This window comes from Impatiens glandulifera, chromosome 3 (assembly GCF_907164915.1).
Source record: "Impatiens glandulifera chromosome 3, dImpGla2.1, whole genome shotgun sequence".
In the NCBI taxonomy this organism is placed as follows: domain Eukaryota; kingdom Viridiplantae; phylum Streptophyta; class Magnoliopsida; order Ericales; family Balsaminaceae; genus Impatiens; species Impatiens glandulifera.
The window spans coordinates 4,628,618-4,751,244 of record NC_061864.1 but is presented as its reverse complement, the minus strand read 5'-3'; the positions used below and the strand labels follow the sequence as shown (position 1 = coordinate 4,751,244).

The 122,627-nt window shown below is 29.9% G+C and overlaps 22 protein-coding genes and 1 long non-coding RNA gene across 32 annotated transcripts; 8 read left to right on the top strand and 15 right to left on the bottom strand.

The window, feature by feature from the left end:
• Nucleotides 1–11,871: 11,871 nt before the first annotated feature.
• On the top strand, nucleotides 11,872–13,511 carry LOC124931199 (GATA zinc finger domain-containing protein 10-like). Its single transcript, XM_047471596.1, has 2 exons — nucleotides 11,872–12,510; nucleotides 12,727–13,511. The coding sequence occupies exons 1-2, from the start codon at nucleotides 11,927–11,929 to the stop codon at nucleotides 13,295–13,297; spliced, it is 1,155 nt and encodes a 384-aa protein (XP_047327552.1). The 5' UTR covers nucleotides 11,872–11,926; the 3' UTR covers nucleotides 13,298–13,511.
• A 154-nt stretch (nucleotides 13,512–13,665) lies between these two features.
• Nucleotides 13,666–16,064, bottom strand: LOC124931352 (transcription factor GTE6-like). The gene is made up of 9 exons (XM_047471798.1): nucleotides 15,905–16,064; nucleotides 15,665–15,777; nucleotides 15,076–15,279; nucleotides 14,904–14,981; nucleotides 14,616–14,840; nucleotides 14,420–14,518; nucleotides 14,282–14,340; nucleotides 14,050–14,200; nucleotides 13,666–13,916 (listed from the first exon to the last, which is right to left on the bottom strand). Exons 2-9 carry the CDS (start codon nucleotides 15,737–15,739, stop codon nucleotides 13,752–13,754), a joined length of 1,056 nt encoding a protein of 351 aa, XP_047327754.1. The 5' UTR covers nucleotides 15,740–15,777; nucleotides 15,905–16,064; the 3' UTR covers nucleotides 13,666–13,751.
• A 964-nt stretch (nucleotides 16,065–17,028) lies between these two features.
• LOC124928960 (S-phase kinase-associated protein 1 homolog) lies at nucleotides 17,029–17,523 on the bottom strand. Its single transcript, XM_047469215.1, has one exon. It carries the CDS (start codon nucleotides 17,521–17,523, stop codon nucleotides 17,029–17,031), a length of 495 nt encoding a protein of 164 aa, XP_047325171.1.
• A 492-nt stretch (nucleotides 17,524–18,015) lies between these two features.
• Nucleotides 18,016–18,537, bottom strand: LOC124928959. Its single transcript, XM_047469214.1, has one exon. The coding sequence runs from the start codon at nucleotides 18,535–18,537 to the stop codon at nucleotides 18,016–18,018; it is 522 nt and encodes a 173-aa protein (XP_047325170.1).
• Nucleotides 18,538–21,803: 3,266 nt separating this feature from the next.
• On the top strand, nucleotides 21,804–23,607 carry LOC124930851 (cinnamoyl-CoA reductase 1-like). The gene is made up of 6 exons (XM_047471214.1): nucleotides 21,804–22,079; nucleotides 22,230–22,399; nucleotides 22,491–22,679; nucleotides 22,767–22,929; nucleotides 23,022–23,214; nucleotides 23,303–23,607. The coding sequence occupies exons 1-6, from the start codon at nucleotides 21,965–21,967 to the stop codon at nucleotides 23,436–23,438; spliced, it is 966 nt and encodes a 321-aa protein (XP_047327170.1). The 5' UTR covers nucleotides 21,804–21,964; the 3' UTR covers nucleotides 23,439–23,607.
• A 1,972-nt stretch (nucleotides 23,608–25,579) lies between these two features.
• LOC124932831 (probable RNA-binding protein ARP1) lies at nucleotides 25,580–28,649 on the top strand. 8 transcript variants are annotated; one of them, XM_047473518.1, is made up of 8 exons: nucleotides 25,580–26,408; nucleotides 26,695–26,818; nucleotides 26,904–27,090; nucleotides 27,175–27,211; nucleotides 27,547–27,625; nucleotides 27,714–27,870; nucleotides 27,966–28,112; nucleotides 28,222–28,649. In XM_047473518.1, exons 1-6 carry the CDS (start codon nucleotides 26,172–26,174, stop codon nucleotides 27,842–27,844), a joined length of 795 nt encoding a protein of 264 aa, XP_047329474.1. In that variant the 5' UTR covers nucleotides 25,580–26,171; the 3' UTR covers nucleotides 27,845–27,870; nucleotides 27,966–28,112; nucleotides 28,222–28,649. The 8 variants fall into 8 exon arrangements, with proteins under 8 accessions (XP_047329474.1, XP_047329473.1, XP_047329472.1 ...); XM_047473517.1 differs by having other exon boundaries at nucleotides 27,708–27,870; XM_047473516.1 differs by having other exon boundaries at nucleotides 27,705–27,870.
• A 3,098-nt stretch (nucleotides 28,650–31,747) lies between these two features.
• Nucleotides 31,748–33,921, top strand: LOC124931482 (SWI/SNF complex subunit SWI3B). The gene is made up of 6 exons (XM_047471958.1): nucleotides 31,748–32,048; nucleotides 32,184–32,611; nucleotides 32,705–33,076; nucleotides 33,154–33,247; nucleotides 33,340–33,419; nucleotides 33,487–33,921. Exons 1-6 carry the CDS (start codon nucleotides 31,799–31,801, stop codon nucleotides 33,754–33,756), a joined length of 1,494 nt encoding a protein of 497 aa, XP_047327914.1. The 5' UTR covers nucleotides 31,748–31,798; the 3' UTR covers nucleotides 33,757–33,921.
• Nucleotides 33,871–35,288, bottom strand: LOC124928958 (psbP domain-containing protein 3, chloroplastic). Its single transcript, XM_047469213.1, has 8 exons — nucleotides 35,003–35,288; nucleotides 34,861–34,920; nucleotides 34,696–34,818; nucleotides 34,516–34,598; nucleotides 34,372–34,447; nucleotides 34,169–34,287; nucleotides 34,052–34,096; nucleotides 33,871–33,979 (listed from the first exon to the last, which is right to left on the bottom strand). Exons 1-8 carry the CDS (start codon nucleotides 35,286–35,288, stop codon nucleotides 33,953–33,955), a joined length of 819 nt encoding a protein of 272 aa, XP_047325169.1. The 3' UTR covers nucleotides 33,871–33,952.
• A 1,359-nt stretch (nucleotides 35,289–36,647) lies between these two features.
• LOC124932732 (AT-hook motif nuclear-localized protein 10) lies at nucleotides 36,648–39,337 on the top strand. 2 transcript variants are annotated; one of them, XM_047473410.1, is made up of 6 exons: nucleotides 36,648–36,788; nucleotides 37,152–37,603; nucleotides 38,098–38,150; nucleotides 38,299–38,430; nucleotides 38,497–38,658; nucleotides 38,736–39,337. In XM_047473410.1, the coding sequence occupies exons 2-6, from the start codon at nucleotides 37,156–37,158 to the stop codon at nucleotides 39,033–39,035; spliced, it is 1,095 nt and encodes a 364-aa protein (XP_047329366.1). In that variant the 5' UTR covers nucleotides 36,648–36,788; nucleotides 37,152–37,155; the 3' UTR covers nucleotides 39,036–39,337. The 2 variants fall into 2 exon arrangements, with proteins under 2 accessions (XP_047329366.1, XP_047329365.1); XM_047473409.1 differs by lacking the exon at nucleotides 36,648–36,788 and having other exon boundaries at nucleotides 37,035–37,603.
• A 1,552-nt stretch (nucleotides 39,338–40,889) lies between these two features.
• Nucleotides 40,890–41,387, bottom strand: LOC124928956 (SKP1-like protein 5). Its single transcript, XM_047469211.1, has one exon. It carries the CDS (start codon nucleotides 41,385–41,387, stop codon nucleotides 40,890–40,892), a length of 498 nt encoding a protein of 165 aa, XP_047325167.1.
• Nucleotides 41,388–41,875: 488 nt separating this feature from the next.
• LOC124928955 lies at nucleotides 41,876–42,400 on the bottom strand. Its single transcript, XM_047469210.1, has one exon. The coding sequence runs from the start codon at nucleotides 42,398–42,400 to the stop codon at nucleotides 41,876–41,878; it is 525 nt and encodes a 174-aa protein (XP_047325166.1).
• Nucleotides 42,401–58,400: 16,000 nt separating this feature from the next.
• On the top strand, nucleotides 58,401–59,798 carry LOC124932666 (protein CUP-SHAPED COTYLEDON 3). Its single transcript, XM_047473331.1, has 3 exons — nucleotides 58,401–58,671; nucleotides 58,744–59,039; nucleotides 59,109–59,798. The coding sequence occupies exons 1-3, from the start codon at nucleotides 58,470–58,472 to the stop codon at nucleotides 59,724–59,726; spliced, it is 1,116 nt and encodes a 371-aa protein (XP_047329287.1). The 5' UTR covers nucleotides 58,401–58,469; the 3' UTR covers nucleotides 59,727–59,798.
• A 244-nt stretch (nucleotides 59,799–60,042) lies between these two features.
• On the bottom strand, nucleotides 60,043–61,075 carry LOC124931885. Its single transcript, XR_007098722.1, has 2 exons — nucleotides 60,800–61,075; nucleotides 60,043–60,256 (listed from the first exon to the last, which is right to left on the bottom strand). It is a non-coding gene; the product is annotated as an uncharacterized LOC124931885 (long non-coding RNA).
• Nucleotides 61,076–61,346: 271 nt separating this feature from the next.
• Nucleotides 61,347–63,259, bottom strand: LOC124929544 (protein MULTIPLE CHLOROPLAST DIVISION SITE 1). The gene is made up of 6 exons (XM_047469936.1): nucleotides 63,110–63,259; nucleotides 62,953–63,035; nucleotides 62,596–62,871; nucleotides 62,309–62,478; nucleotides 61,783–62,173; nucleotides 61,347–61,707 (listed from the first exon to the last, which is right to left on the bottom strand). The coding sequence occupies exons 2-6, from the start codon at nucleotides 62,995–62,997 to the stop codon at nucleotides 61,495–61,497; spliced, it is 1,095 nt and encodes a 364-aa protein (XP_047325892.1). The 5' UTR covers nucleotides 62,998–63,035; nucleotides 63,110–63,259; the 3' UTR covers nucleotides 61,347–61,494.
• Nucleotides 63,260–64,378: 1,119 nt separating this feature from the next.
• Nucleotides 64,379–65,255, bottom strand: LOC124932828 (RING-H2 finger protein ATL80). The gene has a single exon (XM_047473508.1). It carries the CDS (start codon nucleotides 65,156–65,158, stop codon nucleotides 64,649–64,651), a length of 510 nt encoding a protein of 169 aa, XP_047329464.1. The 5' UTR covers nucleotides 65,159–65,255; the 3' UTR covers nucleotides 64,379–64,648.
• A 3,148-nt stretch (nucleotides 65,256–68,403) lies between these two features.
• On the bottom strand, nucleotides 68,404–70,260 carry LOC124932829 (outer envelope pore protein 21B, chloroplastic-like). Its single transcript, XM_047473509.1, has 5 exons — nucleotides 70,058–70,260; nucleotides 69,790–69,864; nucleotides 69,566–69,718; nucleotides 69,353–69,451; nucleotides 68,404–68,727 (listed from the first exon to the last, which is right to left on the bottom strand). Exons 1-5 carry the CDS (start codon nucleotides 70,148–70,150, stop codon nucleotides 68,644–68,646), a joined length of 504 nt encoding a protein of 167 aa, XP_047329465.1. The 5' UTR covers nucleotides 70,151–70,260; the 3' UTR covers nucleotides 68,404–68,643.
• A 1,488-nt stretch (nucleotides 70,261–71,748) lies between these two features.
• Nucleotides 71,749–76,055, bottom strand: LOC124932827 (dolichyl-diphosphooligosaccharide--protein glycosyltransferase subunit 1A). 2 transcript variants are annotated; one of them, XM_047473507.1, is made up of 11 exons: nucleotides 75,969–76,055; nucleotides 75,745–75,880; nucleotides 75,529–75,573; nucleotides 74,741–75,378; nucleotides 74,506–74,653; nucleotides 74,254–74,430; nucleotides 73,637–73,705; nucleotides 73,440–73,529; nucleotides 72,643–72,801; nucleotides 72,323–72,550; nucleotides 71,749–72,232 (listed from the first exon to the last, which is right to left on the bottom strand). In XM_047473507.1, exons 2-11 carry the CDS (start codon nucleotides 75,850–75,852, stop codon nucleotides 72,041–72,043), a joined length of 1,854 nt encoding a protein of 617 aa, XP_047329463.1. In that variant the 5' UTR covers nucleotides 75,853–75,880; nucleotides 75,969–76,055; the 3' UTR covers nucleotides 71,749–72,040. The 2 variants fall into 2 exon arrangements, with proteins under 2 accessions (XP_047329463.1, XP_047329462.1); XM_047473506.1 differs by lacking the exon at nucleotides 75,969–76,055 and having other exon boundaries at nucleotides 75,745–75,943.
• Nucleotides 76,056–76,680: 625 nt separating this feature from the next.
• Nucleotides 76,681–79,567, bottom strand: LOC124929291 (MLO-like protein 9). The gene is made up of 15 exons (XM_047469615.1): nucleotides 79,213–79,567; nucleotides 79,045–79,102; nucleotides 78,706–78,950; nucleotides 78,496–78,612; nucleotides 78,374–78,428; nucleotides 78,215–78,303; nucleotides 78,064–78,138; nucleotides 77,896–77,984; nucleotides 77,768–77,817; nucleotides 77,633–77,673; nucleotides 77,365–77,538; nucleotides 77,242–77,277; nucleotides 77,098–77,165; nucleotides 76,958–77,018; nucleotides 76,681–76,868 (listed from the first exon to the last, which is right to left on the bottom strand). Exons 1-15 carry the CDS (start codon nucleotides 79,339–79,341, stop codon nucleotides 76,749–76,751), a joined length of 1,407 nt encoding a protein of 468 aa, XP_047325571.1. The 5' UTR covers nucleotides 79,342–79,567; the 3' UTR covers nucleotides 76,681–76,748.
• Nucleotides 79,568–79,674: 107 nt separating this feature from the next.
• LOC124929290 (protein S-acyltransferase 21-like) lies at nucleotides 79,675–85,006 on the bottom strand. The gene is made up of 10 exons (XM_047469614.1): nucleotides 84,638–85,006; nucleotides 84,373–84,486; nucleotides 84,190–84,295; nucleotides 83,738–83,943; nucleotides 83,350–83,418; nucleotides 82,842–82,913; nucleotides 82,590–82,718; nucleotides 81,836–81,916; nucleotides 81,532–81,729; nucleotides 79,675–80,685 (listed from the first exon to the last, which is right to left on the bottom strand). Exons 1-10 carry the CDS (start codon nucleotides 84,680–84,682, stop codon nucleotides 79,804–79,806), a joined length of 1,902 nt encoding a protein of 633 aa, XP_047325570.1. The 5' UTR covers nucleotides 84,683–85,006; the 3' UTR covers nucleotides 79,675–79,803.
• Nucleotides 85,007–87,631: 2,625 nt separating this feature from the next.
• On the top strand, nucleotides 87,632–89,967 carry LOC124932840 (glyceraldehyde-3-phosphate dehydrogenase B, chloroplastic). The gene is made up of 9 exons (XM_047473526.1): nucleotides 87,632–87,836; nucleotides 87,918–88,031; nucleotides 88,117–88,281; nucleotides 88,357–88,524; nucleotides 88,599–88,759; nucleotides 88,847–88,908; nucleotides 88,996–89,045; nucleotides 89,148–89,554; nucleotides 89,654–89,967. The coding sequence occupies exons 1-9, from the start codon at nucleotides 87,741–87,743 to the stop codon at nucleotides 89,790–89,792; spliced, it is 1,362 nt and encodes a 453-aa protein (XP_047329482.1). The 5' UTR covers nucleotides 87,632–87,740; the 3' UTR covers nucleotides 89,793–89,967.
• Nucleotides 89,968–90,229: 262 nt separating this feature from the next.
• On the bottom strand, nucleotides 90,230–91,896 carry LOC124928954 (uncharacterized protein At5g43822). Its single transcript, XM_047469209.1, has 5 exons — nucleotides 91,568–91,896; nucleotides 91,309–91,427; nucleotides 90,878–91,057; nucleotides 90,555–90,611; nucleotides 90,230–90,344 (listed from the first exon to the last, which is right to left on the bottom strand). The coding sequence occupies exons 1-5, from the start codon at nucleotides 91,697–91,699 to the stop codon at nucleotides 90,230–90,232; spliced, it is 603 nt and encodes a 200-aa protein (XP_047325165.1). The 5' UTR covers nucleotides 91,700–91,896.
• A 2,020-nt stretch (nucleotides 91,897–93,916) lies between these two features.
• LOC124932476 (Fanconi anemia group J protein homolog) lies at nucleotides 93,917–107,556 on the top strand. Its single transcript, XM_047473111.1, has 28 exons — nucleotides 93,917–94,366; nucleotides 95,061–95,139; nucleotides 95,816–95,891; nucleotides 96,078–96,142; nucleotides 96,224–96,268; nucleotides 96,361–96,461; nucleotides 96,531–96,672; nucleotides 97,391–97,452; nucleotides 97,556–97,629; nucleotides 97,714–97,784; nucleotides 98,242–98,329; nucleotides 99,113–99,185; nucleotides 99,269–99,406; nucleotides 100,577–100,685; nucleotides 101,078–101,171; nucleotides 101,247–101,330; nucleotides 101,407–101,563; nucleotides 102,355–102,545; nucleotides 102,890–102,934; nucleotides 103,148–103,176; nucleotides 103,272–103,393; nucleotides 103,649–103,696; nucleotides 104,186–104,310; nucleotides 104,401–104,735; nucleotides 105,239–106,157; nucleotides 106,302–106,358; nucleotides 106,731–106,868; nucleotides 106,948–107,556. Exons 1-28 carry the CDS (start codon nucleotides 94,003–94,005, stop codon nucleotides 106,990–106,992), a joined length of 3,876 nt encoding a protein of 1,291 aa, XP_047329067.1. The 5' UTR covers nucleotides 93,917–94,002; the 3' UTR covers nucleotides 106,993–107,556.
• A 904-nt stretch (nucleotides 107,557–108,460) lies between these two features.
• Nucleotides 108,461–110,005, bottom strand: LOC124931070 (HMG1/2-like protein). The gene is made up of 8 exons (XM_047471458.1): nucleotides 109,895–110,005; nucleotides 109,728–109,782; nucleotides 109,492–109,596; nucleotides 109,248–109,305; nucleotides 109,121–109,165; nucleotides 108,953–109,033; nucleotides 108,784–108,873; nucleotides 108,461–108,698 (listed from the first exon to the last, which is right to left on the bottom strand). The coding sequence occupies exons 2-8, from the start codon at nucleotides 109,772–109,774 to the stop codon at nucleotides 108,681–108,683; spliced, it is 444 nt and encodes a 147-aa protein (XP_047327414.1). The 5' UTR covers nucleotides 109,775–109,782; nucleotides 109,895–110,005; the 3' UTR covers nucleotides 108,461–108,680.
• Between the last annotated feature and the right edge of the window lie 12,622 nt (nucleotides 110,006–122,627).

The window sequence follows — 122,627 nt, the reverse complement described above, 5'->3', positions numbered from 1 at the left end:
GCATCATTATATATATATATAGATTAGTTAGTTAAAAAGTTGAATTTATATTAATATTAAAACGTCCCACGTTTATCAAATTTGGTGTTGAATTTAAAATATAAAGTCTTTGTAGCCTAGTTGGTTAAAGAGTTGTACTTGTTTTGTTAGGTTGTAAGTTCGAAACATACCTCTATCATTTTTAATTTTATTTTTAACTGTTTTAAATTTAAAAACGGGTCAACCCACAATCTGACCCAAGTATCCAAATTAACCACAGTCCGGACACTTTAAAAATTAAGCATCATTATATATATATAGATTAGTTAGTTAAAAAGTTGAACTTATATTAATATTAAAACGTCCCGCTTTTATCAAATTTGGTGTTGAATTTAAAATATAAAGTCTTTGTAGCCTAGTTGGTTAAAAAGTTGTACTTATTTTGTTAGGTTGCAAGTTCGAAACATACTTCTAACAATTTTATTTTTATTTTTAACCGTTTTAAATTTAAAAACGGGTCAACCCACAATCCGACCCAAGTATCCAAATTAACTACAGCTCTCGACCCGGCAATCCGGACACTTTAAAAATTAAGCATCATTATATATATATAGATTTGATTCGAATAGTATTTGTGTAAGTAGCATGTCCAATTTGTCTTAAATCATCGGCAACAAAAAAAAAATCATATTTTATAAAAGTTATAATTTATTTATTTTTAATAATATAAAATTTTAATTATTATATAAAAAATTATTTCTATAATTTTATTATAATTGTTTTATAGAATAGGATATAAAAGGTGACTTACGGGAATTCTTCGATATCAAACGAGGCGGGATGATAATAAAATATTATCTAAATTAGAACGAGATGGAATAGTAAATGCACTTTTAGTCTCAATCCGTTACATTGTCATCCAAATGATATTTGTGTTACAAGTCTCGACTCCGTCCTAATATTAATAAATACAATTAAATATATAATATCACAAATTTATTTATTTAGTTTTAGTATAATAAGAATTTTGAATTTATTTTTTATAATAATATAAATTTTTAATATATTACAATATATTTTATATAAAAATAAGATAAATAAAACAAACTATAATTTAAGGGATTGTTTTTTTTCTATCTCTCTATCTTTAATTTTGTTAATAATAATAATATTATTATATATATATTAAAGCTTAATTGCTAATTAGATGGATAAAAAAACAATCGTGAATAGGCACCTCAACCAAGCTATTAGGTTTAGTTTGAAATATTGATGTCAACTAAGCATTAGAATATCAATCAAATCTAACTAATTAAATATTAACATATTATCCAACTATTTGAATTTTTTAAAATATTTTATTATATATACTTATTGTGATTATTCTTATTTTGTCTAGTTAAATTTTTAAATAATATTAGATAATGTATAACTTATTCCAATTATTATTATTGTGCTTGACAGATTTAATCGTTTAATTTATTTAAAATTGATTTCAACTTATTGACAAAATCATTAAGACCTATTTTATATCGTCATCTAAACTAGTGCAACACTTTATTTACGAATAAACTCAATAAAAGGAGCACTAACCCAATTTGTAATAAAGTTTTAAAATATTAATAAATTGTAGTTATCCAATCCAAATCCAGGTAAGGGAAAGTTCATATCAGGCATATGCTACGCTTTTGAGGGAGCCTACTGCCAATATTCACGCACTTAACTTTAATAAGATATCATTTAATAAATAAATAAAATAAAGGTACTACCTAAACACAAGTATTGATTTTGAAAAATCTGTTCAGTAAAATTATGATTTGAAAACTTTCTAAAAAATAATAGAATTTAAACTACAATATATTATTTAAAAATACAAAATTTACATATAGTATAACAAATGATAATAATGATCAATTTATATTAATTTATATCAAATGCATACTAATCAATAAATTCATTTTTAAACTAAGTAGTTCTATTTTATAAAAGTCATTTATGAAAAGAGAATTAAGATAAAATTAAACAAGAGGCACAGAAAAAAACAAATAACAAAAATAAGAAAATGAAACAAAAGGATGGAGAATACAAAAGAAACACACATCCATCAACAAATTAAATTTAAACAAAATAAATATGTTTAGAGTTTAAATTAAACATTGTGGTACTAATATTACACATTCCCAAAATAATAATGATTAATTTGTATTATTAAATTGTTAAAAATTCTGATTAGGTTACCCTTTTTATTAAACAAACTTGGGTTAGCTTACTTTAAGACTATTTACTCAATAATAATTAATATGGAGTAAAATATAATGATATAGCATTTACCTAGATCTATCTAGTATTTAAGTCATATATAGTTATCTTTTTTTCAAAATTATATTTTGTGAGGGTAACATAACACCATAATTATGAAATAATTTATCAATTAATATATGTATATATATAATTGTTAATAAAAAGTGAAATTAAATTTGAAATATACTTAGCTGATACTTTTGTCAAATCTAATGCAAAGACATTAAATAGATTATTTTGATATTATCCATAAGCAATGTCGGTATATTCCACTCATAAAATGACATTTATACACTATAATGAAATATCACCCTTCTCATTTGTTAATTGTTTTTTCCTTGTACGGGTGACACTGTACTAGTAGATACAAACAATACATGTATTTGTAGTATCGAACTAACTCAGTGATGTATGTGAACCTACTGAAACTTTTAAAATACACTCATTTTAAATTATACCAAAGGAATAACATGTATAACCAATATTTAAGTTCGGATGAAACTAGTTTTCCTCAATTTTAACTTTAATTGGATTACAAATTTTGATATTTTCAATTCTAATCTCTACTTACATTGTTAGTTAATTTATAAAATATAAATGAAATATATATATATATATATATATATTGATTTTTAAACTGCTCTGAAATTTAAACAATGAGATCCCTATAAAAATTTGGTCGGGCCCAATGTGATCTTTGTTGAGAACATATCCTTTTTTTTTTCTAAATTCTTGTTCATATGTGTTTTTCTTTATTATTTCTTTTGTGCTATGTTTATTTAGATCAAATTTTATTTATTTATTTATTTTATATAATAACTTCTCTTATTATGTTCAACTAAACAATGAAATAGTGCTCTTCAATTTGTTTTGATTTAAAAAAAAGGAATGATCATATTAAATTTTATAAAATCTGTTTTTATTATTGATTTCTTATAAATATATGTGTATTAATGAATTTTAATTATTTTATATTGAATATAGATCAATACGGTTAATATAAATTATTTATTATTTTTTAATGCATTATTTGGTTAGAAATTAAATCGTTAAATTATCAATGACCGTAGTCATTTGATATGTATAATTTCAATGTTACTATTACGACGATTTTTTATATTCGTTTAGAAAAATCGATTAATTCGATCGAGAAGCTAATCATCTTTCTCGATAATCTACGAACTCGATAATTTGTAGGTTATTTTTTATTTATTCTTATTTTCATGTTTAATGTTTTTTTATTATGTTATTCTTGTGTCTTTATGTTTAAACCACTCTTTTCATTTTTTTATTATAAACTAATGATTTTAAAAAAATTGTATTGAATATAATATGATTTAAGAAAAGGACATTTTATTAATTAATTAAAAGAACTTTTGCAAGCATATATTTTAGTATTTAAGCATCAATCTAAACTAGCTAGTCACAGTTTATTGACTACTAATTTAATAGGCTTTATTATACCAATGATAAATGTTTATTTATTAACATTATTTTATTTATAAACTGTCTTTATTTTAGTAATTATTATTGTTCGTTATAGATTCGTAAGAAAGAGAAACTCTATTGTACTAAAAAAAAAGTTTAAAAGATGAATATAGACGGGCACCTTTTTAATTAAATAAATTGTACCGGCATTGCACCATCTACTTAATTAAGGAACATATTCTTTATCTACTTTAATTATTAAGTATATATATTAATTATAATTATATTATATGTTTACGCAATCTAAGCTTAATTATTGGACATCTTTTTGTTAATTGAGCACTTTGAGGTGTGTATGTTTAAAGTGTTCAGAATCATTTGACATGAAATATATAATTACTCCCCCACTAACCCTTTAATTTATATATATTATAAAATATGTTTCTGTGTATTATAAAGTAATTTTCTTTCCAAATTGAAGTTGAATCCAAGTCATCCCTCTCTTAATTTATATATAAATTATGAATAATGTTTAAATATTGGTTACATGGGTCCTATTTAAAAATCAATACATGTCTCATGAAAGCATGTACCCCCATCCATGTAGATTTATATATCTCTAATTTTATTTGGGGCAGTAAAAAAATTAATAATTATAATATTTTAAATGTATTGATGATGTGGGTCAGATTACACGTGGACAGAGATCTACTTGAACTCTCGAGTGTAGTTGCATATGACATGGGACCGAGACCCCGACCAGCTTATATTATTATGGAGATATATATCTACGGGCTGTCTTTTCTCAAATAATTTACTTTTCAAAACTGCCCGTCACATGCAAATATCCTAAATTCCGAGATTATAAAAACTAGAAAAACCTAGACTTATGTATTTGACAGAAGGATTTTGTAGATGAAAAAGGTTAGACTCTTAGGCCTCGTTTGATGAAAGGTTATCTCAAAACCCAAACATCTTATTAACCATCAAATAAAATAATTTTATTACTTTAATACCAAAACTATCCTCTAATTTTATTCTCTCTAAACCATCATTCTCTCACTTACACCATACCCTTTAAAGTCAAAAGGAAAATTAGTCTTCAAAATTTAAAAACCAATTTTTTCCTATTTTTTATCACACAAGGTTTTTTTTGGATAAAACTCATATAAAAACCAAAAAACCCTTTCCTCAAACAAGGCCTTAATGGAGTCTTATTTGTACCATAATTTAAGTATAACTTTATTTCTATTGTCAAACTTGTTGATAAGAAAAAAACATATTATATTTTTTCAAATTCAATATGTATTTTGCTGGACCATAAATTTTTATCGATGGTTGAAATTAAAAATAGTATAGGGAATCTTTATTTCGTTCCCGATGATAAATTTACCAATGATGTATCTGATGAAATTTCCTTTTAACTTTCAAAAACAATATTTTTTTTTATTGTAGTTTGAATGAACAATTTAGTAATAATGTTGATTCTCATATTCTTCATAAAAGATTTGAACATCCTTCGGATGGAGCGATTAAAATTGTTTTCTCAAAATATGTTGCTAACATTAATAAGCATTGTTTCATATGTTTATTGTATAAATCACATAGATTGTCTTTCACACATAGCAATACTAAAACAAATAATATTTTTGAATTAATTCTCGATTTGTGGGGCCTTATAGAGAATAGTCAGTTTTAGATTGTTCATTTATGCTCACAATTGTTGATGACTATTCTATGTGTAATGTTTAACAAAATACATAAATTTTTTACGCTGGTTAAAAATCAATATGAAATTATAGTTAAGATTATTAGAACTGATAATAGAACATAATTTATAAATAATAAGTGTTCTAATTTGTTCAAGTATCTTGGTATATTTCTCATCAAACAACATGTGCATATACTTCACAACAAAATGAAATTGTAGAAAAAGAGCATATACATTTAGTTTAAATAGTTAGATCTATCATGATTGATTCTAATATGCTTGTCAAATTTTAGCCATATTCATTGCTCACAAACAGCAACATATTTGATTGATCGTACACCAATGAAAAGACATGATTGAAAAACTCCAAATTATATGCTTAATAAATCTAATCCAAAATATAATTTTCTTAGAATTTTTGGATGCTTGTGTTATGTTACAAATGTTTTAACTCAAAAATCAAAATTCACACATAAAAGAAAGAAGTGTGTCTTTATTGGATATCCTATGAATAAAAGAGATATAATGTATATGAATTAGAAACTGGAATTATATCTGTTTCTAAAGATATGATCTTTCATGAGGAAATATTTTCATTCATGAAAGATAATAATTCTTTAGATTGTACTAAAAGAAAAATTATTAATGTTCCATCTTTTTTCTATATATGATAAAATTGAAGATGTAAGCATAAAAGAGTACTATCAAGAAAATGATATTATTGAACTTTCTGTTGACATTCAAATCAAAAATATTTCACTTTAAATGTTTTGATGATATTCAATTTGAAGAATCATTGACATCCGATAAAATAGAGAGTTCATTAAGAAGAAGTTAAAGTTCTTCACATACACCATTCTGGATGTAGAATTATACTAATCAATGTTGAAGTATTGAAAAAAAATATTTTATTACCTACAATATTTTCTTTCATTAATGTAGCTAATGATTTAGCTTATACAGATTTTTTATGAAATATTGATCAATCAAATGATCCAATTTCTATAAACAAGCTGCTTCAAATTCAGATTGAATTGAAGCAATAAACTTAGAACTTGATGCTTTGATTAAAAATAATACTTGGACTTTTACACAATTACCAAAAGGTAAAAAGAAAATAGATTATAGATGAATTTATAAAACAAAATTTTATGATAATGGTAGTATAAACAAATGTAAAGCTCATTTAGTGACAAAGGGATATAATCATAGTGATGGTGTTGATTTTCACCAAAGTTTTACACTAGTGACAAAGAATGCCATTGTTAGATTATTATTTTCTTTAAAAGTGACAAATAAATGGTATTTGCATCAATTTGATGTAAATAATGCTTTTTTTGCATGGGTGTATTGATGAAGATGTATATATATCTATCTCATAAGGTTTAAAGTGTGAATTTATAAATCAAGTATGTAAACTTAATAAGAGTTTATATGGACCGAAACAATTCTCAAGGAAATGAAATTTTGAAATTTTTAAAAATCTTTCAAATATTAGTTTTTTACAATCCTAAAATAATTATTGTCTATTCATTAAAAGAATAGGAGAACAAATTACTTGTTTACTATTATATGTTGATAACATTTTATTGACAGGTAAATCTTTAAAAGACATTAAATATGTTAAAAGTATTATTGATTCTAAATATTTCATTAAGGATCTTGGTAATGCTAAGTTTTTTTTAGGATTAGAAATCATACATAATGAGACAGGTATATACGTGAACTAAAGGAAGTATATTTTGGATCTCATTTCTGATATAGATTTGATTACTTCTGAACCTGCAACAACTCCTATGATAAAAGGGATGAAGCTTTTTAATGATCCTATTAATGATGAATTATGTGATGTTAACCAATATAAAAGACTTGTTGGCAGGTTATTATATTTAAATTTCATCCGACCCGACATTTCTTATTGTGTTCAATAAATAAACCTTTTAAGTCTCATTTTGAGGCAGATATACAAGTAATCAAGTATATGAAAGGAACTCCATCTTTAGGAGTATTTTTTTCATCAAATAACTGTGTTAAATTGTGTACATATTCTGATAGTGGTTGGGGATCTTGTTTAGATTATAGAAAATCATTAACATGATATTGCATATTTGTTGGTAATTCAAACTATTTCTTGTTCTTTAGCCGATGTTGAATACCACAGTTTAGCTATAACAGTTTGTGAATCGCAATGATTAACATATCTTCTTAATGATCTTAAGATTTCGGTTGATTTGTCTGTTGCACTTCATTGTGTTGTGACAACAAAACAGCAATACACATCACAGAAAACCCGGTGTTTCATGAACAAACGAAACATATCGATATTGATTGTCATGTGGTTAAATACAAGTCATGTTTTATTTCATTAATACATGTGCCTTATAGTATACATGCTGCAAATATTTTCGCCAACACATTTGAAACAAATTAATTTTTGAATCTTAGACAAAAACTTTAACTACAAGATTTAATCTTGAGGGGTAGTGTAGAAGAATTAATCATTATTACTATCAGTTAATTAAATATTAATATTATAGTTAAGTATTGTTTGTTAATAGTACCATCATCTTGGTTAGTTAGGATTAGTTATATAGTTTGTGACATATTTTGTATTAAAATTATTTGAAAAGCTTATTTAAAATAGTTGAGAGTTTTTTTTATCTATATTAAATTTTGTGTCTATACAAATAGATAATAAAATCAACAAAGTCTTACGGATTTTTCTCTCAACATTTCTTGTTCTTCATTTTCTTATTATCTACCTTTTCATAATTGCTCATAACTTTGTTAATTCCATCATAACCAAAATGATTCTAAAAATGTTTATAAAATTTTAAAAAATGATAGATATAAAATAAAAAGAAACAAGTAAGAAATAATTTCCCAAAAAAAAGTAAGAAAAATAGTAGTTACGGGATGTTCTTCATCTCTATTTGTAATCAGTTAGAGTTCTTTTTTATGATATGATGCATAAGTTAATGTTTATGATTTATATTATTTAATTAAAGTTTTTTTTTAATTTTAAAAAGTAAACATAATCACAATCACTTTTCAGCATTTATATATTTTCTTTGATAATTGTGTAAATCTAGTGATAATAATCTTATAATAATTTTTTATATTTATATAATATTCTTTTTCTTATATATATAAATATAAGAAAGTAATATATATATATATATATAAAAACTTTTATCTATACCTGTTTTCTTTTAAAAAAATCATTAATACAAAAAAGTTATTCTAAAATTAAATATAAAATTACTTATTTAAACTAAAATTTTATTTCCATTGTATAATATAATATATTTTATTTATAATAACATAAAAATTAAACAAATAATAAGACTTATTTTTAATTTCAAGAACATATTTGAAATTTGTTTAAAATCTATACCTATTAAATATAAAATTTGATTTTTTTAAAACAATTTTATTTATACTTACTTTTTATTTAAAACATTTAAATTAAATTATATAATTGTGTTTTTTTAAATAAATTTAATATTTGTAATAAAATTAAGAACTGTATTCTACTTATAATTATAATAAATAAAAAGAAGATTTACATTAGAAATGTATATTAAATTTTATGACTCAAAAATAGCTAATACAAACTATTAAACCATAGAATTAAACTATTACAATTGTCTTATTAAATCTAACATTTTCATTCCTTGTTGAAAACTTGTTTGAAGGGCTCAATTCCCATCTTCCATCCTCTGGTGAGCAATTTGATTACCTTGACCACAATAAATGATCACCTCTCCTAAATCTTGATCCTATTTGAATTGGAACAAAATCTATCCCAGCTTGAATTTGTCCATCCAATCCAATCCAGCCCCATCACTTCATCTAGGAACAAACTGAAATCCTTAGTGAATCAAGTCATTGTCCTTCACATGTCTTCCGAGGTCACTCGGTTCTTCTGGGGTCAGATTGTTCATCCTCTCCAATTGTGAGGCCTGCCTTTGGAAGAAACATTGATCCTAACTTGATTCCTAAACCTATATTTGTCAATCTATATAAAACATCGTAGGCATTTATTGATACACTAAAATTGTATGTGTATTCAAGTATCACTCTCCTCCTCAAGAAGTATAAATGGATTTCATCTTTCGATCCAAAACTCTTTTCAAGAACCATTTTTTCACCTTTCATCTTCTAATGGGAACTCAGACTCCTGAATCGTATAAGATGGATAGAAAAAAAGAGTGTTAGTTAAAATTCAAGATTTATAATCTGTATCCAAAATTATTTTCAAAGAAGAGATTCTCACCTTTCATATTCTAATCAGAATGGATAATCACCTAAGAAATCTTAATATTTCTGTATCATATATGGTTTAGATGAACTCTGTTACTTGTGATAGCATTTTATTTATAGAATTTGAAATGAAACGGTGGCGGCTAGGTTGAAAAATGTTGCTAGGTTAAATTCCGGGTATTTCTTATGGGCCCGGGTTGCCCGGCCCAGTATTGTTTAGGGCAATACCTCCATGAAACCACGCAGTCATCACTTCCTATGAAAAGGTGCCGGAACCAATTTCAGTCCATTTAAACCACTAAAACTCAATTATTAAATATATATTTTAGATTTAAATTATTATTTTTATTAAAATATTTAAATTATTATTTTTATTAAAATATTATTATTTATACTTTTAATATATATATTTAAATTATTAATTTTATAAATTTAATTATTTATATTTTAATATATATTTACATTTCAATTATTATTTTATGTAACTTTTGAATTTTGTTGTTTAACAATTTTAAGTTTATTTATTTTTTATTTTTTATTTTTATTAGGTTAAAAGTTGGAAACATATTTATACATTTTTTATTTTATTTTTTAACTGTTTTAAGTTTATGGGCGGGTTAACCCGACTCAAATATCTATTACTCTCATATATATATTTAAATTAATTATAACTTTCCACCCAACAATTCAGATACATTAAAATTAAGGTATTATATATATATATATATATATATATATATATATATATATATATATATATATATATATATATAAACAAATAAATAAGTGTATGTTAACTTACATATGAATGTCCTTCCTATATTAAGAAACTTAAAGTTGTTTCTTATATATTCTCGGTTAAGGGTGGTAATCTAGGTAAGTTTCAGGTTGGTGGGTTCGGGTTGTCAGGTTAACGGATTGAACGATTATAACAAACATAAACCTAATTTATTTAGTAATTCGGGTCAAAATCTTTAACCTGAATCTGACCTGTTTATTTGTGATTGACCTGTACTTAACTCGTTTGACCCGTTTAACCCAATTTAACTAACTAACTCAAACCAAACCCGATGCAATTAATTTACATCTCTATTTTAAATTAAAATAACATCAACACAAACTAAAAATAAAGTTAGATCACAAATCAACTTATAGAAAAAAAAATTACAAAAGAAAATGAGTGAGTGAATAAGAAATAATAACACAAAACTTAACAAAAGAAACTTATAAACGGTTTCTCGAGTCTACTTTGGATCATGTCAGGTCGACCCGATTTTGACATGTTTATTAATCAGGTTAAACAGATCGACCTTATTTTGACCCGAACAAAAAAATACATGATCATAACCTAATTTTTTCATGTTTAGTCTGGATCGTGTATTCGTGTCGTGTCCAAAATTGCCAGCCTTATTCTCGGTTAAGAGTACTTAAATTTGGAGGTCACTATCAAATTGTACCTCTTATTATTTCATGATAATTAAAACTTTGGATTTTATTTTTTAAACTTCCCAATTTGAGGTTCAATATTGTTAAAATTATATAAAATAATGTTTCATCTTAACGATTTCGAACGTCGTTAATTTATTATCTACCTACATTTAAATAAATAAAATAATACCACTATTGAATTTTCACAAATATAAAGTTTTGACTAATGGATTTAAGAAATTTTAATTTGATAATTCGGCCTTAAATGAAATGAGTGCAATAGAGATTTGTACTAGTTATATCTCGAAATAAATTTTCAATACAACAAATTAAGTGAATGTTCTTACAAAAAAAAAATATATATATATATATATATATATATATATATATATATATATATATATATATATATATATATATATATATATATATATATATATGATATTTATCCCCCATCAAAACTTAAAATTTGAGTTTCTTAAATTTAATTTTGTATTTCTTAAATGTCAATTTGTTTCAATATTTTCTTTTTAAATCCAATTATAATCAAACATCATCTACTTCATAAAATAAAATTTTTAATTTTTTTAAATAATAATTTATTCAATATTTTAATAACCGAATATATAACAGGCCCATTTAATGTACCGCGTAACTGTTTTATCTGGACTGTGCTTGTTAACCCAGTTTCATATTGGGCTTAAAAAATTGTTCAATAACAAAATCGGCCCAAATCTCTTTTATCTGAAAAACGTCTTCATTTCTCCGACGAGAGAGAAAAAGAGAGAGAGAGAGAGAGTTGCAGAGGAGAAGATGGAGGAGGCAAAGGCGATGGCTCAGCAGCAGCAGTTGATGTTACAACAACAACAAAGACAACAACTACTTATATATCAACAGATCCAACAACAGCAAAAACAACGTCAACAACAACAACAACAAGCTATTTCACGTTTCCCCTCAAACATCGACGCTCATCTCCGACCGCCGGGCCTTCTTCAACAAAGACCGCTGATTCCTCTTCACCACCAACAACAACAACATCATCAACAACATCAAAGTCCTATCGCTAGCCCTAGCCTTAGTCCGATCCCTAATCAGCACCTACAACAACAACAGCAATTTCATCAAAATCACCATCATCAACATCAAATCCCTAACCCCAATTTGCAGCAACAACAGCACCACCAACAACAACAACAACATCATCAAAGCCCTAACCCTAATTTCCATCATCTCCAACAGCAACTCCAACAGCAGCAACAACAACAACAAAATCAGAAACCTAATCGCTCTCCATCTAATTCCATAGAGCTACAGATGTCCTACCAAGACGCCTGGCGAGTCTGCCATCCAGATTTCAAGACCCCTTTTTCATCCCTCGAGGACGCTTGCGATAGGTATCTCTCAATCTCCCTTTTATGTTTTGCTCGTTTTCTTATATACCTGCACTCATGTGGTATTTTGATGTCTATAATCCATGAATATGAGCATCACTTCACTAGACTTTTAGGGTTATTTTTCAGTAACATGTTATTGAAAGAATCATATTTTGAAGTATTCATCATTCTGTGAATGATATGCATCAGTTCTTTAATCTGTCTTTTTTTGTTCAGGTTGCTCCCTTATCATGCAGTGGCAGATTACGAAGCAGAAGAAGATGATAGAATACTCGATAGCGATTCAATGGGGCAAGTGATGTCTCGTTCACAGCAATGGGACCTAAACATTGCTGCAAAAGTTGCGGAATTCACTGCAACGTTCGAGAAGCAGGTTATGGCCTTCAATATAATCTCTCGAAAGTGGGCAGTTGGTGAATTTAGATCGGAGGAGAGATTGATGGTAGAACAGGCTCTTTTCCAAGAAGAGAGACGAGCTGCAATGGATCTTAGGACAGAGATGGAGGCGAGAGAGAAGGCCAAGATGCAAATGGCTGTTGAGCAAGCTAGAGCGGTTGCTGAACCGCCCCCTGTGCGTTTGAATGCTTTTGGGGCACACGGAATGAGCGTTGAGGATGGAGTGAGCCCGAATGAAATGGTTAATAATAACAATGGGTGGGGAGAGGTGAATGCACAAAGGGATGATCAAAGAGAACCTTCAGAGGATTTTCTGAACGACGAGGAGACTGATAATGGGCAAAACGATTGGCGTGATGAAGGGGGTGAGTTTGATTTAAATGCTAGGTAAAAGAGAGGACCAGTTCTAAATTGAATCCAAAGAATGAGATTTTGTTTGATATGTTTGTGAATTAGAAGGGTTCTGACGGGGTGGTGTTTGTTGTTACAGTTTTTTTTTTTGTCATAACAGTTTCCATTGATAGATTATTAGAAATGATGTTCCTGTTGGGAAAATTAAGTTTCATTTAATTCAACTAAACATGCCATGATATTAATGATTAATGAGTGTTATTTGAAAACAATCTATCATTTTTTTTTGTAAGACATTTAACTTGAATGTTCTAAACAATTGTAAAAATATCTTTATTTTGTAAAACATTTTTAATACTAAATACAAGTTTAACATATATAATCACATTTTTAGAAGAGAAAAAATTAGATCAAACAAAGTGGAGGCATAAGCTCAATTCTAAGTGATTAAATTTCTAGAAAAAAACATGAACCACTCTTGTAAGCCAAAAAAGTCATGCAGGGATATCTTTTTTCCTACGCTTCTTCGCTTTCACAGAAATGCCCTTAGGCTCAATGTGAGTTGTTGCTGCAGTATTGGCATCATCATTCAAACATTTGACAGGAACTTGGAGTGCCTCCTTTAAGAAAAACTTCAACCTCCACAATGTGGATTCGCTCTTTGAAGAAAAGAAACCAAACGGTTAGAAGATCTGAATTTGTCACAATCTATGTATAATAAGGGCTTGTACAATGTAAATGACTAAATATTCTTTGTTCTAGGGCTATTTAGGATTACAAAGTGTTTATTACCAGAGAATCAATGTCGAGGTCTACTTCTTCAACCGTCACAAGAAAGCTAGGGTTATTCTGAGCTACTATATCCAGAACTTTGCTGAGATCTTCAGGAGACAATTTGGTTAAATCAATCCCAATATTCCTTTTTTCTTCAATAGTGAATTTCCTAAAATGATGTTCATGTTAGTTAGAAATGAAAAGTAATGATAGTCAAAAGAGCATTGAGTAGCAGCCAAGGACAACAAACCTGCATTTCTGAACCAATTTTTTGCAGAGTTCTTCCAAATGATTATCCATATCACAAAGCTGAACAATATTTATTTATCAATCTCATCAATATACTATATAATGACTGCATTTTAATTTGTGAGATCTGTTAACAAACCTCGTTTCTTAAATCCTTCGCTATTCTTCCATTTGCAGCGTCCTGAGCAAGTGTCATTTTTATCTGAGCTTCTGATTCCTCCTCTTCTCGTCTTTTCTCCTATTAAAAGAGCACTTGATAGTTGATAATGTAATAGAATCGCAAACCAAAAGTTAAATAAATAAGTAAATGAAATGAGATTGTAAGTTACTACTACCTCTTCCATAACTTTTGGCAAAAACAGTTGCCACTTTTCTTCGAATTTTTCTGACAAAGTCTTCGCCATCAAATGAACATCGCTCTTTTCATCGTTATACTGCATTGCATTGTCGAACACTAGCCTCATATCAGCAAAAATGTCACGGACATTCTTATAACCAGTTCCATCCTTGGCCTCCATTTGATTCTTTATAGTACTGAAGTCCATAGGTCTGTCAATAACCTATACACACTTTCTAACATTAAAATCAATAAAATGTAAACCAGAAAAGAAAAAAAAAAGTACCTCATAGTAGTCATCCAACCCAAGACCTTCAACATCAACAGGCTGCATAAAGGGCCATGCCCACTTGTGCTGAGTTATCTGATAAGCAAATCACAATGTCAGAAAGCAAACTAACATTGTTTATACAAACGACCAAGTAACCAAAGTTTAAACAGGAGAACATAAAGACTACTTGTCGTATTATCGAGCCAAATTGCCTCATCAGATCATGCATCTTTTTAGCTGCAACAGCTTCTCTTTGATTGGCATCTTTCTGTTGTTTCCTCAAGCTAGGAACCTGTTTGTCCTTCAAAACTGAACCAATACTGGAAGTGCTGAGCCGGTTTTCATTTGTAGAAATGTAGAAATTCTCAATGGCATGCACCTTTTGCCCAAGCTGCAAAGAAAGGAATAATAATTCATCACATCGACAACTCGATAGTTTGAATCAATAAAACCAATCAACAAGCACAAATTATCTTTGGCAGATCACATTAGGCAATTGATATTCACTCCAATATTATCTTTTCACTGTTTCTACCTTCAAATGGTGTTCCCTACTGGGGAAAAAATCATCACCACTCTGTGAATCTCATTAGTATAAGAATGGCTAATCAGAGCTATGCAAAAGAGAATTAGCAATATAGAGTATCTCATATAAGATTAGCCTGATATCAGATCTATGCAAAAGATAGAGTACAATACAGAGCCCTACAGACAAACATCCGAATTAGAAAAGAAAAATCAAAGTATCAGTTCCTCACTTGAGCGATAAATCTCACCTTATCAACCTTGCTAGAAATTTCATCTAGCTGTCGTCCAAAATTCTCCGTTTCAGTAGCATTACTATTCGTCATAATTAGCTTAGAAAAACTAATATATGTAGATTTTACATCTGAAATTAATCAAAACACGATATCAGATATGACTAATTCTGCGTAATCAATCAAACAAACAAACAATTCTCTGAGCTTATACATCTACGATAGTCTGAGCTACTGGGAGAAATATAGTGTTCGCACCTTCAAGATTCAAGAAACAGCTAACAGTGGTAGAAGATAATGCTTATCTCTTCTTTCCGGTAAGTGCACGTAGGTCGGTCGTCGCCGTCGCCGTTTGAAAGACTACACACCGATCGTGAAAATAGGAGTCGAGCTTCCAACTACAGCAGTTTCCACAATACCAGGAAAGAGAAAACCACTTTACTTAATAAAATAATTCTCAATTAAATCAAATTCTTCTTATAATAAATAAATATTATAAATTGAGATTTGTTTTTTATATTTCTAAATTTTATATTTAAATACAGTTAATTTTAAAATCTATAAGGCAATAATTTTAGATTTGTTTGTTAGACCCATATTTTTATTTTATGTATTATCTCATTGAAATATTTATTAAAATAACTGACCAATAACCAATAAATCAATGGTTTTATTTAAGAATACTTACCTACAAATTTGAATGTGCTTCTCCATGTAATTAACATTGGCAAAACCTTTTTCTTAAAATAATTTTTTTTAAAATATATATCTTTTGAATTATTTCTTTATTTTTGTGTATTATTTTGCACAAACTAATACTTTATAATTCCGGTTACTAAGCTGGTATTTTTATTCTTTCTTAAAATTGTTTTGGATTTTGAAATTATCTATCTCATTTGTTTTGACTAATTGAATTAAGAATGTTCTAGTCTTGTTGTGATTGGTGGATGTATTTTGAATACATGATGTTATTCTTCTTTAGATTTAGATTCTGTATTATTGAACAGCCTTCCTATATTAAACATTATGATATGTAAATATAATAAATAATAATATTTATACTTAAATCGCCCTCATCATCATTCTTTCCATTATACAATTATTGTTTTAAAAAAACTTTAAATAAATAAAAACTAATAATTATATATTAAAACTTTATCCAAACAAATTTTCCAATTTTAAATCCATACTTTTCTCTATCAAATATAAAATAATTTATTCTGAAAAACAAGATAAACATATATAATTAAAATATAAATCCCTAATTAATTTATTTATTTTTGAATGAACTATGCTATTACAATACCAAGAACTAGCTAGCTAGAACTTGATATACTATATAATATTGAAATCTGAAGTAAAGAAAGAAAAAGAAAAAGTAATTAAGAGAATGTCCAACTAGTCTCTTTACGAATTCTGGCTTCTTCTTCATTAGAAAAATCAGTCTGAATATCAAAATAATGACGAACGCCTTCAACAGTCAAATCTTTGATATTATAAACATGTTTCTTAAGGAGAATTTGAAGTAGATGAGTGACCTCTAGATAATTAGCAGCAAGCGTGAGATTCATCAGCTGTTCGCGATTGAGTCTGCTCAAGAATTTAGAATCCAATGAATCCATCAATTTATCATGATTATTACTCTCATCATCATTATCAGATTCATCGCGGGGACGAGAACGACGATCGCAATAAGTTAAGATGATAGCCAAAGTCTTTCTGTCAACGTTTGGGATCGGAATTACATCGTCCCAGTCCTCTTCAATGATGGACTTTAACATCTTAGACATTGACGCAGTGCGCTCCGAAACACTAAACTCCTTACCGTCAGAACTCATTACCCTTACCACTTTCGGATCATCGCATGAGTTTGACATCTTAATCTGAACTTTTGGGATTTTCTGAAAGAGGAATTACTAATTACTGATCAGGAATTATGACCTAATTTATAACCGCTCCCTACTCATACTTTCCGTAAAGGAATAGATTTTGTAATATATATATATATAATAAATAAATATTATATTTCTTTTAACAGTTTTCTATTTAAAAGGAAGAAAAAAAAGTGGGTACTTTATTTATTTTTATTAAAAATTATTGTTTAAAATATATATTTGATATTTTCATTTAATAAATTTAGTTAAATTAGTAAATAATAAAATATTTTGAATTTATATATTTTTTAATAAGTTTAATAATTTTTGTTTTTTAGAGAAAATATCAAGTTTTATTTAAAACAAATTACACATTTTGCCGAATTTAAAAGTCACAATAAATTTTAAAATATATATATATAAAGAATTAATTCATTAATTCAAATAAAAAATTACATATCTTAAACAATAACAAAATATCTTATATCTATTAATTTAAAATATATGGGGATGAAAACGATCGGGAATAGAGTCTCTTCCTTGTTGTTGTGCTTGTTGTAGATGGATTTTAAGCGCATAATTGTTCATCTCAAGCGTCCTCATCTGCTCCTGATATTGGGATATGATCTGTTTAAGATTTTCAACTTCCCGTTTCTTATCATCTTCGGAATCTTTATGCTTTTGATGCTGAATCGAAACTGCTCTCTTCAGAATAGTGTTGTCCCTCGTCAATGCTTCAATTTTTTCTATCATAATGTTCTGCTTATGAATCATGTGTTTTGATGCATTTAATTCATGTATGCTCTTGACAGCGGAATCCAAAACATTACCGCATTCATTCAGAATTCTTACAAGATCCTGAATATCCATCTCAGGAAAGAGAAATCTGAGCTGATCCACAAGTGCCGAAGGACATGGATGAACTGGAGAACTCGACGAAGAAGAAGAAAGCCGGATCCTCTTCGTTTGCGGGAGATCTTCAGAAATAAACCACCTCTTGCACAGAATTGATGACATCTCGTTCAATCAAATTCCTCCCGACTTTAGCGAATTGGAAAACCCTAGACAGAGAGATATTCGAATTCCTTCTTTGCCGATCACACTTCGATTAGAAGAAGAGAAGATATATACATAACGAATGTTTAGGGTTTCTATTTATACGTATTAAAAGATATAATATAATATAAACAGAATATTTCTTAATTATTATTTTCGGTTATCTATTTCATATTTTAAGTTTCAACTTAATGTTTCTAAAATAATAAAATACTTCCAATTTTTTTTTTTTTAAATAACATAATAATTTAAAAATATATATATTTAATTTATTTATAAATATTAAAAGCAATTATATATTTCAATAAAAACATTTTAATCAATGATTTTATCTTAAAATCTTAATAATCATTATTTTATTTATAATATATTTAATTAAAAATAACTGCTTCAATAAGTTAAAAAGATTTTATCGGAATAAGTGGTCATAACAAATAATAATTTTACTTTCAAATCTTTTAATAATAATTATTATTATTTTAAATAATAATATTATATAAATATTTAAGTAGTTATTTAAAATTAAATATATTATAAAATATATATAAATAAAGAAAAAATAAAAGCTCACTTAAACGTATATACTAATAAAAAGTCATTTAAACATAATATCAAAAATTGACTCATTTAACCTCTTTTAGTAAACCATTATTAATTTTTATTTTTTAATTTATATATTTAATAAATAAATATTAATATATTTTCTCTCTCGTTCCTTTTTATTTATTACTAAATGAATCTTTTATTTTTTTTTAATCTTTTTTATTATTTCTATATCAACATTTATTATTGATTATTCTAATTTTATTATATATATATATATATATATATATATATATATATATATATATATATATATATATATATATATATATATATATATATATATATATCATTAAGTATTTTATATTTTTTATTCTTTCTTATATTCACATAGATTCTTTCAAAATCCTTTCAACAATAAAAATTCTTCAACACAAAAATAAATTAATTAAAAATTAAAAATTAGATAATAATAAAAACTCATTCATCAAACACAACAGAGTAATAATCAAATATTAGACAAAACAATTCACTTACTACTACTATAAGTCGTGAATAAAAATTAAATAAAAAATTATTAATTTCATTTTTGTTTATATTAAACTAAATTAAAAAAAAATTATTCAAAAAAATATTACAATAAAACATAAAATTTATAAATAAGTTGTTAAATATTTTTCAAAAATGAGAATTTAAGCAATATAAGAAATAAAAACTAATAAAAAAAAGAAAGATAACATATAAAAGAGAAATTAATATTAAAATAATAAAAAAAGTTAAGAATAAAATAAATTACCTTATTTAATTAATGAAAAAGGAAGAGAGAAAATATATTAATATTTAATTAATAAATATATAAATTTAAAAATAAAAGTTAACCATAGTTAAATAAGCCAATTTTTGATAATACATATGTTTAAATAATTTTTTATTAGTACATACATTTAAGTTAATGGTACAAGTATATAGTGAGTTTTTTTCTTATAAATAATTTTATAATAAATGTTAAAATAAACCTTTAAAAATATTTTATTTGTATATTAAAAAATTATAAACAGATTATATAGAGATATTAAAAAAATTATTAAATCATAATTTTAAAATCTTTTATTGTTAAAAATATTAAATATATTATAAAATAATCATTTATTTGTAAAAAAAATTAATTTTAATTGGAGTGGTTTAACTATTTGTATTACGTGCATTTTGAGCTAACGTGGATTAAAAAAACTGGCAGAAATTAACATGCGTCCAGACCCGGAATTGTACCGTGTGCCCGAACCGCCCGCCTACTGTCCGGCCCTCCCAGTGGTCTTAGGCCTTGTTTGCTTCTCTAGTATTTTCTGTTTGTACGCAGTTGTTCTCATTAATTTTTTAAAATATAAAACAATAAAATAAAATATTTCTAAAATAAAAATATTTGAATAAAAGTCCACTTCAATTTTATTTTGTTTATAAAATGACATTTTATTTCTTTTTCTGGACATCATTTTGAGTCTCACATTTTTCTTATTATTTTAGACTTATTATATATGATAACAATGTAATTGTATGTTTTTAGAAAATGAAATTGATATTAGCATAGAGAATGTTTAAATTTTTAATAAATAAATAAGATATAAAATAATATTATTTTAAATTGTCAAGGGTTTAAAATAGTCACAATCATTCTATAAAAATGAAATATAACGTCGTCATTTTTCACGTGTAACAAAACACCGAACCAATAATATAATATTTAAAACACGTTTTTACGCATAAAATAAAGTTCTTTCCTAGTTTTAAAGAAGTTAATTAAGTGGGACTTAAAAATATCTAAACTAATCTAAAATAAAACTTTTTAAACTATCATAGATCCGACTAATATTTTGATTCATTAGTGTAGTTCGAAATGAAAGTAAGATATGAAAGGACTATTATCAATTTAATAAGTTGTATTATTTACTTTTAAAAAAGAAAAGAGAAAGATAGAGAGATTAGTGTTAGTTAAATCGGTTGTAAGGGTAAATAAAATAATGGGTAAAATAATTAGGATAAAAGGACATTCCAAATAATCAAAAAAAAGGTTGGACTAGATGGAGAAAGGGAAATTTGATCACATAACTCTCAAAATAAATAGGGTCATTCCAATTTTCAACCTCACAACAAACCAATTTTATTTTTAACATTTTTTATAAAAAAATTTCAATTTTACCCTTAATAACTTTTTTTCCTTTTTTTTTTTTTTTTTTTCTTCTTCCTTTTCCTTTCCTCCTTCTCCTTCCCGTTTTCCCTTTTCTCCCCGTCTCTTCCTCTTCCTGGCGACACGGCGACACAGCCCCACACTCTTCCCCGGCGACACAACAAAGGAAAGAGGGGTTGAGCGTGGGGCTGTGTCGCCGAGGAAGAGAGAGGGACGGTGGCGCGGGGCTGTGTCGCCGGGGAAGAGTGTGGGGCTGTGTCGCCGTGTCGCCAGGAAGAGGAAGAGACGGGGAGAAAAGGGAAAACGGAAGGAGAAGGGGAAAGGAAAAGGAAAAAAAAAAAGGAAAAAGGTTATTAAGGGTAAAATTAGAATTTTTTTTATAAAAAAGGTTAAAAATAAAAATAATTTTTTATTGAGGTTAAAATTGGGAATAACCCTATTTTGAGGGTTATGTGATCAAATTTCCCATGGAGAAATGGTTGTTAATTTGTGTGTTCCTCCTCTCCTCCTGATTTTGATGCTTATCAGAAGATAATAGAAGATTCTAAGAAGTTGTTGGCGCATTCTTTATCTGTACAAGACTTTGCCTTTTCTTCGGCTTCTTCTCAAACAAACCCACCTCAAATCGTTATCCATCCCCTTCACAGTTTTCATAATTCACCAATGGAGTCCAAAGGAACAGTCTGTGTGACAGGTGCAGGCGGCTATGTAGCTTCTTGGCTAGTCAAACTCCTTCTCTCCAATGGATACACCGTTCACGGAACCCTCAGAGATCCTCGTAATCTCTTTCTCACTTTCTCTATTGTGATGATGAAGTTTCCAACCCACCAACTGTTTGATTAAATGTTGTTTGCTTCGTTTTCTGATGTTGGTTTATCTTTTCAGCTTCCTAACTCCTAAATCCTCTCTTTCTCTTTCTCCTTTGCAGAAGATGAGAAGAATGCGCATTTGAAGAATCTAGAGAATGCACAAGATAATCTTAAGCTCTTCAAAGCACACCTGTTTGATTATGAATCTATTGCTGCAGCCATTAATGGTTGCAGTGGAGTGTTTCATGTTGCTAGTCCTGTTCCTCCCGGCTCTGTTCCAAATCCAGAGGCAAACATAATAATACTTTTAACTTCTTCTTCTTCAAATTTAATTGATGTTGTTGTTGTTGACACTTGACATGATATTGCTGTATGTACAGGTAGAGTTAGTGGAAACAGCGGTTAAGGGCACGCTAAACGTACTGAAGGCTTCAGTTGAAGCAAATGTTAAACGAGTCTTGTTTGTATCTTCTGTAGCTGCTGTCTTGATGAGCCCTAGTGTGGGTAAGGGTGGTCAAGTAGTGGATGAAACTTGTTGGTCTGACAAGGAGTTCTGTCGAAAGACCAATGTAATGGACATAATTGAAGCATGTTTGTATTATCTTCTTATTCACATTCTTTGTGATTGATAGTTGTTGAACCCTTTCTTGCACTAGAATTGGTACTGTCTGTCAAAAACAGAAGCAGAAATGGAGGCTCTGGAATTTGCAAAGAGAAATGGTCTCGACCTTGTAACTGTATGCCCTAGCATTGTTTTGGGTCCGAAGCTGCAGTCTTCTATAAATGCTAGCAGTTTGATTCTCATCAAGTTATTGAGAGGTACCTGAATTAATAAAAAGGGAAGTTTGGCCATTTTTTTTTTGTGGGATTTCAAATCTCATATTTGTTTCATAATATATATATATATATAGGAGAATTAGTAAAAGGAGCAGATAATGTGATCCGTATGTTAGTAGATGTTCGTGATCTTGCTCAGGCACTTGTGATTGTGTATGAGAAGCCCGAATCGGAGGGAAGGTACATATGCACTGGTCATTCAATCTGGGCAAAGGATCTGGTTGAGATGCTGAAAAACATTTACCCAGACAGCAAATATCCTGAGAAGTGAGATTTGTTTTTGTCTTATAGTTTGCTGTTGGGATGGGGTTGCATCAATCATCACAGTTTCCTGTCTTGTTTTCTTCAATAACAGGTTCATTGAAAAGGATGGAGAAGAGAAGAAGATAAGTTCAGAAAAACTGCAGAAGCTGGGATGGACTTTCAGGCCTTTGGAAGAAACAGTTGTTGATTCTGTCGAGAGCTATAAAGGATATGGAATCCTTGATTAAACTGTGATTGTGTATTGACGACAAATCGACGAACAGATAACGTGAGAATTTCATCATTAGTCTTGTTGAATTATAGATCAAATAACAGTGGTATGATTCCCAAATAAGAAGTAGTTTTATATTTAGGGGTCCCATTGTGTGCAAATAAAAGAGTACAAAATGTTGGTTACTTTCTTGGTGCCATAATTTGATGCTTGTTATTGCTGTCCCCAAATAGATTCTCTTGTTCTTCTTCTTCTTATTTTTTTTTTTACGAAACTTGATAGCAGACCTCAAAGTCATTGTGAATTCGAGATATTTAATCTTTTCGACAAAACTCTTGTCACTTAGTACTACAGTTAGTTCAATTTTAATTTTCCAGTGATTTTGATTTTAAATATTGGTACTGAGAATCAGCCATTCTAAGGTAAATATTTCATTTTGTTTGTTTTAATTTAAGAACATAGTATGTGGGACAGGGCAGTCTCCAAGTTTACCCCAGCCATTGCCTGCCAGGCTGCCACTGCCACTCACATTTCTGCTCTATATTATTATTATTTATTAAGTTTAAAACTAAAAAACGCGCAAATAAATTTAAATTTAAATGATGTGGAATAATAATAATTAAAGAGGTGGTAGAAAGTTAAATTAAATTGCTAATTAACTTTACTGTTTCCTTAATTGGAGACAAACTCAAAATCTGGCTTTCACTATCTGGTCCCTATAAAACGGCTAAATTCCAAACATTTTGCCTTCCAACTTATAGAATATTCAAACCAATCCCTAATTACTGTGTTTTTGTTTAAACTCCCCAGTTTGTTAAAATTCATTTTTTTAATTAAAGTATTAACATATATAATTAAAATTTATACTAACTATATAAAAAACTGTAAATATTCACTTTGGATGCAAAACATTACTTGTGAAGTTTGTAGGATTTGTCTATTAATAAGGAGATTTAATTATTCAATCTTTTATTGTTAGAGTGCATTTTTATGGAATTTGGTATTGATAATCAGGTCACTCCTAACACCATTATCGAAATTAAAGGTCAAAATCTAATGGGAAAAGATTTGGTCTTCAACATTTTCCACACATATGATTGGTTTCTTTATTTAGTTTTAATATATATAAATTACAGCAAATCTATAACCACTTATGAAGCTATCTTATTTTTAGTATATATATATTTATTGTCCCTATAAACATTAAAATATAATTAAGCATGTTTATACATGAAAGCATGAATAGTTTCTAAGTTGTGAATAAATCAATCAAATTAGTTTAATCAAAATCTTTGATTTAGAACAAAATAACAAGTCTAAAATTATTTAAATAATAACTTTGAAATTGTATACATAAATAGCTGAATTGTCAAATCAAGGCCAAATGTGATTTCGAAAATGAGGATCCAAGGGAATTTGGGAAATAAGTTTAGGATCATCTTGGTTGAAAAAAAAGTTTGAGAAGATAGAAGAAAGAGATTTTACAGTTATTCATATTATGTCACTTAATTATTATTATTATTTTTTATTTCTCCTCAGACATATTATTTTAAATGTCATTATTTTGGTCTCTAAACAAATAAAATACCAGTATCACTAATTTAACTACCGAATTTCAATAAATTGAACGTTATAATTAATCGATTCTCTAAAATTCAGTCAAAACTCTGAATTTCAGTAGCTAACTTAGTAAACGAATATTTATTTATTTATTATAAATGACACATATAAATAATAAGTTAATGACGCTTGAAACCGTTAAAACATAAGTTAGGTATATTTTAATGATAAAGAGTCTTAAATCGTGAGTTTTAAAAAAAATAATCTAAAATTTCGATTGATCAAATAAAGAACCGAATTGATTTTATGTTAAAAACAAAATTCAAAAAATTTATTAATAAATATTATTTTTATATTGAAATAAATAATAGTATGAAAATTAAAAAAGAAAAGAAAATTATTGATATTATTATAAAGAATATGTAAATAAAATATATAATTAGTTAAAATTAATAAAAAGAAAAGAAAATCAAATATAAAGAGATGAGAGGGTGGGAGGATAGTAGGACCCATGTCTACTCTGTCCAAGCTGTCATCTTCCATTTTGGAAATGAGAGAGAAAATGAGAAATCTCGTATAATCTCTCTCTCTATCTCTCCCCTTTCCTTAAGCCAATGTCATTTTCTTCTCTTTCTCTCTCTCTTGTTAATCTCCGTTTTCCAGTTTCAATTTCGGAATTCAGAACCCAAAATCTTTCCTTTGGATGAATGAATCTTCTTCTATGTAAAGTTGTATATTGAAGTTTCCACTTTTTTTTTTCCGTTTTTCCCGCAAAATCCTTTCATGCTCCGTTGTGTATAGCTAGCTAAGCTAAGCTAATCGGGGTGTGTCTTCTCTTCCCTTTTTGACTTGCGTACTTTTTTTCAACACAGTTCTTCTAGGGTTTTATGATTTTTCTCTTCTCTTCTCTTTCCGTAGTTAGTCGCTTTAATCATGGGGGGATGTGATCGTGAAAGTCTGTTGCCTCGATCACTCTGCTTCTAGATCACTTTTATTTCAAAAACAAGGCCAAACTTTTCCCCTTTCCTTGGAATCCGATGATTCTCACTTTTAACTTATCTTCCTCATCATGATCGTCGTCAGACTCTTCTAGGGTTTTTCTTCTGAATCCGCCTTCTTCTCTCTACCCTTTAATTTCCACGACTGAAGTTTCTTAACCCTTCTTCTTCTGCTGCTGCTTCTTCTTCTTATGGCTTATCAACAGTCACCTATTCCTGGTCCGAGTTCTGGATCGAGTTCGAGTTCAGGGCTTCAGTATTTGAACTCTCCGTTTGGAGATACGACCTACACCAAGGTCTTTGTTGGAGGACTCGCGTGGGAGACGCAGAGCGAGACGATGCATCGTTATTTCGAACAGTTCGGTGAGATTCTGGAGGCGGTTGTCATCACCGATAAGAACACCGGCCGATCTAAAGGCTATGGTTTTGTGAGTTTTTTCCTTTTCTTTTCTTTTTGTTCATTTGATTCCGTTAGGTTCAAATATTATTTGTTTATACTATTGTGTTGATCCAGTTCATGCTTTCTTCCTTAAAACTTCCATTTAGTTTTCAATCAATGAGTAGATTGTATTAAGCATATATTACTTCATTTTTGTAAATTCAGATGCGATCATATATTTCTTTTTATCAGTATACCCTAGTTTTAGAAAACCCCAAAGAAAATGACAAATTGGATTTACATTTGAATGAGTTGGAGTCTCTTGTTATAAATAGGTGACTTTCCGAGACCCGGAATCTGCTAGAAGAGCTTGTGTTGATGCAGCTCCAATTATTGATGGTAGACGAGCCAATTGCAATCTTGCTTCTCTTGGGAGACCCAGACCTACCTTGAATTTCGGTAACACGCAAACAACTGCAAATGGGTTATGTTTATTTTTTCATAATTAGATGAAGATGAGATAGTTTGGTGTTATTGGTTATAGGAAGACCTAGATTTTCAAGTCCTTATAATTTGGGAAGGGCGCCAGCAGGTGTTAGAGGAGGAGGAGGTGGGGGCTTTGTCAGAGGTTTAGGTTATCAGCAGCAACAACAACCAGTTTCATTTAGCAGCAACTATCAACAAGGATTGAATATGTATCATCCTCCCTATGGTTATGGCTATGGCTATGGGTTAGTAACACGATTTAAAAAAAATAAAAAAACTTTTATGCTAGGCGTGTAAAAGATTCTTGAGATTCTGATTTATTTGTGCAGGTATGCAGCTTATAATCCTGAATACATCTATCCACAGGTTCGTTCAGTTCATTAACTTCTTTAGCTTCTGATTCTTAACTGGCGGTTGTTGTTGTTGCTGCTGCTGCTGCTAATGTAAAGTATCCTTAATCTGGCCAGGGTGGTGGTGGCAGTTACAGCAGCAGCAACAACAACAGCCCTTACATAGGGGTGGGGGCAGGGGGTCAACAACAGTATGTACAGATGATATATGGGTTGGGGGGAGCAGTTAACCAGCCATCATCAATCTACACTTATAATAATAATAATAATAACCAAAGTATTATTCCTGGTGGTGGTGGTCAAGGGTATTATAATACAGTTCAAGGTTATAGCATTCCTCCTCCTCACCAGGTTTTGCAATATGGAGTAGGAGGAACAAGTCTTAATGCTTCATCATCATTGGTACCAACACCCTATCATCATCCCACAGGCAAATTCTCTCTTCTTTCTTAAATTCTCATTTCTATTTTGATTAATTGAATGAATGAATGGATGCGAATGTATAGCAGCAGCTGCAGGTATCCTCCCAGCACAAGTGCAATTGATGGTCCCTCCTCCTCCTAGTCATCATTCTCCCAGTACTCAGTTCGTTCAACAACAAGCTAACAACAACACTTCTGACAAGAACAGCAGCAGCAGCGACGGGTGAGAACTCTCTTATCGTGGTGGGGACTGGTGAGTGATCGAAATTCTTCTGTGCATAGTTTATATGTTTAACTTTTATATATGAGATTGTTCTATATAAGTGATTTGTTTGTTTGTTTACTTAGATTGCAGCAGTAGCAGCAGCAGCAGGACTAAGATTTATCAGGGTACTGCTACTACTACTAGCACACTCTTCTCTTGAGTGGCTGGCTGACTGGCATGCTCTGATATTTATTTAGCCTTGCAACTAAAATTCACTTTGCTTTCTAAAGGTATGAAACTGTGTCATCATTATATCTTCTTTCTTTCTTTCAAACAATGATTATTAAAAAAAATCTGTGGTTGGTAAATCAGTGTTATTTCTCGTGTGGTGACATGCAGGAATAAAAGATTATATATATATATATTATATAGGGGAAGTCTCGAGGGAAGATGTGAGGATGATATGGCTCTCTCCTTTCGGTTCCTTCATTATTACCACCACCATTATTACCATTCATATCTATTCTGTGTATAGTTTCCAAGTGTCATGGCTAATTGATCTTCATCATTGTCGTGTTGTCGTCCTCATAGTGAAATGGGTGAAGGGATAGGTTCCCAGCTACCCACATTAGGAATAATAAGAAGGTAAGTTTTATGTATGTATGTAAATAGGAATGGATGGAGGAACATTTGATTCTTTCAGGAATGGTAACTGGTATCTGTAGATAAATTTGTAATCCAGTTTATCATGTCCTTCCTTCTCTCATGTCATTTGTACATATAATAATAACATCAACACTTTTCAGTTAATTCTGTCATTTGGGTGATTTCTGGACTTATCTCAAAAGAGAAATGATTAGGTGAGGGAATTTGGTAAGGGAATTTGGTGAGGGAATGATGTGGCATAATCTTATTCGCTGAAAAAATCAAATAATTTCTCTCTTTTATCTCTTTCCTCCCACTTTTACATTTTCTAACCAATGAAGGTAAAGCCACATCATTCCCTCACTAAATTCCCTTACTCTATCACTCCTCATCTCAAAATATGAGACAAAGCCCAAACTCCTCTCATCTTGTAATTATTTTAAATATTCATTATCATTATTCTTATTTTTTTTTAGTTTTGTTTTTGTATTTATTTAGTATATGTGATTAATCATTCTTTTTGTTTTAAGCAAATTATTTGGAGGACCTTTAATTATTTTAATTGTTCTTTTTTTTCAACTTTTAGAAGTCACGAATACAAGACTTTTAAAAAATTTATGCTTTTTTTTAACATTTTGGTTAAACATAACGAGTTAGGCTTAAAATATTATTTTTTTTATATATTATCTTTAATCATTATTTTTTATATTTAGGGTAAATTATCTGGACGATATTTTAATTATTTTGATCGTTCACTATTAGATCTTAAATTAATTTTTAAAACAAATCATCTTCAACTTTTAAAAAATTCACTCAATAGTCCTTCCATCAACTTTTTAATTAAACCTAATGGTTTAAACTTAAAATATTATTTTTTATATATTATCTTTAATAATTATTTTTTTATATATATATATATATAATTATTAAATCGATTATATATATAATATTATATATTTTATTATTATTATTATTAATTTTTATATTTATATAATTATTAAATCTTTTATATAATATATAGATAAAATATATATTATTTATTAATATCTAAATCTATATACAATAAAATTTAAATAATTTATACTATATATATATATATATATTATTTTTAATCATTATTTTATATATAATATTTATATAATAGATATTTTAAAAAATAATGTGAAGGGTTAAAAGTAATTAAGTAGATGTAAGGTTACTTTACTTTTAGCTTTCAAACTATTGGTTAAAATTTATATTACATAAATTTATATATATATATATATTAATGATTAAAAATAATATATATAAATTATTTTTAAACTTTTTGTATAAATATAAATACAGATATAGATAAAAATAAATAATATATATATATATATTATCTATATATATGAAAGAATTTAATAATTATATTATTATATAAAAATTAATGATATATATATATAATCATTTAATAATTATATATATATATATATATATATATATATAAATATAAAAAATAATGATTAAAGATAATATATAAAAAAAACTATTTTAAACTTAAACCGTTATATTTAACCAAAACTCATTCGGCCTAAATCCGGTATCATATAAGTCATATTGTTTCTACTTTTTTGGGAAAACCGGTCTTGAGTATCTAGGCATGGTTTATCGTTTAAATACAGGCCGACTGTACTTGTGATGGTTCCCAAGAATCCAATATGAACACTTAAGTCGGAGTTGCCACGGTTCTATGAAAGCGGGCTGGCTAAGTTCGGGCCGTTTTTTTTTATCGTAGGGGAGGGATTGTGAGACTTTTCTAAAAGTTGAAGGGACGATTTATTTTAAAAAATAATTTGATGGTTAAAAGTAAATAATTGGAGTAATTAGAGAACCGTATATGTAATTTGCCCTCGTATATATATATATATATATATATATATATATATATATATATATATATATATATATATATATATATATATATATATATATATATATATATATATATATATATATATAATTATTAAATAGCTTATATATATAATATTATATATTTTTTTATCATTAATTTTTATGTTTATATAATTTTTTTTATATATATATAAATAATATATATTATTTATTTTTATCCATACATATATATCCAATCATTTCTTTACGAAAGAGGAAGAAGGAAGCCACGATTTCAACGTGGTTACGGAGTGAGTTATGATTGAAATGAGATTCCATTGTAACGCGTTCTCGAACTAATAATTAGAAATAGATAAAAATAAATAATATATATATATATTATCTATATATATAAAAGAGATTTAATAATTATATAAATATATAAATTAATGATAAAAGATAATATTATATATATAAGCTATTTAATAATTATATATATATAAATATAAAAATAATGATTAAAAAGAATATATATATATATATATATATATATATATATATAAATTATTTTAAGTTTAATCCATTATGTTTAACCAAAAAGTTAACGGAAGTGTTATTGGTAACTTTTCAAAAAGTTGAATGACCGATTTGTTTTAGATAAACAGAATAATTAGAGATCGCTTAGATAGTTTACTCTTTTGTTCTTTTATTTTTTAAATGTGGGATAAGGTTTTAAAACTCAATAATACAATTGATTTATGTAAAACAAAAGCAAAGAAATACTCAAATTGTTAAGTTACTTGGATCAGACTCTATTATATGGAGTGTTTCAATTTGTTTTACTTATAAGTATTATAATTATTTTTTATTTTAATTTTCTTAATTTGAAGGTTTTTTCAAAACTTAAAATAATAAAGGATTAAAATTAACATTAAATATAACATATTCACATATATATATATATATATATAAAATATAAAAAAAATTGACAAAAATTATTATTATGTACACCAAATACATATCTTTTTAATATATACAATTTCTTTGCCTTTAACCCTTATTTTAAATTTAATCAATCTCTTAATAAATAAATTATAAAGAGCTATAATTGTGGGAAAATATAAAGGATTAAAATCAAGCATCACATTAGATAATGTGTATCTATTAAAAAAAAAATTATACAATTTAAATACTATTATATATATATATATTTAAATAATTAATTTATATTTAAAATTAATAAAAAAATTTAAATACAACGATAAATCATAAATAAATCATAAACGCTAAAAAAAAATAAAAAAAATAAGAAAAGAATACAAACACGAGTCACAAATAATATATAATAATAATATATAGGTTATCGAGCTCGTAAAATATTATTCGATATAAAAATTGTAATAAAAATCGAGCTCGTAGCCCTTTGATTGTTTGTAGTGTGTTTGAGCGAGGGCTGGAAGAGAGGCGGGGGGTTCAAATGGACACCAACCACAGCAAATCACCAATTCAAGAACCGTCGAAGCCCTTAGAAATTAAACTCCAAAATCCCAACTCTTCTTCCGAACCCACCGCTACTCAATCCGTCGCTCCGGCAACCGCCGCTCCAGTAACCGGCGCTCCGGCAGCCGTCAACAATTCCAAGGACATTCCTACCACAGCCGCCAAAGCAGCGCCGCCACCTTCCACATCCGACGCCGTCGATACTGTCTTTATTCCCTCCTATTCCAGTAAGCATCTCGTTCCTTTCTATTCCTTCGTCACTTTTTTTCTTTAAAGATCTAGAAGAGGAATCTCGCTAGTTATTATTAATCAGTGGTGGGTGCACTTTCTTCGTCTGTTAAAAGTAGTTTAATATTTTACAGGGTGGTTTTCGTGGAATGGAATTCACGATTGTGAGACTCGATTTCTCCCTGAGTTTTTCGATGGGAAATCACCTTCGAAGAACCCTAGGGTTTACAAGTACTATAGGAACTCAATTATCACTAGGTACAGAGAGAATTCGACGGCTAAGATTAGTTTCACAGAGGCTAGGAAATCGATTATTGGAGATGTAGGATCTGTCCGTAGAGTGTTTGATTTCTTAGAAGCTTGGGGTTTGATCAACTATAATGGCTCAACATCGAAAATTCCCTTAAAATGGGATGAAAAGGAGACTAAATCATCCACAGCTTCTAATTCCTCTAACCATGTCAATGAACAAGCTGCTAATCCTGATTTCATCGCCACAAAGAAGAGACTGTGCAGTGGATGCAAGTCTGTTTGCAGCATTGCCTGCTTTGTCAGCGACAAGGTATCGATTCTTATTCGTTCATTCCTTCAGCATAAGAACAAAAGGTTTCCTTATTGTCTTTTGGATAATTTTCTTTGATTTGTGGATGGACAGTTTGGTTTGACTTTATGTGCGAGGTGTTACGTGCGCGGAAATTATCGGGTTGGTGTGTCTTCTTCGGATTTTAAAAGGGTTGAAATCAACGAAGAGATAAAGGCTGATTGGACCGATAAGGAAACTCTGCATCTTCTAGAAGCTGCTATGCATTATGGCGACGATTGGAAGAAGATTTCTGAGCATGTTGGTGGAGGTAGAAGCGAGAGGGAATGTGTCAATCGCTTTATCAAGCTTCCTTTTGGAGAGCAATTTGTCGCGGGTCATCCTGATTCTGTCGATGACGATGCTGATGTCATTGAGGACGAGAGTCCTGCGAAAAGGATGCGATTCAACCCACTGGCTGATGCAAGCAACCCGATTATGGCTCAGGTGGGTAGTGGGTGTTTGATTATTGAGTGTTTATATTGACATATATTTGACCTTGAATGTTGTTTTCTTGATCTCAGGCTGCTTTTTTATCAGCAATTGTTGGTGTAAATGTGGCTGAAACAACTGCTCAGTCTGCCATTGCAGCTTTGTCTAAAGAAGTTAATGAGAAAGGTATGGGGTTGGTTTATAATAATAATGAACAAGAAGTCAATAACACACGATTTCCATTTTATTTATTGGTTTATTTATTACATCCACTGAAGGTTGTTTAAAAGCAATGGCGTGTATTGAGAGGGATGAACGAGATATGGAGAGAGCAATCAGTCACATTACGAATGTACAGGTGCTGCACATTTCATTCCAAAATCATCTTCATCGTTGTCATTCACTGACTATTATTGGTTTTGCAGATGAAGGAGATTCAAGAGAAGATATTGAAATTCGAGGAAGTTGATTTGCAAATGGAGAAAGAGTGGCAACAGTTGCATCAAATGAAAAACCTTCTTTTTGCTGATCAGCTCACACTTATTTTTAATAAACCAGCCACAACAACAACAACTAAGATTGCTACGACGAATAATGATGTTGTTACTGTCACTGCTGCTGCTGCAAACAATGGAGGAGGAGAAAGCAGCAGCAGCACAAAGGAGGAGGAAGAGGAGGAGATCAATGCTGCTTAAGAATGGTTTGTTTGGTGATATCAGAACAAATGTTAATTATATAACTTTATGTTAGTTGTAACTTGGAATGCAATTTCTGAACCACCATATGTATTACTTAAAGACTCAGAAGAATGTCTTAAATCATTTTTTATATATAACAACAAGAATGGAGAGTTGAGATAGATAGCAAAACAGTTGTTATTTTGATCATGTCTCAGATAAACCTGAAAGATGCAATCGCCTGCAAATGTTAACAACATGTGAGGAAGAAGAAGCCAAAGAGAGTAAGTAATCATGGAGATTGTGAAGTTACCTGTTCGATTTTGGAACCATATTTTTCTGAATCCTCTTCAAGATACTGCTCCAGATAAGGAAAAATACAATTTCAGATCAAACACGAGAAAGTAATAGAAAGATTGGTTAGACTTACCTGTCCAGTAACCGTGTATAATCTGTTGTACCAACCATTATTAGCAACCCCTAAAACGGAAATTAAATGCCTCCGACTTTCACCTGGATTTTGTAGTGTGTACTCGATGTAATACAATCCTGCATACGGGCAGAGACACAGATGTGGGTGTAAATTGACGAACTACTAATGAACTAAAGCAATCGACTGACTGACTGCCTAACCGTTGGAGGATTTACTGTCTATGAGCTTTGCAGACACACCAGGCGGCCTTTGCCAGCTTCTATCGAGTCCACCAACCTGAGAAGTCCAAATGGTAAGGAACGGACTAGTAGTGGCTAATTAAGTTAGAGGTTGAAGAAACTAACCAGACTCTCTGCAAATTCATATACTTTTCCAAAAGATTCAACCCTTGTAAAATCAGCTCCTAGCCCAGTGATAACTACACTTACTGTTTGTTTGTTCCCCACAATGAAGAATGAATGAATGAATTCAGTATATGCATATATAGAATCTATCAAACAACAACAGTTAATTGAATTAATTACCATTTGAACCAGAAGATTCTTGAGGGACAAACGCTGTCACTGAATTAATTCCATTGCTATCTCCGGCTCCCACTTGCCAATCTACAGTTAGAGCAGAGCCCAATTGGCATTCAACAAACGAAAAAGCATGTTACTAAAGAGAAGATGATGATGAAACTACCGAACCTTGCGGAATCATTATCTTGTACTTGTTTAAATCATCAGAGTATAAGCGGAAATCGGAAGCTGAAATAGAAGACAGACAGACGGAAGTGAGCACAATTTCAACGAAAAGACGAGGTTGGAATGAACAAGTTAGTTAAAAGACCTGTATCGACCGCCCAGGCAAGCGGAGGAAGGGAAAGAAGTGCAGGAAATGAAAATGCTGCAAAGAGAGCTTCTCTCCTTGAACCTTGGAATTGAATTCGTGAATTTTGATTCTGGTTGTTGTTGGTGGTGGTGCGGAGACAAGAGCGGCAAAGTGAGTGGATTAGCTTGGAATTGGAGCTACTTGAGAACCGTGGAGGTGGAGGAGATGCTGCAGTGATGGCGACGGGGTGAAGTCCAAGAGGTGGAAGAAACTGGTGTATATGCAAACATGAAAGAGGCGCCATTGCATGCCACTTCCTCCTTAAGGGTTTTCTTCTCTATAGTATATATTATACTATAGACTAGAAGAAGAGGCGAATATTGATTGGCTGTTATGTGGTTCTTCTGCCTCTGATACTTTCTTCCCTTCACCATTGGCTCATAATTATTTAATCAAAACTACTAGTAGTAGTCTATTAAGATATAATAATCAAACATCTTAATAAAAATCTTTTAACAAATATTCACACTGTTAGTATATAATCAATCTATATTTTCTACAGTTATGAGCCGTCTAGATCTCAACCCGGTTTATTTGGCGAATTTCGATTCCGTGGTAAGTTACTTTTATACCACACAAGTAAATTAGAATTGTACGAATTTAATGTATTAATTGTATAAAACTTTTTAAAAGTTGGTTAAAAAATTACTCGAATTACAAATAAGTATTTGAAATAACCTTTCAAATCAAAAATTTTCTGCCGAACCATCCGGCTTGACCAAATTTTAGCCATTCACCCGTTTCGAAATCCGACCGATCGGACAATATATTTTAAAACCTTAAATATTTCACTATAACTCACCCAACATAGTTTAAAAATGTTACGGCTAAATTGTGTCATAAATTATTTATATCAACACAAAATGTGTGATTTAAAAAAAAAATTAAAACTAAACTCACATGGGTGAAATCATGAAATATGTACAGAACAAAATTAGAAACCATCCTAAAATGCAGTCTTAATGCTTTAGTAGTTGTGACAATGATTTTTAATTAAGTTATCTTGTACTAATATGAATGAAGTACTTAAATTTCCATAATCAAGCCAGCAATTAAACAATAACAAAGTGTTTATTTATTTGATCTCAACAATTTCTTTTCTAATATAGAAATGAACTCTCACTTAATTTAATTTTTTTTGAATGGGAAGTGTATCGTTGGTGACTTTTGTCATTCAAACTACCTAATTAGTTTCGACTCAATAAATGATGCTATGTTTGATTACAGTCTTAATAAAAAAAAATGTATTATGTTTAGGGGAAAAGAAAGAATGTAAGATAGTACTAACTATTAACTATATTTTAAGTTAGGATAAAGTTTAGATTACTATAACATATGATACAAGCTGTAATATATTTATAAATAAATTAATAATAAGACCTAAAGTAAAACAAGACAGTCTTATTTAATTTTAGCACCGAAAGCATTTTTCTCTCTCTAAAGTCAAAAATGACCAATCTAGGGCGTAGCTTAGAAGTTAAAAAATCCCCATTAAATATAAATTAAAGGGTTTTATTTTATTTATTTATTATTAATATTAATATTAAGTTGGCAAAACGATAAATATTTACTCCAAACTTACTTCTCACCTAAATTACACCAATTTTCAATTCTCTCTCTCATTTCTTATTTTTTTTCTGTTTCTCTCTCTTATTTTTCTTGTCCCCAGAATTTTCTTGCCTTCCCTCCTCTTGATCTCTTCGTCTCTTTCAACCTCACCCCTTAAATTTTCCTAATTTATTTGGTAAGTAATTCATTTTTTTTCATATTTTTTCTCCGATTTTACTGCTTTCACTCTTAATATTTTTTTCAGAAGACTGTAAAATCCATAATATAAACCAACAAAATTATTATTTTTTTAGGTAATGATCTTTGTCAGCTTTGTTTATTTTTTGGGTCAGATCTGCTGTAATAAAGATAGTAGATTTTTATCCGAGCTATTTAGGGTTCTTCAGTCTTTGATTTTTTTTTTCAACAATGTTAGTTGTTTTACCCTTTTTATAGTTTAAGTTTTTATTTTCTTTCTACTAGGGTTTAGAAGCTTGTTGACGGTTGATCTGAGATTTTACAGCTTTGTTTTTTTTTTTTGAAACATGAATTGTCAGAGACAGATGTCTGGATCTGAGACAGGTGGTGTTGTAACGAATAGTTCTCCGTTCTCCATCGGCTTTCAAAAGTCTCCGTTGGTGGTTTCCTCCGAACAGCAACAACAGCCTGTCGTCCATAATATGCATTTTGCTTATGCCGGCGGAGATGGGTCGGCGGCGTTTAAGCCGGCGAGCGGTGGCTCTCCTCATTTTCAGTCTCCTGCAGCCGCAGTCCCATATGATCCAAACATGATGGGACAACCGGCAAAGAAGAAGAGAGGTCGGCCAAGGAGGTATGGTCCAGATGGGTCGATGTCACTTGGTCTGTCTCCGGCGGGTTCTGGTGGTTCCATGTCTCAGTCCGGCGGATCATTCGCTCCGACGTCACAGTCGCCTGCTTCACTTCATTCCTTGAAGAAGGTGAGAGGCCGTCCTCTTGGATCAAGCAAGAAGCAACAGTTACAAGCTTTGGGTATAAATTCTTATTTTATGTCTTCTTTAATTTTGATTCTAATGTTTAAAAAATAAAAATAAAAAAGATTACCTTTTTTGACTTGTTCTTGCTCTTCTTCTTCTGTGATTTTTTTATTTGTCTTAAAAAATACGGTCAGTTTGGCTTCAGCAGGCCGACAATATCATGTTTATTTATTTAATGTGAGAAAGAAAAAGTATAAACAGGAAAAAGAGACAGACGACAATAAGGGTTTTGCTTGTGCTGGGAATCAGTACTGTCTCTGGATGAAATGACTTATTTGCCCTTCTATGTTATTGATCATAACTTAGGAAGAAGAAGTGGAAATGGAAATGGAAGTGGATCATTAGTTTTTACTGCAGTAGTAAGAAAGTGTGATTGTTGTTTCTGGTGTTTTTAGCCATTTTCATCTGGCAGAGTAATTATTCTTGTATTGTTATTATCTTATATATGTTGATGTAAATTGATGAAAAATTGGGGTTAAATTTGTGCAGGTTCTGCTGGTTTTGGGTTTTTACCTCACGTGATTACTGTAAATGTTGGCGAGGTAACTACCTTCTATTGCACGCAATGCAAAGTTACATATCACAAGGATATCAAATTAAACACTATTTCTTCAATCTATACTTTTGGTTACCTTTTTTTATCGTCTTTCTTTGATGTTTGATTCTGACAATATTGGTTGGTGTTTTCAGGATGTATCATCGAAGATAATGTCCTTCTCTCAGAATGGGCCTAGGGCTGTTTGTGTTCTGTCTGCAAATGGATCTATATCCAATGTCACTCTTCGACAAGCTGCAACATCTGGCGGAACTGCAACATACGAGGTTCTATTCTTGTTGATGTTATTACTTTGAAAAAACTGTTTTGACATTTAAAAATATCTTGAACAGGGTCGGTTTGAGATTCTGTCACTTTCGGGGTCATTTCTGCTGACTGAAATTGGGGGGCAGCGAAGCAGGACTGGTGGGTTAAGTGTATCGTTAGCTGGACCAGACGGGCGTGTTCTTGGTGGTTCTGTTGCTGGGCTTTTAACTGCTGCATCCCCTGTTCAGGTCTGGTACTAAAAGAAACAATTGTATATAAGAATTTGAAAGCGGGTTTTATAATCCTGGGGTATATATTTTTGCAGGTTATTGTGGGCAGTTTCATAGCAGATGGTGGGGATCAAAAGAAATCTAAGACAATGAATGAAAGGGAGCCTGCATCTGCACAGGCCAATGTTGGTTCGATAGGAGGTGGAGGAGTAGGTGGAGGTTCGACAGGTGGCAGCAGCTCGCCATCGCACGGAACTGCAAGTGAGTCTTCCGGTGGTGGTCCGGTGAGCCCCTTGCCGCCAATGAACAACAACAACAACCAGTGTAATAATAACAGCAATCCTCCTCCTCCTCAACAACAACCACCACCCTTTCCGATGATGCCTTGGAGGTGAGTTTGCAAGAAATTTGGCAATGGCAGCTAACATCTACTAGAGGGTCTGTCTGTGTTGTTGTAACTTAACCCTTTTTTTGTTGTGTAGTAGTTGTTGTTGTTGTTGTTGTTGTGCAGGATATGTCTTCCTACGAACTTCTGTGTTCTAGTACTAGTAGTAGTAATTTCTCTATCTATGGCTTGTTAAAGGTGTTCTTAGTTAGGGCAACTCTAGAGAGAACAGACTGAGGAAGAAGATGATGATGTTTTTAGTATTGTCTTGTATTTTGAGAGAGGAATGAATGTTTGTCCTTTGTAGCAGTATCTATTTAACCCTTGTAATTGTAGTACACTTCCATTCATTAGTGTGTGTTAATTGTTGAGTACTATATAGGGACCATACCATTTAGGTTCATTCAAATGTTGGGAGGGAAGGAAACATCTCTAAGGGAATTGCTGGCAGCACACAATGGGACAAAATGGACTAGTTAAAGAGGTCAAACATGATAAATCAGTAATTCAATCGGTCCCAAAGATAGACACTTAAGAGGGTTCCCTAATGACGCCTCTTTTACTTGTTTCTAATCTAGGAAACTTTAACCCTTTTGCATCCAATATTACCTCTACTGGAACAGTAACAAAAGGGTGAGTTGGGACTGTGGACATTGAAATCAGCAAATATGCTATATTTTCTATATCCATCCTATCTTTATTTATTCCCTTTTCTAGCCTTTTCCTAAAGTCTTGAATTCGAGTCCAAGACAAGTTCAATTGTCTGATAAAGTGTGTTTACGGGATATGCATTCTTATCTTCTATCCGATAAGCGCAAAGAATTTACCCACCGATCGGGAAAATAGGAGTCGAGCTCCCAATTACAGCAGTTTCCACAATACCAGAAAAGAGAAAACCACTTTACTTAATAAAATAATTCTCAATTAAATCAAATTCTTCTTATAATAAATAAATATAATAAATTCAGATTTGTTTTTTATGTTTCTAAAAATCATATTTAAATACAATTAATCTATAAATGTAATTTGAGCATTAAGTTTAGATTTGTTTGTTAGACCCATATTTTTATTTTATGTATTATCTCATTGAAATATTGATAAATATTTATTAAAATAACTGACCAATAACCAATAAATCAATGGTTTTATTTAAGACTACTTACCTAGAAATTGGAATGTGCTTCTCCATGTAATTAACATTGGCAAAACTTTTGTATTTTCTTAAAACATTTTTTTTTTAAATATATATCTTTTGGATTATTTCTTTATTTTTGTGTATTATTTTGCACATACTAATACTTTATAATTCCGGTTACTAAGCTGGTATTTTTATTCTTTCTTAAAATTGTTTTGGATTTTGATATTATCTATCTCATTTGTTTTGACTAATTGAATTAAGAATGTTTTAATCTTATTGTGATTGGTGGTTCATATAATGTATTTCGAATACATTGTTATTCTTCTTTAGATTTAGATTCTGTATTATTGAACAGCCTTCCTATATTAAACATTGTATGATATATGTATATATAATAAATAATAATATTTATACTTAAATCACCCTGATCATCATTCTTTCCATTATACATTTATTGTTTTAAAAAAAACTTTAAGTAAATAAAAACTAATAATTATATATTAAAACTTTATCCAAACAAATTTTAAATCCATACTTTTCTCAATCAAATATAAAATAATTTATTCTGAAAAACAAGATAAACATATATAATTAAAATATAAATCCCTAATTATTATTATTTTTTTTAATGAACTATGCTATTACAATACCAAGAACTAGCTAGAACTTGATATACTATATAATTATTATGAATATTGAAATCTGAACTGAAGAAAGAAAAAGTAACTAAGAGGATGTCCAACTGGTCTCTTTACGAATTCTGGCTTCTTCTTCATTAGAAAAATCAGTCTGAATATCAAAATAATGACGAACGCCTTCAATAGTCAAATCCTTGATATTATCAACATGTTTCTTAATGAGAATTTGAAGCAGATGAGTCACCTCTAGATAATTAGCAGCAAGCGTGAGATTCATCAGCTGTTCGCGATTGAGTCTGCTCAAGAATTTAGAATCCAATGAAACCATCAATTTATCATGATTATTACTCTCATCATCATCAGATTCATCGCGGGGACGAGAACGGCGATCGCAATAAGTTAAGATGATAGCCAAAGTCTTTCTGTCAACGTTTGGGATCGGAATTACATCATCATCATCCCAATCCTCTTCAATGATGGAGCTTAACATCTTAGACATTGACGCGGTGCGCTCCGAAACACTAAACTCCTTACCGTCGGAACTAATCACCCTTATCACTTTCGGATCATCGCCTGAGTTTGACATCTTGATCTCTGAAACTCTTTTGGGAGTTTTATGAAAGAGGAATTACTGATTACTTTATCATGGATGGCTTATGACCTAATTTATAACCGTCTGCTAATACTTTTCCGAAAAGGAATAGATTTTATATATACTTTTAACAGTTTGCTATTAAAAAGGAAGAAATAAAAGCGGTTACATAATATATTAAAACTATTGAAATACTCTATTTATTTTTATTAAAAATTATTGTTTAAAATATATATTTGATATTTTCATTTAAATTAGTAAATAATATTTTGAATTAATATATATATTTTAATAAGTTTAATAATTTTTGTTTTTTAGAGAAAATATCAAGTTTTATTTAAAACAAATTACACATTTTGCCGAATTTAAAAGTCACAGTAAATTAAAAAATATATACATATAAAGAATTAATTCATTAATTCAAATAAAAAATTACATATCTTAAACAACAAACAAGAAAGAAATATCTTATATCTAATAATTTAAAATATATGGGGATGAAAACGATCGGGAATGGAGTCTCTTCCTTGTTGCGCTTGTTGGAGATGGATTTTGAGCGCATAATTGTTCATCTCAAGGGTTCTCATCTGCTCCTGATATTGGGATATGATCTGTTTAAGATTTTCAACTTCCCGTTTCTTATCATCTTCGGATTCTGTATGGTTTTGATGCTGAATCGAAACTGCTCTCTTCAGAATAGTGTTGTCCCTCGTCAATGCTTCAATTTTTTCTATCATAATGTTCTGCTTATGAATCATGTGTTTTGATGCATTTAATTCATGATGTATGCTCTTGACAGCGGAATCCAAAACATTACCGCATTCATTCAGAATTCTTACAAGATCCTGAATATCCGTATCAGGAAAGAGAAATCTGAGCTGATCCACAAGTGCCGAAGGACATGGATGAACTGGAGAACTCGACGAAGAAGAAGAAGAAAGCCGGATCCTCTTCCGTTGCGGGAGATCTTCAGAAATAAACCACCTCTTGCACAGAATAGATGACATCTCGTTCAATCTAATTCCTCCCGACTTTAGCGAATTGGAAAACCCTAGACGGGAGAGTTATTCAATTTCGAATTCGTTCTCTGCCGATAACAGTTCGATTAGAAGAAGAAAACTAGAAGAGAAGATATACATACAAAACGAATGTTTAGGGGTTCTATTTATATATAAAAGATATAATATAATATAATATAAACAGAATATTATATATATTAATTATTATTTCGGTTATCTATTTAATATTTTAACTTAATATTTTTATTTTAAAATAATAAAATACTTCTAAAATATAATTTTTTTTAAATAACATAATAATTTTAAAATATATATATATATATAATTTATTTATAAGTATTAAAATCAATTATATATTTAAATAAAATACTTTTACACAATTATTTTATCTTAAAATCTTAATTATTTTTATTTTTATTTATAATATACTTATATATTTTTTATAATCTTATAAAAAAATGTTAAAATAAACCATTATATTGTTTAAAAATATTTTATTTGTATATTAAAAAATTAAAAACAGATTATACATAGATTATAATTATTAATTTTATTAAAAACTTAAAATTAAATCATAATTTTAAAATCTTTTACTATTTATTATTTAAATAAAATCATTAAGTTAAAATATAAAATAAATATTATAAAATAATCATTTATTTGTAAAAGATTTTTTCGTTTTAATTAATGGTGTGGCTATTTGTATTACGTGCATCTTAGGGGTTACTAAGGCCTTGTTTGCTTCTCTAGTTTTTTATAATTCATTTATTTTCTTCTTTTAGTTTTAGTTGTTCTCATTAATCTGTAAAAAATAATAGAGAAATGATATTCTCAACAACAAGTAGCGAAAGCAAGGCCACGAATCCTACGTGGCCTTGTCAGCTATGAGAGAGAAAAAAAATAAAAATAAAATTGAAATTTTTTATTTCCCTCAAAACCAAAAATCCTATTATTTTTATATTTCTATTTCCCCCCAAAACCAAAATCTTATTATTTCTCTCTCTTTTGTTTCATTCTCTCTCTTTCTCTTTTGTTTCATTTTTCCTAAACCCACCGGCGATTCTCTTCTTTCAGTTTCACCGACTTCTCTTCCGATCGATCGAAATGGTAAAACTTCTTCCTTTAATGAAACGTTTCATTTTTTCCCAAAACCAAAACCCCCACGACAATCTCTCTCTTTATTTTTCGTTTCCATTTCCCAAAACCCAACCCACTATCGATCTTACTGAAACGTTTCATCGATTTCTTATCTTCTGATCGATTGAAATATAAAGTCTTTTTTATTTCTTTCGTTTATCTTCCGTTCGAAATGATTGTCATATCAATATTTATGTTTAACGTTTATGGTTTAGCTGCTGAATCGATTTAGATTAGAGTTCTAAAAGATCTGGATCTTCATACATGACCTACAAATCAAATTAACATTATAATAAAATTATTGACAAGAAATGCTAGTTTCGGGACCAGAAAAGCTGGTTTTGGGACCAGAAAAGCTGGTTTCGGGACCCGAAACGGCAAAAAAAAAAAAGTTTTTTTTGGGAAATGAGTGGTTTCGGGACCCGAAATGAGTGGTTTCGGGACCAGAAATGAGTGATTTCGGGACACTTTTTTTAAATTTTTTTTAATATGAATCTTATAAAATCAAAAATAATTGAAGATAATGTTATTATACTAGAAATTTACATAATTAAACATTTATTTACAATGTTACAATCTGTCATTTATATCACATTTAAAATACAACCTACAATTTGAGAGATCTCAAATAATCTCATTTCTTCATTATCTTGATCAATAAGAAGATTTGGATCTTCATACATGACCTACAAATCAAATTAACATTACAATAAGATTATTGGTTTATAAAAAAATAAAATAGCAATAAAAGATCGTATAGAAACCATTTCAGAGTTTGAAATCACCCTAAAATGGTGATTTCGGGACCAAAAATGCTGGTTTCAGGACCAGAAAAACTGGTTTCGGGACCCGAAATGAGTAGTTTCGGGATCCGAAACGGTAAAAAAAAAAAAAAAAATTTTTTTTTTTTGGAAATGAGTGGTTTCGGGACCCGAAATGAGTGATTTCGGGACACTTTTTTTTTAATTTTTTTTAATCTGAAACATTATAATGAATCTTAGAAAATCAAAAATAATTGAAGATAATGTTATTATACTAGAAATTTACATAATTAAACATTTATTTACAATGTTACAATCTGTCATTTATATCACATTTAAAATATAACCTACAATTTGAGAGATCTCAAATAATCTCATTTCTTCATTAACTTAATCAATAAGAAGATTTGGATCTTCATACATGACCTACAAATCAAATTAACATTACAATAAGATTATTGGTTTATACAAAAATAAAATAGCCATAAAAGATCGTATAAAAACCATTTCGGAGTTTGAAATCACCTTAAAATGGTGATTTCGGGACAAAAAAATGCTGGTTTCGGGACCAGAAAAGCTGGTTTCGGGACCCGAAATAAGTAGTTTCGGAACCCGAAACGGCAAAAAAAAAAAATTTTTTTTTTTTTTTTGGAAATGAGTGGTTTCGGGACCCGAAATGAGTGATTTCGAGACCAGAAATGGTTTTTCTTACAACCTAATTGAAATAAGTTCTGCAACTAAACTCATAACAACAGCCAAACATTATATAATCATACTTTCGGGTCCCGAAATCACATTTTCGGGACCCATAACAGCCAAACATTATACAATCATACTTTCGGGTCTCCAAACCATCCATTTCCGGACCCATAATGCAGCAAATACACAATAATCATAGTTTTCTATCGTTAAAATCATTAAAATCATTAAAATCCCTAACCCTAACCGCAAAAAGCTAAACGATCTTCAAATCATTAAAATGATCTACGATTCTAAAAGAGAAAATGTTATTTACTTTGTCCTTTGAGATCTAGGAGATTTTGAAGTCTTGTATGGAGATGTACCTGGACCACCAGCCTGAAAAGATAGTATGAAATGAACACGAAGGCAGACAATGAAGTGAACATACACGAAAGAGTTCTCTTACCATTTTCGATCGAAAGAAGATGAAGAAAGTAGAAGAAGTCGGGGATGTCGGAGAGAAAAATCGCCTGAGAAGAAATCGGGGTTCGCCGAAAGTGATAAATGAAAATAAGAAAGAGAGGAAAGAAGAAAGAGGGGGAAACTGAAATATTTAATTTTTTTTATTTTGTTTTGCTTTTTCTCTCTCATAGCCACGTAGGATTCGTGGCCTTACTTTCGCTAACTCTTCGTGGGGTTTATCATACCTCAAAATAATATATATATAAACCCAAATAAATATTTCTAAAATAAAAAATATTTGAATAAAGGTCTATTTATTTGAATTTTATTTTGTTTATAAAATGACATTTTATATAGACATCATTTTCGTGTATCACATTTTTATTATTATTTTAGACTTATGATCTATGATAACAACATAATAGTATTTTTTAGAAAAATAAATTGATACAAACATAGAGAATGTTTAAATTTTAAATAATCTTTAAACACATATATTTTCATATAATAAATAAATAACATAATAAACAAATAAGATGTAAAATTATATATATTTTTTAAAAGGGTCGAGAAGCAGGTGAGACATAATGTCGATGTCTTTTTTCACTTGTAACCAAACACCGAATTAATAATAGAATGTTAAAACATGTGTACACCTATCTAATTAATCAATATTAAGACATTAAAATTTATAGTCAATTTATTATTATTATTTTCGGTCTAAACCCTAAGAGATCTTTACATTATTTTCTAATCAAATTTGTTATACTAAAGCTCTACAAGTATTTCATGGATAATGTGTCATTCTTTTGAGGAGTTAATAAATCTCACAACTGTTGAGCAAGTGAACATATAGTTAAATCCAATTATTTTATTGGATTTATATTAAATTAAAATTAAAATTAAAATAATTTACATAGTAATATAATCCATAATATTATACTTATTAAATTTGAATTAGATTGAGTATGAAATAATTTAATATAATTTATTTTTTTTATCTAAATATTTAATAAGCTTATTTATTTTACTTTCTTAATTAATGTTTAATATATATATATATATAAATCACTCATAAACTAATTGATGTGAAAAAACTAAAAGAAATAATTTATTAAAAAAATGATTTTTTAAATTTTAGGGAAAATTAAAACCAAAATATATATTGCGGTAAAATAAGTAAAATGTGGAAAATATATCTTATTTGGATATTTGAATAATCATAATTCAATTCGTTATTTAATGTAATCCAAATTCAATTCATTCCGAACTCAAACTAATTCAAAATACTAAATCAAAATTAGTATTTCGAATTCGGATCTGATTGAATTTCATATTTATCCGTTTAATCTTCGGCCCTAGTTGTAAGCTCCATATATCTATTGTGAATGAGCATCTTTTAAAGAGATTGACAATGTCTTCATCTCTAGTGCATAAGACACTGTGTACACCTAATGATATAGTTGATTTTGTCTTTATGTCATGAGTCTCTTATGTTACGTAAACCTAATGATAAAATGGTATTTGTTCCATGTTAGTTGACAACCTATCAATGAACTCGGCACATTCCAAACTTTCACAGTAGCAAAATTTTTGGTCCTCCTCAATTTTACATTTATTAGTATTGCGTCTCGCTCCACAAAGGACAATATATTTCACTTGTGCAAGAATGCATAGATAGTGAAGTCGGGATGATTGGCTAGACTCATCAAAGAAAAAATAATATAAAATTAGATTATTCAAAATCTAAATTTAGAAAAATGTAAAAGAAGATGATGGAAGTTTCACAAAAATGATAGAAGTAATCCACTAATGACGAGCGTCATAAAAGTAATATTCATCAAACCAACAGAAATTATGTGAATGGTTGCAGCAATAAGGAGACAAAAGTAGTCTAATCTGTCTAATTCTATATATACTAGTCAATAATATATATATATATTACAAAAAAGATCAAATAGAAAAATATATCCATTATATATAAAAGTAATTATGCTAGATGAAAATTCATTTCATTATATATATAAATAAAAGTAGTTATGTTAGATGAAGATTCATTTCATTTTGTCATAATAAGTGGAACTATTCAGACTAATAACTATTTTTCTGTTTTAATTGTTGCTCAAAAATCAACTCACATTCTTATGATATCCCTCGTAGGCTACATTGTTGTATTGGTGAAACTTAAATAATTTGACATGAACAAGGTCGAACAGTGGAGAGTCAAAAATTCTTTTCTTAAAATACTAGTAAAAAAAGGTCAACGGTAAAAATGGCTAGAATTGAATAATAACAACAACTCAAAAAGCGGTTGACATCCGTTATCAGAGTCTCCGTAGGCATTACTCAAACATGAAATATCAACCATTTTGGGCCGGTTGTTATTACTCAATAACAACCGTTTTGTGAGCGGATGTTATTAAGCAATATCAACGGCTCTAAGGACGGTTCTTATTAAACAATTGCAACCGTTTTACATGCAATTGTTATTAAGCAATATCAACCTTTTTAAAAAAATGTTGTTATTACTCAATATTAACGGACATAAAACCTGTTGTTATTAAGAAACTATAAAAGTGGCTGTAATTTCTTAATTATAATGGTGGTTGATATTTTTTATTCCAAATTTATAAAAAAAATTATTTCAATTATTTAATTAAAAATCACTTTAAAATAAATTTAATTATTTTATACAAAATTTCAAATTACAAGATAATTTTTAAATATAATTTCAAAATTAACATTAAAACAATTTATTTCCAATACAAACAAATACTACATTTAAATACAAAAAAATATTCATAATACAAAAAATAATAATTCGATCATCATCTTCTATCATCTATTTCTTTTTTCTTCAACATAAATCTCCTCTTCTTCATAATTAACTACCTCCTCTTCTTCACAATTAATTTCGTCTAAATTCTCTTCTTCACAATTAATTTCGTCCAAATTTAGTATACCTACATATAAAGACATTTATAACCTAAATAATTAAAAATTAAAGTTAATAATATAAACATTGTTGGAGGAATATGTTTAATCTATTTAACAACTTCTTAGTATACCACAAACTTCAAAAACCTGATTATACAATGATAATGTTACCTATAAAGCAAATGAGAAAGGAATTAAGAGCATTGATTTAAAGGAGAAGAGTTGTCAATGGAATTTGAGAGCATATGTTGAAGGATGAGAGAGAGATTGAGGAGAGAATAAATAATCGAGGTCATAAAAATAAAGGTTGTGGGAAGAGAGGTGATTGAGGAAAGAAGAAGTTATTAGATGATAGAGAATTAATTAATTATTTTTGTATAACAACCCATGATTTTAATGATATTTTAATTATATATATATATATATTATATTTTAACAAATTTAATTACTTAAATATTATATATATATATATATATATTAACTATTAAATATTATATATAAATATAAATTATTAAATTTAAAATTTTTAAAAAATATTTAATATCAATTATTTTTAAAATGGTAATATTATATTTATATTTATATTTATATTTATATTTATATTTATATTTATATTTATATTTATATTTATATTTATATTTATATTTATATTTATATTTATATTTACATTTACATTTACTCTATTAAATAAAAAATCAAATTAATTTATATAAAAATTTTAAATTTAAAATATATTATATGTATATTTTATTAAATAAATATGAATATTTCAAATTTAATTATATATATATATATATTTATTTTATTACATAATATATGAAATTATATTATGTTTTTAAATTTAAAATATATTGTCATCAAATTTTAGTTTTTTTAATTATTATTTAATATTTATATTCTTTATATATAATTCATACAATTAATTATTAATAAATTCATATATATTTATATAAATAATTATTAATTATATTTTAAATTTAATAAAAATATATGATTATATATCTTTCTTAATTTCTCTCTAATCTCTTTCCACTTATTAATTTTTTTCTTTAATCTTAAATTTTAATTTCTCCTTTTTAATTTTTAATAATATTTTATTATTCTTATTAAATATTAAAATTTATTAATATTTTATAGTTTTCATAAACACTAAATCTTATTAATATATTATTTTTACTTTCCCTACAAAAAAATATTCCTTCGTATATATATATATATTTATATGTAATTTTTGAGTTATTTTTATTTATTTTATATGAGGAATAAAAGTGAGATAATATATATATATATATATATATATATATATATATATATATATATATATATATTATCTCACTTTTATTCCTCATATAAAATAAATAAAAATAACTCAAAAATTACATATAAATTCCCATAACAACTTTTAATAAAAATATTGAATAATTTCTTTTTTATTAAAAGAATAAAATTTATTAAAATATAATATAACAAAATTTATACAAAAATTTCAGTAATAAAAGTTTAAGTAATAAAATTTGCAATATAAAAAAAATAATTTAAAATAATACATATCAGAATAAGTCTTAAAATAACGGTTAACATTGCCCATTTATATCAACGGTTTTTAAAATGTTAATATAGATGAGTTAATATCAACCGTTTTAAAAGTGGTTGATATTGAATTCCTTTATATCAACCGTTGTGGGGTCAATATCAACTGTTTTAAAATTCCGTTAATATAGATGAGTTAATACCAACCGCGTTTTAAGAGCGGTTGATATATATTGACCCCCTTTATATCAACAATTTTTAAGAACGGTTGATAATGAACCCCTTTATATCAACTATTTTTAAAACGGTTCGTATTGCTCCTTTAATATTCATCGTTGAACAAACGGTTATTATTTTTAGTTACGTTTTTTTACTAGTTTAAACATGACACTCTTAATATACTTCAGTCACAATTAAAAGGGGTTTTCTATTGTAAATTCTTATTGAATCTATCAAAATATAACTCACTAGTCACTAGTAAAAGAGTGTTTTGTTATATCATTATTAGACTAATATTTGAAGTTCAATTTTAACTTAAGTCTTATTATAAGTGTTCTTGGCTAGTTGTGAAAGGTGATGATAATAGAAGATTATTATTTTTGTATATATGTTCTCTCTTTAACTAGACCTATAAGTTTATATCTAAATGTAAATAGATGTTTTGTTCTCAGATTACTTATAAATATGATTTTAAGCTATTGATTAATTGACAAATATTCTGTTACTCATAATCAAGCATAAAAAGTTAAGCAAAATATAAAAATAATTATGTTGGATTGTCATAATTTGGAATAAAAAATTGATCATAATTAATTAGTGTTTTATTGATTTTTTTTATATATATTGGGTTTTTTTAATTAATTTTAATTTTTAATATTAACATATCAAAATAATCAAAAAGATATTAAAACAAACTGCTCATATATTCAACTCAATAAATATAAATATAAAATTTTCATTATATAAAAAGATAGTTCAAACATAAATAGTGATACTAAAATAACAAAATCACAATTTGGATTTTTATAAAAAATAATGACTGTACGACTTGTGTTACTTACTAAGTTAAGACTGAAAAAAAATTAAGAGTTCATACGTAGAGTAGTATATTAAAAGAATGATTAAATTAAATTTAAGGAGGATTTAGAAGAAATTAAATTGTTGAGTTGTAATTAATCTAGTAATTAAAAATGGAGAGATTGATTGTTGCTTGCACGTCTTAACCAAAATGAAGTAATTAGTAATTAATTAGCAGAGAAAGTAAGTGCAGATGGTAGTAATTATTAGAGATATTTTCACTATTATTGGTTGTAGCCAATAATCTTTAAATAATGATAAATAAATATATAATGTAGTATATAGCTAGCTAATCTATTATCTACCCTACTGTCTTAGGTTTAGGCTTTTGTGAATTGTGATGGTTGCAATCAACCAAATCTCTTCCTTCAATTATTTCATATCCATACAAAATTTTAATAGAATGGGTTTTTTTAAGGATAAAAGTATTTTCATTTACTGAAAATTCAAAATATATATATATATATATTTAAAATTATATATTGAAAAGTAATAAAAAAAATTAGAAATATTTTTTATCCTTTAAATTAGATAAAAATAATAATTAATATATATATATTTATAAATGAAAAATGAATCTCATATTTTTAATCTTAAACTTGTAATAGATTAAAAGTATTATATTTTGAAAAACACCAAATATTCATTTTGTATAGTCAAATTTATAATATTATTGAAATTTTTGAATAACTACTCTATTTTACAAAAGTGTAGTATTTATATTTTTATTTTGAATGAGAAATAGTACAATGATGGTTATATATTATATAAGGTTATTTAAGATTTTATTAGTTTGTATTGAAAAAATAAATATGGTAAAATAAATTTTAATAGTTTGTATTGAAAAAATAAATATGGTAAAATAAAATAATAGGTTATTTGAGTTTTTAATTGGTTAAATTATGATAATATGTTTTGTATTTAAATTTTATAAAAATATAATAAAAGTATTTTTATTAATAAATTTAATAATTTAATTGTTAGGAAATTAAATTTTAAAAAAGAACATCAAGAAAAACAGTGCAGGCCTAGGGTAATAAGACAAGTAAGGTCCCACCTAGAGCAACCTACACCATGAATTTATCCATCTTAAAAATATTTTAACATTATTAATAAATATGTTATAATGTACCAATTAAATATTATATTGATGCAATAAATTTATAAATTCAAACTTAGGCACCATTATTTTATTGACTTTAATATATATATATTATATATGGCCATTTAAAAAAATATATAGGCAGCATTATTTTTTTTTTTTGTCATGTCTTCACATTATTTTCTAACTAGTTATTTAGATAATTCTCAAATAATTTATTAATTATATTATTATTTAATATTTAATATTTATTAATATCTTTCTAAAAATATTACCTAAATAATTTTAAATAACTAAATTTCCTATATATTTAAATAAACAAGGTCTATCAGATTAGGATTACTATTACACATAAAATATATTTTTATGATAATTTGATATAAAAGAATAAAGTTAAAGAACAGAAGAAATAAAGAAACTTTGAAAGCCAGACGTTGCATTCCGGGTCACCTGGGCAATATTTTTTATTACATTTTTTTTTATTCTATCAACCTAAACTAATTTCAATCCAACACATAAGAATAAGAAAGATTTCACCTACTTAAAAACTTTCAAATTAATAAAAGGAAAAGTAAGAAATAAAAATAAAATGAATAATCTCAAAATAAAGATTATAGCTAATAATAATACGAGAGTAAATGACATATGGCGTAATCTGATTAACTAAATAAATAAATAAAAAATTCTCCATTATCATCCTTTATTATTTTTCCAGCTAGAGAAAATATGACAAGCCATTATCTCCTCAATTTTCTCTCTAGAATCCCCTATCACTTATTTAATAATATTCAATATCGATTAAATGTTATGTCATACACTAATGGAAAGTCTGAAACCAAAAATAATTAAAATGATTTTTATGCCTTATAAATAATCAAGTTAATTTTAGATTACTTTGATTTATCTTATTATCATTCAGTTTATGTATTAAACGTTTCTTATACTTATGTGTTTGATACCATTAATTTAAAGTTTATTATTTTATTTGTTTCAAATTATTTAATTTATTCTTTAACATTAGAAAAATTTATTCAACCACCCAAGAATTTAATTTCAAATGAAAGCGTTTTGAGTTGAAAAGAATATTTATCATGATTGTGAGGTTGGGATGTCTTACTAATTTTTTATTTATAAAAATAAAAAATAAAATAGAATGACATACTAAATTTCTTTTATTTATGTATTAATTTTTATAATCTTTATGAATAAAATATGCTAATACTTAAAATATATTTTATTTTATTCCTTTGCACGCAAACATTAGTTATTTGACATGATATTATTGTAACAACGTATTACTAAAAAAAATTGTATGAATCTAACCCTTTATATATAAGAAGTTATGGCCTATCAAAAGTAAATTTAGTTTTTATTTATTTTTTTTTAGTTTTATCGCCTAAATTTATCCTAATCTAGTAAATAGGATTTACAAGGATTATTAATATTTGTAGCTTTTGAAATAGTAATATAAAAATATTTAGTTTCTTTCTAAAAGAAATTGATAGTTGAATCATTTTTAGTCATTTTAATTACTCTTTTAACTTAGGAGAATGCGTTTTATTTTTATTTTCATCACGTATATTTGAGTTGATGTTGCGTTTATTCGGTTCGGCGTCCTATTTAGTCGGATCGAATTTTTCATTTCGAATTCTATAGTCTGAATAATCCTCTCAATTGTTTGTTAATCGTTTGCTGCTCATACCATCTGTTTGTGTTGATAATTATTACTCGAGTCCGTGTTGTCCCATTCTTAACAACAAATTAGATAAAATAATCAGATCTATAGTTATTTTTCATTTTTTCAATAATAATAAGTTACTCGATCCTTCGTATAAAAAACTTCTTATTGATTATATATAGATGATTACTTTTCTTTGACATTATTTTTTTTGGGTTGCCTACTATCTTTTTACTAAGAATATTTTTAATTGTTGGTAATAATATTTGGTATAGATTTTTTTGATACCGTGTCATTAATTCATTCAACTTGCTCAACTTCAACTGTCATCGTTCAAGAACTCGAGTCATGTCTTTGGAGGAATGCTAACCAATCGCATTATTGTTGGAATCTAATTACATTAATTAGAAGGTTTTTTTTTTAAATAGTTATATAATTTGATATATAGAATATTAATTTTGATTTTGTAAATATTATTTTATACTATTTATTAATTAATTTTTAACCTATAACCGCTATTTAAATTTAGTATATCATTCATAAATAAATAAAAAAAATTGACATGGCATTGTAGTGGATGATATAGTTTCAGTGAAACGTCAATCAAAAATTAATAATGAATGAAGGAGGGAAGGGTAGGTTAAATAGGTAGGTACAAGGTCTAGGTAGGGACCCCTCCGACACGACTTTTTTCAACCAAAACAGGTCCCCGCCCCCACCACACGTGCATCCTCTTTTTTCATTTTTAATATTTACTTTATTTCATAATTAAATTTCAGAGATTGATCTTTGGGTTTTAAGTTTATTTTAAGATTTTTTTATCTAAAACATAATCATTATTTCATACATTTAATTACTTTTTTTTATTAAAATACTTATATTATATTTGATTAACCTTAAATATATATATATAGTACTCCTGAAATTGATATTTATAAAATTAGAATTTGGAGATATAATTTTAATTCTTAAATAATTAAATTTGGTAGAATGTAAAATACAATTAAAATTTCAATCAATAATTATTATTTTGAATTTAAAATATTAAAAATATTTATTAAGTTAATATTTGATATTTTATTTTTAATTTATGAAGTTAAAATGTTAAATCAATTTTTTTTTAATTTAATTTTTTTTTATTAAATTTGAATTATCATATTTAACAAACTAATATTTTATTTTAATAAAGTAGATAATATATATTAAAATTATATTTTTTTATATATTTTTTTTTAAACTTAATTGGGAATAAATATCACAAGAACGTTCTTTTTTTTTTAATCCAAACAAATAAATGATATTTAGAGAAAAATAAAAAAATATATATACATAATCAAGGTCTTAATTTACCAAACAAACTATAAATCACTACCATTTATGTACAACAATAGCCTTTTTATAATATATATTTAATATTTAATTTAAATATAAATATAAAATACTATAACTACATCAACAAATTATTAATTTATGTAGAAATATAGGTTATAGACTTCCACATAAATTAAATATAGAACGTTCTTATTTAATAAGCTATATATCATGTTAATTTCTACATTTAAAAATCAATAATTTATATATTTATAATTATTAAAATCAATAATAATTGGTTTAAATTAAATATTTTAAACTATAATTATTAAAATCAATAATAATTGGTTTAATTTTTTTTATCATGTTCTTTTTGTTTGAATGGGAGTTCATTGAACTAATACTTTTTGCAACTTTGTTAAATAACTAAAAATTGTTATCTTTAAAATAAAATTAAGATTAATATTTTATTCGAAAAAAATACAACAATTTATCAAGATATTTAGAATAGTGTAAAACTAAATTATCCTTATTAATATAATTAATAATTTATCTCAAGTGAGAATTCAGTCTTTTATTTTCAAATAAATAATTAAATTATTCTTAATATTACTAATTTATAATGTGATAAAAAGTATTTTAACTAATATTAATTTTTGAAAAGACAACACAAATTATAGTAAAACATATAAACAATTCAAACAAAGTTTAATACAAGACATAACGACATAACAATAAATGTGAAAAGTTAATCTTACAATAATTCAAAATAAAACATAAAATCCTTTTTTTAATCTTAAAACTGAAAAAGTTGAAATTAGTGTGTAGCTAAAATAATTTTCAATGTTGATCCATAATAAATAAATGAAAAAGTAACAAAAGAGTTGCTACGTCATCAATAGCTAAAAATAAAATCTAAGTATTTTACAGTTTTGAATTTGGTGAATTTTTCTTCCTTCTTTTTGCAATTGGTTATTGATAAGTGATCTTAAGTAATTTAAAAAAAAAAAAAACACTCACCCATTTGGTGCAATCTAATAATGTAGAGATATTTTCAAGATTTTGAATCTTGTGGACATTGAATTTTGTCTATATATATAAATGTTTAATACATTTATATTATTTTAAAATACTTTTATTGATTTCATATATATATATATTTGATATTTTTTAAATATTATATATAAATTTAATAAAAAGTGTAAAAATAATATATTTTAAATTATTTATTTTATAAGTTAAAATTATTGAGTAATTTAAAATTTATATAATAAAAAACATATAAGACAAAAAAAAATTAAAATTGGTGTGAAACTGAATTTAAACATATAAATATTATTAATTTTGTTAATATATATATATATATATATTTTAAAATATTATTTTATGTAAACTAATATTTCAAAAAAAATATTAAAAATTAAATTTTAAATAAATTATTATTAATATTATTTTCCTAAACTCAGTGATCTAAATGTTTCCAAATTGAACCTGGTGGAAAATGTATATTGTAAGTAATTATTGCTTTAACAAATGTGATTATTTAAGGGTTACTAAATAATAATAAGCTCAAAGTGAGATATATTTTCACTTCATTCTTAAATTTAAGATTTTAATGTAAAAAACGACCAGAGTTCGGACACTTAAGGTCGTGTTTGGTATGATTTTTTTTTCTTTTAAAATTCTATACAAATCAGATAATATTTAACTCCTTTATTATCTATCACATCACTAAATTCATTATTCAAAATATTAAATTACATTTCATTTTTATCAAAAAATTAATTTTTACTTCCTTAAAATCATCACCTATCATCCCTCTACTCACTTAATTTTTAAAAAACTCTATAAAATAAGGCCTTAAGTCTCCATGAGTTATATTTTTGAAGCCCTATTCTCAATTTATTGAAGTGAACTTAGCATGTGATAAGATTTTGTTTAATCCCATCAATTTTAAATAACTTGATTCAACTTATATGTACAACCTATTTATTTTTTAAATTTATAATATTAATTATATATTTATTAATTTAATTTTAAATATTAAATTCTTTTTTATTAATATATAATTTAAATATTAATAAATAATTTAAATATTAAATTTATTTTTTATTTATATTTATTTTTAAAAAACAAAACTTAAATATATAATGCAATATTATAGATTATAAAAATATTTTTTTATTATAATGTTTTATATAACACAAAATTTAAATATGAGAAATGAATTTAGACGAGAATAACGTGATACAACTAATTGGTTAAAAAATAAAATAAATTTTTTTTTCTTTATACTTATTTTTTTTACTAATCAATTAGGTGATGTCATTATTTATCTGTTTCTTCTCATTTAAATATATAATTTTTAATATTTTATTTTCAGTTTCTCTATAATTAATTGACTTAAAGAGTGAAATTAGATACTTATTTTTAACTTTAAAATTACTTAATATCATAAATTTATTTTATTTTTATATATTTAATAATCTATTTCTTTATTACATCATTATTTTAATAATAAAATTATTCAATTAAAATACAAAAAATATTTAGATTTTAATAATTTATCTTATAAGAAACTTCAAATATATATATTTTCCTCAAATAATATTAAAAAAAATAGTTAAAAAAAAAACAAAAACAAAAAACATGATCAAACTAGCCCTAAGAGAAATGGATGATCTCATGGTGTCCATATATATTGTATTCTGATAATGGGGGGCTCTCTACTATACCACGACTATTGTACGCAACCACCCTACTACTTACTATATACTACTACTATTACTATTACTATTCATTTTTTCATTGCAATAAATAATATAATAATATAATAATCTGCGCACGCATAAATCTGGACTACTCTGCAACCGACTTCGCATTTATTTCCATATCCATTCTTCTTTCTTTTCTTTTCTTTTCTTACCAAATTATATATCAAATTTATATTTTCTTAGTTAGAAATCAAACTCAGTCATTTAAACACAATTGTTTTCACTTAAAAGAAGTAAGCTACTTTTAATTAATCACCCTACTATATATATTATTATTAAATATAAAACGGGCACTAGTAGTACTAGATTGATGGATGGGGGGAGGGGGATTCTTCTTGTTGTTGTTGTTTTTTTCCCTATTATGGACAACTCCATTTTCAGCTGCCCTGATCAAGCTTCCTTCTCTCCCTTCTTCTTCTTCTAGCTGCTTAGCATTTATTATCAGATCTACTACTCCTACTACCACTATTTATTTCATTTCTCACTCTTCAATCTTTCTCTCGTTGATTTCAGTGCTCCTCTCTCTCTCTCCTCCATCCATCCATCCTAAATCTAATTAATTAATTTCATCCATTTTGCTTCTTCTTCTTGTTCGATCATCATCATCATGGAATTAGACTTGTTATGCGAACTGGGAGAAGAAGTAAACGAGCAGGGTCTGCCACCCGGATTCAGGTTTCATCCCACCGATGAAGAGCTCATTACCTTTTACCTTTCTTCCAAGGTCTTCTTCAATGCCTCCTCCTCTTCCATCCTTCCCACTATCACCGAGGTTGATCTCAACCGCTGCGAGCCATGGGACCTTCCAGGTATATATGTGTAAATATGTTTTATATATGAATCGCATGCAATTCAATTCAATATTGCAATTCAATATGCAGAGGCGGCGAGAACAGGGGAGAGAGAATGGTATCTGTTCAGCTTGAGAGACAGAAAGTACCCTACAGGGCTGAGGACCAACAGGGCCACCGGAGCTGGCTACTGGAAGGCCACCGGGAAAGATAAAGAGGTCTACTCTTCTTCAAATAACAGCAACCACCGTCTCATGATTGGAATGAAGAAGACACTCGTCTTTTACAAAGGAAGGGCTCCCCGCGGCGATAAGACTCGCTGGGTCATGCACGAGTTCCGCCTCGACGGCCACCTCCTCTCTTCTTCCCGCCACCACCCATTCACAGTAAATAATACTCTCTTTCTCTTCATTGAATTAACAGCTAGCTATAGCTAAATAATTTGCTTTTTTCAGGAAGAATGGGTGATATGCAAAGTCTATCACAAACTTGGGGGGGACAAAACTAAAAACCCTCTTCTCCTACCACCACCCCAAACCAACTACCTCTTTGACAGGATGCTTTCTTCTTCCTCCAACAATAATCACTTTCCTCCATTAATGGACGCCATAACCTCTTCAAACTCAGCTAATCTACCATTTCATCACTACCCTCAAGAAGAAACATTTCATCTCAACAAACTAATTAGATCCCTTAACCCTCCATCATTACCAGACCCATTTAATTCCTTCCTAATGAATAATAATAATAATAATGACATCCAACTACCACCGGCAGTTCCCACTTCCTCCTCCACCTGTTCTGGCAACAACAACAACAACAACAACAGAATAGTAGACAGACAAACCAACAACTGCATGTCACATCAACAAGATCTTCTTCATCAACCCACTATTAATACTACTGTTCCTAAACAGTTCAAGACAGAAACCAACTGCTTCACTTCCGGCCAGCTAATGATGAACGATCCTTACTACGGCCAGCTCTTTGGCCAGAATGATTTGGGTTTTATGTCTCCGGATAATTATGCTTATGATGTTGCCCTAAGAAAGAACTGGCCTCATTTTATCTAGATCGAAATCAGTATAATAATTAAGCTAGAATTAGCATGCATGTTATAATTAGTATATTCGAGCTGTATGACCATGAATATTATTATTGGTCATCTTTGCTAGAACTCATGTGTTGTCTTAATTTGATTATGATTATGGAATCCTAACATTATATATATATATATTAGTATATTTTCGTGTTTATCTTCTTTCCATAAGATTTCTTTGACGAAAACCATCTCGAATTATAGAGATCTTCTGATCAATAATCCACATGATTAACAACAAAATCAGAACCATGCCAGTTTTCACGCAACTTTAAAACCATTAAACGTTCAAAAGCAAAGGGTAATCAATTTCATATCAAACAATGAAAACATCCCCTTAACTGGGGTATTCAGTCAATAAGAGAGAGCACATGGCCAAAATCTATAGGCATATTACACATATAGCTTTGCTCTAAGTTATTCAAAGAGAAACAACAACTTCCAACCAACACAAAGGAGAATGCAACAGAACTCCAGAACGCGAACCTTCTCAATGTCTGAGTCCTGAACCACCAAGACCCAATTGTTTCATAGTTAGCTAACAACAACAACAACAAAAAGGTCAACTGGCTAGCATATATAAATAGTTGTATAAGATGTTTTGGCTTTGAAATGAAGAACCTTCTTTTATGTCACTTGTAAAAATGATATTCTGTAAGATTACTTAGGTCACGGCAGTCATATAGAGAGAAGGATTGATTGCATCTACCTTCACCCAACATATAAGATGCTGACAAACTATATTCTGCCAATAGATTGAAGTTGAATTCTAACCAATTTAAGCACAAAAGACAACTTTTGGAAGCTCGAAAGATATTCCAATGATTGAATCATTCAATATTAAATTCAGGGTACTTCTGAGAACAAGTGATGAAATCTTTATGATGTATGGAATTAACAACAGCAAAATCAAATACGGGATCAAAAAGTCTAGAGATCGCCCTAGTATATAAAAAAAACAGAAGATCTAAAAGCCCTAGAACGGCGTCAGACATGATTCATCGAAAAATTGGAAATCAAAAGGTAAAAAAGTGTAGGAAAACGAACCATTAGAGTGAAGGAAGGAGGCAAAATCTATTTGGCGGAGGATTCCTGCTGCGTCTTCTTGGCAAAATAGACGTAATCGGGCGGAGAATAGAGAATGGAGGCGATCATGGCTCCAGGAAGAACGCCGTATTTCGCCAGCACGGCCAGCTTAGCCACCAAAGGCTCTCCCCTCATAAACGTCATTTTTAGTCCGATTGCTTTGCTGCAATTCTCTCTCTCTCTCTCTCTCTCTCAAAAGTAAACCTTGGCCAGACGAAGATTGATTGCCCTGTTTTCCTCAATTTAAAGGAGAAAAATAAACCTTAACCTATTCCCAAATATTATTGTTTATTTAACCCCTTAATTTTTAAAAAATGTTAATAATTAACCTGTCTTTTTCTACAACTTATCTTATTTAGTTCCCCAGTTCCGACTCGAGTTGAAATCGTGATTTCTTGTCTTTTAAGATAACTCTTATCACTAAACATGAAAAAGATAGATTAATTTTATTCAAACAACTCTGTAAACATAGTTATAACAAATGATACACAACAACAAGAACAATAAATAACCAAAGAATCAACTACATTCAAACCAAATACAACAAACTCCCAATCCATTCAAGCATTTGAACTCTATTTACAAATATGCTATACATTTGATCCCGTGAGAGAGGATGTTGTTTAACCCAAAAATAAAACATGATACAATATGCTTCAGGATTTTGGCATTTCCTCTGATTCTGGATTGTTTCTAAACAAACCCGGGTTTTTCCCGGGATTGGATTGCTTGGGGCCAGCAACCTCATTGTCCGATGAGGCAGAACTCGGTGGTTCTATCTGCTCGTCTGATTTCATATTCAATTTGAATGGTCTCTCAAAATCTCTAGCTGAGCCAGGATCCAATACCAGCTTGCTGAACTTTTGGCTCTGAAAACAAATTTTGAGTTATCAATCAAATCAAGCTTCTTCTAAACATAACAAATATTGAGTAAAAATTCTTACATTTTGAAGTGATTCGAGTTTCTTCTGAAGTGCCTCGTGTTCAGCCTGAATGCGAAAGGGGACTCCATGTTTCTGATAAACATTTGTTTGTGCCATATCTTCATCAATTTCATTGTTAGTCGTTGCAAAAGGATGATTCGCGGGAATCCATCTGATCGTGTCGGGGTCAACATCAGGAGGAATGGGATCACCTTCTTTAAGGAATATAGTCGGTCGTTTCCATTGATATGCTCTTGACCTCCTCTTCTGATGGATAGTTTGTTGTTCCTTAGTAAGCATCACTGGGGCTAACTTGTACACTTTTCCGCACATCTCCATCGTTGAATTGCTCTTGTTAACCTTGACTAAAGGGTTATCGAAAGGGTCATCATATTTGAGAGGCTTTGATGAACTGTCGATGAAAAACAAATCAAAATGATTGAAGCAAAGACCTTAGATTGCAATACTTTCTGGATTGGATATACTTAAAGTTCTCTGGAAATCTAGTTAAGAAATGAGTTTAAGCGTTGTTTGGAGTCATACATACATGCCTCTTCTATCGGATCTTAGCTGGCCGCGCCTTACAAGATCTGCATACGAGCCAGGCTGACGATTTTTTGCTGCCTTCTTCGCCAAATGGTTTCTTACTCCAATAAACAACACCATTGCCACAATGCATAACCCCATGATAAGCTTGTTTCGTGGTGGCATTTTCATCTGACATGATCAAAACAATGAATTCTCAAGTTTCTAATTCACATTTCTAGACTAGAATATGAAGGATTACGAACAAATCTAGTCATCTCATCGATAGATGTATAGAACGATTATTACCACGTAGTCAACTGGAGGAAGAGAAATAATTGTTTCTTGCAATCTCCGGACTTCATTCTTCAAATCCATTGCTTGAGGTTTCTCCAAGCAGGTAACCGTCTCTCTCTCAACGCGCTTGTCATCGTCTGAATCAAGAGAATCGTTTGCCGCTCTCACCCTGAAATTCCCGTGCATTTTCTTCATCGGCTTCCAGTTATTGCAGCCGCATCTATACAATGCTTTAAGTTCCATCATATCGGACGGAAATTGATGCTTTGAGACATGGTTATTAGGAAGCTGCAATCAAAGTGGACAATAGTGATTACGCTACAGCGAGAAAAGAATGTGAATTACAGAGATGAAACTTTTCGAACTTACTGGAAATGAGAATCGATGAAACTGAAGGACCCAAACTGACGCCATAAACAATTGAGCAGCAGATAAGAAAGGACAGTGTCATCCTGACGCAGACAACAATTTCAACATCTAAAAGGAGGATGTTAATTGCTATACAAATTTAGGGTTAGGGTTTTACCGTGGTATTCCCTGACGCTTTGTCACTTGTGCTCTGGTAACCACTGCAGATCAAAGTCCACACATTCTATTGCAGATGACTATAACAGAATCAAACGCTTGTTGAAGTTCAGATAGAAAACTCTGATGAGAAGTTGAAGATCTAATCTAATCTAACACCAAGTGTATCCTCATTCCTGAATCGGTGACAATGGACCAGTGACGGCGACCTCAAAGGCCCATGCTCAGGCCCATTAATTCATTTTATTTTAAAAAATTCCAAAATATTTCATATTTTTTAATCTAGATATATTAATTGTATTTTTTATTTTATTTTAAATATCACGTAGATAATAGATGAACAATATTTGAAATTGTTAAGACAAAATCTTAATTTGACCGCTTAAACGTTATCTATTTTTTGGGTTAGTTGATTCGACAGATAAGTTATTACACCCTCCTTATCGGATTTCGACTTCTATGACCACTATTCTGTCGTGCGATCCGTCAAGTTATCATGAATCATCAGAGCGACGGGCAGAGTACGCATCATTTTATCTAATAAATGCAGCTTTAATAAAAGTCGGGATTTATTGCACGTATTAACTCTAAAATTTATAGAGTTATCTAATTCGTAGAAACCATCAAACAAACTATAACTGATTTAATAAACTATTCGCATATTCAAAGCGTCACATTTTTTGCTTTGTGGCCAATAATAGAAAAATATTTCAAAAGAAAATCTTACACTTTATTTTTTCTATTTTCCTTTTAGCTAAGAATCTTGTTTGATGACATTATCAATTTCATTATACATAAAACTCATTTTTTATCCTCTTATAAAATCCCTTATTTTTTTAAGGATAGTCCTCCAAATGACCAATTGAATTGGAACATAAATCCTTAAGAAGAGTTATTTTTTTTCTATAAAATTTGACAAAACGTGGAACAAACTCATCGAAGAAGTAAAAAGTTGTTGCCCTTTTTGTTGACGAACTCTCGGAGACACGAGTCATTACTCATTGTGTCGTAAGCTGTAACTAACTGATTAGTGGGTGGTGGTGATGCCGTATGCCCGTTCATGAGTATTGAATCCTTGATCACGATATGATGTCAAGAAAATATTGCGTTTTGCTTGCTTTCCCAAATTGCAGGAGGAAAATATAAAGAATCACACTTGTATATCCCATTTTAATATACCTATTGTTTAGAATTTTCAATTTAATTCTTAAATATTAATACAATTGATACAAACTTAAGGCGAAAATAAATCAAGAGGAATATAAGTAAAATACATAATGCATATATTTCACTGACGAGGAAGGAAAGAAAATAGCAAAGATGAACAAAACACAAGATTGTTCATAAAATACTTGAAACCGTAGTGAATCAACACTAGACTAGACTAGACTAGATCGAGTGATTCAATTTTGAACTATAGATCAATATTTACTTCCTAGCTAGTAATTTAATTACTTAACGAATATACACGATCGAAGAACAGTTTAAAGTGTGAATGATTAGCTAGAATTTGGAAGAGATCGATGGACCTGGAAGCAAGCTAAGGTAAGAATACAATCGGAGCATCAAGTGTTAATTCAGTCTGTTGAGCGGGGACAGAGCTTACAACAGGTAATCCACCGCATTGTTGGCATCTGGACGCTACTAGAATCTGTCGACAGGACGGACACGAAGAGTGAGATCCAAGCCAGGTATCAATGCATACGACGTGAAATCCATGGCCGCACTGCGGTAGAACTCTCACTTCTTCACCGGCGGAGAATTCCATCAGGCAAATGGCGCAATCGGAGAATTTGGCGGCGTAGTCGGTTGTATAGGTGACTTTTGGAATGGAACGGAGGACCTTCTTCTTCAGGCCTTTGTTCGCAGTAGCTGTGGAGGAGGTATTAGGAGGAAGGCCAGAGATCCGACGGATCCAAGCGCAACGAGCGACAGCCGCTAGACCGAGTACGCAGATTAGGGCACACATAAGAGCGGCGAGGATGACTATGAAGTCAGAGTATTGATTGCCGTTGGGGACATCGTTCGGTGAGGAATTTGAAGAATCCATCGGCGGCGTCGACGGCGAAGATTCAGATGAGGAAGAGAGAGAGAAAGAGAGAATTGAGCTATAGGAAGTATGTCAGGTGGCAGGTGTGTGATTCATTTGCATTGCCTTTATACGGAAGCTGTTAGCTCATCCCAACTTTATCTTCTTCCCCCTCCCCTCCTTTCTTTTTTTCACATTTCAGTTATTAATTTTTTTTCTAAATTTTATTTTTAAATACATTTAAAAAACTTATTATTTATTTGATATTTATAAATAAATAAAAGATACATTAGTTTTGATTATCGATTCTTTCAGAAATTTGGTAGTCTAAACTTTCAACTTATAAAAATATATTGTTACAACGTCCTAAGTTCATCAAATTTGGTGTTAAATTTAAAATATAAAGTGTTATTAGCCTATTTGGTTAAACAGTTGTACAAATCCGACTCAAATATCCATTTACTCTCATATATATATATAAATTAACCATAGCTTTCGACTCGACAATCCAGACATTATATATATATATAGATTAGTGATATAAATCGTTTATTTATTTATAATTTTAGCGAATTAAGAATTTTATTTACTTATTATTTAAAATTTGGTAGTCAAAACCTTTCACTTCTATTAAATTTAATTAAATCAGTGAAATATTATTATTTTGTATCTTTAACCTGTTAAAAAAAATAGTCTGAAATTTTAATTTTAGTATCTATTATAGAATATCAATTCAATTAATATATACTGTAATTTAAATCTTTTCACTAAATAAATTAATCTTTCATAACGGTAAACCAGACAAAATTACTTATTACAATAATTTAATGGATAAAGATGAGAATAAAATCTATACTAGTTTAATTTTTCAAAAAAAATACTGAATGGATAAAGATGACTTAGATGAGAATAAAAACCTGATCTATAAAAGATAACTTAAAAAATGGTAGACATTACTTTCCAAATATTATATTATATTTTTCCATGTTCTCTTTATTTCAAAATAATTATATTTTAATTTATATATTTTCCTATTTTAATCATAAAATCAGACAATTTTTTTTTTCAAGTTGTTTATTAAATACAAAAATGGTTAATTACTTAAGTGAGACTGAAAATCTAAATTGTCAATTTCAAATGGAAAGTACATCTTATATTATCTTTGACAAGATATATAATTAAATAAAATAAGCATAAAAACTTCGGAGACTTGTTTTAGTGGACCTAAACAACTCAAATTTATGTTTTCATTATATAAAGCAAAATATATTTGTCTCGTTTAAACTAACTTAGCATTTGACTTTTTTTTTTTTTTTTTACTTATTATAATTGAGTCTATTTAAAAATATACTTTTGTAATTTTATTTTAAGTTAAGTTATTAATAAAGTTTAAATAAAAAAGAAATAATCATGAGAAAAAATTTGAGAGAGAATTTAAGAATGATATATATGATGTGATTAATTGAAAAAATTTTCTCTCTCCCAAATTTATAAATTATTATTCTGGCTTGGTTTAAGATGGTTGTTTTTAAATATTATGATTAATAATTTCAACTATAATAAGTTAAGATAATGATCTCAATTTGAAATGATATAATTTGTTTTTTCTTTTACAAGCATCACTGATTTTCCCATAGTCCCAGTGATAATTTACTACTGTATTCCTTAAATATTAATTGTAATTTTAATTCCTTAACAGACTATTTATCCTCAAAGTCAATTTAAAACTTTTTAATTCCATGGCTGGTTTTAGTAATATTCCATTAAAAACATTAATTTATTAAAACATTATCTATTTGAGTTATGATATTATTTTATTAAATAAAAAGAATGAAAAACTATCCTAAGATCCTTAACATCTAGGATTTAGGTAAAAGATAAAAATCTAGTCCATTCAAATGTTTCGAAACCTTATTAACTTAGATTAAAATTTTCCAATAATTTAAGGACTAAATATAAATATTATTAAAAATAAATAATATATATAGATGGGAATGGCCCATTAATTAATTATAAGTTTTAGAATTTGTCTTACTATTTAAAGCTGCAAGTACCAATTAACATTGCCTAAAAGTGGTATTAGTTAATTAAGTGAAGAAAGAAAGCTATAGAGGAGGTGAACAAAATCATTGGGATTTCTTATGCCTTGTTTGGATTGAGTGATGTGAGTTTAATATCAAATAAACTCATCATTTAATCATTCAAAGCGATTGAAATTGCAATACCATCTCAATTCAAAACAAAAACAAAACCATCTAATTCCACTGAAATGATATGAGTCGGATATAGAGTTTTGATATAATAAAAACCGAAATATTATACGAATGATTGTGTTGAACATACATTATTAAATTTATAAGTTTGGATATAGAGTGATACATAATAATGTCTTTATAGAACATTGACAAATTTAAATTTATAAATTATATCGACCCAATTCTATGCATAATTTGAAAAAAAATATAGTGTCTTAATTAATTAATTATCATATTTTTAAAGACAGATCAGATCAGACCAGATGATCGGTGGTTCGATTCGGTTGTTGGTCCCCATCTCTACTAAATAATTACACAAACCCACGTTTCTATTTATTTATACATCTGTAAACACTTCTGTTTTCAGTAAATAGACAACATAGTACATCCACAAGGACACAATAGCCAAACCGACCCTTGTTTCATCAACATGGGTTATTTGTATTTAATCCTCCTAATAATCCTACATCAAACAAGGCCTAACCTTTCTTTCTATTACATTATCAATCTTAATTGATCTCAAATAACTCAATATCCAATCCAATTATACATCTATTCATTAATCAAAATACACTTTATATAATTAAAAGACATTTATATCTTTTTACTTAAATAACTTACCAATAACCCATAAACAAACAAATATGATGACAAGGTTACAACAATGTATAACAATGACATCACAATCCAACACATTGACTTGTTCAATTATTTTTTAAAATGTGATGAGGACAAAATTATCATCTATAGTTAAAAAGGCAGAGAGAGTGGTGATATAAAAGACAGCAAATGCACATATCATAATAATATATTGCTTTAACTCAGTATTCTTTCAGCAACACAAAGAAAAAGATAGAAAGATCCATAAACTAAAGAAAGTGCCTAATTTATTAATACTAAAAGAAAAAGTCTTTCCCCATCTCTCAGGAACCAAAGCTAGTGCTTCCCCTTACCCATTATCAAATCTTGCTTTTCAATATCAAATAGGAAATCATATAAAAGAAACCCATATTAGCACAAACAACTAAAATCAAGGAAATGTAATGGAGCAGAAGCAGCATAAAGCTTTGGTATATGCTCTTTTGATCTACAACTCAATTCAATTGGCAACCTTTTAAATAAACTATCACATGTAATATGACAAACTGTAGCGGCTTCATCTAGTAGTAGTCTTCGCAGTCATACTACATAAATTGTTTTAAATCTACGAAAAAATACATGGAAATATCATTAACATTTGAATCTCTCTTTTCACAGGTCATATCTGATATTCCATGCGCCTTTAGCATCAACATTCAGAGTCCAATTGTTTTCCCTTATCTGCATGTATGCAAGCTGAATATGCAAAATATACAATTATTTAGAATCAAATAAATATTTGTTGTAATCAAAATGAGATAAGTAGAAAGATGATATAGAAGAAATGGGCTGTTTTAGTGTTTTCAGTTATGATAAAAACATCACAACTCTCATAGAAACAAATATACATAAGAGTTATGCAAGCCACAAAGTGCCAAAGGAACAGTTTTCACTGCCTCGTGCCCTCAATAAATATTCTAATGATAGAAAAGGGAGCAAATATAAAAAAAATAATAACAAGATCACTGTTTTTGTGCTACCATTTCTCAAACTGTTAGTGTTGGACCTAAACTATAACAATCAGCCTGGAGATGTGGGATTTATAGAAGAGAAACGAATGACCAAAAGCCTTTGAAGATGAGATAATCCAGATTCAATACTATTTCATTCATAATACCTACTCTACTACTTATAGGCTACTAACTCACTAACTTAATATACTAATTACACTAACCTTGTTGTACCCAGTGTAGTTAGGATTTAATCAATCGAAACAGTTTATGTTGAAGATAAAACATGTGTAACTCACAAATGAACCTATTTGTTTGCTTTCGAGGGGTCAAATTTCGAAAAAAAAAATAAAAAATGAAGAAACACATGCCTTTTTGATGAGTTCATATCCAACTTTAAGCCTCACATCTTGATCTTTTTTGAAATTCAGAATGGTCAAGGAAAATTCCGCAGCTCCTTTTGCTTTCCTCTGTAAAAATACCAAAGCATACAACATAAGAATTGGTGTAATTCTAAGAGATAAAAATATTTGCATAAAACTTAAAATTCATTCATCATCCAAAAGCAAAGACCAGACACCAACCTCTTTAAACTCATTGTCAACATTACACTGCCCTTTGACATTAAACTTCACTAACCCATCAACCGAAACTGGAAACGCCTTCTTTCCTCTCACAGTGTAACGGAGTTTATCAATTTTGGTATACTGTAATCCCACACCAAGGTTTACTGCTAACTGCAAAAGATGTATATGATACATTGTTAGAATTTTTGTACTGAATGAATGAAATTGAACTGAAGACATACATTTGGATTAAAATGTCTTAGCATTGCATCTACATAAGTTGGGGCTCCAAATTTTGTATCTAGCTCTCCGCGGACCTGTCCAATTTCAAACATTCAAGAGCATTAAGCCGTTACCGTAGAGATTCAAGCTAGAATCTAACAAGTAGGTCAAAGAACAACTCAAGTCGCGCACTTTGCCCTCTTGAAGGAGAATAAACCGTAGAAAAATGTCTATCAGTAGGAAATAGTAAGAATTGGACTTTGAAGATAGGAGATTTGAAAGAGATACCTGCAAGTGGGTGTTGGAATCAATTGGAAGTTTTTCTTTCGCGTGTAACTTGAGAACTCTGGAATCTCTACTGTATCTGATTGAGGTCTCCATTGCAATCAATCTCTCTCTCTATATCTCTATAACTCTATCTCTTTGTCTATCTTCGCCGGCGGAAACCCCAAATAAGAATAACCCCTAAAGTTCTTGTCAAGAGAGAGAAAGAGAAAGAGAATTCACTTTTATTTTCTTTTATTTGTTTAATAATTTCAAATAAAATAAATATTATTGTAATTAAATGTTTTAAGTTTAAACTTTATCATTTTTATTTGCAACTTGAGCACAGCTATAAAAAAAATTTATATATATACAAATTGCAAGTCGCAAATAAACTCATACTATAATTAATATTATTTTTTACAAACATTAATTTAATTATGAGGAATGATAGAGAGCGCGACTCTGAGACAGCGACTGGGAGCGCGATGCCTACGTGGTGTGCTACGTGGGTTGACAGGTAGAATATTCTCTTTTTATTAATTATTTTATCTCTCTTCTTATTAATTAATTTCTCTCTTCTCTTGTTAAATAATTTTTCTCTCTATCTCTACAAATTAATTTATCTCATTTATCAATATTCTCACGATTATAATTTTACTTATTTATTTGATATTTATTATCTCTAACTGTTAAAATAAATCAATAATTTACAACAAATTCTCACATTAAATATTTTAATAATATGTTTAAATAAATTCTAAACCCTAAACCTTAAACCCTAAACTCTAAATCCTAAATTTTAAAACCTAAATACTAAATTCTAAACCCTAAACCCTAATTAATATCAATGATTAGTTGAATTATGAATTTATCTCTTTTATTTTTATTTTATTTTATTTTATGACTTTTCAATTCATTTATTTATCAAATTTTATGGCCTCTTTTTTCTTTTTTTTATTATTTTTTTTTATATTGACTTATTAATATTTTTTTAGTTTTATTACTTATAAATAAATGTTTATCTAATATTTTTATTTTCACGATTAATTATTTTCTCTCCAGTAACTAATTATTAATAATAGGAGAGAGAAAATAATTAATAAAAGGAAGTCAACCCACATAAGCACACCACGTAGGCATCGCGCTCCCAGTAGCTGTCTCAAGTCGCGCTCTCTATCATTTTTCTTTAATTATTAATCACTAAAAAGAATACACGTGACACTTTTTTTTTGAATTTTCAGTTGTAGTATTATATTTTAAAAATTAATATTGAATGTTTTAAAAAATAATAAATATTAAAATATAGACAATAAAGACTACATTTTAGTAACAGGTCATAAACTGAAAATTTAAATGGAGAGGTTTATAGTTCTATTTAATTAAAAATAAATAAATAATAAAAATTATTAATTGTTTTAAATGTATAACTGATTTTTAAAAGATCCGAGTTTGATATTTCTTTAAAAATTAACACATGATTCAAACCCTTGAATTTTACGTTCGATTATGCAATCAAGATCACAAATTCTCAAAATTAAAAATTAAAATTTTAAATATATGCTCTTAATCTAACACACAAAATAAATAAAAACATTTATTTTTATAATATTATGAAATTCCACATTTCTCAATCACATCTTAAAGGTAAACATAGTGAATTCTTTCTACTACCCATTGATATATCTATCACCAACAATGGTTAAAAAAAGATAGGTAAATAACATAAAGTAAAATATGGCAACAATAATATATCAGCTTTTTTAAGTGTATCTAAAGAAGTGTAGTTCACCAGCCAAAGCCAATTCACAAGAAAACCAAAAAAAAAAAACTTGTAAAAAATAGCCAAAACAGAGAGACATCAGTTTTAAAGTGTTTATCTACTCTAAAATCTAATATTTTTAACCATAAGTTAGAACAAAACTGAAAGTAAAGACTCGAAAAGATGTCCATATTTGATGGGGAAAAGACAAACAAGGATTGTCGCTACCTACTGACGGTCTATTATTAAATCTCATCGATAAAATCGAGTAGATCATCAACCTCTTGCCTCAGAACAGTAAGCTTCTGCTGAATAGGAGCAACCCTATTCTCCATTTCTCGTCCACTAGTCTTCTTCTCATACCCATCCACAACTGTTGTGTGTTTTAACATAAGCTTCTCTTGAAGATCCCTCTCCTTTGTAACTAAATCCTCTACCTGTAGTATTAAAAGAAAAGATGGTTTTCAATTTTTTTTCTCAAGTTTTCAATTTTTCATTAATAATGATAGAGTCTAGGGCCTCCTGACCTTGGGAAATATCTGAGAAGCATGTGATGAAGAAGAATGCAAGAAGGCCAACAAGGGCTTTAGTTCTTTGGAAAACTCTTTCAATACACCGTCTGAGGTTTTCCTGACTGCTTTACAAGACTGGACATCACCTGTTCTCGACAGATCGCGCAGAGATGCTTCTAGCTTATCATGGATTGTCAAACTTTGGCTAATGATATCTCGGATCTGTTGAATTACTGTTTGAGCCTGGGGAAATGGCAATCGTGTTGAGTTCACATAATACTGACAGTTAGGTCAAATATAAAAAAAAAAATTGTAAAAAAGAATTGATGATACACCTCATCCCACTGCAGCTTTGCCAGATAAGACGGAGATGATTTTGAAATTGTTAAATCGGCGTGCATATAAACAATGCATGCGATGAAGAGGAAGAAGAACCCAGAGATCAACATAAGTGGTTCCCTCAATAATGAAAAGCTGTTGAACTTGTAGTAAACCTGAAACATAAAGAAAATATAAGTGTTAAGAGTGTTGAATATCAAATTTTAAGTGTTGAATATCAAATTTTAAGTGTTGAATAAAGCAAAATGAAAATCAATTTGATAAATGAGGAACTAATGTCAGAAAAATATTTAAGCTTTATAATGAAGTAATTTGATTAATTTTCAATAGTTAAATTTATATTTTGTCTGTTCATACTAGATTACTGATTTAAGACATTCATAGCTTACCAAATTAAGCATATTTTTTAGCTGAATCTAAATAATTAAGTGGTTTTAAATCACTTATATCAAATTAAACTAAATTAAGTGATAAGTTGTGTTATCAAAAACGCTACTTAAATTAAACTACCCTAGAAGTTAACTATTTAATGAGATGGACTTGACAAGCAGAATATTGTTCTTAAGGAGAGAGATCCTTGTGGTGCATTCTATCTTTTGTACAAATACCATGTGTCTCTCTCTTCTGCTATGAAAACGCATCTAACGTTTTCATTTTAATGAAAAGTTGAACTTTTCAAAAAAAAAATGTCTTACATTTCATTGAGTTTTCACCTCAAACATGTAATATCTAGTACACTAAACTCTTATCACATATTAATACCAGGTCTTTCATACAGAATAAAAAAACAGACCTGGAAATATTGATTATGCTCAAGCACGGCATTTGTCTTCTCTAGCACAGCAACTGGCCTGCCATCCATATCCAAGTGGGAAAGTTTAGTCTGCAAACCACAAACAGTACAACAAGAATAAGAGCATTTGTCAGGAGATCTTGAATTCAGTTATGGAAGAAGAAACACCAACAATAATTTTCCCAATTTCACAATACCTCGTATGACTGATTCACTGGAAAGGGGACAGCAACAGATATTTCTGTTGATCCTTCAGGCAAAACAACCTACATTATTTGCATTGGAATAGTTCAATGAGGAAGCTACACAAGAATCATTACCACTAAAAATATTTAGCTCATTTGGAAGCAAGTGATGTCAATGAGAAACAAATTACTATAAACAATGAAATTGATGTGTGTCAATGCTATTTTAAGAATGCTTTTGATTGAAAATCCAATTTACTACAGATGTTCATATATTTGAGTAAAAATAAAAGCAGAAACAACAATAGCATTTGGAACTTTTTTCAACTGTGCTAATTTACAGGCATATTCCAACTCATAAGGAGACAAAAGGAATAATTTGGCTTGTTTCTTTTATTAAATAGTGTACATGGAAAGAGAATTGCAGGAAATGAACACAAAAGCTTCAGTAACATTAAACATCATTATATCTCTCTTTGCAAGAATTAAGATTCATCTCTGATTTGGCTCTCTATAGTGTAACAAATCTAAGATTAATTCTATTATCTTGGTTGAATTCAATCTCCACCTTTTTTACTTTAGTGGTGGTGCTATTCAGTTAAATATTATAAAGTCTCTCTAACATTTACCTTCACAATCAATTTGTCAACGATCAGATCATTTATCGGGCATCCAAAGGTTATGTTAAGGAAACGTTTTCCTTCAGATTGGAACAAGAAGTCTTGGAGTGGCACACCATATTCAATAGTGAAAGAAGTTTTCCAACCACCAAGCATTGGGAATCGAGGTTCAATTTCCAGTTGTGTCTGTATGTAAAAACAAAGAAAAATGTCATAAGTTGAGCAATTGCTGCTTTCTTTGCTCATGTATCAATTTCTGACCTTTTTAGAGTCGCCCCACAAATTTGAGGTTGAGATATTGCCAATTTCATCTCTATAATAAATAGAATGAGCTCTTGGAGGCAATTTGGCAGTGAGACGCTTAAACGATGACGCACCTCTTATATCAGGCCTAGCTTGATATTCCAACCTGCAATTTTTCAGAAAACTGAAGAATTAGACATTACTGGAACAATCTGCCTAAAGCTTCCAGTGCACCAAGATCCTATGAACAGACCTGGAGAACTCCCCTAAGCTTTTGGCACCTCCATGAACAAGGCTGTAATACTCTGTCACTTGCACATTTCCCCAATGGGAAATTTCAATTTCTCTGATCAGCTCTTCAGCCACGGCAAAGGGCTGATTGTTTTGAAAATGAACAACAATCGGTGAATATGAGAAGGACGGAAGATTCTCATATGGTCCATATTTAATCTCTGATCCTGCTTGTTTGCTATTTTCAAGTTTCGTAAATGACTCAATTTTAGCATTAGCAGGCAATTTTATAACAAGGGATTGGGCCTTAACCAAATAAGGAGAAAGATAATGTCCACTATCTTGGAATACAACTAGCTGGTGTTCAGAAAGGGTGATTTTTTCAGGAAACGGTTTCATTGAGTGGGTAAAGACAGCTAGAACATCCAATGTTACAGTATCCCCTTTTCCAAGTCTCTTGGGTAGAGATACAGAGTACCATGTCAAATCTGGAGGCATCCCTTGGGGATTCACAACTTCAACGGGAAGAATAACTGAGGAACTTTTTGTTTTTCCCTTTCCTTCAATAATAGCTGAAGATAAATATGCCAAGTCCTTTGACTGATAATTAGGGAAGGGCAATAATATTTCTGATACAGAATCACTTCCAGCGTTCTCTATCTGCAAGGAGTGAAATAAGTTTAACTTGATACTAATAGATTGGAAGGATTAACTGAATCATGTATATCAAGGTAAGATAAAATTATACTTGATACTTCGTTTTATAAAAATCAAACTAAAATTACACAAAGGGAAGTAATGCCCACTCACCTTCAGTGTTGAGGTGACACGTACAGTTTGTGAAATAAGATCAATCTGCACCAAGAGAATCATAGAACATCAAAATTTATGTAGAACAAGGATCTTGCAGGTGAACAATGTGAAATCAAGTTTTATGGCAATTAATCAGTAGTCATGTAGAACATGGAAGATGATACAGTAATCGAATTGGTAAGATGAAGAAAGAAAGAAGGAGGTAAAAGTTACCCGTCGATCAAGCTTAGAGATGACCAGATCGGAGAGAGCAGTGGTCAAGAGTGCGGCGATGGACAAGAGAAAGAATGAGAAATGGATGGCCATCTTCTTCTTCCCCATCGACACTACAAGTTGCTGATCCACAGATCTAAGAATGAAAATAATATGAGAATCTAGTGAGAGAGAGAAGTAGAATCGGAAATGTAAATGAAAGAAACGAGCTGCAGGCAGCTAACCAATCTGTTCGCTACGGACGACTTCGACCGAGAACAGTCCTTGAGGGCATCTCCCAGTTCCACTGATCTTTTAATAATATTTTATTAATCAAAATTAAAATTCTTATATGCTACTATAATTTCTTTGACAATTTAATATTTTTTTGTTTAATAAAAATAAAACTCTAATATATTTTTACTTTTTATTTATTTGTAAGCCGAATAGTGAGTTAGTGCTAATTTGGGTTTTGTCATTTCAATCTTAATTAATTATTTGAGACTACATAAAATTAAACAAAACAAATTTTGTCATAACTATAAATAAAATATACGTGGCATTAATTTAATTATCAAATTTTAATTTTAGCATAATCAATATTAGCTGAAATAGCCATGTTTAAAATCGTTAACACAAAATCACGTTTTGTATAACTTTAATAAAAATCATCATTTACGAGTCATAATTTGACGATAAATTTTTTTATTTATATCCAACCTATTTATTCAAACATATTTATTTAAAAATAAATAAATAAAATTCTTTCAAAATTGTTAAATGAAAATGAGGATTGAAATATTTTTTAATTTATATATATATATTATAGTTGAGTTTTACCATTGAGTTAATGACTTTTCAGATATAAATTGCTGTATTATCTAAATAAATTAGTCTAAATTAACAAATAAAACTATCTATTATTACAATTAGGAATGGAATAAACATAATTCAAAATTTTGCTAAACTATTGGGGGCAGGGCAATAGCTGTATATACATTACATATATAAATATATATATATTCCTATTGTTTGGTTGAATCACTTTTTCGACTGTTCTTTTTCTTCATCGCGTTTTTGTGCCAATTCATGAGTGCCTTGGAGGTTTGTTCATCGAAGATTGAAATCTTCATGGTTGATCCCATCTAACAATTTTCGATTTGAAAAAACAAAAGAAATTACAAATAAAAAACATTTCAATTCAAGAAAAATGAAATAACTTGAGGTGTACTACCTGAGTTACGAGAGCATATAGTGGAAGAGTAATGTAGCTGCACAAAATTTGAACTCCTACCCTGGTTCAGTCAGTAAATGTTTTTTCTTTGTTAGATAAAAAAATCAGACAAACAATAAGAACCCAATTCATTAACCTACCCAAGAAAAACTCTTGCTAGAACAAGCGGTAAGTTCTTGTGGAAACAAGATCTCAGCCCGAATTCATACTGCAAAAATACAAAAACAATTTACATAAGATTCTCTCAAATCGAACGAGATAGACCACGAAAGAGACTGTCTTACCCAAATCCATAAGAAGTAGGTAATCTCAAATGCACTCTGAATCAACATAATAATAGAATTGAAAAAGAGAAATGTCAGTGTTTTTCACCACTTATTTACATGAAATGGGTGATAATTAAATACCTGAAACAAGGTAAGATGTATGAGATTTAGGATTAGTTTGGGACGATCAAACCAAAAATGCCTATCGGAGACCTGTACAAGTGGTATTCCCTGAACGACGGCGTGTTTTTCTTGTATTTCTATGGCCATCTTAGCTATGATTGCTTGTAGTTTTGTTCCAAGGGATAAGGTAACCTTTTACCATCAGAATTATCATAAGGTACAAGTTATATCATTTGCAAAGTAAAATGGTAACAAAAATACATATATTGAACTAAAAAAATCTCACAATTAAAGGCATCATGGACAACCAAAACATACCCTGCCATCCTGAAAAGAAATTAAAGTCCAATAAGACAACCCTTCTACTACTCCTTATTTATTTTGTTTTTAGTATTAAACTTACATTATTGTTACTACTTACCATCAACATTGAATAGAAAGAATAGTACTGCAGAAGTCCATAACAGTGGACTGAAGAAGAAGATGAAGAAATCAAATTGTGTTTGATTAATCTACTAAAAACTTCAAAAAGAACACGAAACATGATACCTGATTCCGACAACTACTTTGAAATCGTCTTCTAGCGATCTTTTAATATACTTTTGGAAGTTAAACTTACTTCCAGGTGCTAAATGAACCTAAAAGATTAAGATCATTGATTTCTTTTTAAACCTAGCATTCTTCATAGTTTGTAATTGTAGCACTTTTTTCACTTACAGATATGAATCCCTCGCGCAAGGACAGGTAGTCAGCTTTAGTAACTGACCTAAAGAATTGCCGACAGAAACATGCCTGCAATTAGGCCATAAGGTGCTTGGATAAAAATAAATGGATTTCATGATTCCTGCAAATGTAATATGATCCTTACAACATAAAAGAGGAAAGGTGTTTGGGTCATGAAGTTTGTGTGGCCTTTGACAAACGAAGTTTCATGAGTAAGCCGGAAATTCTTAGGATCTGCAAGTAAGACAGTAGAAAAGTTGTTTCATTTGAAAATAATTTGATTTAAATGAGGAGAAGTAAGTACCATTAGCTTCATTCTCCTTTTGAGTTTCGTGTTCCCATTCCTTCCACAAGCGAATCTGCATGATATTAATAAACTATTTATCAAAATGGCAAGAAATTGAGAGGAAATATACATTGTCTTACCTTCATTCTTCCAAGAGTCATTGTTATAGCACTATATATAACATGAAAAATAGCCAAGAAGAATATGAAGATATGCAGTTGATGTAAAGCCTCAATAGATATCATAGGAACATGTCCCTGTGAACAAACGATTTTCAGTTAGCTAGTTAGTCTTTCTAGAGCTCTCGGAAAGAAAAGAAAAGGAAACGAGATGATTGCAGAGTTAGTTACCGCCTTACAGCCATTTGGAGGGCTTCCACTTGATAAAAGTCTATGATCATACAACAATAGCCTTCTAGGGTTGTGTTGTGGCTCGTTCTTAAACGGAAAAACATGATGGGTTCCACGTTGGTGGGGAGACTGTTTAATGTTGCACGGCAACATTGTATCGGCTGCTATGTAAGGAATACAGATTCTTGAAATGTATTTTTGCCCAAATGTCAACAGAAGGGAAATGAACCCTAGAATCATAAGCTCTGCCAAGTTATAATAATCGTTCTACATGTCAGAAATACTAATTTTTCAATTCCAATTAACCAATCGTATAGCCTTTTAGTTCAATTCTCTTACCAGCTTTAATCTTCTCCAGTGCTTCAAGCATAGCTTTCTTTTTCCTTTCTTCAAACCACTATATAATCGATTGGGGGACTAATATCAAGTTTTTGAAGCTAAAACTGAGAATAAACCCTATCGCAACTCCATAAGAACGGATGATGATACATGTAAATTCAAAATTACCTCCCCAATCAGATGAAGAACTTCCTCTAACCCTATCGAGATGATGACTATTACACTGCAAACCAGAGCAACTGCCCAGGTTGGCGTTTGATCGAGCTGTCTCGCACCTTCTTCTCCTCCTCCCGTCATATTTACAATTCATTAGAAACAGATGCCGCCAAAATCAAAACTTCCAAACGGGAAATGAGATGGAATTCAAGAAATGTAACAATCAACAAAATGAAACAAATGGAATGGGAGAAATGGCGTATGAACAAGCAAACAAACCAAACAATGGAAGAAAAGGCGTATGATATAGAGAGAAGCATCCACGTATAAAGAGAGAATATGTATGGGAGATAGGTTTTGAGATGGAGAACCGGTTCAATAAAGTTCAGAGTAACAGAAGTGAACCGGAGACCGTTATTTTAGTTTTTTTCAAAATAATGTAAATAACTTATTTTCAATAATCTAACATTAAACAAAGCCTAAATTAAATCTCACAATAAAACCCCTTAAAAATGCTAAAATCAGTAGGTTTATCGTTAAGCGATAATTCTGTTAACATTAGAAAAATAAGGAAAAAAAAACATTTGTGGAAAAGTGAAATTGTCAAGGAAGTTTAGAAGAAGAATGTGGTTGGTTGGAATCACTGGGTACAAACACGGGCAGCTGCCCGCCTCTTTGTGTTCTCCCCATATGCTGGTAATAACTACCAGACGTCTGACCTCTCCCCGCCGCACCAGAAACATTATTTCTAGCCACTCCTCGGCTCGACTGTCCGTTGACCAGGGGCCCACCGAAGAAGATCGACTGACCTGTGTACAACAGCTCAGCCCCGGGAGCATTGGAAGAAGATGAACCCACACTTCTAGTGGCTGCAGACACAAACCTACCGGCTTCTTGGTCCCAGAAAACAGATGACCTCGAGTTTTCTGCAGGACCCAGGTTGTTGATGGTGGTGTTGTTCCTTCTTGTGGGTATGCGCGTCAGACTGTCGATGACGTCGGTTTGGATACCGTCGCTTGCCCTGACAGACCAAGGAGACTGATTACCACCGCTGATGTTGCTCAGGCTGTGAGCACATGATTCAGAATCTTCTCTGCTGGCACGGCTAGGAGGGTAAGAGCTTTTGGTTGAAAAGGCCCTTGATGGTCCGGATCTGGAGTTTCTGTCATTTGCTGGTGGGTTGTTGATGCTAACAGGACTGCTTCTTCCGCTAACATTGCTGCTTGATAGTTGATCGCTGTCGTAAGGTTGATGATGATTTCTTAGAGGAGGATTTACTGGGCGAAGAACTGATGATGAAGCTCTTGCGTTGGCACCTGCTTTGATCGCTTCTTTTGAATCCAGCTTCGCGAGCTGCCATGCACTGATACGGACGGGGCGTTTTGGTTGTTTCCGGCCCTGGCCCTTATCAGGCAGCTGAAGAACTGTATCTGGATCCGATGTGGATGGCAATCGTCCTGGCTCCAACTGGTGAACGATTTCATCCTGCTTAACATGTGTCATCAAACCAATCAACACAAAACTGAGGTTTCATTATACTGAAAATTAAGTGACATGACAGAATAAAAAATTTTAAGTGCCGAAATAGTAAAGTGTGGAAAATAAATGTTGGTAAACCAAATGAAAATATATAAATTTTAAGTACTTAAAACACTATTTTACCCTTATAATAATGTAATTTGATTAATTTAAAGGTGTTAAAATTGATATGATATGTATGCTCTTAATTTACCCTTATAAAACTGAAAATTAAGTGATGAATGTTAGATGAATACTGAACTTTTAAGTGCCATATTAGATAAGTACAAAAAAAAATGGTGAATAAACCAAATGAAAATATCTAAATTTCAAGTATTAGATATGCAAGTTGATTTGATAAAATGGTGAAACTGATGTCAGAAAAAGTACTTAAAAACTATTTTACATTTATAGTGATTTAATTTAATTAATCTTCAAAAGTTTAAGTTGTCTTGTGTATGCTAGTATTACTGTTAAGTCATTCATAACTGAACGAATTAAGCTAAATATTTTAGCTTAATTTTTTATTTAATTCTAGCAGAATCTAAATAAACATTATCAAATTGACTTTATTTTAAATAAGCACTTAATTACTCAGATTTTGTTATCAAACACAACATTATTAGGAGATAAGTTGTGTTATCAAACCCTGGAAGTTAACTATTTAATGAGATGGACTTCACAAGCAACAACTTGTTTTGTTTTAAAAATGCAATGAAGAGCAAACAATGATATATGATTAGAAAATCTAACCATTCTACCTACAAGTCAGCTCCCATAACAAGACAATAGAGCAAAATTGACCATTTGTACCTGCTGTATTCTTGGAGGGGTACACCAAGCCACCCCTTTATACTGCAGGCCAACTCCCAGAGAGCTTCTTCCACTAGTTGCAGTTACGACAGAACCAGTGGGAGAAGATGGTAAACTAAGTTGTTCTCCATCAATAGACTGTCCAGGAGGCTCGCTTTGTATCCTCATGGCAACAACATACTCGTAGGTAGTGATTCCCTGTATGAACAAAAAAATAAGAACAAAAAAATAAGAACAAATCATGCTTCTATCAGATTAATTCAGAGTGAGAAGGAAAAATAAGTATAGAAATTGAGGAGTTAACCTTTCTAATCAGAATAACGTGGAAAAAGAATAGCTCCCCCAGGGGCACAGTGGCAAGAAAAGAGACAGCCGTACAAAGAGCCTGGCACCAACATAATGCACATTTAGTCGGTATTTGACAACACAATTTAAATAATTTAGTGCTTATTAGAATTAAGTTCATTTAAATAAATGTTATTTAAAATAACTTAATTATCTAGATTTAGCTCAAATTAAGATAAAGGAAATCAGGCTTAATTTGATAAGCTAGAAATAACTTAAAAAGGTAATATAATAAGAGTTTTTTAAAAGACAACTTTAACACAAAAAATATATATCAAATTACGTCACTATAGTATAAGGTTACCCTATGAGAGTAAATTAGTCTCTAACCACTTTAGTTCCATATTTTATCAAAATCAACGTATTTATCAAATATTTAAAAATCAGATATTTTCAGTTGGTCGATTTAATATTTATTTTTCAAACTTAAAATTCAGTTTTTATCATTCTAATAAATTTTCAGTTTATCAAATGCACCTTATTAAGTTCAAAAAGAGGTCATAACAGTGAGGAATTTGACAAGAGAAAAGACAAGTAGTGTGAATCAGAAGAATTAATAAATAAGCAAATCAAATTTAAGTTTGATAACTCAGCGCAGAATCAAAGTAGAAAATATGAAAATATACCATTTATTGACACTGAAAACATATGAAATGTAAAAGTTGCAAAGGGTCAAGAAAATATTAACATTTTCTGCAAGGAAAGAAGTGTACCACAACGGTTGCAAATGGGGGTCTAGAGAATCCATCTCCAAGCCTATCTGTAATCTGCTTTTCTGTTGCCTTTGCATCTGAAAAGCATCTAACGAGCACAGCAATCCCAACCCCACATTCAAAAGTGAGCTGATGCAAGCAGTGAGTCATCAAGTATAAGAAACTTTTGTCTTAATTGAAATGAAGTAGACTTTTAAGTTCATATGGGGAGAAACTGGAGCCAGAAGAAAAACATCTCACTTCAGAACTTACCCAGACAAGGCTCACAGCCATTAGGCAGACGAACGAAATATAGTTCCTCCTTCCTACACAATTATTTAGCCACTGCACCAAAAAGATTACATAGCACAATATTATGTTGACGAACACAAATTTATTTAAATGCTTGTTTGGTAAATGATAACATCCATCAGAGCAATGTCATGTTGAAATAGATTAAAACACCCAAAGTACTGCATTCTAAATCATGCCTTCATTGATCTCGTTTATTACTGAAGTATCCATCAGAAAGCATATCTTTCTGACCACATCTATTCATCATTGATGGACAAAAGATCTACGTCAATGACGGTGAGAGCTAAACAGGTCATACAAATATCTCATACTTTATAAGAAGCTACAAACTTAATTGGCAAATGCTCTTATTTAATACAACCTTAAACCATTCTCAACCTGATGGATTACATGAATAATCTTTTAAGATGATACTCAAAGATATAAAAGGAAATAGGAAAGAAGATGCAACAAAATGGTAAATTACCCTGCAATGATGATCAAATCCATCAACACATTTATCACAGCTTCTGCAGTGTTTGCTGAACTTGAGAACCTAAAGAATAATCCAAAGAGAGTATTTTTATCATTTTCTTCATTCTTGGATGTTAATGGAATAAAAAAATACCACAAATTGAGTATCTGGTAGTTGAAAGCAAATTTTAAATAAGAAAACTGGTAAACTGCTAACCGCCCCTTCCAAAGAAAACAAAAGAAATAAACATGGCACACATCTTATTTCTAGTTTTTTGATAGGAGAGTGTCCGACTTTCATGGCATAGACAATGACCTCCATTGCTTATTGAAAAAACTTTTAATTTTCTATAATAGTATGTGAAGCCAGTCGGATTTTATGTTAAGAAAAAACCTTATACCTCGGCATTGCACAATGTGCAATACAAAGCATCTTCTTCCCCAGAATGCTGCCTCATAAATTCCTCATTATTTCGGCAATCACTGACAACCACACAACCACATAAAAAGCCTCCAACTTTTGCACAACAACTTGTGGCATGCCTATAAGTCCTTTCTCCATTATTGTGTTCAATCTTGTTAGCTTCTACGACGGAGGATGCATTTCCTAATCACACAAAATGTTAATAAAAATTAAGACTTATAAAATCCAAATCCTTCCCTAGAAAAGGGTAAACCCCTCATCGAAGAATGAAATGCAAATCTCCAACCTAAGTTTTAATTTTTGGTCTACCTGTAGCATAGACCCATGCCAACAATTTGATAAAAAAAAATAGTGTGACTAACCAAAAGTGAGCACATAAAATAAAAAAAGGGTGAGGAAGGTTTCTTTGCTTGAAGGAGAAGCGCTAACCAGGTAACTCAGTATCATTTTGTAATCTGTCAGGTTCGATCAGTATTCCAGGATCGGCAGGGTCTATGCCTGTGCATCTAACGTATAGTACAAATACAGAAAGTGCCTGAGAAAAAAAAAAATGCATATGTCAATGTACATAAAAATTGGTGAAGCAAAGAACAGTTGGATCATCATGCTTACCAGGAAGGAATATACACCAATAGCAATATACTCGTAGATGTCCTTTCCAATAAATGGAGCAAAAAATGCATAAAATGCAACAGATAGCAAGAAAAATACTGTTATGGCCACAACCTGTTACAAACTCCAGGAATTAGCAGAGAATTTCCTCCATTACATGAACTACAAACATAAAGGATCCAGATTTGGAGACTTTAATTATAAGAGACCTCAATCGAACATGTATTACACAAATGCAGCACCTCTAGGTATAGTAAAAATGTACCTGAAATGTATGAGCAGGAAGTTCCCAGCCATGTCGTCTAGCCATAACTTAAAGCATCTAAAATTCAGAAGACCTTAAAGCAAGCAAGAACAGGTCCAAAGTTAGTCAATGATTCGAATCAAACTTGAATCTCTTTGTCTAGTGTCTCCCTTTGCAACAATCGTTCGCAAAAGAAACTCAGCAGTAGAAGCTTCGAACTTCCAAATCAAAGGCGAGATATTATGAAGCGCATTACGAAATCTAGGGTTTGTGAGGCAGGATTCATCGAATAATGAGCCGTTAAAGAACGTGAAACGGAAAAGGGGGTCCCTTTGAAGAACATCAAATTTTTAGTTTCTTGTGGGGGATGGAGTTTTCACGGCCGCCCTTGTGCAGTTACAGAGGAAACAGTTGACTCTTTAATTGGCATATAATAATATATTCTTTCTTATCTTAAACCCAAAATTAACCACAAATTATTACTACTAATTACAACTTAATGGGCTCATTCAATATTCTAAGGGCCTTGTTTGATTCTTTTTGTATTCAGCATCTACTAGTAAAGAAAACGACACAGTTTCGAATTATTTTAACTTTCTAGCTCTACTAGGTCAAATATTCTAATTTGAAATTATTATGTTATTGTTACTCATTACTATAATAAAAAAATATATATAAAATAATTATAATATTTGATTGCAAACAAGTCTAGCTTTCAACATTTAAATATATATATATATATAATAACTTTATGAAATAAAATAAAATCCTAAAAACATCACAAATTATTTATTTTGTTTTGCTATTTTTCACAAGTTATGTTAAATAAGGAAGCAAATGTAAGTATTAATTCATTTTAGTTTTTGGAATGAATTGGTTGGCTATTACCATTATGAATAATATATTTATGTGAACTTTAATATTATTTTGTTCCATTAATAATTCATTAAATTTAAATTGAATATAATTTAGATAATATTGTTTTAACTCCTTAAAAATCTTTTTTTTATAATATATAGTCTTAGGCATATCATGTAATAGATGAGGCATTAATTAATTTGTTAGGTGATGCAAGAGCTTTGGTGGCATGCATATAGGGAACATGGGACCTAATCATTTAAAGTAAAGTACACATGATTATGCATTTAATCTCTACAATAATCAATTTTGATATTTTTTCTTGTTTAATTAATATGATTTTTTTCTTGCAACATGAAACTTCTAGAGGAAGTTAGTGCCCTCAAATTGAAATTAATGTTTTTGTTTAAAAAAAAATACTTAAACCCACTAAACCCTTAAGCCAATTAAAAAAGTGATTATTTTATATACATCCCCTCAGCTCCCTGTCAAACACAAATTGTGGAGAGTTTGTTCTTATGTAATGTATTTTTTTTTTTTTTAATTCTTTATAATGTTTTAAAAAAAGTACAGAGATATAATATTTTTGAATATTCATATAAACAAAAATAATTATCTTATTTATAAATGTAATAGTATATAGATGAATGAGTTTAAATATTGAAATATATAATATATTTATTTATATATATATATATATTAGGTGGCTCATATTTTACATTACTCTATCTTCAGTCTTGGATATGTCTTTAAAATCACACATTTAGCTAAAATCATGTACTACCTTGATCATACGTATCTCCTACCATTGCATCTTACTAAATCACTATACTTTAAATATTACTCAAATTTTTAATTAAAATGAGAATTGGGATATAACCCACCTAACACATATAATAACTGAGAAATATTAACAAAATTAAATTTTCTTAAATATCTGTTTTTTATATTTGAAATGTTTGGAAATTGGGTAACAACCTGATTGTACATCCAAATTAGAATTGGTTTGGAAAGACACAAATTAATTGGTGGTTGGGGCTGTTGGACCAGAACCACCTACAACTTATCTATCTCTAATTATGTTTTCATTAGTCATAGGGTTTGTTTGATTTTGTGTTTATTTGTTTTTTTTTATCTAATTGGTCATATAACTTATTTGAAAATTTGTTACAATTTATCAAATTTTAATTATCAAGAAAATTTTATTATTTAATATAAGAATATTGTTTTAGTCATAATTTTAATATTACAATGTTATTTAATTTATACTTGACATTATATTATATTGATTTTAATTTGATTGAATAAATTTTAAGTTTTAAAAAATTGAATATACTCAATTTTTATATTTTTTTTTATTAAGAATTAAATGTTTTAAAATTAATTTTTGATCTACATAATAATTTATTTTTAGAAAATATGTTTATTTTAATTTTAATGTTAATAATATGTTATAAAAAACATACATGTCATAACAAAAAAAATATTAGTCTAAATTGTTGTTATGTTATGGGTATATTAAATAATAACAATAAATAATCAATTAAAATGTTTAATCTAAAAAAGAAAGAATGTATATATATATATATATATATATATATATATATATATATATATATATATATATATATATATATATATATATATATATATATATATATATATATATATATATATATATATATATATATATTAAAATAAATAAAAAAATATTTTTTTAAATGTATTTGAATTTCACCTATTTAGATTGTTAATATCAAAAGTAACAAAAATGAATAAATAAACATGCTTCATTAGTTCTAAATTGATTTAAATATATTAATCCCAATGTTATTATGAGAGATAACCAGCCAATGATAAAATTTGTTCAATTTATAATCCATAGTCTATATATACTTATGATTGAGTGTTTTCACATTTAATTTCTTAAGGGTTAGAGATAAAGGATAGAACGAAGGTGTCCATTCAATCAATCTTGAATCATGGACTGGACTCCACACACAACACAAATTGTGTGTGGGCTTTCTTTCTTTTTTTCTAACCAAAGAAGAGAACCGGCAGAAACATCATCTTATCTTCAATATGAATTTCCCACCACAAATTCATTTCACTCAATTTCAACCATAACCATCACAAGTCACGAGAAAGGAAAATGGTGATCACAGAAGAGAAGAAATATGGAATATCAACATTAAGGGTGTATAAATATATATTGTTCAAGTCTGTGGTGGTTCTTCTAGCTAGTTGCAGCAAGTATTAGCTAGCCATGGCTACCCACGCAGCTCTTGCTTCTTCAAGAATCCTAACCAATCGAAGGCTACCCATTTCCAGAACCACTTTACCCTCTCAATGTCTCTCCAAGGTTTCTATTTCTTTCTTTGTTCTACTTTCCATTCTCTTCAATCATTTATTTATCCATCTGTTGTTTCGGCAATTAATGCAGAGGATCGACGTGGCAGAGTTTTCTGGTCTCAGATCGAGTGGCTGCGTCACCTTCGCTACCAACACTCGTGAATCGTCCTTCTTCGACGTGGTTGCTTCCCAGCTCACTCCTAAGGTCCAAATCCATACTTTAGTTTTGTGATCTAGAAAGAAAGAAAACATTTGTCTAATTGTTGTTGGGTTTATCGAATCAACAACAGGCAACTGGATCAGCAGCGCCTGTTAAAGGAGAGACAGTGGCCAAACTGAAGGTGGCAATTAATGGATTCGGACGAATTGGAAGGAACTTCCTCAGGTGCTGGCATGGACGCAAGAACTCTCCACTCGAAGTTGTTGTCGTCAACGACAGTGGCGGTGTTAAGAACGTCAGTATGCATATGATTATGATCTTCTCGATCAAACATTAGTTCTACTAGTACTTATTGAATGAAAACATGCAGGCAGCTCATTTGCTCAAGTATGATTCTACATTGGGAACATTCAAGGCTGATATCAAAATAGTGGATGATACTACCATTAGTGTTGATGGTAAGCCCATTAAAGTGGTCTCAAACCGTGACCCTCTCAAGCTTCCATGGGCAGAAATGGGAATTGACATCGTCATTGAGGTAATAATAATAATAATAAAACATCTTACAACATGGGCCAGTTGTCGCATAGTTAAGCTTGCTCTTTGTTATAGGGAACTGGAGTTTTTGTTGATGGTCCCGGAGCTGGTAAGCACATTCAAGCCGGAGCCAAGAAAGTTTTGATCACGGCCCCAGCAAAAGGTGCAGATATCCCCACCTATGTTGTTGGTGTAAACGAAGGAGATTACTACCACGAGGCTGCTGATATTGTCAGGTCTGTATTTGGTTTTCAATCTTTTAGCTGACCAATTTGATTCTCAATCTATTTTGTGGTTTCATCTTCTGTATTGTATGTGTGTAGCAATGCTTCTTGCACCACAAACTGCTTGGCTCCTTTTGTGAAAATTATTGACGAATCTTTTGGTAATACAATAATTTCTTTCACCTTTGTTATCATAGATGATTTCCCTTTTACTTCCTCTTTTTCTCACCATGAAATTTGACTTGCAGGCATTGTGAAGGGAACAATGACAACTACCCATTCTTACACTGGTGACCAGGTATGTAATATATATAATTTGAAAAACGCTTTATGGATCTGAGAATGTATGAAAATGTGTCAATTTATTGAAGATTTCTCATCTGAATTGCTATTACTGCAGAGGCTGTTGGATGCTTCACACAGGGACTTGAGAAGAGCAAGAGCCGCAGCCCTAAACATTGTCCCAACCAGCACTGGAGCGGCTAAGGCTGTGTCTCTGGTGCTGCCGCAGCTGAAGGGAAAGCTCAATGGAATAGCTCTCCGTGTGCCCACGCCTAATGTATCAGTTGTGGACCTTGTTGTGAACGTAGCCAAGAAAGGACTGACAGCTGAGGATGTAAATGGGGCGTTCAGAACTGCGGCTGCTGGCCCATTGAAGGGCATACTGGATGTGTGTGACATCCCTCTTGTATCAGTTGATTTCAGGTGCAGCGATGTCTCTTCCACAATAGACTCGTCTTTGACTATGGTCATGGGAGATGACATGGTTAAGGTTGTCGCTTGGTATGACAATGAATGGGGATACAGGTAAACATATTTTAGCTAACTTCCAAGGTCTCAAAATAAGTTGTATAATAAACATTTCAATAATTGTGTGATTTTTGGTTGTTTTTCTGCAATTTGCAGCCAAAGGGTAGTTGATTTAGCACATTTGCTGGCAAGCAAGTGGCCTGGCATTGGGGACGGAGTAGGAGGAAGTGGAGACCCATTGGATGAGTTCTGTAAGACCAACCCTGCTGATGAAGAGTGCAAAGTCTATGAATGAAGCTTAAACAACTTCATTTCCTCTTCTTCTTTTTTCCTTAGGGGGTAAAGTATTTATTCTCTCATTTGTGAGTATGCTGTGGAGAAACAAATAATGAATCAGCAAAACAATTACATTATTTCGCGATTATTCGTATATTTTGACAATATTCAGAGGACGGTTTCCTCAAGCAAAATGAATAGACTTGTTTTGCAACTGAATCAAAAACAAACAGATCCATAGTACTTAATGAAGTAAGCATTTGAAACTTATCTTACTTGAGGAAGATAATCATTCAACTATTTCCCCCAAAACAATGTCAAATATCAATTCCACTGCAAAGAGAATCTAGATATTAGAACATGCATGAGTATGCAGTAGCAGGAAATATAAAGGGGAACAACAAGATGGTATATATTTTATTTTATTATTATGTATTTTAAAATTGCATGTTATTTCTATTTACTCTTTTTAAAATTGAAACTAAATCTATGACTTGTGTGCATACCTTCTTCTTTAGGAATGTTTGGTTGATCAGACAATAGTTTCTGCATAGCATTTAAGTCAGAGGCACTGTAATGACAAACAATCAAAAGGCATACTAAGAAAGGGTATACACAATGAAAACACGAGAGCAAGCTAAATGAAATCCAAAGACATATTTTTTGAGGCAAAATATATTAGATACCATTGGAAGTCCATTATCAAGAAGGTATAGTATCAAGAAAGTATAGTAGTTCCAGGGATTATCCATTCAGACAAACTTGAGACTAGTATTCTTACCTGAGTTTCAAGGTTATATCAGAAATTGTTGTTACGATTGATGTTTTCAGGGAGTATCTGAAACACAAAGCAAGTTTACCTCGTTAAAATGAATTTCAGAGATTAACTCATTAAAATAATATGTATATGACTAAGGAACCAAATAACAATTCAAATATATATTGAGATTAGAGTTTAAAACGTGAAGAAGGAGATGGGATATGAGAGAATGGGAGGTGAGGGATACAAACTTTGCTTTTCAGCTCATTCATTTCATATGTCGCTACACTAGGTTTCAATTCATTTATATACTGTATATGACCCAAGTCCAGAACAAAACTTACTCTGCTAGATGCATTTCATGAAGATTCTGTAACCCATCTAAGCAATCTGCAATAGATGGCTTTAATCCTATTCGTTGTTGCAGCTGCTTTGGAGTTGCCTTAATAGATCCACCCTTGATCAAGTGTTTACCATGACGAGCATTCTTCTCTAGCCACACAACTATTCCATGAAATTCCTCTCTGTGATCCGATACCAGTGCCAAGAAAGTAAAATGAGATTTATCATTAATCAATAGAACATCATCCCCTACTTCTTGAAACAAATTGAACTTATAATCATCCTAGAACAATAAGATTTTCTTATATTTTAAGATTGTATGCCAGAGCGATTTCCAATTGTTATGAGTTTGTTTAAAGGTGTTCATGATGTTCGTAACATAACTATCCTAACTTTTAATCAAAGGACAATAATGGGAAAATTGAGAAGTTACATAGTCTTCTTCATAGAATTGAAGATGTTTTCCAGAGTTTCCATCTGCTTCCGTGTGACTGCATTTTCAATGCCTCCAATGAATTTAAGAGCACCATATTTAGCAGGGTTTTGAATAACCTGACATCAAACAAAATAATATAAAGAAAGTTCAGCTACTTCCCCCCATATGATAGTTACTCTTTTCCTATTTGATTTACAATATGCATTCATGTTTTCCTATAAAGGTACACAAGTGATGAACATAAATATGTGAGTACCTGCAACCTGCCGATGATGGCTGAAGCATTTTGGAATTGTAAAAGCAACCGAGTCTGGAGTTCATCCCATATGCTCATTTTCTCTCTCACCTCCCGAAACTTGCCTTGATAATTCTTCGTAAGGGAATCCATCACGTATTCACCAGAAACCTAAATATCGTCGGCCACAAGTAATCAGCGTCAACGAGACAACCAAGAACAGTGAAATCAATTGTTGATGACAACAATTTTGACGGCAATTTAGTAGCAGGATAAACAATGGATCGGGATTCAGGTGGTTGACTAAACTAATTATTGAAATTTTATTGAAGAATTATATAAACCCTAATCGGCGGCCGAATGACGTGAATCTCATTAGTTACAGTTAGATGCCCAATGGGCGGGTCGGTTTTGAGTTATTGGATAACAACTAGGTCATTTAATTTTATTTTATTTTTTAAATAGATAATAATAAAATAAAATAAAAATATTTTTTTATCAATTTATTTAAATTTTAAATATATAAATGTTTCAAATCAATTTACAAGAAATTCATAAGAATTTTTAATAATTAATTTATTAGGTAACTAACAAAGACTTGGAGAATAGTCACAAAATAAACAATAAAAATAATTTTTGAAGGGTTAAATATTAAATTTATGTTGCTAAATTATTGAGTAACAAATATATTATTTATATTATAATTATTTATGTGTATATATTTTTATAATGTAAATTTCAAAATTAAATTTATAAAATAAATAATTAAAATATAATATTTAAAACTTTTTAATAAATATATAGATAATGTCTTAATTAATGACATGTTTAATTCTCGATCTAATAGTTTCGTTAGCCGAATAAAATATATAGAAAGATATTAAACATTACGAAGAGTTCGTCCCATAAAATTTACTTTTGATATGATGCAAACAAGTGTCCCCGTATGAACAAGAAGTTATGCGTTGATAAGACATAGATAATTTTCATGTGTGACATTGCTACGAATTGTTCGATAAAATGAATTAATACAATTTTGGTTGGGAGAAAGTTTGGGAATCAAAATTTTCATATAATATCTTGTTCTTTGGATGAAGTGTTGTTGACGGTGAAATTTTTACGGATGATATATGCATGAAAAAAATTGTATTATGGTTAGTCGTTGTAATATGTGTTACGAGGAACTTAAATCGACCACCCACTTACTTTTGTATTATCGAGTGGTGACTAATATATAAAGTTTTTTTGTAGAGTATCATTGGTAATGTCCGAGTCTTAAGATAGTTGTTGAAAAATTTGGATTGATGCAACTAATATGAAAAACCTACATAATTGGTTTACCATCCCAATTATTTTGATGGACTATATTGTTAGAGAAAAATCTTCGAACTTTCATTAATCGTAGTTGTCCGATTATATCATTAATAATGTTATTATTATAATGTTTTATGAGATTCATTCCGAAAAATTGGTAAAGTTTGTCGGAGAGTTAATCGTTCTTCGAGTACTTACGATAATCAACTAATTAATATTATTTAGTTTTTAGTTTTTACTTATAGTTTTTTATTATTTATTTATTTATTTATTCTCTATTGTCATGTTTTTGTGGTTGTGCATCATAATTTTTTATTATTTTTAATATACATGACTTTTAGATAAAAAGAAAGAAAACAATTTATTTTAAAATTTTAAAATATTAAGTTAATATAAAAATTTAAAAACATATTTGAATTTACAAAATCTTATACTTATATTTTATTATTATAATTTTGTATAACTTGTATTTGTAAATTTAAAAATAATGGTAAGATTGATTTCTTTTAATCAATTTAAAATTTTCATGTGATAAGATTTTTTAATCATTTAAATTTCCATATTAACTTTCAATATTTTTAAATTTACAATATATATATATATATATTTAATAAACAGTTATAAAATAACATTTATGAATACTGAATTTTAAATTATTTATTTTACAAATCTAAACAGATTAATAAATTATTTAAAATTTATATTATAAAATAATTATATATATATAATTATTGTATATTTTAAATAATTATAATATTTATTAATGATATTAAATTCGATATTTACATAAATTAAAAAACATATATACGTGGACATCGAATTTAAATTAACTAACAAACATATTTCTTAAATTATTTTGAAATACATCAAATAAGCTGGTCAATGTGATTTTTTTATTTAAAAAGTATTTTGTCACTATTTTTATAAATTTAAGTTTTATTTGATAATTTTATAACTCTGGGGATGATTATCACTAATTGCATCTTGAAGGGGGTAATTTAATCCTTATTTTATCCGGCCCGCGAAAAAAGTAGCGTCATTTAGAATTTAGTAATTTGCCGCCAAAAGACGGGAAGGTTAAGTGAAGCTCACTCGATTCAACCTAAGCACAAATAATCAATCTATCTTTCTTGATCTAGATTATGGATTCTTCACCATCGTTGGAAGAATCGATTTCTGGTTCACCAAACCCTAAAAATGTATATCACATCGGGGGCATCACCGTTGAATTTCCATACCAACCATACGGTTCTCAGCTTGCATTCATGGGCAGGGTTATATCAACACTTGATCGGGCTGAAAGGGATGGCCATTGCCATGCGCTGCTCGAGTCACCCACTGGTACTGGCAAGTCGTTATCGCTTCTCTGCTCCGCTCTCGCTTGGCAACAGAGCCGCCGGAAGAAGAATCTGATTATTAATGGTTCACTCTCTAAACCTGCCCCGGAGGCTTTCACTGACCCGATGAATCATGGCGGTGGGTTTGTTCCCGATAATTTGACCTCAGGTGCGTTTGAATTTTGGTTTACTGAACCAGCTATTTGTTGGGAAATAAAAATAAACCCGAGTGAGTTTTGATTGGTTCGAAAATTCGTTGTCTTTGGTGGAGATAATACATGTTCTTTACAGAGATGGTTTTGATGACAGAATGATATTCTAGATTTTCACTCGATTCCAGTTAGTATCTGATTTAAGAAGTTCTACATTTCAGGTTCAGGATATATGGAAATATGCATTTTTTTTGTATATGTAAATCGAATTGCTAGAGTTCGCAAAGTTATTATATTGCTATCATTACATGGAAATGCACGGATACATCATTTCTATAAAATCATTGGCTCACAACCTTTAATGCAGGCAAGGGCATTTATCCCGTACTTTCTTGTTCTGGCTGTGAACACACTGTAGCAGAAGTTTGTGTTTTCACATCACAAATGGTCTCATTTGGGCCTAAGCCAGGCGTATAAACTTGGGGTATAACAAGACATAGGCTTGGAATAATTTTTATGCAATTAGGAGTTTGTTTGCTTGTACAAGTTCTATTATTTGGTGTATCCAAAACAAAATTGGTTTTGCCTTATATTTCTTCCATCAAGTTGCCTACACCATGGGGAGTATGGGGATAACTTTGTGATTAGTTTCACTAGCATATCTATCTTATTGATATAGATTTCAAAGAGGTGTCATTTACTTTATTGTAGGATCTCCAGAACCACCTTCCTCTATGACTGGTAGCAAAATTTCACGGAAAAAGGCAGCACCAACAATCTTTTATGCCTCGTAAGTTCAGATCTTCCAAGATTGCATGTATTTTCAGTTGCGTGGTGCTTGTTAAAATTATGAAAACCAATGGATTTAAGGATTAGAGTTATGCAAGGAGTTTGATGGAACTAGTTTCTCCCATATAGTTTGGTAATTGCCATTTGTAGCAAGATACTTAATTCTTGATTTTAATGTTGGCACTAAATAAGACGAAATGTTAGATTAGAATAAAAAATGTTGAAGTATTATAAGGTGTGATGCTTTTCTTAATCACTTATGTTTATGTTACAGAAAACTAAGAAATTAATATGTGCAATAGAATGGATTCAATGAAAATACACTAATTCAGACCTTAGAATACATAATAAGTGATGCATATTTTCTGTGTGACATTGCGGTAAGCATACTGCACCATGCATCCATATTGTGGAGCCATGTGAAAATTGGATGAATTAGATTACTGCACTAACATTTATAATATATCAGCACATGCATGCGCTTATGTATGTTACACACACATGGCTTACTCTATGCTTTTGTATATCTGCTTGTGGTTCACATTAAAGATACTGAAAGGCTTTTTGTTCAAAGTAAAATCTTCTAAGTCAAAACCATGCGACTTCGTGTCTTGCAGTGATAACATTGTAATACATAATGAACATTAACACAACTTTGTTTTCCATTGGTATTCAAGGAGAACACACTCACAAATTGCTCAAGTAATTCGAGAATACAAGAAAACAACTTACAGGGTGTCCATGGCAGTTTTGGTACGTCGCTTTATTCATTAAGTCTATATTTTCATGTCAGTATTCCTGTTACTTAATGGAGTTAGGTCATGGTTTACTTTCTTGATACACATCAACATGTGCTGTTTGAGTCAAATGTGGTGCATTACCATGGATGTTATTGTTCCACCGTGGGATTGTTGTTTAATTTTGTTCTAAACTTCACAGGCATCCCGCAAACACTATTGCACAAACAAGCAAATTAGTGACAAAGATAATGTTGATGAAGAGTGGTAACCATTTTTACCATTAAATTCTCCTCCTTTTTCAATTATTATGTTTCCTTACTAACAAGTGAAACAAAACAATTTCAGTAAGCTGCTTTTGAGTAATCAAGAAAGAGGATGTTTGGAGTTCAAGTAAGTTATCTTAATGAGCATAGAGCTTTTCATAAGGCTGTTAAAATTGACAAGGATCACTGCCTCAATGGCTATAATTACTTTCCAAACAGAAATATGCACAAAGTGAAAGCTCATCCCTCATTTAGAAAAGGTGGTTGTCATGAGGTCCATGATATTGAAGATCTAGTGAAAGTCGGACAACTGGTGAAAGGTTATACTCAACTCATGGTTTGTATTTTGTCTTGTTGCAATGGCCTCCTTGAACTCTTTCACTATTTAGGTTGCTCATTTTTTGCTGCGCGTTCAATGGCGGATGATGCACAATTAGTTTTCTGCCCATACAGCTACATAGTAAGTCCAGCTATCCGCAGCGCTATGGAAATTGATATCAAAGGGGCAATAATTATCCTTGACGAAGCCCAGTATGATCTCAGACCCATGTACCTATTGAAGATACTTTTTTGGCATGTTTGATTTCAGACAAATACTATTTTTTTTTTCTCAAAGATAAAATTGCATAAACAAGTTCAAGTTTGTCTGAACAATGCTTGATTCTCATTTATAATGTGCGTATTCATACAAAATTGGAGCATATATATTACTATTTTATCACAAAATCAAAATTGAAACTATCCTTGATTATCATATCTAATCTTGTTTTTTGTTTGTTAGAATATTAGACATGATGGTATAGTATTAGATTAGAATCTCTCATAATATAATACTAATATTATATGATTAGGATAATAATTTTTTATTGGATTACCACATTATTACCTTTAGTTTAAATATTGTATTAGAATTTCGTAGGGGTTATTTGGTTATATCCTCCAATGCCTCGTAGTCACTAGTGGAGGGCTTTTTTGTCTTTTGGCTTTTTTCATTATCTTATTTTTTTAGTCCTATTTCTTTAATTTATTATTTTTTTTGAAAAAGGTCAACTTTTATTATTTCTTTAATTTATATTATTGATCAACTTAATAGAGAATTCTTGACATATATAAAAAAGGTGATACCTTGCTTTGGATCACCCCCTCAAAGAAAATAAACTATATTTCTATAGTTTCAATCTTGATTCTTTGATATTATCTCTGTTTTCTCTCTATATAATCTCACTAGCCTAATTTTTCTTATTTTCAGTAATATAGAGGATATAGCTCGTGATGCAGGTAGTGTGGATGTTGAACAAGATGCTCTTTATAGTAAGTACTAACCTGTGACTATCTCATCTTTGAACCCCTTAAGTATGCTTCTCTTTTCCCAAAAAAAAAGTATGCTTCTCACATTCTTATTATCCTATGGAAGGAATACAGGTAGAATTAGGCCAGTTGAGTCTCAATGATCCAGCTACTTACCAACCCTTACATGAGATGATACAGGTTAGCTATTCTAGTCTGCTTCTCAAAATTATGTTACCCACGATTTTGTCCATGGATACTAATTGATGATTGTTAGTTGTATAGGAAATCATAAGTTGGATGGAAAGGAAAAAAGACACCTTGCAGAAGCATGATTTCCAGCGCTACTTCTCACGGTTAGCTATTTGACTTTGCTTTTATAGGACAACGCTATGATCTGCAGGCCGCCTGCAGGATTGGTCTAATTTAGCACCATGCAATTAGTGGATATTAAACTTGTAGAAATCAATATATCTGTAAATAAATCTCCGTGTCTGTATTTCTAGTTAATTTCACTTAGCTGAAGCTATGAAGGTAAAATTTGGATTATTTGCTAGTTACTGCTTAAGTATTGCATTTTACTTCTATATGTTTCTTTAAACTTATGTCTTGGCGGAGAAAAGGAAGCACAAAATGCATACTGTAAATACTAGTTGTGAAAAAACATCCCTTTTTTTACTCAAGCGTATTAGTGAACAATATTGACAAGATGTTTGCCAGGATTCTTTCACATCCAAAATGTTGTACCATACCTAGAAATTTCATATATTTATAACTTGTTTTGTGGGGTAACTATTTTCTCTGATTTTGTAGTTGGACTGGTGAGGAGGCCCTGAAAGAGCTTCAAGAAGCTAACATATCACGACAATGTTTTCCTGTCTTACAGGAGTGTGCAAGAAAGGTGATCTCGACAATACTATAGAGCATAAAGATCTTGTATTACAATGTTTTATATTTCTCTTTGGCTGTTTCTAGCTTTTGTGTTGTTAGAAAATAAGAACTGAACAAGGGCTTGGTTAAATTAGATATTTTCTGAACTGGAGTAAAATTCCATTTTGAATTGATAATCCAGCTCAAATAATGAAATAACTTAGCTTGAATATTTACCAGATTGACTTGAAAATTTACAAATATGTTAGTTATATCTTGTAACTAATCTTTAGTGAATACTAACGTTAAAATGCACGATTCATCATATGCAAGATATATTTAATAAATAGACATTTCTTAGTATATATGTTCTTTTATGATGTTTGTGTAGGGTTACAGCAAATTGAGAGCTACCTAGGAAGCAGTCAAATTATTTATTTATTGAACTGGAGTTGGGTTCCAATATGGATACCTAATCCAGTTTTCCTATTAACTATCGGGATAAAATTTTTATAAACATGTTCACTTACATTCCTTACAATTGTTAAAATAATTTACTTAAATAATATTCATGAAAATACATTAGGATATGCTTATTTTAAATATCACAATTCTCATTTTCTGGAAATTTCTTAGCGGGCAATTCAGGCCTAATCAAACTTGAGACTCAAGCATTTAAAGGATATGTCTCAAATGGAGTTTCAGCTCAAATTTCTGCATTGTCTGATTGTACCTAACCAAATTTAAATATCAAGGTTTCTGCTTGGTTCAATTCTATCCTTACGACTGTTTCACCTCTTCTTTCTATCTCAAGGCAATTAAAGCTGCCTCAGATGCTGAATTGGAAGGGGCTTGTCTGAGTGGCTTATCAGCGACAATTCTTGCTGGTAATTGAGATTTCATCTTCTACAGATGCTTAATACAAAAGTTGATTCTTGATAAATTGATACGGATCTGTTGATATTCATAGGATTATTCAGCTCACTGGGCTATTTCTTTGCTGGAGACGGGCTTCATATGTGTGATTACTTGCTTACATTGCAAAACTACTTTAAAAGAGATGCTGGTGATCAGCTATCACGGCGAAGGACTGGCAGAAGAGATGGTGGTAAGTCTAACGTTGATGTAGCCTGACATGAACTCTTTTAACGATTCTGTACACATCTGCATCCTATTAATATTATTTTTGGGAATCAAAGGAGAACTAGCATGACACCCCATAGTCATGGTCCCCCGTTTAAACTCAAAGTGTTTCCAGATTGAATCGAAACCGTGACTTTTTGGTCTCTTAAGCCGACTCTTACCATTGGGCTACCTTGGTGGGGTTAAACATCAAAAGATTGAAAACAAGTACAATCCCTTAACCAACTACGCCAATAACACTTATTTGCATCATATAAATATTATTCAGGCTAGAGAGACACCATTTCTCAGGACTTGCACAATTTCATCTTACAGTGCCAAATGGTTAAGCTATGCCATGCTTATCAAATAGGTTCCAACATAAATACTAAACATAATCTAGATTGATGAAAGTGTAGACCTTAACCAAGGTTAATCATGACTCATGAAAGATTGAATAAGTCCTTCCAATAGGTGTATCCTTAAGGTTTGGATATTCTTCTTTATAGTAGCTTTGAACTGTCATTGGGAATGCAGTTATATAGCATTTGAGATGTGTACAATATCTTGCAAGTTAATTGTACTTTTGTGTCCATTTGTATTAAAGATATATGTCAACGCATTTTTATGTTGTAACGACTTCTAAGGAGCTTCTTTGAAAAAAATAAAAATAAAATCTTTGTAGTCCCTATTTGATTCAATGTTGAAGTTGCCTTGTGATGTTTCCTCTATCACAAATTCATCGGATCATATTTTCACTGAGTGAATAGATTGGCAAACCTAAGTTGCCTATGGTGTTTATTAACTACGGTTGAGGGAAGAGAAAATATTGGATAGAATTATACATATTAAAAGCATGGAATTTATTAGATTCCTATTTGGTTGATATTTATAGATAGTCTATATATATAAGTATCAATCTTTGCATTAATCAATTTTCATATCAATAAGATTATCTTTGCATTTGTTCAGTTCTTAGGATTTAAGAAAGTGAAAGATTAAACATGTTATAGAAATTTGTATCTGCACTGCTATAATTTCAGTGTTGGAATGTGTTAATAGTATATTGTTTTCTCTTGAAAGTTCTCATATGTATTTTGTTTTAAAATATTATTAACTGCGATCATATTTATAAGTTCCAATTGTTATAATACAGGAAATGATGTTGGAGGCTGGTCATATTCATTGAGTATGTGGTGCTTGAATCCATCTGTTGTATTCAAAGATCTAGCAAATCTTTCAATGTCAGTAATTCTAACATCAGGGTAAGCAAGTCTCTGAATTTCAAATGATTAAGTATTTTTAATTAGTTTTTAGCTATTTTTGCATATGATCTCATATTCTAGAACACTGTACCATCTACATCAGTGATAATTCAAAAAAATGCAAGTGTAAAGTTATATGTACTAGAAATTTGGGACAACCTTCTTATACATATTCACATGCTCTTCTTGTCCCGGTTCCCTCCAGGCATGCATATGGAAGATATGTAGTATGCAAAGAATTTCAAGCTACTAATGCTTCCTAAAATGAGTTCATTCTGTATATTGTGCTGTTAAAATATGTTCACCTCATATTTTTCTTCAATCTTTCCTGGATTGTGTGCTTGTTGCTTCGTAAATTAATTTATCTAGTATGAATTCTTTGAATGATATAGGACTTTATCACCAATGAGCTCCTTTTCATCTGAACTTGGTGTTCAATTTGGAACTTGTTTAGAAGCTCCGCATGTTATAGATGCAGAGTCACAGGTACTAAGATTTTCTATTGTTTGTGCATAGCTGGCATCTCTTTCTTTATGATTGAACTTCCAGATTTGTATGCAGATTTGGGCTGCAGTCGTCTCAAGGGGTCCTGGTAACTATCCATTGAACGCAAGTTATAAAACAGCTGATGGATATGCATTCCAGGTATCATTTAGAGCTTTGGTCTCACAAAGGTTTTTTAGTTCTGTGGTATATAAACATGATCTTTCCCCTGGTGAAGGATGCACTTGGATCCTCTTTGGAGGAAATATGCCGAATTGTTCCTGGTGGTGCTCTTATTTTCTTCCCAAGCTATAAGCTCATGGAAAAACTATGCAATCGATGGCGTGAGACAGGGCAATGGTCTCGGTTAAATAGCTGCAAAAAGACTTTTGTTGGTGAGTTATTGAACTCCCCTGCATGAAAAGTTTACTGATAATGATCTTATCTTTTGTGTGATATATTTCTGAAATTTGTTGGTCATCAGCATACAATCCCATAATTTCTTTTCATCATAATATGCAAGTGTATTGGTGTTTCTGGTTAATTCTTTCATAAGACTGGTTTGAGAATGAAACAATGAAGACATAGGCATCACTAGAAAGTAGAAATTTATATAAGAATATATTGATCCTAGATATGTGATTGATACATTCTATCCCTTAATTTAGGCTTATCTGATCCTTAAGATTATGTATACATAATATTTGTTTAGGTCTAATCCAAAAGGTCTTACTATTAATCTAATCTTAATTATAGCAACCCGTACTGGCTTGACCAACCTTGAAATTGACAAAATGTAGGGTCAACAATGATAGCTACTTACTCTGGTACCATAAGAGCAATGACATGCTATTTTTTTTTATTTTGGGAATTAAAGAAGAACTAGCATGACACCCCACAGTCATGGCCCCCCGCTTAAACTCAAAGCGCTTCCAGATGGAATCAAACCTATGACATTTTGGTCTCTTAAGCCGACTCTTACCACTGGTCTACCTTGGTGGGGCATGACATGCTTATATTTCATAGATTAGTGATCTACTTGAAAATTAAGGAACAAGTACTATGTTCATGAATTTCGTGGCTGTTCCATTATACTTAATTTAGGTTGTACCCCCTACGATTATGTTACGCATAATATTAAATTCTTTATGATAGAACAACAGCATTAAGATGATTATTTTCTCAGAGCCACGAGGAAGCCAAGACGATTTTGAACGTATTTTGAAGGGGTATTACACTGCAATAAGTCATGGCAATAAACCTACTCTTGGGAAAAAAAAGAGAAGTATAAATCTTGGTAATGGAAAGTGCAATTCAACAGAATGTACAACAAAATCCAAGGAAGGAGCAGCCATGCTTGCAGTTTGCCGTGGAAAGGTGCACTTATTTTTTTAAGATAATAATGCGTTTTTGTTTTTGAGATAATAATGCTGTTATTTGACATGACAGTCTGGCAATTGAGATCTCCCTTGCACTAGTTTACAGCACACGCAATTATCAATTACATTTGTTCACATTTCACATTATCCCTTGAATAATTTGTTTAAATTCAATGAATATGTACCCAAATTTTAATATCATTCCATTTATTTTCTCTGAGCAGTATCTATTGCTTATAGTTATTCAATATGTGAAATATAATCCTAGATATTTTTAGTTATCCTTGAGTTTTCTTTCTACGTGGTCGTGTGTTAAAAGACTGATTCACTTGGTTTCTTCAGGTTTCAGAAGGTATCGACTTCACTGATGAGTTTGCCCGAGTTGTCGTATCCTTTTTCCGTTATAGTTAGCTTATATCTGCTTAATTCCCAGGCAGACATGAAGGACATTGTGCATTACCCATATATTGTGCTCTGAGAATATTGATTGCAGAATGTGTTTTACTTCTTTCAACAAGCTGCACTATTTTACCAAACAATTGTTCTCCACTGGCATACATTTTTTGTTTATAATAGTGTATCATTTCTTGACCTACTAAGATACTTGTGGGCATACCCTTTCCAAACATGTAAGTTCCCTGCTTTCAAATTCTATGTTATCCATTTATTAATTCTATGTGGGTTTGCTTGAACTCAACTCTTACTGATTGAGGCTTTGAATCAGAAATGATATTCAGGTTGCGCAAAAAAAGAAGTATAACGACATGTATCGAGCATCAAAAGGCCTTTTAAGTGGAAGTGAGTGGTACTGTCAGCAAGCATTCCGAGCTCTGAATCAAGCTGCAGGTTAAGTTGCCCCCTTTCTGCAGAAAACTCCATTTGAGAATTACAACTGAATTGAGAAAACATCATAATCCACAATTCCTTGTTTTGTCCCTTTTTCTTCAATAATGGTTTATGGAGCATATTACAATATTATAATTGAACTAAAAACTTTCTTGGTCTCTCACTGGATACTTTTAGCTATGACAGTCTATCGGAGGAAACAATGGCTATAGTCGACTCTGCTCTGCTTGACAATTATCTTTTTATTCTTTGCAGGACGCTGTGTCCGACACAAGTTTGATTATGGAGCTATTATTTATCTAGGTAATTTTCTTCTTGATTGATCGATAATTGAATTCCTAATATACATCCTACATAGTGGAGTTTGCTTCTAGAATAAATTTCACTATAGAAACTGTGACATCCTTATGGGAGGGATTTCTTTCATATTTAAGACTAGACTCTGGAGCTTTTTAAAGGGCATGGGTTATAAGAATTGTTATTAGCGTGGTTGTTGTCGTCCATTTGTCCCACAACCAGAACATTTTCTTGAGACCAATGCTTTAGAGGACATCTCTATTTAGATGATTATTAGCTAAGAGAAAATTGAACTATTAAAATCCTTATTAGCTATTAATTAATGTCTTCATTTGACAAGTAGTCTCTTTGGATAAAAACTTTCTTGCACGTAGTCATAAGGGAAAGTTTTCCTGTCACATCCTCTCCTTGTAAATATTTAGTATTAGATGTTAATATCCTTTTAAATGCATTGTCATGTAGATACTCTACCAATGGTACATTTTTTTTTTGCAGATGAGCGTTTTCTTGAAGATCGGAATAGAACACACATTTCAAAATGGATAAAGAAGTCCATTAAGCAGTATGAGAACTTTGATCAGTCACTTGAGGATCTAAAATCGTTCTTCCAAAATGTCAAAGTAATTCTTAATCTTCAATTTCAGTTGACATTTTTTTAGCAATTTTCATCCATGTGACACTCAATACATTCTTTGAAATTGATAATGCAGGAACGGGTTGGAAAAAACTTCATTGAATCCAAGAAACCTGAAACTGACGACACCATAAATTCTTCAATATTTCCAGAGACAGCATTCGTGAAAAGGGAAAACAAAAAGGCAAACAAAGGTAGCTCTAAATTGGTTCAGCAAAGTATAATAGCAACAGCCAGAACAAGTAGATTTTTCCAATCAGCTTCTCTTGTACAAGAAAAGGCCTCTTTCATCCAAGAAGAATGCCAAAATAACATTGAAGATGATGCATTAGGTCTAGCATCAGAACAGGAACATTTTAGAAGCTATACAGGACAAGTTGATGTCAAAAGCAATTCTCCTGGACACCTTAGGTAAAGCATTCAGCTTTAAAATATCTGCATTATATCCTCATGCATTATAGTTTTGTATGGTTTCCTTTTTGTTGTGTTGAAAATCTTTCCCTTTTTTGATGTCTAATAGTAGCCAGTTGGGCTATGTATTGCTATTTTTTCTTATTATTTTATATTCTAATTTTGCCATTCTCTTGGTACTCTTAGACATCCAGCTATGTATTGTTGGTAATGTGGCTTTTATACACTATAGGATTTATTTTTATCTTAAAAAAGATATAACCAGGTGCAGAACATTATATCTGTACTAGTGGAAGTTACATCATTATTTTGCTATCTGCAGAAAAGGCGTTGCCCTGCTAGTTCTTTTATATGTAGTCAAGAAATGGTTCTTTTAAATTTGCTTTCTTGTTAGCTCACTTATAAGTCATTTGTTTTCAGTACTGATACTTGATTCTTTATTTGTTTGCCTTCTTGCATAAAAAGGTTGACTAAACCTTTTTCTTATATGCACTTACATGCAGATGCTCTCTTCCTCAGACTATGGATTTTAACCATGAAGATTCTGAAATGATATTTGTCAGGGAAACTCCTGGTATAACTGGTAGTCCCTCTTCAGATTGTCCTGAATCCTTTGGAAACAATGAAGGCACAACTTTTAACATGAATCATGCCTCCTTTGGATTTCCTTCATGTTTATCATCTATTCCCACATCATTAAGTAATTCAAATGCTTCATCTGTATTGCCACATTCTTTGATGGTAACCCCTGATAAAAGTGATGGGACAGATAGAAAGATCCCAGTTCATGAAACAGAATCTACCACCAAGTTAAGTGTAAACTCTCACGTTCAGAAAAAAAGAAAGCCTTCTAGTTTGCCATGCTTCAACCTCATGCAAGTGGGGCTATTTGATGATGATCGCCATACAGAAGATTCAGAACATGTTGATCGTAAACTGAGCTCTGTGACAACTGTTGATGGGAATCCCAATGTTGGATGTAGTTTTGGAACTAATTATTCTGGAATCAAATCCAAGAAGGGTGATGAATCATGTGTACCTTTATATTATCTTCAGGACAAGAGACTGCAAGTTTTCTGCTCGCACTGCAGAAATCCCCTAGGTCATCCAAATAACCAGCTTTACATGGAGTGCACAATAACTTCGTCCTCTAAAACTTACTTGGCTGATTTGCTCAAAAGAAAACCAGAAGTTCAAGGACATACTATAACAAGTATATCTGTGGTCTTAACAGATGTATCGTCAATTGACCCTAGGATCTGCAACAGAAATCTCGAGGATTCTTCACAACAAGGAGTCTGGTGTAGGGAAGATGGATGTGTATTTTGTATTGTTTACTGCCCCTTCTGCATTACCCCTGACAATCTTCTTGGTGTTCAAGTTATGGCTACTGATGCGTCAAATATTCATTTGCTTAACAAGGTACAAGTTTATTCTAATGTTTAATCCCTTGGATGTTAGTTTATTTTCCAGAATATTGGCAAACATAATGTAGCGACTTAGTGATGCCTCAACCTTTCTAGCTACTATTTCCTTGCTGATACTTAACTCCTGCTGTAAATGCAGATCCTTTTCTATCATGATTTACTGATAATCAAGAATCCTGAAGCGTCAAACGATAAGGTAAATATTGGTGCCTCCTCTCTATACTATGTCTGGAGGATTGTATGGATGTAACTTTAGAGCTTGTTTGTTGAAGGTTTATTTTATTTTAAATAAATCAATTTTTTGGAAGAAAAAGAAAACCTTGTTTGATGAAAAATGGTTTATTTGTGTTAAAATGACTAAAATGTTCTATGTATTAAGTATTGAAAATTTTATAAAATAGGGTAATTTGGTATTATAGTTGACGATAAAGTGATTGATGATGGGATAAAGTTGTAACCTTTCATCAAACAAGGCTTTAGTGTCTTGAAATTCTAACTTAATGCTCTTTTTGATGCGGATACAAAATACTTGTGTATGATATGGTAATCAATTTTGATAATCTTGCAGCCTTCATTAATATTGGAGCCATCTCCTGATTGTGAAGCCAACCTTTTTTCTAAAGGTGCAATTCCTGATCCATTTCAGAAATTCTCTTACAGCCCAAAAAACAGTATTTCAGATGGTTGGAGGACTACAAGATCTAAGGTTAGTTCTTGTTTTTTAATCACTCAATGGTTGTACTACTTCATACAAACAACAATAATAATTTATGTTTTTATTGAAGTTGCGGTTGCCAAGAAATGGATCAAATTCTTACCTGGGTCAATGATAAAAAAAATTGCATCACTCTGAAGAGAACATTGGTACATGGGAGAGAACGTGCAAGGTTGTGTTTTCTTCCTTGGAAGAAACCTGAGATTGTAAATGGGTATGATTATCAATGGCAATGTGTTAGGAGGAGATAAAAACAGGAATATTTGCATTAGAGTGTAGGTACATTGTGTGATCATATATCTTCTTCTTCATGAAGGAGAATCAGTTGTCTTTGTAGGTTACAGTTAGCATTCAGTAATCATCCTCTCTTTTAGCATAACAGAGGTGGATATTACCCCTAAGTTTTTGGGTTCGAACCTGTCAGGCGGTAAGTTTTGCGCCTGGTTAAATGGTTAAGTGTGTTTACGGGCTACATACTTAATCCGTTGTCCCGTTCTTTTTTAAAAAAAAAAAACATGAGTAATCATTTATTGCCTCCTTAGCTCTATTATATGAACTATTGAGCTAGTTAGTTATCTGGTCTTAATTCTATTAACACCTGTTTGGGAATTAAGTTTTGAGGACTGGCCAGTGTACATTTGTAAATTTTATTATGCATTTATTTTACCAACTTTTTTAAATATCTTGAGAGTATTGTCATGTCATTTGAATTTCATTCAAATATTGTTAAAGATTCATACAAGAGTTGCAACAATTGAATGTTTTGTTATAGAATTATTATTATGTGAAAATGAATTACTTAGAGTTTATAATCATTTATGAGTAAAAATACTTTTATTTTATTTTATTTTGTACCCTTTTAGTCACTATCTATATCAATAATTGTTTCTTTTTTAATTTACAACACAAACAAACTTACTGTTACTAAAACAATAAAACATATTAGATATCAATCAACTTTATAATCAATAATCAATTTTACAAATCATACAAGTAAACATAATAGCAATACTTTTGAATTTGGTCTTATAAATAATGTAAATGGACTTTAAAAATTAAATTTCTCTCTAATTAGATTTCAAATGCTATCACATTATTTTTTACACCAAATTTTTGCTTTATATTCTTACTCTTATTTAAACTAGTCTTCCACTAAGGCATGCCTAATTTTGGGTGAATTTTTTTTTACACTTATTCAAGGACAAAACAAGGAATGCGGAATATCATGGTGGTCCCCCTGCAAACTTCCTAGTACTTAGATGTATTCACAAAAGACATCATAAGATCAATTTTGACCTGAGAAGATTGGGTTCTTGATCTTCCAATCAAACACTCTTATTGTTTAACAATAAGATTGTTAGAAATAGTAGTCAACATTCAGCATTTAGCACAATTAAACAAAGAACACTATTTAAAAGCATGGATTTTGAGTATTGGATTTAAATGGATTAAAGAAGATGATGAAAAGGTGCATAAATATATCAAGACTAACAGTAGTTAATAATATACTAGCACACAAATCAATCAATCAACAGAAGAAATAAAAACACTACATATATAAAGCCAAAAGAAACAACACAAAGTGAAGGGATTGGAGTTACAACTTTAAATAGATAGCTTTATAAATATGTTTCCATACAAAAGAAACTAGATTATCTACTCTTTTATCCTGGGGATTAAACAAAATATGAAGACAAAGACAAACTAGAAAACTACTCAATTGTACCAATAACGACAAAAGGGCTAACATAGAGAGAGTTATCATCATATATCTCTAAAGCTGCCTCATAAAAGTCAAGCATTCTAGTCATCATCTTCATCCTGTTGATAAACAAGAGAGAAGCATATTCAGATTAAAACAACCAGATTAAAATTAACTTGACAAAAAAGTTACAACAAACCCTACCTCCTCTGAGCCACCTTCATCATCTTCATCCTCATCGTTTACCTCAGACTTCGACTTGTCAGATTCTTCCTCATCAGCAGATCCTCCAGCCTGAGTTTTGTAAAACGAAATATATCATCTGCAAATCTAACTTTTAAAACTAGTGTACACAAACAAAAATGGTATTCACCAATTTCTTGTTGTATGCATTCATGAGCTTCTCGTAATCCTTCTTACGCTTCTCTGCTACTTCTACAAAGGGGACTTTTTCCTAATAGTTTCGAAAACATTAATTATTAGATTTACTTCACAAGTTGATAAGCCGACATCAATAATTTCAACATAATGAAAAACTTACAGAATCAGACAATGACTTCCACTTCTCCCCAGCAGCCTTCCCAACCTATAAACAAATCTCAAAAGCAATTCTTACACAAATTCAGCCGATTGCAAACAAAGATGGTAGAAGGGTAACTAATACTTACAACAGATACTGATTTGTTCTTTGGGTGCTTCTCTTTGTACTCTTTTCTAAAGTCTTCCCTTCAAAATGAGAAACAAATATCCAAGTCAACCCTCTCCTCCTCCTAAATAGCAAAACTGGCAACTAATTCTATGTCTAGATTGATAACATCTTCAAGCTAGAACCTTTATTCTAGCATCTCAACAAATTGGTATGAATTCAACAACGCGGAAAAAGAAAACATAAGATCAAACTTATTAGCATACATAAAGACGAAGAAAGCGCTAGGTGGCCTCTTAGGCTTGTTGGGGTCCTTTGCTCCAGCAGCAGCTTTTTTGCCACCTTTGGCTGCTCCTTTCTTCACAGCAAGCCTGATATTGTCAAAGAATAATTAGTAAGAATAAAAAGAAGGCTCCTTATCCATGCTTCAGATCTCACAAACTAAACATCAAATAATTGGATTACCCATGAACTAAAATAGTATAATTAAAAGTAAGCTTACTTGGAATCGGCCTTTTTGGACTCTGCCTTTGATTTATCTCCCTTCATGACGAATACTGCGGTGTAATTAGGGTTGTTGGGTAAGCAACAATAAGAAAAACGAAAAAATGAAAAGGAGTCTAAAATTGAATAAGGTGAACAAGAATGAAGAATGGGTGGAGGATTTACCTGTTGAAAGATGATGATTTGAAAGAGAAACAGGCCGATTAGGGATTAGGGTTAGGGTTTGCTTGAGAGAAGAATGTAAAGGGAAGAGCTCGATTTTATTCGGAAGAAAGAAGTAATTAGTACGATCAAGTGGAAATAAAATAAATAAATAAATAAATAAAGGGGGTCCCACAACGAGTCAGTGAATCGGAAGGCTTTAGGCGGGACTCAAATATTTTGCCACGTCACTTATCCATGTGCTCTAGCGCACTAAAATTATGGCAAAAGGATAAGAAATATATAATATTTTTCTACTCCCAAGGTAATAATAATTAAGAAACTCAATTTTATAACGGTTTTGCAAACAATTAAATCAAGACAAAACTCAGAAGAAAATTTGTTTTTATAAATATATATAATAAGACAAAGGATGAATAGAGGGAATTTGGAGTAAGAACGACTGTCCAATCTCATTTTCTCCACAATCTCTCGTATTTTACCATATTCACATACAATGAATGATGAAATTTCAAACGTTTTTATAAATAGATTTTAAATAATGATTTTAGAAATTTGGGTTCAATTGTTAAATTAAACGCTTTAAAGGATATGGTTCAATTTGGGTTATTTAAAGGATTTTTTTTTTTTAAATATCATCTCATTTTTTTTTATTCATCACATCACTCAATTCATAAATAATAGTAATAGGGGAGAAAATTTAGAAGAGAGAATCGGGGAAGAAAATGACAAATGACGTGTTAGAGATATAAAAGGTGAAGAGAGAGAAAATTTATTATTTTTTCAAACCAATCAGATTGTGTCACGTCAATTCTTTCAAATTTTTTCCTCAATCATTTCTCATTCATAAACTAAAGTACTAAAATATTATATTTTTTTAATTATTATATTTTATTTTATTATATATTAATACATTTTAATTTATTTTTTTTAATTCCTCCAAATCAGCACTAATCATTAATTTTGAAATAATTTTTTAATAAAACCATAATATGACAATGACATATTATATTCTAAGTTAAAAATTAAATAAATAAATAAACGCTAAAACAAATTGAATATCACTCCGCCCGACTCTTTGGTCTTAAGAATGCTGGTTTTAAGAATGAGTGATTGCCCTTCTCCGACCCTTACTGCCCAACCTGAGAGCGGACAGCTAATGCGTTCCACTTATTGAACAGGGTTCTATGGTCGGTCCGCGACCCCTGGATGCCGAAGGCGTCCTTGGGGTGATCTCGTAGTTCTTACGGGGTGGAGATGATGGGGTTGGTCCATGGATTTTCCTTCTTTTTGCCGCATTTCTTTCAAAGGGTTGAAAGGAGATAGTACATCAAGCTGTTCGTAAGGGCCAACTTGATCCTCTTCCCCAGGTATCCCAGATGAGGGAACCCTTGGAGAGCCGCCGACTCCAACTATTGTCCATGTATGATCCATACTAGATCTGACCAACTGCTCATCCTACCTCCTCTACCTTCTTGACAGCCCATATTTGTCAATTCTGTATATAAAAGCAAAAAAAAAAATTATCCGTTTGTTCGGTTAACGGTAAATCTATGGTAATTTTAGAGATTATTAATAAGTTATTAATTAAATTAAATGAATAATTTATAGGTTCAAGATGAATAAAATTTGATCATTTAATATTTTTTATACCAAGAGCTTATTATGCATGGCCTTGTTTGATTTGGGCTTTTAAAAAATTCAAATAAAATCAAATATCATTTAACTTCTCTCTCATCCATCATATTACCAAAATCATTAACTAAAATACTAAAATACTCTCTATTTTAAATTATTATTTTATATTTTATTTATATATATTAATACCTTTCAAGTATTTTTACAAAAAATAATAATTAACTTCTTAAAATCATAAACCATCATTATTTTTTTCTCCCTTTAGATTTTTTAAATAACCCCAATCCGATATAGGCCTATGTGGAGAAATTTGACGAAATGACCCTCATAATAGGGGTAAATGAGCTGGTGACCAACATATAATTTTAAATACGTTGGTGACCATTTCATATTTTTTTTACGAAATTGTCCTTGTCGCGATACGCAACCGAATGTCATGTAAAAAGTTTACAAATCGCGAGACATAACCCCGGTTGCGAGAAGCAACCTGCAATCACGAGATGCATTCACAAGACGCAATCGCGAGATGCATTCGCAAAAGAACTTTTCACAAGTATCTGGTTGCGTCTCGTAACGAGGAAAATTCCGTCCAAAAAATGTAAGTAGTCACCAGCGCAATATAATTTATGCGCTGGTCACCAGCTCATTTAAAGCAGTTATTATGGTTATTTCGTCAAATTTCCTCCTGTGTCCCTTTTCTGAATTAATCAAAATACAGCAACATTATTATATTATTAAATGACATTCCAGTTAAAAAAATAAATCTGAATGAATGCTCGACCCATTAATTTGCTCTATTTGTATGTTATTTGTCACCAAATTCATTCATTATCGGTCATTTCTCTTCAATTAATTTTTAATAGTCAGTACTTAATAAAATATTAATATTGGAAGATCGTCTCTTTATACGATTTATGAATGGTTGGAAACAAGTTAAGATAGGTGAAGCGTTAAGATAGGTGAAACGTTAAGATAAGTGAAGCGCGTTAAGATGGGTGAAGCGTTAAGATAGGTAAAACATGTTTCATATGACAGCGCGCTTCACCTAAAAGAGTAAAGCAACGACGGGGAAGAACAGGTTTCACCTAAGAGTTGTTGTACGCTCCATCCCATGTGAAGCACTTCACATTAACTGTTGTACACTTTTTTTTATTATTTAACAAAAGAAAATTCAAACAAAATATAATTATTTTTTAATAAATAATAATATTAATTATAATTTTTATTTAACAATAATAACATAATCTTCATTTTATTTTCATGCATGTTGCCTACATTTCACATGAATTTTCATTTTTTTTTTATTTCACTAACATTTTTTTTTTCATTATCTAGAATTGACAGTAAATCTAAAAGTTGTCGCAGTCAATTAAATTTCAATAGAATTTATACCACGTATCGATAGAGAATTTGATAAAATAATTGAATTTGGTATAAGATTTGTTAGAATATGGTGACCCAGATGAGTTTTGATCGGTGCATGGGCCTAGGCTCACGATATAATAAAATAATATAAAATCATAACTATATGATATTGGGCTCACTAGGCGCAATTATTGGAGTATAAATATATGGTCTTAGTTAAAGTTTTATTTACAACATTCACACATAGAATATTTGTCATTATCCTTCTTTTTCTCTAAGTTGTAATATTATATTTTTACATAGTGAATTTTTCTCCTCTGCCCGTGGTTTTTCCCGTCTTTGGTTTCCACGTAAATATTGTGTTATTTATCATGCTTTTGATTGATACTTCATCTCTTTTTTATCTTATTAGTCTTGGATTTATATCCCGTTTTTCAATAATTGGTATCAGAGCATTGAGTTTTTTAATTTTATTTTAAGACTATATCTATTTTCGAAGATTTCAACTATGAAGTACGATATTCTGTTATTGTATCACAACACTAGATTTTCTTTATGCCAAATAAACTCTATTAGGATTTGATAAGATGCCTAGTTCGTGGACGGTAGAAGAGAAAAAAATGAAGGATCGTAAGGCTATGTCTCATATACATCTACATCTATCAAACAATATTCTACAAGATGTTCTGAAGGAGAAGAGTGTTGTTGGGTTATGATTAAAACTAGAAAAACTATGATGGACAGAGTATTAGTATATTGAAGTTTTGTGAGCATTGCAAAAAAGAGTCAAATTCTCTAAAGGTATCCACAATATTGATGGAACACTTAATTATATCCACTATGATATTTGGGATGTGCTTATTATATGCTTACGATTATCGACGATTTCTCCAGAAAAAAATGGACTTATTTCTTAAAGAAAAAGATAGATGTGTTCTCTAAGTTTAAAGAGTAGAAGATTATGATTGAGAAATAGACAGGGAAACCAATTAAACGTTTGTGTATTGATAATGGTTTGAAGTTCTATTTTTAAGAATTTAATTCTTTATACAGAACTGAAGGAATCGTAAGGCACCACAAAATGCCTAAGAATCCACAACAGAATGGTGTGATAGAGAAGATGAATAGAATATTTGATGGAGTATGCTCCATAATGTTGATGTATCAAAGTCTTTTTGGACTGAAGCTCCAACTTTATCATGCTTCCTCGTCAACCGTTATCCTTCAACTACAATTAATAAACAGACTCTGCAAGAAGTATGGTTTGGTATTCCTTTTAATTATTCTAATTTGAGAATTTTTTGTTGTTCGACGTATGCTCATGTTGATCAAGGAAAATTGAAAGCTCGATGTGTGAAGTGTATTTTCATCGGTTATAAATCTGGTGTAAATGAGTACAAGCTATGGTGTCTAGAAACTACAAAGGTAATAATTACTCGAGATGTTACTTTCAATGAAACATCTATGTTACATGCTACATCCTCTATATCTTTTCGAGATTAAATTCAGCAAAAATATAGCAAGCATGTAGAGATTGAGAGTAGATTAGAATTTGAACCTGCAACACTACCGTTAACTACACTAGAGTTGTGAGATACTTCAATGATTGCACCACAATATCATATTGTTGCATATAAACCCATATATGAAATTAGACATCCTCGAAGACTCAACGAGGAAGGTTTATAGTCAAATTCTGAAGATTTATTTTACTGACGTGCTTTCTCTAATTGTGAAACATATTTTGATTCGAGTATTACTTGGCATCGTGGCGATGCATATTTTAGAGCTTGAGAAACGGGATGTGAAGACCATGTTTTACATGGAGTTTTAGATGAAGACATTTATATGCATCAACCTAAATGATTTACAGTCTTAAAAGAAGATGATTGTATTTGTTATTTGAAGAAATTCCTTTATGGTTTAAAGCAATCGCCAATGTGGTGGTATAAAAGTTAACTCTTTTATGATCACTCATGATTTCAAGAGAAGTGATTTTGATAGTTGCGTCTACTTCAAAATTATTTATCTATTCAACATTTTTTATGTTAGTCTTGTGAGTTCTCCATTAACATATAATTTTAAACTCTCTTCAACTATGTCACCTTAGTCTGATGAGGATATCGAGTATTTGTTACGAGCTCCATATTTTATTGTGATTGGTTCACTTATGTATGCAATAGTTTGTACTCGATTAGATTTGACATATTTAGTAAATGCAGTTAGCAAATATCTAGAAAATCTAGTTAAAGAGTATTGGAGAGCAACTAAGTGGATCTTACGTTATTTGAAAGGTTCAACGGATAATCACTTATATTTTGGTAGGACTAGAGATGGAGTTGTCGGTTATGTCGACTCTAATTATGTTGGTGACCTTGAATAAAAAAGATCGCTTACATGTTTTGTTTTCTTTATTGGCGCTTGTGAGTTTAGTTGGAAAGTTACAAAGTACAGCCGCGTGTCTACTATAGAGGCAAAATACATGGTCATTACAAAAGTTTGTAAAGAATCTATTTGGTTGAGAGGACTATTCGGGGAACTCAATAAGGATTTATAGATGATGACAATCTTTTGTGATAGTCAAAGTGCTATTTTCTGACAAAAGATCAGATGTTTCATGTACAATATCATTTTGTACGTGATGTTATTGCTCGTGGTGATATTGATGTGTGCAAAATTAGTATTGTTGGTAATCATCTTGATATGATGACAAATGCGCTCCCTATTGATGAGTTTGAGCATTGCTCGAACTTAGTTGGTCTTGGTTGTTGAAGCCCATAGGGCTTTTGGAAGAGGTGGAGACTGCTATGGTTAGATTGTTAGATTATGGTGACCAGATAGATTTTAACATACTGGATTCGTGTTAAGGTGAAGATTGTTAGATTATGGTGACCAGATAGATTTTGATAGGGGTCTGGGCTTAGGCTCGTGATATAATAAAATAAAATAAAATCATAATTGTCTGATATTAGGCCCACTAGGCCCAATTATGTGACTATAATAGGCCCAATTATGTGACTATAAATATATGGTCTTAGTTATAATTTTATTTACAACATTCACACACATAATATTTGTCATTATTTTTCTCTCTCTTTAACCATATTGAATTTTTCTTTCTCTGGTTTTTCCCGTCTTGAATTTCCACATAAATCTTGTGTTATTTACGTATTTTCTTTGTTTACATTCATCTATTTTTTATCCCAATTAGTCTCAGATTCATATCATTTTTTCAACAGATATAGTACAAAATACAATGATAAATTAGATTCAATACTAGATATAGTTTTTTTTGTAGTGCACATGGTCAAATGGACAAAGATAAAATAGATGTTTATGTTCAATGTAGACGTCATGAAACAAAGTTTGGTTGTGAAGCTAAAATGAAGATAAAGAGGGCATATAATGGAGTGTTTAAAAATAGTGGTCTTGAGCATAATCATCTTCTTGCAAGTCTAAAAAAATCTCATATTTATAGATTCCATATTAATATTTCTACATCTGTAAAATTACAAATTGAGATAACATCTAATGTGAGAATCCCTCCAAATGCATCACATTCTCTTATGACGAAATAAATAGGTGAGAGGGACAATGTATGTTTTATTTTAGGAGATTACAAAAACTACTTGTGATCCAAAAAACAAATAATTGTAAGACTGGTGATACAAATGGTGTGTTAAAATATTTGAATAATGCAATTTGATGATCCTAATTTTTATTGTGCTATTCAACTTGATATCTACGTTTTAATAACCCATATTTTTTGGGTTGATGCTAAGATGCGAGTTGATTATGAATTCTTTGGGTTGATGCTATGATGATGTTTATAGGATAATGAAATACACTATAAACATAAATAGTTTACAAAAAGCCATTAATTAATGAAATACACTAGAAACAGTTTATAGAACCCATCTATTTAATGAAATCCTAGAAAGACACTTACTTGTTAGATATATCGATATTGTTGGATACTGCGACGATTTCGTAATTGTTTCCTAAATATAAACAAAACAAAACTTTGTAGTTATAAACAAGATTTCGTACAAATAATGTTCAAAGCGTGCCATAACGGTTTCGTTGTCGAAACAATTTCGTAGTTGTTGATGTCGGATACCGCGACACTTTCATTATTGTTTGTTGTCAGATATCGCCATGAAGATTTCTTTGTTATCGTTTCATGTCATTTTCGTGAGATAGGGTTCCGATGAAAGAGAGAAAGTGGAGATAAAGTTACAAACGACCGTATTGAGCGAGAGAGAAAGTGAGGAGTCAGGACTATGAAGAGACAACAGGAAAACTACATATTATAATCTATATTTTTATTTCTAAAATATTAAGCAATATATTATGTTATTAACGTTATATGTCAATTGCATTTCACCGGTTTCTTATTAACGATTAAGGTGAAATGCACTTCTCCTATCTCTTATTAACGATTCAGGTGAAACGCTTCACATGTATAAACTCTATCTAGATGAAGTTTGTCACTGCTTTGCTCTTTTTAAAAGTTTTAGAAAGAAAAATATTATATATTAAATATTTTGTTTAATTTTTAAAAAATATAAAACAAATCTATCAAAATTATTATAAAAAAATAGATATTTTTTATTAAATTAAAATAATTAGTATTTCCCATTGAATTAATATATTTATAATTTTTTGTTTTTGTTTTCTTTATATAATTTTTATTTTAAATTATTTATATATTAAAAAATATTAAGTTATTATTGTTAATTAATATTTTTGAAAAAGATTTAAAAATACATAAAACAAATTTATCAAAATTATTAAAAATAAATTAAAATAAATATTATGGTAAAGGATGATTTAATTAATAATAATATATATATATATATATATATATATATATATATATATTATTAATCTTTCAACTTAAACGTTAATAAAGTTAATCCCTATCTCTTATTAAAACTTCAGGGGAATAGAATTAAGCTAATCTCGCTTTACCTCTTTCTCTCATACATATCATTTGTCTTATTTAGTATCAAGTGAATATTTAGTATCTTAGTAATCAAAAGTTTGTCTCAATCATAATAAACTATTAAGAAGAATGTGTTAGGTTTGTTAAACATTTTAATATTAAGAATTAGAATTGGAATTTGAATTAGAATTCCAATAAAATTTAATATAGTGTAATTTGATAATTCTCGATTCCAATATTTTTAGATCGAAATTGTAATTCTAAATTAACATGTTTTTCACGTTTTTGACATGTTTAACACGTTTTTCACACATTAAACACGTTTAATACGTTTTTAACACGTTTAACATGTTTTCATGTTTTTGACACGTTTAACACATTTTTGGCACATTTAACACGTTTTGGACAAATTTAACACGTTTTCAACACATTTAACACGTTTTCCACGTCATTGACACGTTTAACACGTTTTTGACACGTTTAACACGATTTTTACGTTTTTAACACGTTTTTCATATTTTTGCACATTTTGCATGTTTTGACACGTTTAACAACTTTTTCACATATTTGACACGTTTAATACGTTTTTGACACGTTTTCACATTTTTGACACATTTAACATGTTTTTAACACAATAAACACGTTTATTATGTTTTTGGCATGTTTAACACATTTTTTTTACGTTTTTTACACGTTTACCACATTTTGGACACATTTTACACGTTTTCCACGTTTTAGCACATTTGACAACTTTTTCACATATTTAGCACGTTTAACATGTTTTTGACACATTTTCATGTTTTTAACATGTTTAAAACGTTTTTAATACATTAAACACGTTTAACACGTTGTTGGCACGTTTCACATGTTTTTTTACGTTTTTGACACGTTTGACACATTTTTAACACGTTTTTCACGTTTTGGCACGTTAACAAGTTTTTCACTTATTTGATACGTTTAACATATTTTTGATACGTTTAACACATTTTAAACACATTTATCATGTTTTTGGCACGTTAAAACTTATGACTTCGCGGATGGAGAGGGATTCTCTTGCGGAAAACGAGGCGACTCATCTCGCTTGCTTTTGGTTGGGGCTGCTCCAAAATCAGCCAGCTACCGACGACATCTGCTCGTACTCCTTCTTTTGGCCCTTTTCTTGAAAAAATGTAGGAAAAATTACGTTTTTAACACGTTTAATACGTTTTTGACACGTTTAACACGTTTTGGTATGTTTAACACATTTTTGGCACATTTGATAAATATTGGCACATTTACCATATTTTGACATATTTAATACGTTTTAGTTCGTTTAACACACTTGTGACATGTTTAAAACGTGTTAAATATGCCAAAAATGTGTTAAACATGCCAACAGCGTGAGAAACATGTTAAACGTGCCAAAAATGTGTTAAACGTACCAAAAATATGTTAAACATGTTAAAAACGTGTTAAACGTGCCAAAAATATGTAAAACGTGCCAAAACGTGTTAAACGTATGAAAAAATGTTAAACGTGTTAAACATGTCAAAAACGTGTTAAACGTGCCAAAACGTGTTAATCTTATCAATATGTATAAAAAACATGTTAAACGTATTAAAAATGTCAAAAACGTGTTAAATGTGCCAAAACGTGTTGAATGTTAAAAACGTGTTAAACGTGCCAAAGCGTGAAAAACGTGTTAAACGTGTAAAAAATGTGTAAAACGTGTGAAAAACATGTTAAACATGCCAAAAACGTGTTTAACGTGCCAAAAACGTGAAAAACATGTTAAACGTGTGAAAAACGTTTTAAACATGTCAAAAACGTGCCAAAAACGTGAAAACGTGTTAAATTTGTCAAAACGTGTGAAAAACATGTTAAACATATAAAAAATGTCAAAAACGTGAAAAATATGTTAAACGTGTGAAAATGTGTTAAACATGTCAAAAACGTGTTTAAACATGTCAAAAACGTGCTAAACGTGTAAAAAACGTATTAAACGTGTTAAACATGTCAAAAACGTGTTAAATGTGTTAATCATGTCAAAAATATATTAAACGTGCCAAAAACGTGAAAACATATTTAAGAAGTTAACATTTTGAACCGATATTTTATTTTACAAACATATGAATTGGAATTGAATTATAATTCTATCATTTTCCCAAACATAGAAATTGGAATTGAATTACAATTTTATAATTTTCCAAAAATAAGAATTGAATTGTAATTCATTGAATTGGAATTAGAATTTCAATGTCAATTCCAATTACTCTCATCAAACGTACCCTTAATATTGAAATATGAGATCGAACCTGAATGAATTTAGGTGACAAATAGAGCTGTTAGGAAAGCTCATTAGTCAAATAGGAGGCATCAACAACATGGATGGTGACTCGAGGCAGCCTTAACTAGAGACCTCCGTGGAATGTCTTACTTGCCCTTATTTTTTCGTGCATTGATAATAATATTGCTGTTCTGGAAAAGAGGCATGGTTAGTCCATAATAGAAGATCCGGACTGGTTTAGTATAGCCTATTTTGGGTCTAAATTAGTATAATAACTTTTAAATAATATATATATATATATATATAATTTCATTAATCAATTTAACAATCAAAATATTTAAATATTATTTAATTTTTTAAAATTTATTTTTTATTAAATTAGGAAATATCAATATTTGACCTTACAAATCCAACTCCATGTGTTTTCAAACCGACCCGAGATATCATTTAGTTATATTTGAATTATTTAAAAAAATTAAATAAATAAGTCTTAAAGTTATTTGTGGAACTACATAAACTATGTTAATGAAAATGTAATCCCTTTCTTAGATTAAGATTGATCAAATGATTTGGTGGTTTTGTCATAAAGAACATTATACTTTTGTCCTAATCTAATGAATAATTTTAGAATGCCATTGTTACAACATTACCCTTTTGGCAATTTGAAGTGATCATGATTTGATTGTTTGCTTAAGCACCAGTTCCATGTTCTCATTTAAAGATAATAGAAAATAAAATCAGTTGCACATGTTCAATTATACCTTTATGATCCTATTTCAGGAGTATTTTGTGTTCTATTTTACTAAATACATTTTAAATATGCTTACAATCTAATTAATCACTCAACATTTATATATTAAGTGCACAAATATAAGTGATGGAGGAATTATAATTGCTCATATGTATCTTACAAAATATGAAAATTTCTTTGTTGGATCCAGTTTATTCAGATTCGGTCATTTATTTAAATCCTATACCCAACTAATTAAATAATTTTCAATTTGAAGAAGATCACTTATGACGGATTGAACGGGTTAGTCTTTGGATCGGTTGAGCTATTTTCTTTCTTTAGCCAGCTGATGTAATATTATTGTCAATATATATATATAAAATATCAGCACCAAGCCACCAACCGTCAATAATTCACAATAGAAGCTTCCTCTAGGGATCAATTAAAAATATATAGATATTATAAAAGTATCATTAAGATTTAAGACACATAAAATATTCACAACAAATCAAACAATTAATCCATCTGATAAAAATATTCAATGTAAATGTATTATTGTAACCCATCAAAACAACTCACCATAATGCATTTATTTTTCATATAACGACCTTCACGAGGAAGAATCCCCGATTAATCTCGAATTATAAAACATAATTTTAGCCCAAATAATATTGAAAGAAATTTACATATTGAATGACATATTAGTGTAAGTTGCTGAAAAAATCTTTATCCATCCGTTAAAGCTTGTTTGTAGTTCTCTCATTCATCAGAATTCAAACATAAAAAGTGCTTGAAATGAGACTCAATATATATATATATATATATATATATATATATATATATATATATATATATATATATATATTAAATGAATAATTTAAAAAAGATAAAACCATTTTTAAATGAATATTATAATAATGACTCACTCAACTCCAGAAAACACCATAAACATATTTCAACTTAAAAAATCCAAATATGACAAAAACCATTAGATCTTAATTTACCCTGCCAAGTTTGTTTTAGAATTATTTGAACAAAATATATTAAAGATATCAATATAGAATATAATATTTTAATTATATTAATTTTTTCTATAACCTATTATTTGAACGTTTGTTGAGATTCAAATTTTGAATGCTCAAACAATCTCTTGAAAATTTTATGACTATTTTGGTAAGGACCTTGGAATTTTTTATTTTTTATAAATTTAAAATTTTACAATATCATTCTTAGTTTGTTCTTAATTAAAAGTTTTTTTTTTTTTATAATATATGCATTATTTAAAAATAAATAAATATTTTATTTAATAATACGATTAATAAGAAAATGTACTGTGAAATATGAGTTATTTAAGAGCTTGTTTAATGTTGGATTATTTTAAAAAAATAGATACTTTTGATGAAAATATAATCAAATTATTAAAATATTTGTATTTAAATTTTATTAAAATAATTTATTTTTACTAATGAATTAAGTGGTTTAATAATTAAAATAAATAAATAAATAATATTTTTATTATTTAAATAATTCAAGATCAAACAGATTCTAAGATTATTTAAATAATTCTTAAATAAATTACATTTTTTTATTCATTATTTTATTAATTATAATGAAAAAAAATAATTATTTTTTACTTTATTGATTATTTAATTAATTAATTAACCCAAACCCATTAAATTCAAACAACCCTTTTAACTCTCTAAATCAACTTAAAATAATAAAGATAGCAAAAAAAACTATATTTTATTAAGAAAGTTAATTGTATAATTGAAAGATGAAGCTTCTTATT

What these genes read in the sequence shown, in the direction of transcription:
- LOC124931199 (XM_047471596.1), top strand. Translation starts at nt 11,927, where the DNA reads ATGGAGGAGGCAAAGGCGATGGCTCAGCAGCAGCAGTTGATGTTACAA. An exon ending in CTCGAGGACGCTTGCGATAG is followed by an intron (nt 12,511 to 12,726) that starts GTATCTCTCAAT and finishes TTTTTTGTTCAG; the next exon opens with GTTGCTCCCTTATCATGCAG.
- LOC124931352 (XM_047471798.1), bottom strand. Translation starts at nt 15,739, where the DNA reads ATGACGAATAGTAATGCTACTGAAACGGAGAATTTTGGACGACAGCTA. An exon ending in TTGGCTCGATAATACGACAA is followed by an intron (nt 14,982 to 15,075) that starts GTAGTCTTTATG and finishes TTTGCTTATCAG; the next exon opens with ATAACTCAGCACAAGTGGGC. An exon ending in AAATTGGTTCAGAAATGCAG is followed by an intron (nt 14,201 to 14,281) that starts GTTTGTTGTCCT and finishes ACATCATTTTAG; the next exon opens with GAAATTCACTATTGAAGAAA.
- LOC124928960 (XM_047469215.1), bottom strand. Translation starts at nt 17,523, where the DNA reads ATGTCAAACTCATGCGATGATCCGAAAGTGGTAAGGGTAATGAGTTCT.
- LOC124928959 (XM_047469214.1), bottom strand. Translation starts at nt 18,537, where the DNA reads ATGTCATCAATTCTGTGCAAGAGGTGGTTTATTTCTGAAGATCTCCCG.
- LOC124930851 (XM_047471214.1), top strand. Translation starts at nt 21,965, where the DNA reads ATGGAGTCCAAAGGAACAGTCTGTGTGACAGGTGCAGGCGGCTATGTA. An exon ending in GCTCTGTTCCAAATCCAGAG is followed by an intron (nt 22,400 to 22,490) that starts GCAAACATAATA and finishes CTGTATGTACAG; the next exon opens with GTAGAGTTAGTGGAAACAGC. An exon ending in TCTCATCAAGTTATTGAGAG is followed by an intron (nt 22,930 to 23,021) that starts GTACCTGAATTA and finishes ATATATATATAG; the next exon opens with GAGAATTAGTAAAAGGAGCA.
- LOC124932831 (XM_047473511.1), top strand. Translation starts at nt 26,172, where the DNA reads ATGGCTTATCAACAGTCACCTATTCCTGGTCCGAGTTCTGGATCGAGT. An exon ending in CAGACCTACCTTGAATTTCG is followed by an intron (nt 26,819 to 26,903) that starts GTAACACGCAAA and finishes TATTGGTTATAG; the next exon opens with GAAGACCTAGATTTTCAAGT. An exon ending in CTGAATACATCTATCCACAG is followed by an intron (nt 27,212 to 27,312) that starts GTTCGTTCAGTT and finishes TAATCTGGCCAG; the next exon opens with GGTGGTGGTGGCAGTTACAG.
- LOC124931482 (XM_047471958.1), top strand. Translation starts at nt 31,799, where the DNA reads ATGGACACCAACCACAGCAAATCACCAATTCAAGAACCGTCGAAGCCC. An exon ending in CTTTATTCCCTCCTATTCCA is followed by an intron (nt 32,049 to 32,183) that starts GTAAGCATCTCG and finishes AATATTTTACAG; the next exon opens with GGTGGTTTTCGTGGAATGGA. An exon ending in TAAAGAAGTTAATGAGAAAG is followed by an intron (nt 33,248 to 33,339) that starts GTATGGGGTTGG and finishes CATCCACTGAAG; the next exon opens with GTTGTTTAAAAGCAATGGCG.
- LOC124928958 (XM_047469213.1), bottom strand. Translation starts at nt 35,288, where the DNA reads ATGGCGCCTCTTTCATGTTTGCATATACACCAGTTTCTTCCACCTCTT. An exon ending in AGACAGTAAATCCTCCAACG is followed by an intron (nt 34,288 to 34,371) that starts GTTAGGCAGTCA and finishes GCCCGTATGCAG; the next exon opens with GATTGTATTACATCGAGTAC. An exon ending in TATACACGGTTACTGGACAG is followed by an intron (nt 34,097 to 34,168) that starts GTAAGTCTAACC and finishes TATCTGGAGCAG; the next exon opens with TATCTTGAAGAGGATTCAGA.
- LOC124932732 (XM_047473409.1), top strand. Translation starts at nt 37,138, where the DNA reads ATGAATTGTCAGAGACAGATGTCTGGATCTGAGACAGGTGGTGTTGTA. An exon ending in GCAACAGTTACAAGCTTTGG is followed by an intron (nt 37,604 to 38,097) that starts GTATAAATTCTT and finishes AAATTTGTGCAG; the next exon opens with GTTCTGCTGGTTTTGGGTTT. An exon ending in GCGGAACTGCAACATACGAG is followed by an intron (nt 38,431 to 38,496) that starts GTTCTATTCTTG and finishes TATCTTGAACAG; the next exon opens with GGTCGGTTTGAGATTCTGTC.
- LOC124928956 (XM_047469211.1), bottom strand. Translation starts at nt 41,387, where the DNA reads ATGTCAAACTCAGGCGATGATCCGAAAGTGATAAGGGTGATTAGTTCC.
- LOC124928955 (XM_047469210.1), bottom strand. Translation starts at nt 42,400, where the DNA reads ATGTCATCTATTCTGTGCAAGAGGTGGTTTATTTCTGAAGATCTCCCG.
- LOC124932666 (XM_047473331.1), top strand. Translation starts at nt 58,470, where the DNA reads ATGGAATTAGACTTGTTATGCGAACTGGGAGAAGAAGTAAACGAGCAG. An exon ending in CGAGCCATGGGACCTTCCAG is followed by an intron (nt 58,672 to 58,743) that starts GTATATATGTGT and finishes TTCAATATGCAG; the next exon opens with AGGCGGCGAGAACAGGGGAG. An exon ending in CCCGCCACCACCCATTCACA is followed by an intron (nt 59,040 to 59,108) that starts GTAAATAATACT and finishes TGCTTTTTTCAG; the next exon opens with GAAGAATGGGTGATATGCAA.
- LOC124929544 (XM_047469936.1), bottom strand. Translation starts at nt 62,997, where the DNA reads ATGGCGTCAGTTTGGGTCCTTCAGTTTCATCGATTCTCATTTCCA. An exon ending in AGATCCGATAGAAGAGGCAT is followed by an intron (nt 62,174 to 62,308) that starts GTATGTATGACT and finishes TTTCATCGACAG; the next exon opens with TTCATCAAAGCCTCTCAAAT. An exon ending in AACTCGAATCACTTCAAAAT is followed by an intron (nt 61,708 to 61,782) that starts GTAAGAATTTTT and finishes ATTTGTTTTCAG; the next exon opens with AGCCAAAAGTTCAGCAAGCT.
- LOC124932828 (XM_047473508.1), bottom strand. Translation starts at nt 65,158, where the DNA reads ATGGATTCTTCAAATTCCTCACCGAACGATGTCCCCAACGGCAATCAA.
- LOC124932829 (XM_047473509.1), bottom strand. Translation starts at nt 70,150, where the DNA reads ATGGAGACCTCAATCAGATACAGTAGAGATTCCAGAGTTCTCAAGTTA. An exon ending in ATTCCAACACCCACTTGCAG is followed by an intron (nt 69,865 to 70,057) that starts GTATCTCTTTCA and finishes GAAATTGGACAG; the next exon opens with GTCCGCGGAGAGCTAGATAC. An exon ending in TAAGACATTTTAATCCAAAT is followed by an intron (nt 69,719 to 69,789) that starts GTATGTCTTCAG and finishes CATCTTTTGCAG; the next exon opens with TTAGCAGTAAACCTTGGTGT.
- LOC124932827 (XM_047473507.1), bottom strand. Translation starts at nt 75,852, where the DNA reads ATGGGGAAGAAGAAGATGGCCATCCATTTCTCATTCTTTCTCTTGTCC. An exon ending in TCTCTAAGCTTGATCGACGG is followed by an intron (nt 75,574 to 75,744) that starts GTAACTTTTACC and finishes CTCTTGGTGCAG; the next exon opens with ATTGATCTTATTTCACAAAC. An exon ending in CTTCTCAGATATTTCCCAAG is followed by an intron (nt 72,233 to 72,322) that starts GTCAGGAGGCCC and finishes TTAATACTACAG; the next exon opens with GTAGAGGATTTAGTTACAAA.
- LOC124929291 (XM_047469615.1), bottom strand. Translation starts at nt 79,341, where the DNA reads ATGACGGGAGGAGGAGAAGAAGGTGCGAGACAGCTCGATCAAACGCCA. An exon ending in AAAGGAGAATGAAGCTAATG is followed by an intron (nt 78,304 to 78,373) that starts GTACTTACTTCT and finishes TCTTACTTGCAG; the next exon opens with ATCCTAAGAATTTCCGGCTT. An exon ending in TGCGCGAGGGATTCATATCT is followed by an intron (nt 77,985 to 78,063) that starts GTAAGTGAAAAA and finishes TTAATCTTTTAG; the next exon opens with GTTCATTTAGCACCTGGAAG.
- LOC124929290 (XM_047469614.1), bottom strand. Translation starts at nt 84,682, where the DNA reads ATGGCTAGACGACATGGCTGGGAACTTCCTGCTCATACATTTCAG. An exon ending in TTCCTGCTCATACATTTCAG is followed by an intron (nt 84,487 to 84,637) that starts GTACATTTTTAC and finishes AGTTTGTAACAG; the next exon opens with GTTGTGGCCATAACAGTATT. An exon ending in CCCCTCCAAGAATACAGCAG is followed by an intron (nt 80,686 to 81,531) that starts GTACAAATGGTC and finishes CATGTTAAGCAG; the next exon opens with GATGAAATCGTTCACCAGTT.
- LOC124932840 (XM_047473526.1), top strand. Translation starts at nt 87,741, where the DNA reads ATGGCTACCCACGCAGCTCTTGCTTCTTCAAGAATCCTAACCAATCGA. An exon ending in CCTCTCAATGTCTCTCCAAG is followed by an intron (nt 87,837 to 87,917) that starts GTTTCTATTTCT and finishes CAATTAATGCAG; the next exon opens with AGGATCGACGTGGCAGAGTT. An exon ending in GAGGCTGCTGATATTGTCAG is followed by an intron (nt 88,760 to 88,846) that starts GTCTGTATTTGG and finishes GTATGTGTGTAG; the next exon opens with CAATGCTTCTTGCACCACAA.
- LOC124928954 (XM_047469209.1), bottom strand. Translation starts at nt 91,699, where the DNA reads ATGGATTCCCTTACGAAGAATTATCAAGGCAAGTTTCGGGAGGTGAGA. An exon ending in AATTCTATGAAGAAGACTAT is followed by an intron (nt 91,058 to 91,308) that starts GTAACTTCTCAA and finishes ATCGGATCACAG; the next exon opens with AGAGGAATTTCATGGAATAG. An exon ending in GATATAACCTTGAAACTCAG is followed by an intron (nt 90,345 to 90,554) that starts GTAAGAATACTA and finishes TTGTCATTACAG; the next exon opens with TGCCTCTGACTTAAATGCTA.
- LOC124932476 (XM_047473111.1), top strand. Translation starts at nt 94,003, where the DNA reads ATGGATTCTTCACCATCGTTGGAAGAATCGATTTCTGGTTCACCAAAC. An exon ending in TTATAGATGCAGAGTCACAG is followed by an intron (nt 101,172 to 101,246) that starts GTACTAAGATTT and finishes ATTTGTATGCAG; the next exon opens with ATTTGGGCTGCAGTCGTCTC. An exon ending in GGAGGACTACAAGATCTAAG is followed by an intron (nt 106,869 to 106,947) that starts GTTAGTTCTTGT and finishes TTTTTATTGAAG; the next exon opens with TTGCGGTTGCCAAGAAATGG.
- LOC124931070 (XM_047471458.1), bottom strand. Translation starts at nt 109,774, where the DNA reads ATGAAGGGAGATAAATCAAAGGCAGAGTCCAAAAAGGCCGATTCCAA. An exon ending in TCCAAAAAGGCCGATTCCAA is followed by an intron (nt 109,597 to 109,727) that starts GTAAGCTTACTT and finishes TGACAATATCAG; the next exon opens with GCTTGCTGTGAAGAAAGGAG. An exon ending in AGAACAAATCAGTATCTGTT is followed by an intron (nt 109,166 to 109,247) that starts GTAAGTATTAGT and finishes ATTTGTTTATAG; the next exon opens with GTTGGGAAGGCTGCTGGGGA.